The sequence below is a fragment of the Hemiscyllium ocellatum genome, chromosome 4, assembly GCF_020745735.1.
Source record: "Hemiscyllium ocellatum isolate sHemOce1 chromosome 4, sHemOce1.pat.X.cur, whole genome shotgun sequence".
Classification (NCBI taxonomy): Eukaryota; Metazoa; Chordata; class Chondrichthyes; order Orectolobiformes; family Hemiscylliidae; genus Hemiscyllium; species Hemiscyllium ocellatum.
In genome coordinates, this window is record NC_083404.1 from 140646061 (window position 1) to 140747436 (window position 101376).

General features: G+C 42.6%; 2 protein-coding genes across 5 annotated transcripts; one reads left to right on the forward strand and one right to left on the reverse strand.

The window, feature by feature from the left end:
* The first annotated feature begins 4803 nt into the window (after positions 1-4803).
* On the forward strand, positions 4804-43679 carry npc1 (Niemann-Pick disease, type C1). The gene is made up of 25 exons (XM_060823919.1): positions 4804-4920; positions 13004-13135; positions 14251-14357; positions 18703-18863; positions 19810-19977; positions 20411-20660; positions 20745-20824; positions 21028-21395; positions 24941-25167; positions 26952-27052; positions 27844-27946; positions 28604-28793; positions 30603-30785; positions 30871-30985; positions 31219-31346; positions 31989-32123; positions 33024-33113; positions 33192-33382; positions 33944-34059; positions 35134-35263; positions 37036-37236; positions 38735-38966; positions 40443-40556; positions 42432-42594; positions 43301-43679. The coding sequence occupies exons 1-25, from the start codon at positions 4858-4860 to the stop codon at positions 43378-43380; spliced, it is 3828 nt and encodes a 1275-aa protein (XP_060679902.1). The 5' UTR covers positions 4804-4857; the 3' UTR covers positions 43381-43679.
* On the reverse strand, positions 43457-100171 carry rmc1 (regulator of MON1-CCZ1). Of its 4 annotated transcripts, XM_060823922.1 has the most exons (21): positions 100001-100066; positions 92436-92642; positions 88510-88586; positions 73903-73987; positions 73749-73805; positions 73562-73648; positions 71277-71417; positions 66767-66864; positions 65700-65789; positions 65507-65612; positions 64480-64591; positions 63720-63764; positions 61886-61939; positions 59803-59931; positions 57434-57540; positions 55471-55590; positions 51263-51343; positions 51073-51177; positions 45714-45782; positions 44038-44263; positions 43458-43781 (listed from the first exon to the last, which is right to left on the reverse strand). In XM_060823922.1, exons 2-21 carry the CDS (start codon positions 92514-92516, stop codon positions 43702-43704), a joined length of 1950 nt encoding a protein of 649 aa, XP_060679905.1. In that variant the 5' UTR covers positions 92517-92642; positions 100001-100066; the 3' UTR covers positions 43458-43701. The 4 variants fall into 4 exon arrangements, with proteins under 4 accessions (XP_060679904.1, XP_060679903.1, XP_060679905.1 ...); XM_060823921.1 differs by lacking the exon at positions 92436-92642 and having other exon boundaries at positions 43457-43781; positions 51263-51340; positions 100001-100171; XM_060823920.1 differs by lacking the exon at positions 92436-92642 and having other exon boundaries at positions 43457-43781; positions 100001-100171.
* Between the last annotated feature and the right edge of the window lie 1205 nt (positions 100172-101376).

Below are 101376 nucleotides of genomic sequence, written 5' to 3' on the forward strand. Positions count from 1 at the left end.
CATAAACAAAAACACTCATATCACCCTGCACTGCACTTTTATGGAGTCACTCTTACCATTTCAATAATATTCTGCCTTTTGATTCTTCCTAACTAAATGCATAACCCCACAATTTTCTACATTAAACTCCATCTGCCAGGTTCAATCAACCTATCATATCCTCCTGCAGATTCCTTATGTCCTCGTTATAACATGCCCTCCCATCTGCTTTTGAATTGTCAGGACATCAAGATACATTACATCTGACCCTTCTCAAGTCGATGAATACATTAATTACTAATTAGTGAATATTTTTGGACCTCGGATTGTATCTATTTCCAACCTGAAAAAGACCCATTAGGTATGAATCCATCTTTAATGTATTAAACAATCCTCTATCTGAACAAATATGCTATCCTCAATATTGTGAGCTACTATCTTCAGCAATAACCTGTTATGTGACACCACATCAAATGCTTCATAGAAAATACATCTACCAGTTATCCCATAATAACTCTGATTGTTACATTCTCAAAGAACTCTAGCAAATTTGTCAAACATGTTTTCCCCTTAGCAAAACCACGTTGACTCTCTTTGACTGCATTAAGCTTTTCTAAATATCCTGCTATTTCTTCCTTAAGAATTCCAGGAGCAGCAATTACTGTTTTATATGCTATTGCATTATTTTGGAGCTTTAGACAAAAAAAGACTAAACAACAGCAGTTTTAAAAGGAAGAAGTACAGACAAAGGAAGCACATGGTGAGGTCAAGTGTAGGAGAGAGAGAAAGAAACTGACACTGCAGTGAACCTGCGCAGTTACTGCCTTTGCTGTTTGAATTCATGTATCGACTAAGGGGCAACATTTTCACGCAGAGGGTGGTAAGTGTGTGGAATGAGCTGCCAGAGGAAGTGGTGGAGGCTGGTTAAATTACAACATTTAAAAGGCGAGTAAAAAGTGAGGTCTGCAGATGCTGGAGATCAGAACTGAAAATGTGTTGCTATCGCCCCCTTGACCACGATCCCACCTCCCACCACCAAACCATCATCTCCCAGACCATCCAGGACCTCATCACCTCAGGGGATCTCCCATCCACCGCCTCCAACCTCATAGTCCCACAACCCCGCACCGCCCGTTTCTACCTCCTGCGCAAAATCCACAAACCTGCCTGCCCCGGCCTACCCATTGTCTCAGCCTGCTCCTGCCCCACCGAACTCATCTCCCAATACCTCAACACGGTCCTGTCCCCTTTAGTCCAAGAACTCCCCACCTACGTTCGGGACACCACCCACGCCCTCCACCTCCTCCTGTGCTTTGACCAGCAACACATTTGCAGCTGTGATCTCCAGCATCTGCAGACCTCATTTTTTACACACAGCAGGTTAGGCAGCATCCAAGGAACAGGAAATTCGACGTTTCGGGCCAGAGCCCTTCATCAGGAATGAGGAGAGTGTGCCAGGCAGGTTAAGATAAAAGGTAGGGAGGAGGGACTTGGGGGAGGGGCGATGGAGATGAGATAGGTGGAAGGAGGTCAAGGTGAGGGTGATAGGCCAGAGTGGGGTGGGGGCGGAGAGGTCAGGAAGAAGATTGCAGATTAGGAGGGCGGTGCTGAGTTCGAGAGAATCGACTGAGACAAGGTGGGGGGAGGGGAAATGAGGAAACTGGAGAAATCTGAGTTCATCCCTTGTGGTTGGAGGGTTCCCAGGCAGAAGATGAGGCACTCTTCCTCCAACCGTCGTGTTGTTATGTTCTGGCAATGGAGGAGTCCAAGGACCTGCATGTCCTCGGTGGAGTGGGAGGGAGAGTTAAAGTGTTGAACCACGGGGTGGTTGGGTTGGTTGGTCCAGGTGTCCCAGAGGTGTTCCTTGAAGCGTTCCACAAGTAGGCGGCCCGTCTCCCCAATATACAGGAGGCCACGTCGGGTGCAGCGGATGCAATAGATGATGTGTGTGGAGGTGCAGGTGAATTTGTGGCGGATATGGAAGGATCCCTTGGGGCCTTGGAGAGAAGTAAGGGGGGAGGTTTGGGCGCAAGTTTTGCATTTCCTGCGGTTGCAGGGGAAGGTGCCGGGAGTGGAGGTTGGGTTGGTGGGGGGTGTGGATCTGACAAGGTAGTCACAAAGGGAGTGGTCTTTGCGGAACGCTGATAGGGGAGGGGAGGGAAATATATCCCTGGTGGTGGGGTCCATTTGGAGGTGGCGGAAATGACAGCGGATGATATACTGTATATGGAGGTTGGTGGGGTGTAGGTGAGAACCAGTGGGGTTCTGTCTTGGTGGCAGTTGGAGGGGCGGGGCTCAAGGGCGGAGGAGCGGGAAGTGGAGGAGATGCGGTGGAGGGCATCGTCGATCACGTCTGGGGGGAATCTGCGGTCCTTGAAGAAGGAGGCCATCTGGGCCGTACGGTATTGGAACTGGTCCTCCTGGGAGCAGATGCAGCGGAGACGAAGGAATTGGGAATATGGGATGGCGTTTTTACAGGGGGCAGGGTGGGAGGAGGTGTAGTCCAGGTAGCTGTGGGAGTCAGTCGGTTTATAGTAGATGTCTGTGTTGAGTCAGTCGCCCGAGATAGAAATGGAAAGGTCTAGGAAGGGGAGGGAGGAGTCTGAGACAGTCCAGGTGAATTTGAGGTCGGGATGGAAGGTGTTGGTAAAGTTGATGAACTGTTCAACCTCCTCGCCCCTCCCCCAAGTCCCTCCTCCCTACCTTTTATCTTAACCTGCCTGGCACACTCTCCTCATTCCTGATGAAGGGCTCTGGCCCGAAACGTCGAATTTCGTGTTCCTTGGATGCTGCCTAACCTGCTGTGCTTTAACCAGCAACACATTTTCAACATTTAAAAGGCACCTGGATGGGTATATGAACAGGAGGGGTTTGGAGGGATTTGGGCTGGGTGCTTGCAGGTGGGACTAGATTAGATTGGGGTATCCGGTTGGCATGGACGAGTTGGACTGAAGGGTCTGTTTCTGTGCTGTACATCTCTATGATTCTAATACCAGTAGATTGTAGCATTTTACTAACAACAGATCGAAGCTAACTATCCTATAGTTTCCTGTTTTTCAGATTGGGGGTTAGATAGATGAACTGTTTGCAGGTCTGTGTGCTGTCTTGGACATCAGGACTTTGCCTTTGCATGCCCCCAATAAAAAGTTTCTTGGTGTGCTCAGTGCCTTCCCAAATTCACCTTCCCCATTTTGACTGGTTACACATCAAGATCTCCTATAAGCCAATGATGTTTGACTTCTTCAGAGATGCTTTGGAGACATCCCCTAAAGTCCTTCTGCTTTCCTCTTGAGAATCTCATGCTGCGTCTAAATTCTGAGTACAGCAACTGCTTTGGGTATCTGGTGTCAGGCAAACAAACTACATGTTCCTCATTAAAGCCGATTTTAAGAAATTAGTGTCTCAATGTTGAGCATGATCTTCAAACAGCAGCTCTTTGAACTCTAAATGTTCGCCCTATTTCTCTTGTCATAGATGCTGCCAGATCTGTGGTTTCAAATATTACATTACATTGTCTAGACAGCTTCAAAATGATTGCAAATAGCACAAACATGCCTAAAGAAGGTCACTGGACTTGAAACGTTAACGCTGCTGTCTCTCCACAGATTCTACCAAGTTTGTGATGTCGCTCCAGCAAAAATTGTGTTCTTTGTTTCAGATTTCTAGTATCTGCAGTTCTTTATTTGGTTTTAGTGCACACCAATTCTGTTTGCTTCATCTAGACAAAAATTTTCCATTAACGGCATTCCCACTTGTGTTAATCTAGACAGTTTAAGCACAAATTGACAAAAGCCGAGCCTAAAGTATCCATAAATTAGTTTCGGCTACAGTATTATTCATTCTCTTACACTAACATTTCTGTCCTAGGCCTGCTGTTCCAACAGCACTCATTCTCCGCTTAAATAATTTAGAGGCTACAGATTCAATAAACTGACCCTCCGACAGTGCGGCACTCCCTCAGCACTGACCCTCCGACAGTGCCCACTCCCTCAGCACTGACCCTCTGACAGTGCCCGCTCCCTCAGCACTGACCCTCCGACAGTGCGGCACTCCCTCAGCACTGACCCTCCGACAGTGCCCGCTCCCTCAGCACTGACCCTCCGACAGTGCGGCACTCCCTCAGCACTGACCCTCCGACAATTCAACGCTGCCTCAGCACTGACCCTCCGACAGTGCGGCACTCCCTCAGCACTGACCCTCCGACAGTGCCCGCTCCCTCAGCACTGACCCTCCGACAGTGCCCACTCCCTCAACACTGACCCTCCGACAGTGCCCGCTCCCTCAGCACTGACCCTCTGACAGTGCCCACTCCCTCAACACTGACCCTCCGACAGTGCCCGCTCCCTCAGCACTGACCCTCTGACAGTGCCCACTCCCTCAGCACTGATCCTCCGACAGTGCGGCGCTCCCTCAGCACTGACCCTCCGACAGTGCGGCACTCCCTCAGCACTGACCCTCCGACAGTGCGGCGCTCCCTCAGCACTGACCCTCCGACAGTGCCCACTCCCTCAGCACTGACCCTCCGACAGTGCGGCTCTCCCTCAGCACTGACCCTCCGACAGTGCGGCGCTCCCTCAGCACTGCACTGAAAGACTCCGCCAACGTTTTTGCGCTGAAGTATCTGACATCGGACTTCGCCAAAAGAAGAGAGTCGTTGCGGCTTCAATTGAAAATCTCTCTTCAGTCAGTGGAGTTTCTGACCGAGTTAATTGATGGGGGAGGAGTTATGGGTTGGACTGGTTCGAGCGGCGAACGTAGAGATGGGCGTCGTATCTGCCCCGTCTCTGGGCGGGGTCGAAATGAATATAAAAGAGGAGGTCGCCCGAGCTTGATTGTAAAATTATTGGTGTTTCCTGTCTTTTGGCCGAGGCGGTAGCCATGAGTAGTTGGTGCGGCGTTCTCGCCGCCGCGCTGCTGGTCCTGATCCTTCCAGAACCTTCGGTGAGTAGCGCGAGCCGCGTTCAAATCCTAACGGCTGCCGGGCGCGCGGATGGACTGAGTGCTCGGACGGCGTGCACCTCGCCGCTAGTGACAGACTGATCTGTGCCCCGTGTTGGGGCAGCGGTAAACCCCCTGTGTCTGAAGGGGAAACTTTAGAGGCTGCAATTGTACTTGACGTCTATCAGTCGGTTATGCCGGGTTGTGGTGCTAACATTCGAATGTAAATTAACGGGCCCCCTCTATTGGAAAGCGTATGGGGAGACTATTCGGTGCATTTCCTATTTAAAGGTGTTTTGGGTGTAGTTGATGGCTTTTGTATAACTGTTTATACTCAAAGTAAGAATAAACCACCCTCTTCCCTACTGCCGTGCCGTCCCCTCTAAGTGAGCAAGCTGACTACCCCACTTCTGTTACCCGGTCCTTTTTTAAGTAGCAGGATCGATATATCTTTTCGACAAGAGGGGAGTCTTTGCCCAGCAGGCATGGATCCCAATTTGATATCCCCGTAACTGCTGTCAAACCCCCCCACCCACCTTTGGGATCACCTGGCCCCCCACGTCTCATGCACGTGACCTGCCCCTTCACCCGGTCAGGTCGGAACTCACTGCGCCTGCGTGTGAACTAACCTCGTGACATGTGATCTGTCACAATAGAGCCACTCTGTGCAGACAGCGAAGCTTTCTATAGTAGCTCTTTTTCTGGAAGGTAGCACTAACCCCCTCGGTGTTTGATTATGCCTGTGAACTTTGGCATGTATTTACAATTTTTTTTGGCTTGTATCTCTGGGTTTTTCAGGGCATGATTCACTATGCCAATGTCTATAGTTAGTCTAAATCTGAAACATAGGACCTGGTGGAGAAATGCATGCACTGGGTCTGACAGCATCTACAGGGAGAAAAACAGCACATTCACTAATATAATTTAATGTATCTGTTGCTCCTGATGCAGCCTCCTCTACATTGGGGAGACTGGATGCCTCCCTAGCAGAGCGCTTTAGGGAACATCTCTGGGACACCTGCACCAATCAACCACACCACCCTGTGGCCCAACATTTCAAATCTTCTCTCTTTTTTTTCCCCCCCCCCCCCCCCCCCAAAACTCTGCCAAGGACATGGAGGTCCTGGGACTCCTTGACTGCTGCTCCCTCACCACCAGAAGCCTGGGGGAAGAACACCTCATCGTCCACCTTGGAACACTTCAACCCCAAGGCATCAAATTTGGATTTCAACAGTTTCCTCACTTCCCCTACTCCCCCTCACCCCAGTTCCCAACTTCCAGCTCAGCACTGTCCCCATGACTTGTCCTACCTGCCTATCTCCTTTTCCACCAATCCACTCCAGCCTCTCCTCCCTGATCTATCCCCTTCATCCCCCTCCCCCACTCACCCATTGTATTCTATGCTACTTTCTCCCCACCTCCTCTAGCTTATCTCTCCATGCTTCAGGCTCACTGCCTTTATTCCTGATGAAGGGCTTTTGCCCAAAATGTTGATTTTGCTGCTCCTTGGATGCTGCCTGAACTGCTGTGCTCTTCCAGAACCACTAATCTAGAAGTTAACATTACCAATCTTTGGATTTACAATGTCTGAAAAATGTCATGTCATGACACTGCCCCTCTTTAACAAGGTTTTGTCCTTGGGCTTGTTCAAGAGGTTGCAAAGGCAGAGGTGCCAAAATCTCTGGGCAAGAGACTAGTTTAACAATGGCAAGGGTGTGGTCAGTTCTGCTAGCTCCAAGTTTTTTTTTCTACTTGTAACTGAGGCTGCTGCAGAGAAAGTTCTGACCTTCAATGGATGGATTTCAGAGCCAGTCAGTACTCTTTTAAGTTCTTTCCTTCTGCTTGTAAGAACTTATTTTGAATTTTGCCATGGTGCATTTATGGGATGTTCCAAAAATTGGAATGCTCCTTAAGTTACTGCATTTAGTTGGTTGGGTTTTCCAATAGATAAGTTCTAAATTTTGTTTCAAATAGTTCGAAATATACTTTAGACTAGATTACTTAGTGTGGAAACAGGCCCTTTGGCCCAACAAGTCCACACTGACCTGCTGAAGCGCAATCCTCCCAGACCCATTTCCTACACTTACCCCTTCATCTAACACTATAGGTGAATTAGCAATGCTAAATTGCCCAACCTGCACACTTTTGGACTGTGGGAAGAAACTGAAGCACCCAGAGGAAACCCACGCAGACACTGGGATAATGGGCAACCTCTACTCAGTTGCCTGAGGTGGGAATCAAACCCTTTGTCTCTACCACTGTGAGGCCCACTTAAAGCAGAGTGGCTTGACCAGCTGTATCCCTGGATTACCCAATTCACATCTGCCTTAAAATAGAGTCCAGGCTGCTTTCTTTTATTGGTCAGAGCATTAAGTATAGGAGTTGGGAGGTCATGTTGTGGCTGTACAGGATATTGGTTAGGCCACTGTTGGAATATTGCATGCAGTTCCTATTGGAAAGATGTTGTGAAACTTGAAAGGGTTCAGAAAGATCTTAAAGGATGTTGCCAGCGTTGGAGGATTTGAGCTACAGGGAGAGGTGGAACAGGCTGGGGCTGTCTTCCCTGGAGTGTCGGAGGCTGAGGGGTGACCTTTATAGACGCTTACAAAATTGAGGGGCATGGATATGATAAATCTTTTTTTTTCCCTGGGGTTGGAGCCCAGAACTAGAAGGCATGGGTTTAGAGTGAGGGAAAGATATAAAAGACCTATGGGGCAACACTTTCGGAGGATGGTATGTGTATGAAATGAGCTGCCAGAGGAAGTAGTGGAGGCTGGTACAATTAAACCTTTAATAGGCATTTTGCCTGTATGAATAGGAAGGGTTTGGAGGGATATGGGCTGGCTGCTGACAGGTCTGACTAGTTTGGATAACTGGTATGGATGGGTTGGACCAAAGGGTCTGCATGTGTAAATATTGAGGGGGTCTGGCCTGGTTCATAGCATCTCTGGAAAATGCATGATCAGACCTGCTGAGTTTCTTCAGCAATCCCTTCCTAATGGTATTATAGGTCTCACTACACTGTACAGTAGTGGTTCAAGTAAGTAGCTCCTCTCTTCAGACAATAGAAAAAAGTAATATGCTGGCCCAACCAATGCTCATTTTTAATGACTGAAATAAAAAGATCTCAATGCAAGGGGATGAACAGAAAGCTTTTACTGGGTAGTATGATCCCATCTAGAATAGCATATTACAATGCAGTACAGGCCCTTCAGCCATTTGTTGTACCAACCTGTGGAACCAGTCTGAAGCCCATCTAACTTACATTATTCTTGGTCATATGTCTATCAAATGACAATTTTAAAATCTCTTGGAGTTAGTCTATCACTGTTGCAGGCAGTCCATTCCACATCCCCCTACTAAGTAAGAAATTACCTGACCTCTGTCCTATGTCTGTCAACATCCCACCTCCAAATTTAAAGCTGTCCCTTTGTGCTAGCAATTGCCATTTGAGGGGAAAAAGCTGGACATTGAGAGCCTATCTAACCCTCTGAACTTACTGTTGAGGGTGGATTATTCTTTATGGAAGAATCTTAAAACTGAGGTGATATCTATTTAAATGACAGAACTTCCTTTCCTCAGACTAAGATCCCATAGTCTTCCTCACCAGTTGAGATCTGGCTGTGAATGAGGTATGTCTTTGGGTTTTTTTGAGGGGGTCATATTGTAAAGCTGAGCAGGGAAGTGCAGCTAATGTCTCCGATCATCTTGTCTGAATGTTGGCTGGAGTTACAGGCCTACTCTGGATTTGAACCTTCCAAAAATTTTGGAAAGGTTCTCTGGGTTTCACTTAATGAATCCCTACAGTGTGGGAACAGGCCCTTCAGCCCAAGTCGACATTGACCCTCTGAGTTCCGACCCAGAATCCTTCCACTCCCCTACATTTACCCCTGACTAATGCACCTAACCTCCACCTAAATACCTATGGACAACTTGGATTAGGTTCCCTACGCTGGAAACAGGCCCTTTGGCCCAACAAGTCCACACTGACCCTCTGAGTAACTCCCAGATTCTCTTCCCTACATTTACCCCCTGACTAATGCACCTAAAACTATGGACAAGTTTGCATAGCCAGTTCACTTCACCTGGTGAAAGTGAGGATTGGAGATTGGTCCAGATTAGTGATGCTGGAAAAGCACAGCAGGTCAGGCAGCACCTGAGGAGCAGGAAAATCAATGTTTCAGGCAGGAGCCCTTCATCAGGAGAAGTTGGAAGCTTTTCCATTTGAGTCCTTCTGTCTATCCATATGGTGGATCTTGAATATCTGCTTTCTCCTGACATTGGTCTTGCTGAATGGACTTATGAATCTTGTAGGACAAGAATTATTTCTCCTACTTTCAGACTTTAGCTTCCCTTGTTGAGAAGTAACAAATATGTTCCCATCTTCTAACAATCATACAACACAAACGAACCTAGAGCCTGCTATTTTTAATAAAATCATGGTGCAATCCTTGTTCTTGACTCCTTTCTTGCCTGCTTCTCTTCATTACCTAAAACTCTCAAATTTCAGACTTTAGAATTGCTAATTCTTTCGGTTTGACACTGGAGTAACATGAAACTTGCTTTAGGATTAGGAATCCTAAAGCGAATAACTTTTCTAACAGCATGCTACTTTTATATATAAATCCTTGTAGCATGCTGGACATGAAGTCACTCTATGCACTGAACAATCTAATATTTAAAAATGGAAGGAATTGTACTTTGGCTTATTGGTGATGGAGGTTTTGTCTTGAGTCGAACTAGCAAGAAATCAAGCTTGTGTAGTGCAAGCTGAATTGAGATCAGACTTGTCTCTCTTGGCTAGTAGGTTGATTGATCAGTGGTTGACCTGGTGGCTTGGACTTTCCTTTGGAGGAAATGTGGATTGACTGCAATCCAGTTTAGTAACTGATCTTTTCAACTTGTCAATCCCCTTCATTGTTGCACAGTGACAGCAGCAAGCTGTTCCTGGAGTGAGACCCTTCTAACCAGAACACCTTGCAGAGACTAAAGCAGAAACTATGTACTTGAGACCTCATTTCTTTAAACAGGTGAACTTTTTATGTAAAAAATGAGGTCTGCAGATGCTGGAGATCACAGCTGCAAATGTGTTGCTGGTCAAAGCACAGCAGGCCAGGCAGCATCTCGGGAATAGAGAATTCGACGTTTCGAGCATAAGCCCTTCATCAGGAATACTTCTTATGTAACTTATTTTTGTATAGTACCACAATGGTTTTGGATTGTGGTGTCAGTATACAGTTTTCACACATCTTGATGGTGAAATATATCTTTCATTCCTTTTGTCCCACCACTAAACAGATTTCAGTCAGTCGAGTTGCTTTGTCCCAGGTCTGGATTGGAATAGATTGAACTGGCTTGTTACTTGATTGTTTGAAATATTACTGAGAATCTCTCACCCTACACTTGGTGGTAGTGTTTCTAAATTCAAAGATCTGTTGAAAGCAGTGTTTCTTGAGTGATATTTCATTTTTTATTTCAGTTGCTTGTAGGTAGGCATTCCTGTTGAGTACTTCTAATGTGACTAGTTAGTTGTTTGGGGATGGGTTTACTCCATTTCAAAAATAACTTGGAAACCTGCAAATGTATCTTCTAAGCCAAAGGAGAAATTAAGATAATGTAGGCAACTGAAGAAATTGTCTTCTGGATCTAACTTGAAACTTGCTTCATGGCTTCAGGTTTGACCTGCAGAGGCAGTTTAGCACATTACTGTGCTTGGAATTTCTGTTTGGGTTGAGGGTTCTTGATTTAACTTGGTGATGCTCAACCTCTTACTTTAAAGAACTATTCAAACTGCTTAGTTTCTAACTCCTGTCCTTTTTTTTTTTCTTGGACCATTTTAAAAATGGACTACAAAACCTCCAGCATCTGGTATTCCCTCTTCTCTGAAGAATAGACTTTTCAGTTAACAATTTTCCTAATCCTGTGTTGCAATACAAACAGGACTGCTAACTTGTGTATTTATGCTCTATACAACTCCACTTACCTCTTGCTGACCTAGCCCTGCCACTCTACCTCAAGTCTACTATCTATTCACTTCCATAAGTAATGATGTCAACACTGGACAAATCAATCCTGATGATATTTGGTTTAGTACATCAAAGTTAACTCTTTTCCAGTTTGTAACTGTGGTTTAGTCAACACATCCATGGATGTGTTCATGCTATTGAACAAAGGCTGTGTGATACTTTGCACATGACCAGATCTTGCTGAACCAAGTTTCAGCCTGCTTCTGAGTAACATGCTTATCAGAACAAATCTATCACCCTTTCTCGACTCTAACTTCCTACTTGACTGATTCTCTCACCTTCACAATATTTTCTCAGCCTGAGGCTTTCAGGTCTGATCAAGTAAACTTTAAAATAAACCCTTCTAATGGATTGGGGACAGCAGTGTTGAAAACCATTTCCATTATCCTACTACATGTAATATAGCAGGCCACTTGGTCTTTTTTTTTTAAAAAGAACCTACTGTCTCATTCACTAAGACCATGGCTGATCAAGTCTTCAAATGCCATATTGCTATCTTCCCTGCCCAAAACAATGCATGCACTGGGCCTAAATATTCAATAGCTCAGGCTGCCTTCCATAGAAGGAGTCTCTGAACCCTCAGCATTTATCCTCCTGTCCTGAAAGGATGACTTGACTAAAAAGCCACTGTTTTTAAAGTTCTGGATTCTTCCACAAGTGGAATATCCTTTCCACCTCAACTCCTGAGCAATCGGGAAGTAAACATTCAGTCTAGTCACCAAACCTCAATACAAATGAGTCAAGCATGTCCAACATCTTCCTTTGTAAGAGATGGATGATTGGCTTGCAATTCAGTGACATCAACAGCACAACTTCTGTCTCGAGTCACAATGAAGTCTCTTATATAAATCAACCCTTGAAGTGTTTTAACCATTGGGTTAAACAACCACTAGTTCAAGTCCTGTGGTCCTCAACTGACTTTACCTCTTCTACAATTTCCTTCACTTTGAGGTGTATACTGCATTTGAGATTTTGTTGCCATTATGATTATACATGAAAGTCATCCTTCAATATTCCTTGTAATCAAGGGAATGATTGCATGTTGCACACACATCCTAACTAAACTCAGACAGAACAGTTGAAAACTGTGGTGCTGGGAAAAACACAGCAGGCCAGGCAGCATCCAAGGAGCAGGAGAATTGATGTTTTGGGCATAAGCCCTTCAGACACCAGCACACCCAAATTCTTTGCACCTTGGAATGCTGCAAGAATGTCACTGTCACTTTTTTCACAATCTTATTTCATCTGCCAGACTTTTGCTCACCTCAACACATCCCATTTGCATCCTCCCTTGTCTTAATTTTATCTGTCTGTAAACTTGGCTACAATGCCTTTTGCTCTGCTCTTAATGTTTAAGATTGAGGGCTACATATTGACCCAGTGGCCAATCTGACAAAGCTGTTGGGCTTAGTTGTTTCTGCCATTCAGGTAATTCTGTGGTATTCACAATCTTTAAATGTGTTAAAAATCACAACACCAGGTTTAATTGGAAGCACACTCAGAGTGACACTCCTTCATCAGGTGATCTTTAAATTAGCTCTTAAATCAACAATAACCTCTCCAATAAATGGCTTTGTCAAGTGTCACTCCAAAAGCTTTAACTGAACTTGATTTAGTTGAACACCATGTCATTAAATGCAAATAGATTGCAGAAGTCAGTGCTCACTTCAAGAAAGTGAACTGTTCAGAACTTTTTTCAGTGGTTGAAGGGTTATTTACCCAAATACTGTTTTAAGGTGATTAGCAGAAGAACAATGTTGTCATGTCAGACTTTTGCAATAGTGTCTAACATTGTGGACCACATCAAGACATTGAATTGTCCTCCCATCATTGCACGTACCTTGTGGTTGGATAAAATGGCTCCTCCTTGTAAAGGAGCCCATGCAGACTCTTGACCAGGCTGGCTGGGCTGAAAGTATGGAAACATTGGCAGGGGGAGGTTCCAAATTCAAACTTGGTATGGGCTGTCTTGAACTGGTGTACTTCACTAACATTAAATCTTTCACAACTTGCACTTTATTTCTTGCAATTTTATTAATCCAAACTTTTATTTCTTCAAGATATCTGCACAGGATGGAACTTGCATATGGTATGGACAATGTGGGACAGATCCTGTCACACACAAGCGGTATAACTGTAAATACAATGGTCCCCCAAAAGCACTACCAAAAGCAGGATATGAATTAATTGATGTAAGTAGTTTGATTATAAACTCAGATTTGCTCACTGTTTGCAATAAATTCCCTCAGATTCTTCAGTATTATGTGCAGGCTTTTATGCCAGTGGAGAACCTAACAATTAAATCCATTATCATACTTTATGGTTTCAGCAGATGACTGTTTATAATTAACTTTTATATATCCTCCTTGGGAGGAGAGTACTAGGGAGGGAAGCAGCATTCTTAGTGCAAACATTGCAAGTTAGAGATTATTTGGCTCTATATAACCAAATGCTTGGCTGTTTCCAGTGCTGATGTGCCTGCTGAAATACCAGCTTGCTAGAAATTTATCAATGCATCATTGAAACAAATGATTGGTCTGCCTAATTGAAGTGTCCATGTTCATTTGACCTGGGTAAACTTCTTGGTGATGCTTTGGTTTCTGAAAGGTAACAGAATACTGAGCACCAACAGGCCAATCTGCCCAACTAGTTTATTTTGAGCCATTCCTCTATAAACCACCATGACTCTGTACTCATAACCCCCCTACTATTGCTAATTCACCAAGCCTGCAAATCTTTGGACTGTGGGAAGAAACTGGAGCACCTGGCAGACTTCCATGCAGACCAGGAAGTACATGCAAACTCTAGTTTCCTACAGATGGAATTGAATCTGGTTACTAACACTGAAGCAGCATGGCTAACTGAGCCATTGTGCTGTCCTTCTTTCCCCCCCCCCCCCCCCCCCCCCCCCCCCCCCCCCTCAGCATCTCTAGCTAGTTGCTTTAGCCACTTCCTCTGCTCACAAGTTTTGGCATTTTTTTTTTTGCCACTCTGTTCTCCCTCAAATTTCCTTCTGTGGCCTCTTTCCTGCCCTGCTCCTGTGAGCATCTGATTTCTTTCAGCCATTAATGGCCATGCTTAGTTTTGGAATTCAGTTTCTTCATGATATCTAACACTTTGAAGATCTAATCTCCTCTAGACAAATTGCACAGGAGCTGTCAATGTTTGAAGATTTTTGATAAACTAAACTGTTCCTACTGCTTTTACATAACTACTTTCACTAACCTTGAACTGACAGTATTAAAAATTGTTCAACTTCTTAAGCTAGTATGATCATTAAAGTGAATCTGTCTTTTTCTCTTTGCAGGAATTGTGCCCCAGTTTCCACTATGGGAATCTTAGTCTTTGCTGTGATGTTGAACAACTACAAACACTTAAGGATAATATACAACTACCACTGCAGTTCCTGTCCAGGTATCCATTCTTGCCCTCTGTCTTTATATTAGGCCAAATGTGGATTCTGGTTAATCTTCCTTCAAAGGGTTTATCTGACTGAGCACTTGCTGGTAAGGTAATATCCGTTGCATGGCTATCACATCTGGGAAGCTGCTTTTAACTTGGTGACTTGTTAGAACTTTTTTGAAGGCAATTAGAAATGGAATAACTGGCATAGGTCTGGAGCTGCATGTAACACAAGTAACTTGAGTTGCATTGAGTGGTAAGCATAATCCTCTCATAAAATTAGTGATTCTGAATTTATCTTCAATAGGGGATTGAATTTTCTAACAGCATAGTCTAGGCTCCTGGATTTCTGGAGCTACTGGTCCTCTTGATGCATGCTTAGCTATGACCATTTAAACTGTTTGATATGGTTTTGTGGCTTTTCAAAGTTGAACCTTGAGGATGCTACCATAAAGAATATTGAAATCCTTGGGTGTTAAAGTGCAATCCAAGAAGTAGCTGCTTTTAAAGGACCAAAGATGCTGTTGCTCCCTTTTCTGAAGCATCCTTGGGACATGAGACTTTTTTACTATCTGTCTCTTAAATGACCCTAATGTATCTGACTCTACCACTGCTGGCAGTGCATTCCTTCCATACACCCATCACTAAAGTACCTACCTCTGACATTTCCCCTAAAGCTTCCTCCATTACACTTAAAACTATGATCCCTCATAACTATTTCCACCCTGGGAAAGTCTCTAGATATCTACACTATCCATGCCTCATCTTGTGCACCTCTACCAAATCACCCCTTTCTCTTCAATGAGAAGCCCTAGTTCCCTCAACCTTGAGTCATCCTGTCTAGTCCAGATGACATCCTAGTAAGTCTCCTCTGCACCCTCCAGTTTCCACATCTTCCAATGAGATGACCAAAACTGGACACCATATTCAGTGTGGTCTAACCAAGGCTTTTTAGAGTTGCAGCCTAAACTTGTAGAACTCCCCCTGCTAACAAAAGTCAACACCCTGTGCCTTAATGACAATTGAGTGGTAACATCTGAGGGATCTATGGACATAGACCAAGAATACTCTGTTCCTCCACACTGCCAAGAATCTTGCCTTTAATCCTGTATTCTACACAAATTTGACCTTCCCAAATGGATAACTTCACTTTTTCAGCTTGAACTCCATCAGCCACTTATCAGCTCAGTTCTGCATTCTGTCAATGTTCCACTGCAATCAACATGTTGTCAGCAAACTTAATAATTCAGCCTTCCACTTCCCTATCTAAGCTACTTTTTAAAAATGACAGCAGTCCCAGAACAGATCCCTACAGAACACCACTGGTCACCAAGCTCCTGGCTGAATACTTTCCATCTACCATCAACCTCTGTCTATGGGCCAGGCAACTCTATAGGTGTCCCTTGTCAAAGTTCTTTCAACTTGCCATCCTTTCTAGCCTTTGGACAAGTCTGTCCCACTATCAGCAAGTGCTCCCTAAATACCCTCAACCTTTTACATTTGCCTGAGAATATCCACTTCCAATTTAGGCACCCCAGTTCCTGTCTAATGGCATGTAATTCATGCTCCCCCAATTAAACTTTTCCATACCATCTGCTATCCCTGTCCAGCATATGGTAAAGGTCATGGCGTTCTGATCACTGTCACTGAACTGCTTTCCCGCTGAGATCAGATACCTGGTTTGTTGTCAAGCACTAAACCCAATATGGCCTGCCCTGTCAGCCTGCCTACATTATCCAGGAAGGGTTCCTGATTCACATCTGACAAACTGCAGCATTCAACCTATTTGAACTAAGGAGGTTTTCAATCATTTCATATTCAGGAAGTTCATACATAATGACAACCCTTGGCACCTGTCCAAAATCTGCCTCCCATCTGCTCAATGTCCCTGTTGCTTTTGGGGTCTTTAGAAAACTAAATGACTGCTTCTTTCCTGTTTCTGACTTTGATCATACTTTTTCCATACATAAACCCTCTGCAGTTGTGATACTATCCCTGATTAGCAATTCCACTCCCAATCCTTTGAGACCTCAACTCTGGAACATACAACTATTCCTGCCCTTGTGATATCCAAGTCTTATGACCACATCTCACAGCATGAATTGTACTTAGAATTAAGTTAATCACCTTTTTTCATTCCTGACACCAATCTTTTATTTTAAACACACTTCAACCCATCACAGACTGCAACATTCCTTATCAAATATTCTCCTCCCACTCTGCACACATCTGGCCACTTGCTACCTACTTGATCATCTGATCCATAGCTCAGATTCCCACCCCCTACCAATCTAACTTCAACCCAAGAGCTCCAGCAAACCTTCTGCCCAGGATCTTGGTGCCCCTCCAGTTCCAGTGAAACCATCCTTGCACAGGTCCCACCTTCCCCCAAGTATCCCAATGATCCACATATCTGAAACCCTCCCTCTACACTACAAGTTCTGCAGCCATGCATTCAGCTGCACTCACTCTGTTCCTAGCCTCACTAGCCTGTGGCACTGGCAGCAATTGTGATATTACTCTGCTCATCCTGCTTTATAGCTTCCAACCTAACTCCCCTATTTTTCTTTGGGTCCTCCCCCTTTTCATAGCTGTGGTACATATCAGTACCAAAGACCACTTCTGGTTGCTCTCCTCCCCTTAAGATCCAGTAGACTCAATTTGAGACATCCCTGGCACCCAGGAGGTAACACTCCATCTGGGAGTCTCACTTGCAACCATTGAATCTCCTGTCACTTCCCCTCTTCTTCCCTTCTGAGCTGGTTGGGCTCAGTACCAGAAACCTGGCTACTACCCCTCCCTGGGTAGGTCATCTGTCCCTTCCTGCTCAGCATCTTAAAGCCATATACTTGAGGGAACAGTCATAGTGCAGGACCCCCTATCTGCCTATTCCATTTTCCTCTCCTGACAGTTACTTAGCTACTGTTGTTTCATCTGAGGTGTGACTACCTCCCTATAAACTATCACTCAACCTCCTGAATGAATCAGTTTATCCAGCTCCATTCCCTAAAATGGTTTGAGAAGTCAGAGTTCCCTGCACTTTGAGCAGGTGAAGTCACTAGTAGTGACCCTTCTATCCTACATCTTAGAGCATGCAACTGCTCTAACCTCTATCCTCTAACTCATGTAGTGTTTAGTCACAGGCTGAATATTATTCACCTACCCAGCAATCCCTGTCTGCATCCACTCCTATTGAGCCTTCACTCCATCTATTCACGAGGTAGTCTTTGAGAGGGAAATATGCCTTCCCAGCAGCCCCCCTGCTCTGATCCATACAAATGGTGTATACCTTGACTGAACCAGAATCTGTATATGGCAAAAGTGAGGACTCCAGATGCTGGAGATTAGTGGTGCTGGAAAAGCGCAGCATGCAAGGAGCAGGAAAATCAGGAATTCTGATGGGTTTTTCCTGCTCCTTGGTTGCTGCCTGACCTGATATCCCAGCACCACTCTAATCTTGACCCAGAATCTGTATATGCTCCACTTCAGTAATTTGAAACTCACTTGGGTTACATGCCACTCTGTGGATTTCTATTAGTGGTGTCCACATTCATCTCCATGACTCAGGAACATGAGCCATCTTGAACTGCCTTCTATGTGGCACACACCCACTATCCCCTGTCAGTTCAAATGTCTAAATGTTGCTATTACAAATGTTAAATTCAATCACTAGAGATGCAATAGGACTATTCTTGACCAGCTAAGTCAACTACATTACTATGGATCTGAGTAACAACTGCAGTTTTTTTTACTGATTCCTTTCAGAAGGTAACATTTGGTTCATTCTAAGTAGCTGTCATTAGACTTTTTAATTCCAGATTTTCATTGGGTGAAATTTCATATCCCATGATGGGATTCAAATCCATTCCCAAAGCCTGGGGTTCTAGATTACAAGTTGACTATTACCACTAATAACAGTCAACAGAATGGTATTGTCTTTACACTTTTTTTTGAAAGCTGAAGGTAAATTTTAGGACACTATATGGTCTGGAGAGAACCAGAATGAGGAGGATAACCTTGAAAACCAGGCAGGAGTGACACTAAGAAGCATCTCTTACCATGGGTGCAAGAAATTTTGGAATTCTGACTTTTTTTGTGGCAGCTTGGTCACCTGAACTAGTAAAACTATATAGGGTCTGTTAGGTTAAATCTTCAGGGTGTGAAGTCAAAACATTAATAAATGAAATACATTAAATTAGGATATGACCAACTTGTAACAGGCTCCAAGCTGAACAGCTTGGTCTTTGGGAATGAAGCTCAGCAATTTATAGACCAGTTTAATGAGATGAATGAATATTGTGGAATTGTTATTACAAAATCTTTAAATCATGACTGCCTAAAATCTGTTGACTTGCAGATGTCCATCCTGTGTTCACAATTTTATGACCTTTTATTGTGAACTGACCTGCAGTCCCACTCAGAGCCTGTTTCTGAATGCCACCAAATTTGAAAAAGATGTTCAGGACAAAATCAGCATTATAGAAGTGGAATATTACATTGGATCACACTTTGCAAATGGTGAGAAACAAACTTTCATGTAACAAAAGCTTTCTCTTTTTGGAGGGTGAAGACCATTCTAATAGATGCCATGATTAATGTAACAGATTGAGAATTGATTCTTTCGAACCCTCCATTGCAGTAGAAGCAGGTTTTAAGCATTTCTAAGCCAGACACTGATTTTTTTTTTTAAAATCCTTGGGCAGGGGGTGAAACATAGTGAAGTACATAAATGTGCTAAGCTGATAAGGTGGATCTCACTGCCTCAATGAGGCTGTCATCTATTCCTGTTCTGGATTTAGCCTAATCATCAACACTCCTAAGCCATTGATTAGGACTAACATTTTTTTTTGTCCCTTAAGCTTCATACTAGTAGTGAAATCCTTGTTTCAAGGTTATAGTTGTAAAATTACTCCAAATTGACATGTTTGCCAGAGTAACTTTTCCCTCCTTGGTTGGATATCTTCCACCAACTAACAGTTCAGACCACTAAAACATGGAACCAATCAGATTGCCTAAGGCAAGAAGTTCTCAATGTGCAAGACTGCATAATAATCAAAACAGTAACTCTAGTCAAATGACAGTCTGACTTGACTACAGTTCTTTAACTTGTAACATCAAACCAACTCAGGAAAATGTTACTTTTCTCTGCATTGAGAGAAATCACTTTGCACCTTTTTTTTTCAAATTGAAATAATCCAAATTCCAACATGACCAACTTCTAGAAGTGTAGTGTTTCATTCAAATTTGTTTTTAGCATATTCTAATAACTTTCTTGCATGCTAAAAATACTAGACTGGAAGTCAGTCACTGTAGGATTTTTTTTGTTCACTAGCAATGGCCTGTTTAACCCACTGGACATGCCCATCAAGCAGGATTGATTTTACTGAGTTGCAAACATTCATATTGCACTTTAACTACATCTGACTACTTCTCTGAATTAGCTTTTCTCCTTTTTTTTTTTAAGCTATGTATAATGCATGCAAGGATGTTCAGTCCCCATCCAGTAATGACAAAGCTCTGGGACTGCTTTGTGGAAAAGATGTAGAGGAGTGCAATGCGACCAACTGGATTCAATATATGTGTAGCACAAGTAATGCACAGACTCCTTTCAACATTATTCCCATTTTCAGTGGTAAGTCTTTAGCATTTAATTAAATGATTTATCATAGTCTTCCAGGATATAATGGCTAATTTGTCAAGTTTTCTGTGCAGTTGAAAATATAATGCATAGCCTAATAGTTTAAAAGCATTTGTATTCTAACAAATGTTAACATTACACCTGTTCAGACTAGCTTAGGAATGGTTTGGTTCACAGGGTGTTAAAGCCATCTGTGTTCTAATTGAACTTTACACAAGTTCACCTTCTCATGATTTGCCTGTGGCAGAATGGATGAGTCACTTAATTCTAGAGCAATCCCCCTTTATTGTAGAGCTTTGCAACTGTCTAAATCTTGCTGCTCAGTAATAGTACTGTCAAGACTGTCTCTGGCTTTGATGTTCATTATTACAATGGACAGATATAATTGTAGTACTGAAAACATCACTTTTTTTTTTCTCCTTGGTAGATCTTCCAATTGGAAGAATGATCCCCATGAGTAATGAAACTAAAGGCTGCAATGAGACATTGGATGATGGTTCTCCAGCATGCAGTTGCCAAGACTGTTCACTGGTTTGTGGCCCAAAACCAGTTCCCCCACCATTACCTATCCCATGGACCATTTTTGGTTTAGATGCTATGGCTGTTATAATGTGGATCTCCTATCTGATCTTCTTGTCTATCTTTGGGGGAGCAGTTATTGGCATGTCTTATTGCAGGTAACAACTTTCACTAAACCTACTGTAATTTCAAGTTTAAAGGTTTTTCTACTGTCTAATACCTTGCAATTAATATGCCTATAGGAAAAGTCACATGATGACAGAATATACACCAATCAGTGATCCTAGTGCAAATCACTTGGTTAACGTGCACAATGATTTAGGTAGGTTACTCATAATTGAAAATCGGTTGCAATCTGTCAGCTATAAGACATTGAAGTTGACCAATTTATTCTAGCTCTAAATGATTTTTGTACACCATATGGATTAAGTAGCTTGCTTCTATTGGATCTTCAATTAAACATCACCCAAATAAAGGGGTGTCCAGGTGTACTTAGACTCACCACCTATTCTGTTCTCTCATCAGATATTTCTTGCTGTGAACAGCTTGGTGCAAAATCTGAAGCTCTCCTGCGTGACCTGTTCACAAAGTGGGGGTCCTTCTGTGTGAGAAAACCTTTCCTAGTTATTGTGGTGACCATTTTTGCTGTGGGAGTCTGCAGCTCTGGTTTAGTATACATGAAAATAACTACTGATCCAGTTGAAATCTGGTCTGCCCCATCCAGCCAAGCTCGCAAGGAAAAGTATTATTTTGATACCCACTTTGGACCCTTCTTCCGCACAGAGCAGCTAATTATTACAGCTCCAAATAGTTCCTGGACCATTTACTCTCCTTATCCATCTGGGTCAGATGTGCCATTTGGCCCTCCACTGGACAAAGACATCCTGCATCAGGTTTGTTCTCTAGAATCGGCTGTTTTAGTGCACTAAGTTAAGGAACTGCAACTTGATAATGAGAAGCTCTGCTTCTATTTGAGATAGAAGTGCCACGTGACAGTGAGGCAAGGAATAGGGAGAGTGTGCAGTTGAACACGTGGCTGCAAGGATGGTGTAGGAGGGAGGGCTTCAGGTATTTGGACAATTGGACTGCATTCTGGGGAAGGTGGGACCTGTACCAACAGGACCGGTTGCACCTGAACCAGAAGGGCACCAATATCCTGGGGGGTAGGTTTGCTAGCACTCTTTGGGGGGGTTTAAACTAATTTGGCAGGGGGATGGGATCCGGACTTGTAGTCCAGCAAGTAAGCTAGCTGTTTGTCAGGATGTCCAAGAATGTAGGGAGGCTGTGGAGAAGGTAGCACTGACGGAATACCTGCAGACACAGATAAGCTCAAGTGCGTATACTTCAACGCAAGGAGTATCCGAAATAAGGTGGGTGAACTTAAGGCATGGATCGGTACCTGGGACTACGATGTTGTGGCCATCATGGAAATGTGGATAGATGAGGGATAGGAATGGTTGTTGGAGGTTCCTGGTTACAGATGTTTCAGTAAGTGATGGGCTTGTTAGTGGGTGACCATTTTGGTGATGGTGACCACAATTCTGTGACTTTCACCTTTGGTCATGGAGAGAGAGGTGCACACAACAGGGTAGATTTTACAATTTGGGGGGGGAAAAAAGGGAAATTACGATGCTGTAAGACAGGATTTGAGGAGCATAAGTTGGGAGCATAGGCTGTCGGAAGGATGTGGTGGAAATGTGGAACTTTTTCAAGGAGCAGATACGACGTGTCCTTGATATGTATGTACCTATCAGGCAGGAAAGAAATGGTCATGTGAGGGAGCCTTGGTTGACAAGGGAGGTTGAATGTCTAGTAAAGAGGAAGGAGGCTTACATAAGGTTGAGGAAACAGGGTTCAGACAGGGCAGTGGAGGGATACAGGATAGCCAGAAGGGACCTGAAGAAAGGGATTAGAGCTAAGAGGGCATGAAAAATCCTTGGCGGAGAAGATCGAGGATAACCCCAAGGCATTTTATGCATATGTGAGAAACCATGAGAATGACGAGAACGAGGGTAGGTTTGATCAAGGACAGTAGTGGGAGATTGTGTATTCGATCAGAAGAGATAGGAGAGGTCTTGAATGAGTACTTCTCAGTATTTACGAACGAGAGGGACCGTATTGTCGAAGAGGAGAGTGTGAAACGGACTGGTAAGCTAGAAGAGATCCTTGTTAGGAAGGAAGATGTGTTGGACACTTTGAACAACTTGAGGATAGACAAATCCCCCAGGCCTGACAGGATATATCCTAGGATTATGTGGGAAGCAAGAGAGGAAATTGCAGTACCGTTGGCAATGATCTTTTCGTCTTCACTGTCAACGGGGGTGGTACCAGGGGACTAGAGAGTAGCGAATGTTGTGCCCCTGATCAAAAAAGGAATAGGGATAACCCTGGGAATTACAGGCCAGTTAGTCTTTCTTCGGTGGTAGGCAAAGTAATGGAAAGGGTACTGAGGGATAGGATTTGAGTATCTGGAAAGACACTGCTTGATTAGGGACAGCCAGCACGGATTTGTGAAGGGTAGGTCTTGCCTTTACAAGTCTTATTGAATTCTTTGAGGTGACCAAGCATGTGGATGAGGGTAGAGCAGTGGATGTAGTGTACATGGATTTTAGTAAGGCATTTGATAAGGTTCCCCATGGTAGGCTTATGCGGAAAGTCAGGAGGCATGGGATAGAGGGAAATTTGGCCAATTGGATAGAAAACTGGCTAACCGGTCGAAGTCAGTCAGAGTGGTGGTAGATGGTAAATATTCAGCCTGGAGCCCAGTTACAAGTGGAGTTCCACAGGGATCAGTTCTGGGTCCTCTGCTGTTTGTAATTTTTATTAATGACTTGGATGAGGGAGTCTAAGGGTGGGTCAGTAAATTTGCAGACAATACGAAGATTGGTGGAGTTGTGGACAGTGAGGAGGGCTGTTATCGGCTGCAAAGGGACTTAGATATGATGCAGAGCTGGGCTGAGTGGCAGATGGAGTTCAACCCTGCCAAGTGAGGTTGTCCATTTTGGAAGAACAAATAATAATGCGGAATACAGGGTTAACAGTAGGGTTCTTAGGTGGAGGAACAGAGGGATCTTGGGGTCTATGTACATAGATCTTTGAAAGTTGCCACTCAGGTGGATAGAGCTTGTAAGAAGGCCTATGGTGTATTAGCGTTCATTAGCAGAGGGATTGAATTCAAGAGTCGTGAAGTGATGTTGCAGCTGTACAGGACTTTGGTTAGGCCACATTTGGAGTACTGTGTGCAGTTCTGGTCGCCTCACTTTTGGAAAGATGTGGAAGCTTTGGAGAGGGTGCAGAGAAGATTTACCAGGATGTTGCCTGGAATGGAGAATAGGTCGTACGAGGATAGGTTGAGAGTTCTCGGCCTTTTCTCGTTGGAACGGCGAAGGATGAGGGGTGACTTGATAGAGGTTTATAAGATGATTAGAGGAATAGATAGAGTAGACAGTCAAACTTTTTCCCCGGGTACAACAGTGTTACAAGGGACATAAATTTAAGGTGAAGGGTGGAAGGTATAGGGGAGATGTCAGTGGTGGGGACATGGAATGCACTGCCTGTGGGAGTGGAAGAGTCAGAATCATTGGCGACCTTTAAGCGGCAATTGGATAGGTACATGGGTGGGTGCTCATCTAGGATAGATATTTGGCACAACATAGTGGGCCAAAGGGCTTGTTCTGTTCTATAGCTTTATCCCACTCAACTCCATGAAGGGTTGATAACCAGAATGGATGAATGTTTATCACTGAGACTAATCTGGAAGTATCTGAGGAATTTTCTGTTTGGAAAGGGATGGCATTCTCTATGTAGAGAATACAATTGACATTTTTCATCTAGAAGTATGAATAGAAGTCAATGGAGCTCCATAAACCTGTTCTATTTCAAATGTGGCTGATCTGCCTTTTATCTCCAACTATATATTTCTTCCAGAATTCCCTCAACAGATTTATGCAAAGAAATCTAAAATACACTGAACTTGGACAACTCTCTAGGCTAGGTATTCAGAGTCCCTATTTCTTCCTAAAATGGCTTGTGGTTTTGTTTTTCTAAACTTCCCAAAACTGGTGGTGAATAGAGGGATGCTACCTCTATCACTATACATGTGGTTCTCAAACACTGCCAAGATAGGTTCAACAAGTTGGCTAAACTTTTTGAAATCTAGCCATGCTGAAATCCTTCTGACACAGCACAGAAGGACCATCTGTTGTATCCATGCTGGTTCTAGGATTGTTCAATACTGTTCTTCCCACCTCTCCTCATACCCTGTCTCCACATGCACTTGTTAGTATTCAAAATGTAGAGACATTCCAGATCTGGTCTGTGCTTTACAAATTCAGCAATGTTCTATATAGCAGGGCAAGTTTCTGGGCACAATGACAAACTAAACATTTCTATAAGTTGAGCCTTCTTTCCAATTAAGACCAATGTCTGTCTTTTTTAGGTACTTGATTTACAGAATGCTATTCAAGACTTGGAAGCTTATTACAAGAATGAAACGGTGAAGCTGAAGGACATCTGCTTGGCACCTTTGGCTCCATATAATAATAACTGTACCATCCTGAGTGTCCTGAACTATTACCAAAACAGTCATGCTGTCCTTGATCATTCTATTGGTGATGAATTTTATACATATGCTGACTACCATAGCCACTTTCTGTATTGCACTAGGTATGTGACAACTAACTGGCTAGAATCTCTTTGCACACTTTCTTCCCACCTCTTTCCTTCCACGACTTGGAGCTATAACATAGATTATGTACTTTGTAATGGGGAGAGATGAGCAAAATTTTACAAGTCATAATGTCACAGTTGACAACATGAATTTGGGAATTGCCAAAGATGCTGGTTGCCCTATCCACTTAGGATGTGTATCCCTAAAACAGAACTAGGTCCCATAACCTTTAACTTGGTAACAGGAAAACAAGAATATTGAAGAAAATTCAAGGACCAGTGTGATGCCTGAATATCCTTGTACTAAATCTGTCAATCACATGGCTGTTGTAATACAAAAAATGCAGATGCTAGTAATGAAGTTGAGCAGAATCTGTAGAGAGTGTTAATGTTGGCTCTGGTGACCCTTCAGTTTTAATACCTATCGGAATCTAAATTAACTGAATTGATCGAAAACATTTTAAAATAAAAACAAGGGCACTAGTTTAACTGGACTCCAAAAATTAACTACTGTCCAACCTGTTTTCCCAGCTGTCTGCAGCAGAACCTACTGCCCAGGAACTGAGATTTGAACACCTTTCACAAGCAGTCCTCTCCTAGGTTGGTGTGCTGGCCTAGGTGTAACCCAAGAACCAATGGGGTTGCTTCCACTTGTGGCAGATTTGCAATTGGAAATGCATCCAAAATTGTCCATCTTGCTGTGCCAATTTTTTCCTTTTGCAATGGTTCAATTTTTTTGAACTGTCAATTATCTAAACTACCAGACTCTACTGCAAGAATGCAGTAAACATTCAAACTGCTATTGTTTAAACAAACCTTGCTAGTGTAATCCCTGATGACAAGGGTCTTTTGTGAACTCTAAACAGCCAGTTAACACGACTACAATTATGGTTAGTTTTGCCACAACCTAGTTTAGAAATGTGGCATTCCTTTGGTTATCCAACACTTGGTCTGCTTCTGTACAGTAGCATGACCCTTTAATCCAACTCTCCCATGCCAACCAAGTTTCCAAACTAAACCTGTCCCACACCTAAACTGAGCCATATCCCTTACATTTCCTATTCATGTACCCATCCAAATGTTTTAAATGTAGCTATAATTTTGCAACATCTGCCAATGCCTCTGGCCACTCATTCCACATACAAACAACCACTAGAAGAAATTGTCCCTTTAAAAATATTTTCCCTACCCTAGGGAAAGGACCTACACATTCCTTCAACTCTCCTAACCTGCACATCTTTCCTCTCCCCAGAGGAAACCATGCAAACTCCAGTCATCTGGGTCCCTATACCATCCTGCTTTGTTTAACCAAGATGAAGACCTCCCTTATCCCAATTAAACTCGGTCTGCACTCAGCTCACTGACCCAGATGATCAAGATCCCTTTCGTACTCCTGAAATAACTTCTTTCCACTAGATGACCTTTTGTCACTTGCAAAATTTCTGACCATGTCTTGTAACTACATGTCAAAACATTTCTAATGTACACCAGTGGATATACCACCTTTTGTGGGGATAGGCAAAATGTTAACAAAGCCCCAAGTAAATCTAATCAAACTAATTGAATAGAGGGTGCAGGAGCATATACAAATACCATATACAAATGGATTTCCTGTGCTTTGTCCCAGCAGGATGTGGGGATGTGGGGATGGGTAAAGTTAACGGTGGCATTGGCTTAAACAGCTGACAATACTTTGTTTACTGTTGCTACAAAGCTTTTTTATGCAAGAGGAAGAAGCCTATTGAAATAAAATCCAACTCTTTAATTTTTGTTTAAAACAGGGCACCAGCTTCACTAAATGATACAACTATGCTTCATGATCCTTGTTTGGGCACATTTGGTGGACCAATATTTCCATGGCTGGTTCTAGGTGGATATAATGGTAAGCTAGTCATTAGGTGGAGAAAGTTTCTGATCCTTGTTCAATTGTTTTACTTGTGTTTTCAGGTCAGGCTCTTTAAAAAAGGCAGTTTGTATTTCACTAGTGAAACAACACTTGGTTTGGAGTTTAATCAGCAACCATGATTAGTGCAAGTACTGATTTGAGCAGTAAATATTTTTCCTTAAGGGATTGTTAGCCAATGTTGGGCTTCCGGTCCTGTCACCTGACCACAGAACTCAATGCAACACTTGTAGCCTGGTTTAAACCTTAATTTCCATAGCAAATGGAATAAAATGCTTGACCTTCAGTGAACTGAGTTTCCCCAAATCAATCTGTAGTTGCCATCTGACAGGAGATCACCACTACAGTTTGGGTATTCCTTTTTTTTTTCTCTCAAGAATGGACACCCCTCTACCTTTCCAAGCACCCCAAAGGCACCACTTAATCACTCACTATCATTGTTTGAGACTGTATGGTTCCATGCAGATTGAGTGAATTAGGCAAGAATATAAAGTATAAGCTATGAGCTTATTCTTGCCCACTAAATTGAGCTAAGATACCAGTTTTGTGAAAATAAATATAGATGCCTAGCTAGATCTAAATATTTATCAATGCATTCAAAATTTAAAGGCTAGGAGGAAAGTTTGTTAACTTGGCTTCTCTCTCAACACCCACCAAGCTTTGTTTATTTCAAATTGTGGTTGTGGGAGTCAAATGAACAATGCTTCCAACATTAAGCTGAATACAGCTTAGTTAGGCTAAAGACTGAAATGATATTTTTGACTTCACAGGTGATGATTATAACAATGCCACAGCACTAGTAATCACTTTTCCTGTAAATAATTATCATAATGACACTGAGAAACTGAACAAAGCACTGGCTTGGGAGAAGGCGTAAGTAACCTTTAATCTCTATGCATATCATTTTAAAGACCAACCAGACTGATTTTATTTTTTGAATAACATGCAAATCATGCAATAGAAGGCTTATAAACAGGCCTGTTCACAAGAATAAGTGAGTATCCTAAGGTACTAGTTTGGCCTCAGCAGCTTTATATTTCTGGAAACTATTGGGAAAGATGCTGATTGAAAGCTTTGAAACAGTTGAAAGATTTACTAAAATATTAGGGGAGGCATTTCCATTATGAAAGATTAGAAAGTGGGATGGCCCCCTACTTGGCAAGGGAAGCACATGGAAGAATTCAAAATCCATGGGTTTCATCTGAGTAAAGGTTTCCTGAAATTACCTGAGTAGTAAAATCAACATCCACTACCTTCAGTGGGCAGTTGGGATCTTGAATCCATCCCTTGGTGGAGGCAGGTGCAATCGAGCCATTCAAAAGGGCATTTGTTTTAAAATTGCTAACAGGCAAGCTGGTAGGCAGAATGTCCAAGAACAGCACTGGGTGAGATACTTGGAGAGTTAAGACACAGATCCCTCTGCACTGAAAACCCTATATATTGACCATACACTTTAGTAAATACTAAAGATTTGTTTCTGGAATCATCTGAAGCACTAGATTGCCCAAATGACTATCTTGTTTTTTCCAGATTTATTGATTTTCTGAAAGCTTACAATGACTCAAACTTGACAATTGCATTCTCAACTGAACGGAGCATTGAAGATGAGATTAATCGGGAGAGTAACAGTGATATCAATACCATTATCATTAGCTATGCAATCATGTTCTTGTACATCTCCATTGCTCTGGGACACATCAGAAGCTGCTGGACTTTCATGGTGGGTATAGACAAAGGTCTGAAATGGTAGAAAGATTTGAGGCAATCTGTCTAGAATACAGAACATGCTTTAGCCCACTAAGATTGCCAACAGATGTGCCTTTCTAAAGGAAATATTTGCCTCCAGACATAATCCCTTTGTTCCCTACCCCTTCATATATTTAAGGTAGCTGTTGTATCTGCTGGTAGCACATTCCAGCCAGTTGCCACTTTTAAAATAAAACCAGCCATTCATCTATCTTTAATGTCCCTTTTTTACTTTTTTAAAAAAACTTGGGTAAAAGACACCAACATTTTATGCATGCCTTTTATGTAAACATTTTAGCAGGTCCCCCTCAACACAAGGGAAAGTTTGCCCAATCTGTCATGGCTAATACCATCCAATCAAGGCAACATCTTGGTCACGTTTCTGTACACCTAAAGCCTCCATGGAGCAGAACCATATGCCACTTTCCAAATATAGCTTAATGTTCTATATATCAACAAATGAGTTGGCTCAGTGGTTAGCACTGCTGCCTCACAGCACCAGGGACTCTAGTCCAATTCTAGCCTCTAGCAATTGTCTCTGTAGTTTGCATGTTCTCCCAGTGTCTGCCTGGGTTTCCTTGAAGACCTAATCATGTTAGCTGAATTGTTCAGGATATGTAGGCTAGGTGCATTCAAGGATAAATGTAGAGTAGGGGAATGGGTCTGGGTGGGTCCCTCTGAGGAGGGACCATATGGCCTTTCCCTACACTGTAGGGATGCTAATAACTTGCAACTTATAATACACCAACATGCCATATGCTTTCTTGACTACCTTTTATGAATTTGTCACTTTAGGAACTCAGTAAATATATTTATCTTTTTATCCAGATTAAATTCCATTGGTCACTCCTCCACTCCAGTCTATTTAGCCTCTGGCAACTCCACAGCTCTCCAGTCTTGAACATAATCCAGAAATGTACAAATCAGACCACCTAGATTTTCTGCCATCACCTATACATAGTCTCAGCACTTTTTTTTTTTCTCTGCAGAATGCCACTGGTCACCTTTTTTTTTGTCAGAAAAACACTTTGACCAAGCCAGGTCTGTATCAATTTTACAAGTTCACTACAGATCCCTTCTGACTCCATGCTTTTATTAGCTTGCTGTAAGGAACCTTGTCAACAGCCTTGTTAAAGTCTGTGTAGACAATATTGCCTTGTCACTTCCTCCACTCCAGTTGAGTACAAAGTCATGCTGCCTATTTGCTAAGCCCATTTTCCTAAATGTGAGTAACTCCTACCCCTAAGGAAACTGAAGATTCTTAACACCAAGGCTCATCAGCCTGTGATTTCATGGATTTCCTTTTATCTTAAAGCAGAGATACAATATTAGCTAGTCTCCCTGTTCCTAGAGGATCCACCAATTTATACAAGGCCCCAGTACAGCGGATTCCTTTTTTTTAAGCAGTAAGTCTCCAGCCCTTGTGTTCCCCTCAATGACCAGGATTAGCTAAGTGCTTAATGTTTGACCTGTGCCTTAACTTGTATAATTCCGGTAAAGGCTTGTTTCTGGATTCAAAATTGTTTTAATATTGTAGCCTCCAGACTTTTTAAAAGCAAAATCACTGAGCAACATAGTATGCACAAAGCATTATCTTTCCATCTTAAGGAATGGCAACACTTGTGGCAAAAAAGGCTTCCAATCTGCATAGGCTGACAGCATAATTGTTCATTTCCACAAATGCTATCACTTGTAAATACCAATGAAAAAATAGTACAATGCTGTAGGTATATGAAACAATGTTTATGTTACAAATGACTTGCTGTTTTCAATATCTCTTTAGGTGGATTCCAAGATTTCACTGGGAATTGCTGGTATTGTGATTGTCCTAAGTTCTGTGGCCTGTTCTCTTGGTATCTTCAGTTATGCTGGCATTCCCCTCACACTGATTGTGATTGAAGTCATCCCCTTTTTGGTGTTGGCAGTTGGTGTAGACAATATCTTTATCATCGTCCAGACATTTCGGGTACTGTTTCTATTCTCATGCTTAGTGTCTTCACTGCAGTCACTTGCATGTATGCATGAAGTATCATTTCCTTCCCCTCATCCAGAGAGACACACGTTTACAGAATGAGTCCATTGACCAACAGATTGGTAGAGTTTTGGGAGAAGTTGCACCAAGTATATTCCTCTCGGCTTTCTCTGAGACAGTGGCCTTCTTTCTGGGTATGTGATATACTGAAATCACTTCAATATTTTTAACCTTAACTGGGTAAAGGGGAAATGCTACATAGGGTTTTCTGTAACTTAAATTGATATTTCATAAAATTAATGTGCCTAATATAACCAGTCACACTTACTGTAGAAGTGCTAGAGTGTAATGAAGAGATATTTCCAGAGTGGATCTATGGGCAGGAAGCTTTTTAGAATTCATACTAATGTGTATTCAAACTTTTTAGGTTCTTTATCAACAATGCCAGCAGTCCGCACCTTCTCCCTCTTTGCAGGGATGGCTGTATTTATAGATTTCATCCTGCAGATAACCTGCTTTGTAAGTCTCTTTGGGTTGGATGTCCAGCGCCAAGAGGTGAGTTGTCTGAATACTGGATTAAGTCCTGGTTAGCTTCATCTTTTACTTTTTTGTTTAACATTGGCAGACTTTTTTATTAGGATAAAATTCCTATTCTGACAACTCCTTCATGTTTTTTTTTCTGTACTTTAATCCATCCTCTTTCCCTCTTCCCCAGCCCCTGCAACAGGCTTCACCTCTAATTCTGACCACACACACTAAACCTGCTGGTATTGCTAGCTGGAACTTGTATCTATTACCGATCCATAATTCTCCCTGGAGGTGCTGGTGAGCTGCATCATGAACCACCAGACCTCATCAAAAATCCTGGGAGCCCCCAACATTACAAGTAGTCAAACAGTGATTTATTTCCAAATCTGTAATTTTTAGGAATTTTTTTTAGGTTATGGTGTTCATGCACATCTACTGTGCTTAACCTTTTTTTGAACAAGGTCACTGGCTTGCTATATCGTACATTTTTTTTTTTTGAATGGCTTCTCCCCTCCCCTCTCCTCTTCCCTTTTTTTTCTGTCCTCGTCCTCGTCCTCCATTAACTTGTTACCTTTACTTTCTGACCATAACCACTTAAGCTTGCCTCTCTTTGCATATGATGTAGATGTCAGTATTCTCACATAATAAAGTCACTGCCACTATTTACAGAGTAATCGTATGGATATTGTGTGCTGTGTGAAAAAACAAGAAAATGTTGATGGTCATTCAGAGGAACTTCTTTTCAGTGTCTTCAAACACACATATGCACCATCTCTATTAACCAGCTGGGTGCGGCCTGTTGTAGTAAGTACTCAATCTTGGATTCTACCTTTGTAAATTTCATTCTACAGCTTTTTCACTGTGCAATAAGTAGCATACCTATAGTCCATAAATATGGGAGGAATCTGGACTCTGAAGGGTGACAAAGGCTTATTGCCTTCTGCAAGGAGCCTCCTATTAACTATATTTAAATTTTAAACTTCTACAGTCAAGGGGAAAGCCAAGCAGAAACAGCCAGGCTGCAAGACTTGGTTTAAAATTTGGTGGCTACCTGAATATTTTTGAGTAACTTTGGACTATGGTCGCAATATAACTAGCCTTCAGTACCACCTTAATTATGGAATATCTTTGAAGTTACTGGTTAATATCAATTTTCATTTGAAAATGTAGCTTCCTGAGGAAAGGTTTTGGTACTAAAAGCAAAGCTAGCTATTTTAGTAATCAAATTGTTCACTTAGGGGTGTAAGTTAGTGAACGTGATCAGGACACTTATCAAACCATTTACATGACTTTTCTGCTACTAGCTGTGCAGTTGCTGGCCTGGACAAAAGCTAGAATTTTGGTTTCTAAATCTAGCAGTCCCTAAAGGATCAGCTTCTCTTTCAGACTAGATGTGGAGTTTGAGCTCCACCTTTATTGAAAAATAAAATCTTGCCCCTCTTTTTTTGTACAATGCTTAGTATATGGGTGGAGTTAACCTGGGGAGCACTAGTGTCAAACTAGATCAGGTTCAAACATATCTTTTGGTTGGATGTCCAATGGGAATGGAGTCCTAGAATAGTTGGGAAGCCTTCTGGGCTTCCCCAATTGGTACATTTTTAACCTGTCTAAGGCTGTAAACTCTTAGTCTAAATCACTTTACAAGGTTAATCTTGTTTCATAACTATTGAAACCATCAGCATTGAATTTTGTTTTTGCCCTTAGATATCTATATTTGTTGGTCTACTGTCATTCAGTATTGCAGTATTAAATAAAGTTGAGATTGGACTGAATCAGAGTTATTCAATGCCAGATGTAAGTACATCCTTAGCCATTAAAAATATTAATTCAGTGGTAGTGCATTTTCTGAACTAACAGAATTATTCCTTCCAGGATTCATATGTTCTGCACTATTTTGAATCAATGGCTGAGTACTTGCATGCAGGCCCTCCTGTCTACTTCGTGATAGAAAAAGGACATAATTACACTTCTCCAGAAGGACAAAATACGGTGTGCGGTGGTGTTGGTTGTAACAATGACTCTCTTGTCCAACAAATTTATAATGCTGCTTTGTTAGACAACTAGTAAGTATTTTAATCAAGGGCATGGCAATACCTTGCACATTGCTAGTCACATACCTAGCTTCCTTCCTTCATCTTTGTCAATCATACAATCTCTAATTGGCAAAACTCTCTACCTTTTCATCCAGGATGGCTATTTTAGGCAATGCTTTTCTTCTGTCAAACTGTTTGTTTTTAACTGCACTTAACCAGACTGACATCTAATTTTTTAAAGGCAATCAAATGTTCAACCTTGGATTGAGCTAATCTGCTTAATTTTTTTTATCTGGAATGATTTTGACCAGTGAATATGGAATGAATTTGCAACAACAATCAAATGTTATGACCATAATCATTAAGCACACAGATCCTTAACTTTGAAATCACATCTCTTTCTGTGCCCTTGGACTTGATGTCCAATTCTGGACACTAGACCAATTGGGTCTGACCAGTCCAAGATTCTGCAGTTGCACTGTCTCAACTTTAATGAAAGACCCATTCTGGATCATAAGGTTTAGCAACAATACTTGCAGGCTACTCATCAAGTCAGTGTACAATTCTTAAAACTGGTTCCATTTTCCTCAGTACAAGAATTGGTTTTCCACCATCATCGTGGATTGATGATTACTTTGACTGGGTGAAGCCACAATCCTCCTGCTGCAGAGTCTACAATACTACAAAGAGCTTCTGCAATGCTTCAGGTGACTGTACTTTTAACTAATATTTGCTCATCCTTCCTTCATATGGAACACTAGTGCACTTTAAGTAGACAATTTATTTTTCTCTGGGGTGTATGGGTAAGGGCCATTCAGGGTTCAAGCAACACCTTAACTGGAAAGTGAAACTATTCTAGATTGTGAAGTATCTCTATTCCAATACTCAATGGAGTTGGAGTGCATAGTTGCTCTAGATGACTCTCTTTTAGGTGTCACATGACCTATAACTTAGTTTTTTTTAATAAGATCATGTTTAGAAGTGTAGTTATCAAGACAACTTGAGTAACTATAGAATACTACTTTCTGAAATACTTCAGTATTTCTCTATTCCAAAACCTCTGGGGACAGGGATGAAAGAAACATTTCATATTGGCTGACTTTTAGGTAAGTGTTTTTAATGGGCCTTTCCTGAAGCCAGAAAGATAATGTGGGATGTTCTACAGTTTACAATGTACTGGCATATGGCCAAGTCACTCTCTTTGCAGAAAGCTTCCTAAGTAAACCAAGGTTCTTCTGAAAAGAATAGACTTTCAAAGTGAGATTGGGGGTTCTTGGTTTTCTGAAAGCCTGCCAAGTCTCATTGGTCATTGGCCCAATAGGGTCTAAAGCAAAATATGCAGTTCTATTTTCCTTCAATGAATAAAAAATGAACTCTTGCTATTGACCTTGCTGGGCCTGTCTCTGAACAATATGCACAATTGAGTCCCTTCCAATGACTTCAACTAGAGGCCTGCATTAATACAGAACTAGTGTATTTAACAATTCTCAAACTGGTGATACTGGATTGTGCACTTTTTTTTGAATTCCATTTTGGAATAAAGGACTTCACTGTCTGAACTTGCAGTCACCAATACTCTGCAAAACAGTTTAAGATTAAACAGATTTCTGGGTTCCTCCAAGGGCATTGGGTAGACTCTCTTTCTGATCCCTTCTTGGAATAAACTTAGGCCCTGGTTCAGTATTGGTTTTATAATGTACTACCTAGTCCTTGAGCGGAGGGTGGGAAGGAAAAGGACTCCACCAAACTTCAGAAAGGAACAAACTTATTTTTTTTTGTAGTTGTTGATGATTCATGCATTCGCTGTCGCCCACTCTCCCGAGAGGGAAAAGAGAGACCATATGGAGAAGACTTCATGAACTTTCTCCCCATGTTTCTGTCTGATAATCCAAGTCCAAAATGTGGCAAAGGGTAAGGAACTAAATCTCTCTTCCATTAGTGAAGATGTTAATCACCTGAGCAAGGGTCATCCTCTTAACTATATTCCATGTTACAAACCTGACTGAGGGGAGAACTCCTCAATCACTACTATTGTCTAAGCCACAACTACTTTTTTTGGTCTGTTAAGCTGCTAACTGCTTGAATTTCCAATTCAGGGCTGCTTCATTCACTTGGCTGTCTGTAAATGGGGTTGGTTTTATAGGAATGGTAACAGTTTAAATATACAGGCTTTTACACTTTCAGGTAATTCTTTCCTAGAGTGTCTACCATCACCTTGACAGCATGTGGACTTCCTAGAAATAAAGCTAAATCTTTTAAGGAACTATAGCTCCTACCCACCTTAACCAATTTTTACCTACTTCTCCACCTTTCTCCTTACTGGGAAGCTTTCTCTAAAAGAAAGATCTCACTGGAGGTACTACAAATTCCATGTAAGATCACTCCTGGAGTATTGCATGCTGCTTTGGACTCCTGGCCAAGGAACACAGCAGGCAATTTTGCCCCTCCAGCTTGCTGTCACTTCAATATAATTACTAGCTGATTTAAGCTTGGCCTTAACTTTTTTGTGTACCCTTCAACCATTACAAACACTCAATGTACTCCATCCAATCTGTTGCACTCTGGAGTCATCCATTCTAGAGTTGTCACTACGTAACTCCTCCACTACCTTTTTTTGTTTCAGCTAAAGGGTAGCAGATTTTAAACACTGCCCCACATGTTCAAGGCTTGGATTTTTTAAAAATCCAAATGACAGATGAGAATGCAGGATGTTGAGGTAAATCAATATTTGAATGGCAGAGTAAGCTCAAAAGGCTGAGCGCATCCAGATTTTACCAATGTCCTGGGCTGAGGTCTACCTCTAGCTACAAATAAGGTATGACCAATTAAGTTTCCCCTCACTGCACACTCTTCCTATTTGCCCAGATTGAAGTCTTTTGTCTTTGTTAAAGCATCAGATGACATCTGAACAATGTTGTAATTGGCTGCATTAGCTTGTCCTTGTCCTGTACAGACCATACCTGGGCAAGTTACCACATCAGGTAGATGCCAGTCTGTTTTGTGAGATGGATGTCACTGGGCTACTATTGCCATATTTAATTACCCTGGAATACAGGCTTGCTCTCCATTCAGAATGAAGTGGATTTAACTACCATTACTGTGGGTCTAGAGTCACATGTAGACCAGATGGGTAAGGATGGAAGATTAATGAACCAAGTGGGTTTTTAAACTATTAATGAGGTTCCACACTTCCAATTAAGTTGATTTTACTAAAGTTATGACCTTTCACTTGTCTAAATATTGCTTGGATGAATCTCAAACATTACTGTATAATTACACCAACAAACTCTAAACGTGTTAGAAATACACTAACAGCAGCCTTTTAATGCAAGGTCATAGAACAAATCTGCCAGCAGCTGGGATTGTCTTGTATGGAATATGCTAATTTCACTTGCAACACCAGCTATTACCTTGGTTCTGTTCAATCTTAAACTGATATCTCTAACACTTTATCACCTGGTTTTAAAATACTATTAGTGACCTCCTTTTTCCCTTTGTCAAATATTTAATGTTTTTCACTACTTTTGGACATTAACTATCTTTTTTAGTCTTGTTTAGTTCTCCTGATCACCTCTTCAAACTTCCAAGATGCCATTTGTGGATTGGCATGAAATTGATGCTTAAGTCTGCTGTAGGAGATTTGTGTCATAAACTGTCCTAAGTGTTCTCTCTATTCTGTACAGAGGCCATGCAGCATACAGCTCTGCAGTGAACCTGCTTGAAAACAATACTGCTGTGGGAGCCACTTATTTCATGACCTTTCACACAGTACTGAGAACATCAGCTGACTTCATTGCTGCTGCCAAGCATGCACGGAGTCTGGCAGAAAACATAACTGAATCCATGGGCATTTCTGACAAAGGCTATCGTGTCTTTCCATACAGGTAACTATATAAACTGCCTACTCAGAAGGAATCTTTTAAGTGTATGTACATTTGCAGTCCTCCCAGATCGGGGTGTTCTAGTTTCCCTCTACTCTAGCAGAGGAGTACAAAACACCTGGGAAGGAATTGTCAGCTGTAACAATGTCAGACTGGTTTTTTAAAAATCCAGGCCAGCAGCACCTGTAGAGAAATCAGTTCCACTTTCAGGACAGTGGCCCTTCCCAATTGAGTCACCGCATTAACTTTTTTTGGCACAAATGCTGCCAGACTGACTAGCTGAGCTCCTCCAGCAGTTTGACTTACAGCAGTTGCTGTTCTATTGGTTGTTTCTTAGCTGACAGCTGGACTTGATGTTGGAGGGAACACAGCAAATAATATAGGAACAGGCTTTTCATATCTGCCTAATTCAATTTCCCAAATGCTGTACATCTATGACAGCCTGGAAACAGATCCTTCGGTCCATACCGACCAGTTATCCAACCCAGTCTAGTTCCACCTGCCAGCACCTGGTCCATATCCCTCTATATAAACCTTTTCTATTCGTATACCCATCCAAATACCACTTAAATTTTACAATTGTACCAGCCTCCACCACATCCTCTGGCAGCTCATTCCATCCACATACCACCCTCTGGAAAAAGTTGCCCTTTTTTTTAATATCTTCCCCCTCACCCTAAACTATACCCTCTAGTTCTGGACTCCCTAACTCTAGGGAAAAGACTTTTGCCTATTTACCCTATCCACACCCCTCATAATTTTGTAAACCCCTCAGCCTCTGACGCTCCAGGGAAAACAGCCCCAGCCTGTTCAGCCTCTCCCTATAGCTCAGATTCTCCAACCCTGGCAACACCCTTGTAAATCTTTTCTGAACCCTTTCAAGATTCACAACTACTTTCCGATAGGAAGTAGACCAGAATTGCACCCAATATTCCAACAGTGGCCTAACCAATGTCCTGTACAGCTGCAACATGACCTCCCAACTCCTGTACTCAATACTCTGACCAATAAAGGAAAACATACCAAACCCCTCTTCACTATCCTATCTACCTGCAACTCCACTTTCGAGGAGCTATGAACCTGCACTCCAAGGTCTTTGTTCAGCAACACTGTTCATGCTGCGTAAAACCTTATGCCCACCATAACAAATTTTTATGAATTTAAATTGCTGGATGACTTGTGTATGACTTGACTATTCTGTGCCCATGTCTGAAATATCATCTGTCCTGAACTAAGTAAACCTTACAGGATGGGTCCAGGACTAGCTATAGCCTCTGGAAAACCAACTTCCACTCAGGCCCTTAGAAACCCTGTGGCTTATGGCAATACCAGTGTACGTTACTGAAGAATTTCTCCAGTGCAATATTCTCTCTCTTCCCCAGGCTGAAGCAATAAATTGAAATGCTTCCAGCCTTCTATTACACTTCCATGCTGTCCTAGAAGTTTTAAATGCAGCAAATGACAAATGTGATTGTAAAAGCTTTGTTCTGTTTGTTTACAGTGTGTTTTATGTATATTATGAACAATATTTCACAATTGTGAAAGACACTATTTTCAACATCTGTGTCTCACTGGGAGCTGTGTTCACTGTGACTACAATCCTGCTGGGCTGTGAAGTTTGGTCTGCCATGATTGTCTGCATCACCATTTCTATGATCATAACAAACATGTTTGGAGTTATGTGGCTGTGGAACATCAGTCTTAATGCAGTCTCATTAGTAAACTTGGTTATGGTAAGTAGATAAACTGGGTGAGTAACTGAACCAGTTTGCTTCTGGTTTATTTGAACCACCACTCCTTGACATTAAATGGTGTCCCATCAATTTTCCACTAACTTCCTGGGGGTTACAACTTGCCAGAAACTGAACAGGACTCACCATAAACAGCTTCAAGAGCAGAACTGAAGCTTGGATTGTTGCCACAAGTAACTCCACCTAATCTCCTGAAAGTCTGGCCACCATCTATAAAGGCACACTCCAGACATTAATGGAGTAATCATCATCATCTCTTTCCTGGATGGGTGCAGTTCCAACAACATTCTAAGCTTGACACTATCCAGGGCAAAGCAGCATCCTAATCTGGCACCACATTCACCACTCAGTAGCAGCTATATAACATCTGCAAGATGCACTGCAGAAACTCAAACTTTGGACAGCACCTTCCAAACAACATTCAACGACTTTCATCTCTAAGAACAAGGGCAGCAGATACAGGAACATCACTCCCTGCACATTTCTTCCACCCCCGTCTCCAAGCCACCCTCATCCTGAATTTATATTGCTGTTCCTTCAGTGTCACTCAAAATTCTGGCAGCCCTTCCCTAAGGGCATTGTGGATCTACCTGTAGCACACTGACTACAATGATTCAAAGTAGCTCACCATCTCTATTGAAGAGCAAGTAGGAACTGGCATCAAATGCTGGTCAGTCAACAGCTAAAGTGAATAAGCTTTTAAATTGGTAATGAATTCACTAGTGTAGCTGCAAGGTAAATTCACTTCACTTGGATGCTCCAATTGGCCATGTTCCCATGCACACAAGCATTGAGTCTTGTACTTGGTGTTTTTCCACTTTTGAGATTTTAATCCATGCTCTGGGATTGAAGTTAGATGCTGCATATGGAGAATTGCTGTGACTCTATTTCATAAGCCTGTGTGGGCAGATGTAGGGTTAATACCACCAGGTCCTGAATTTCCCCTATTTTATATGGGTCCTATATTGTTTTGGATTGCTCTTCCTGATTTCAACCTAATACACATCAGATTACAGCAGGTGACCTGCAGCAGTTCAAGACAGCTCACTACTTTTTTATAGAACAAAAATACAGAACAGGCCCTTCAGTCCACTATTGTGCTGAAGATTATTCCTAACCTAAAATAACCTGTGCACCCTTCAATTCACCACTGTGTCCTTGTGCATGTCCAGCTGCCATTTAAATGTCTCTAATGACTCTGCTTCCACCATCACTGACCATGCATTCACCTCAATTTCGAGCAACTAGGGACCAAATGCTGGCCAGCCAGCAACACATGCCCCAAAATGAATACTCACAAATAGCTATCTTCAACTTTCATGTTGGACATAAATTCATATCTTGAATTTAATTAAATGGTTTACTCTAGCGTACTTAAACTAGAAAATAACTCCACTGAACAGGGCTGCAGGGTTGGTCTTGAGCTATACAATTGATATGCCATAACTTTTTTTTCAGTGCTGTGGTATTTCAGTTGAGTTCTGTAGCCATATTGTTCGAGCATTTTCGGTCAGTCTGAAGGAGACCAGAGTGCAGCGTGCTGAGGAAGCATTGGCAAATATGGGCAGTTCTGTAAGTAAACAATTAAAATCCTACCACTCTAAGATCTTAGACTTGTAATTTCAATTTAGTAAATATTGGATCTGCAATTTTGATTCTGTTCCTTTGGGAAACTTTCAAATACTAGTCTGAATTCCAGATGCTTTTGACAAGGCCAGCACCTGCTGATGCCACACTGCAGTTTGCTAGAGTAAGGTGGACTATCATGGGATCCTACAGCAGCCTTAAGTACTATAGTTCTTCAGTGTAGTCTATTCTGCTATAACAGTAATTCTGCTCTCAACATTCTCTTATGGTGAGATTGCACAAGAGCAGCACCACTCAACTAATCGGGTCTCGCTCCTTTCAGAAAGTGTTCCCAATCAAAACAGCTGTGAATTAATTAAACCCCCCCCCCCCCTCCCAGATCACAGCTGGCTAATCTTGTGCCTTGAAGCCTGGGAACTATAGACTGACACCTTTTTTTTAGCGGTGGGTATGTTTTGAGGTGCTTCATGGGGAATTTCTTGCCATTGGAGGGTGGAACAGTAGCTGTTTATATCTAAACTTTTCAGAATCTTAAAGATCTTGGTAGACTTTTCAGTGAAAGTTGAATCACATGGGATTCAGGGAGCTTGCCAAATGGATTTAAAAAAATTGGTTTGACTGTAGGAGACATGATGGTGGGATGTTTTCAAACTGGAGACCTGTGACCAAATATGTTCTGCAGAATCGGTATTGGAGCCACTTTCTCGAGCATTTGGATTAGAAATAATGTCAAGGCATGGTTAGTAAGACTGCAAAACTGGTGGTATAGTGGACGAAAGGTTACCTCCATTCTGAGGATTCCTCTGAACTGGCTTACTTGGCTGAGGAATGGTAAATGAAGTTTCATTGGAGTATTGCATTTTGTAAAAACAAAGGCATCTGCAGTTGTGGTAGGGCTCACCTGTGTAGTGTTTAAACACAGGTTCAGGTACACCAATCTAAGATGCATCACAGGTGAACAAGATTTGATGACTAGTGCACTTTCTGCCTTTGTAACTGAGTACAGGAGTTTAGATTTCCTATAGTGTAGAAACAGGCCTTTGGCCCAACCAGTCCATACTCACCCTCTGAGTAACCCACCTAGAACCATTTCCTAACAGTGGGCAATTATAGCACAGCCACTGGGAGAATGTGCAAACTCCAGCCACCCAAGGCTGGAATTGAACCTAGGACCCTGGTGCTGTGAGGCAGCAGTGCTAACCACAGCCACCCTGCCACTCATCTTGCAGTTGTACAAGATGGTGACTCTAATTCAGACTACAATGTACAATTTCTGGTCTCCCTTCTATAGCAAGGATATTTAAATTGGAGAGGGTTCCGAAGACTTCCTTTATTCCCCCTGCCCCCCCTCCTGGTTGTTGGGGCTAGTTGGGATAGGCTGACACTTTTACCAACCTGGACCACACTAGACTGAGGGGTGACTTTTTTTGAGGTTTAAAATGTGACTAGCAAATGCTTCTCCTTGTAAGGTGGGTGAGTTCAAAAGGAAACATTAAAGGTATGGGCAGGATCTGAGGGGGTGACTTTACACAGCTTGCATGTGGAATAAACTGCCAGGAAGTGCTAGATGAAGGTCCAGTTACAGCTTTCCTACTTGGATATTTCATGAATAGGAAGTGAGGGATATGGCCAAATGAAGGCTGGTTTAGTTTGGCAAACTGGCATAGGCCAATTGGATTTGGGTACAGTGCTCCTCCTGAAGGCTAAGCCTGAAGCTAACTGATTCATCAGGACCTCTCCCTGACCTGATGTGCTTTTACAGCACCATACTCAGATGGACTCTAGCTTCTGCAGTCTGTTTTGTCTCAAAGTTAGACTAGAATTTGTGCATGACAGTCTCATTCTGACTACTTCCTGCAGGTGTTTAGTGGCATCACACTGACGAAGTTTGGAGGTATTGTGGTCCTGGCATTTGCCAAATCTCAGATTTTCCAGATCTTCTACTTCAGGATGTATTTGGCAATTGTGCTTTTGGGAGCTGCTCATGGCCTCGTATTCCTTCCAGTCTTTCTTTCTTACGTGGGTAAGAACAACTTGCATATCATTGATCACTAACTCCAATTCTTGCATCCTTCTGATTTAGGCAGATTCACTAATGTTTTCTACTACCTTCCTTCCCCTCATTCAAGCTTACTCCTCCATACTTTGTAGAATAACTATTACCATTGTTTTTGAGGGCTAAATCAAGGTATGGAGACCAAGTTTGTATTTCCCTAGAGTCTAGGTTATGGATGACTTTTGAAAGTGATGTAAATGGCAAGCAGCATGATGGTTCAGTACATGGAACTGATGAACCCAAAGGGAAGCTGGAATAGAGACTTATTTGAGGCAATACAAGTAGCAATTTTGGAACTACATGAAATCTGAAAATAGATTAGGTTTCACTGAAGTCTGGTTTTTAAACTGGATCAGCCATGAATATTTTCACTAACTTTTTTAACACAAACCATTGGTGTATGTAAGGGGTTGAGGTCTGCAAGTAATGGATTAGGTGGGATGAATTGGTGCTATTCCCATGTGGATCTTGAGGAGCCACCTTGATTTCCCAACAGCACCTAGCCTATGTTCTGTTCACAAATTACCAGTCATCCTTTTTTCTTGAACAGGTATAACTTGGTGCCCCTAAGTGCTTGCTACAGTAAGCAGATCCTACTTAATCTAGGTTTGGTCATTACATAATTCAAATGTTTTTGATTTGTACATCTGTTTACTGAATCCACTCTTTCTAGGACCAACCATTAACAAAGGGAAAGTTTCAGCTCTGCAAAACCATTACCAGAACACTGAAGAGGAGCAACTGCTAAAGTAAATAACTTAAATGAATTTCTGCATAAAGGACAGATCCTAAATGAAGGATTTTGAACTCAGGAAACTTGTATGATAGCTGAAATATTTATTTCAGGTTCCAGCTGTTTCCATTTTTTTGGATTGGTAACTAGCAGTCAACAATGAATCTAAGACTGCAAAATGCAAGATTCTTTCTGGTTGACCACTGAAGGATGACACTGGGAAGTGACACTAATGCAGTTTTAATACATGCCAAAAGTAGATTTTTGCAGTCCCTTTTTTAATAATGTACATTTAATAAAGTTTGTCTTCAGTAACTAATGCATTGCTTTGTGTCCAGAGTTTATACAGCCATGGATGTCAGAAGTGCTTGTTCTCCAAAAAGGTTTTTGAAATGGGCAACATGTTCTTCACAGTGCTCTCCTGCAATTAAAACAACCCACAATGTAATGGTGCTGGGACTAGACTCAGGTTAGATTTTACATCTTCCACTTTACCATCAATTTTTCCCTCCAATATTTATTTACTTCCACCTTTTTTCCTTCACCAATTTAACTGGATGATCACAAAGTGAATGTATCCATTCCCATTTCTCAATGCTTGCTATGAAGTAACATCCCCACCCCATCCATCCATCCACTTAGTCAAACTCCCTCAGGAACTTCCAGTTTGTACTCACCTGGTGTAAAGTGTGAGCTTCCTCTTAATCTTTGATTCCTCTGTTCAAAAAACTTGAAGGTGGTGTAAAACAGCATTGCATCTCCAGTCTGCCTGGCTGCATCCAAGAACTTGCGTGCTGATATATTATCATGGCTACCAACACTACGAACAAACCGTAGTGCACCTAAAACCTGGTGTTTGGATAGTAGGACTTCCACAATCTCCTCATTGGCTGTAGACAGTCGCTGCAATATTTTAAACTGGACAGATTAGAAATATGATTTCATGCTGACTTTTTTTGTGAAAGCATTCTCAAGACTAATGTGGTCATCCTGGGAATATTGCCAAGGGAGTTCAATTTAAAAAATCTCTATCGCTTACACTTCCCTACCTCTTCAAACCAAGCCAGTTTCTACAAGGTTTTTATGATTGACCCTGTCAGTGGTTTTTTCCATGCAGGATTGCCCTGGCAAGGCCAATGTTTACCCATTCCTAATTGCTATTTGAAGGTGAGTTGCCTCAAGTTTAAGACTCCCACAGTGCTGCATGTTGGAAAAATCCTGTCCCTCTGCATTAATAACAGCTCCAATTCTGAACAGTGACCAACTTTAACATAGCTAACAGCAACATGGCAAAACCATGAAAATGTAGGCTATTCAGCCCCTCCATTTATTTATTGATTTCAGTTACCTTTTGCTTTAAAAACTAGGCTCATCACACTAAGTTAAATGCCAGTCTGGCAGAAATCTGTGGAGGGAAAAAGTAAACATTGTTGGGTCCAGTGACCCTTCAGCTGACAACCAGCCATTACTCCAGCTTTAGCATGCAGCTAGGTGAACTATATAGTTAAGTAAATTGAAGGAAGGGGGTTTTAAAAAGTAGCCTGGGCAAATAAATAGCTGTCACTGGGGACAATGGGCTGCTGTGATAGCTGGTGTTACCTATTCATGGTGGGTAATTGTGCTCACTTCAAAACTCTGTAGGCAGTTCCAAGATAATGTCTTCTGCTCTACAGCTGGTACAATAGCAGATCTAACCTGCAGCAAGCTTTGTGGATGGGATGCTCTAAGTAGGAATTAGTAGACTTGATAGGAACAAAAGTTAAATGGAGAGGGTTTTAAAAAAAGTGGGATCTTAGCCTTATCAAAAATTCTAGTAAGAATAAAGTCTTACTACAACTGTGTACAAGGTACTAGTAAAACTCATCTGGAATACCATGAGCAGTATTGTTCCATTCTCAATGAGAACTTCATTGGAGACCCACTAGCAGGTTCCCTACAATCTCTGGTATGGAGGATTTGCCTTTAAAGGCTGAAAAAGGTTGGGATTGAGATTTTGGAAAAGATTCCTATTGAAACATGGGATCCTTTAAGAGTTTACTGGGTAAACTCTATTTCCCCTCACTGCAGGCTATGAGTTATGGTCTCAGAATAAAGGGACACTCAATTTAAGACTGAGTAAGATAAGTAACTTCTTTGGATGGCCTGTAGTTTTTGGGGAGAAAACCACTTCGGAGTAAGTGGACACAATACTTGGTCAGTCCAGCATATAAAGTTGTAAAGGATCCAGTGAATGCTATTACAGATGTCCATCTACTCTTCCTTTTTAGAGGAATTTAAAGTAAAATGTTTCCAGAAAGCATTTGGGATTACTTTACCTTCAGAGCTTGGTGATCTATAAAGTGAAAGGTCCTACCTTTAGCATGTCAAGGGACAGCTGATGCGCAGGAGGGTATGTGCTCTCTAGTGACAGAAGTAGACAAGCCTGGAATACAAAAGCACATCAAAACTCTTGGTGCCTGTTGAGTTGAAAACAACTGTCAAACTTGGTGGATTTTCAGTTGCATTGTCCTCCATGCACCAAGAAGCAGAATTTAATAGTGCTGGAGAAATGCTGAACTGGCAATATCTCTTTGAACCAATGACATTTTCCACAGTGTGGCTACTTTGGAAATTCCTGCAGACTCTTTTGGAGATGCTGCCAGTCCAACAGCTTTTCTTGCATTTTGTTTTAGATCTCCAGCAGCTGCAATATTTCTTTCTTAACCAGGTTAAGAGGAAGTTGCATATAGCATTACTCCACCAAGATATCGCAGCAGTTGGGCCATTCTGCCCCCATTTTAACCACCTTCACCACTCCCCATAACCATTTAACATTCAATTACTTGACCTCCAGCCTTCTGGACTGTTTCAGATTCCTTTGCCTACTCCTTGTCTGTCCAAGTCCTTCTGCAACCTCCCTGCTGTTTCATACAGCATAGAAACACCCTTTGGTCCATCTCATCTATGCTGACCAATTTCTTGAACTAAACCAGTCCCATTTGTCTGTATTTGGTCCATGTCCTGCTAAACTACTTTTTCATGTACTTGTCTTAAAGCTCTATACCTGCATCTAGCACTTCCTCCAGCAGTTTATTGCTGGTGAAGTTGCCCCTCTGGTCCTTTTTTGTCAATCTTTTTTCCCCCTCATACCTTTCAACTTTTGAACTTCCTACTTGGGGAAAAGACCTCTTGCTAACTTTTTTTATCTATGCCCTGCATGATTTTTAAACTTAAACTACCTCTTGCACTCCAGGAAAGAAGTTCCAGCCTCTCCACACATTACCATGTTTGAGTTGTAAATCTCCTCTTCTGCATCCTTTCCAATTTAATGGCCTTCCTATAGCAGGGCAACCAGAGCTATATATGGTACCCCAGAAGTGGCTTCACCAACTTCCTGTAAAAGGAGTTGGGACAATGGTCTGAATGATGACTGCAAGCTTGCCAAAGTGTTCTGCCAAAATCACTATCTGTGACACTGGTTTCACTTTGCACTTTACTGTACGCTTGCAGATATCTGCAATCTCTCCTGCATCATTGGTAAGTGAGTTCATTTTAAGGTCAAACTAATTGCCTCCCTTTTGTAACAAGTGTTACATTAGCCATTTTCCCAGTCTTTTGGAAACCATACTGACTTGATTTCCTGAAAGTGTATTGGTAGCAATCTATCTCCTTCAGACCCCTGGGGGTGTAGCCCATTTCTGCTGGGTGACTTCTCCACCATGATCTTTCCACTTGCCCAGCAGCATCTTAATGGCCACTATACTTAACTACTGTCCCTGAGGTAATGGTATGCTGCTGGTATATTCCACCTTCAAGACATTTTCTTGTGCTTGAAAAACACAACCAAGTGCTGGGAAATGCCTTTAAGAGTTGATGCTTGATAACTAGGCACAGACAAGATGGGCAGAAAGGTCTTTCTGCACTGTTTTAAAACACTTGACTACAACATTGCTTCTAAATTTAGAGATATAGTGGGGTTGAAAACTGAAGAGATGGTCTGATGTGGAAGCAAGAAATAACAAATGATTTCATAATACAAAGGGAGTGGTCCAAGTAAACAGGCTTATCTAGAGCAGATGCAAATGGTGAAGATTTGAAGTTCAGGATGAGGTTTGGCTTGTAAGTTTGAGCTGGAAGATTTTTGTTAGGTGTATCAGAGCCTCCAGTGAAGCACTGGCATTGTCCCACTTTCTATTTGTATCTTTGGTCTGTTAAGGTGGGTGATATCCACTTTTCTTCAGGATGGTAGATAAGGTGCAAATGTTTATTGATGGAGTTCCAGTTGAACATCAGACCTCTAGAAATTCCTGTCTGTTTTAACCTGTCCTAGGATAATGTGTTGTCCCAGTCAGTGGTGCCCTTCATCTGTATGTAAGGGTGATAGTGGGTCATGTCTTTTGGTCACTAGCCTGTTGTCTACTATTTCATGAATTACATTTTGGTTTTGTATAGGGTCCCTTTTTTTTTTAGGTTCACTTAGTTGCTATTTTAAATGTTTGTAGCTCAAAGTTTTTTGGTCTTTTTCAAAAGTCTCATTTGTCCTGATTTTTCTGAATCCTTGTCAATGACAATGGATCCAACACACTTGCTTCTATGGACTAGCTAAAGTACACCAGACCACTAGAGGACAGCAAATGTTGTCCCCTGTCTCAAAGAAATGAGAACCCTGGTAATTTCTAGACCAGTGAGCCTTTTAGTTAAGAGGATTTATCTAGAAAGGAAGTATTGACTATCCCCAGTCAACTTATATTTTGTGAAGGGTAGCTTTGCCTCAAGGGTTTGAGATAGTAACCAAACCAGGTGGTTTTGGCTAAAGTGGATGTGGTGTATATTGCACAAGAGGCATGGGAGGGAGGGTGATTTTAGCAGTTTGGATCAGAAATTCTTTAGATAGAATGTGGTGATTGATTAAATGTTCATCCTGGAGTTCAGTTACTAGGGGGTGTACTACAAGGATCTGTTTTGGGACCACTGCTGTTGGTCACTTATGAAAATGACTGAGGACATAGGATGGGTTAGTAAGTTTGTGGATGACACGAAGATCACGAGTTGTGAATAGTGCTGAAGGATGTTGCATGTTAGAGGGACATAGATTAAACTGCTGAGGTGGCAAATGAAGTTTCATGCAGAAAAAATGAGATGATTCACTTTAGAAGGAGCAACAAGAATAGAGTACTAGGCTAATGGTAAGATTCTTTGGTAGTGTAGATGAGCAGAGATCTGTCCAGGTACAGAGATTCCTGAAAGTTTCCACCTAGGTTGTTAAGGCATACAGTAAGTTTTTTTATTAGGAGTGGGATTGAGTTTTGGAATAGTCATGCTGCAGTTATACAAAACTCTGGTAAGCCTACACTTGGAGTATTGCATACAGTTCTAGCTGCCACCTTTTTTAAAAGAAGGATGTGGAAGCTATAGAGGGTTCAGAGGGGATTTATTAGGATGTTGCCTGTAAAGGCTGAGGGAGTTGAGGCTGGTTTTTGTTAGAAAGAAAGTTTTGAGTGGTGACTTGATTGAGACAAGACAAGCCAAGGGATTAGACAGGGTGGACAGTGAGAGCCTTTTTGTTTTCAGATGATGGCTAGCATGAGGTGGTGTAGCTTTAAATTGAGGGATGATAGAGGTCAGCTGTCAGAGGTAGTTTCTTTACTTAGTAGCTGGACCATGGACCACACTGCCTCTGACAGTTATAGATTCTCCAAAAATAAGGACACTTAACTGGTTGTTGGAGAGACATGAATACAAATGGAATTGTGTAGGCTAGAGGAGGCTTCAGATTGTAGCACTGACCTGCAAAACCATTGACAGCTGAAGGGCCTGTGTTGTACTATACTGTTGTATATACAAACTAGTGGCACCCCTCAGAACTATAGTCTCACTCCCCAGCAGACCAACATAGACTAGCAAAAAAATTCCACTGAAATACCTTGTAGGAGACTCATGCCACTCTGTTCATTATGTCCAAGAATGCCTGAACATCAAAGACGCAAATAGAGGATGAAATAAAGGTCTCCTTTAATGTGAACAGGGCTGTTACATCAATTACCATCATACTGGCCAAAGAAGCCCTGCCCACACTACTGTGGGTCTGTCAAATGGATGATATCCTCCTTACTAATTTGTTCAGTTTAGAGGAAACCTACATCTCCTAGCATAAAATTCACAAGAGAACAACAATAGACACCCCTTCCTTGATGTCACAGTAGAAAGAACAGTTAACTGAGAACTTCAAACCAGCATCCACAGGAAAACAACATACACAGACCAGCTCCATAACTACACAAGCAATCATCCCACCAACCACAAACTGAGCTGTATCAGGCATTATTTCACAAGCCACACTTACTGCAGCACCCAGGAACTACAAACAGTATAAGAAAAATATTTTCAGCATACTCTGAGAACAGATACCCTATAAACTCAATCCGCTGCTTTCTCAACAGCAAACCCATATTGCATAAAGACATGTCTGAAATGACTTCTAGACTACTCAGACCATTGGCACCACAGTAACCCACAAACCTACCAACACACTTAAACAGTGGCTGATGAACCTCAAGGACCTTATACAAATGACCAGTAAAATGAACATCATTTACAAAATACCATGCAAGGACTGTAACAACTCTACATTGGATAAACTGGCAGAAAACTAGCCCTCAAAAGACCTGACCCACTTTCACTAGTATTCTGGCATCCAGACAAAAGGAGGACACCACATTCCTCTTGGAACAGGCTAAACAGAGACATGTACAGAAATTCCTAGAGGCCTGGAACTCCATCAATTCAGACTCCATTTACCAACCTCAGAAAAAGAACTGGAAAAAATATTCCCTTAACAGACCAACACATAAATAGAAAGCAAAACATAACACAAGTGCTTCACCAGAGGCACACGGATAATGTTACTTAGCATGATGACAAAGCATCTGGAAACAAACCTTCCAACTCAGCGAGCAAACTTAATCAAAGAAATGAGGTGATATATACAAACAAGAAATGAAATGGAATGGGCTGATTACAATGTCAAATTGCTGAGATATATTCAGAGAGGAGATGATAATTTAATAGTATAATTGTGGGACTGTCAATCCAGAGACATAGTTGATGTTCTGGGGACATCGGTTCGAAGCTCACTGTAGCAGATGGTGGTATTTGAATTTTAAAAAATCTGGGATTAAGAATCAAATGGTGGACATGAATCCATTGTTGATTGTCAGAAAAACTCATCTGGTTCATTAATGTCCTGTAGGGTAGGAAACTACCAACCTTACCTGGTCTAACGTACATGTAACTCCAGAACCATTGCAATATGGTTGACTCTTAACTGCCCTGTGGGCAATAAATGCTGGGCCCAGCCAGTGACACTCACATCACATGAATAATATTTTGTTTTAAAAAGGCCAAAAACAGAGGTGCTTATTACACAGCCCCAGTTTTCTCTGGAAACTGCACCCTGCCATTACCACTTCAAATGATATTAAAAGTATGAAATATACATGATTAATAAACTTTTCCAAGGTAGAGTGGATAGAATTCTGATTACCAAGGGGAGAAAGATTAATCGGGGACGTGCAGGAATGTAGAGTTGAGGTTAAGTTCAGCTCAGCCATGTTCTTATTAAAGAGTGAAGCTCACTCAAAGGCCCGAGGGGCCAACTTTTGTTCATTATGTCAGTGTGTAAATCAGTTAAAAGTTCAATTCAGGTGAATAATTCCAGAAGTTTAGTATCTCACCAGTGGTTTGGAGTCACTAAGCACATGGTACTGGAGAAACTGATGAAGCATGTAGAATAGGCTGTGCTGGACAAGGGTTTTTATCACCAATTCGTACAGGTAATGCTGTAATAAAATACAATGTTTTAGAGAAAGCACAAAGCAGTTATACAAAAGAATTAACATTTCTGATTGAAGGGCATGGATTTACCTGGACTGTAATTTGATACTGATTAAGAGACCGGATGTATTCCATCAACACTGCGCTAACAAACTTGTGGGGGAGATCCTGCTAAAAGAAGTTGTAGAATATCACGCAAGTGTGCACAAGACCATTCAGCCCATCAATTCCATTTCTAGCAGGACATGTAAAACCAACAAGGTGGTGACATTAATCATTACCTGTACATAATTAACTACAATAGATTAGATTCCCTACAGTCTGGAAACAGGCCATTTGACCCAACAAGTCCACACTGATCCTCCGAAGAGTAATCCATCCAGACCCATTCCCTTACCCTATATTAACCCCCGACTAATGCACCTAACACTGTGGACAATTTAGATTGGCCAGTTCACTTGACCGGCTCATCTTTGGATTGTGGGAGGAAACCAGAGCACCCAGAAAAAACTCCACACAGACAGTCGGGAATCAAACCTAGGTCCCAGATGCTGTGAGGCAACAGTGCTAACCACCACTCCAGAACACCTGGTATTAGAAACTCCAGTATTACAAGCTATAATTCTAATCTTACTTTTTTAAAAAAACTAAATATTGACAGAGTTTAAACGATAACAGTGAAGTTGTCACCTGGAGTATTGAGTTCAAAGCTGGGTGTTGTACTTTAGGGTCGAGAGTGTGGTGCTGGAAAGCCATTCCTGATGAAGGGCTTATGCCCAAAATGTCAATTCTCCTACTTCCCAAATGTTGCCTGACTTGTTGTGAGCATCTGCAGTCCTCACTTTCTCCCTGTTGTACTTTAGGGGATTAATATCTTTTATCAACCTATTCAGGGACCTTTAGAGTAGGTGCAACTTGTACCTCCTGGCTCAGACATAGAGACACTACCACTGCATCACAGGAGACCTTTTAGGATGTGAAGGCTTAGCCAGAGGGATGATGAACTCCAGGAGGGTCTTGTGAGTGGAATAGGTAAGTGACCTTTTTCTCATACTGAGGAAGTCTGGAGGATATCTAATGGTGGTGCACAAAATTATGAATGGATTAGAGATTGGGAGATACTGCTCCTATTGGCAGAAGGATCAACAACCAAAGGACACATATTCATGGTGATTGGTAAATGAACCAAAGACAACACAAGGCAAAATGTTTGTTATTAAACTCAGCAATGGTTAGGATCTGGAACATCAGTGTTTGTCTTATGCTGATCCTCACTGACAGACTCAGCATGTAATGGAATAAACAGTATCTTTATTCAGTCATGGGATGTCGGCATCACTGGCTAGGCCAGCATTTAATGCCCATCTCTAGCGATCCTGGAGGTGGTGGTGATGATTTGCCTTGTTGAACCGCTGCATCCCACATGCTGCAGGTAGGCCCACAATGCCATTACGGAGGGAATTCCAGAATTTTAACTCCGTGACAGTGAAGCAGCTGAGATATATTTCCAAGTAAGGATGGTGAGTAGCTTGGAGGGGAACTTGCAGGTGTTCCCATGTATCTGCTGGAAGTGATGGAAGTGGTCCTGGATTTGGAAGGTACTGACTAAGGATCTTCCTGCTGCTGCTGAGGATTGGTGGGGAGAGAATAGATATTTGTGAATGTGGTGCCAATCAAGTGAGCTGGTTAGTCCTAGATGATGTCAAGCTTCTTGGCACACTGTATGAGATGAAGGTAACTAGATTAGGTCATCACTGACATGGAGATGCAGCAAGAATAGTTAGCTATCAATCTTAGTCCTCAGTTCATTCACTTGGACTCTGATTGGTTAGGATGTTGCTATGAGAAAGTGAAAAGCTCATCTCACTCTCTTCTCCCAATATGTCTATTGATGTTCCTTTCTTCAAGGTTGGTTTCTTGTGAACTCATCCTGATGAGGGCAAGATCAAAGGTTTCAATAACTTCCCTCCTTTTCACAACAGTTAAGTTCTGCTTTGTGAGCAGAATACAATCTAATAATGTGGCTTGATTTCTCAAGTTTCAAGATAGAGATTGTGTCTAACTAGATCAAGGCACATCTAAAAGGAGAGCAGCATTAGGACACTGAGCTCAATGATTAGCTATGATCATAATGAATGGAACAGCAGGTTTAAGAGGACAAATCACCTGCTTCTAGCGTCTTATGTTCCCAAAACAGAAACAGAATTACAAAAGCAGATGAGGAAAAATCCATGTACAGTTCAGATTAGATTACTTACAGTATGGAAACAGGCCCTTCGGCCCAACAAGTCCACACTGACCCGCCGAAGCGCAACCCACCCATACCCCTACATTTACCACTTACCTAACACTACAGGAAATTTAGCATGGCCAATTCACCTGACCCTGCACATCTTTGGAATGTGGGAGGAAACCGGAGCACCCGGAGGAAACCCACGCAGACACGGGGAGAACGTGCAAACTCCACACAGTCTGTCGCCTGAGTCGGGAATTGAACCCGGGTCTCAGGCGCTGTGAGGCAGCAGTGCTAACCACTGTGCCACCGTGCCGCCCACTAGTAGTTTTCTCCAAGTAAGAATTTTGAATTCATGTCATACTCTGAATACTTTAATACAAAATCTTAGCAGAGTCTCCAGTATAGTGCTGAGAGAGCACTGCATTATCAAAAAACAACTTGCATTTATGTAGCACATCAATGCAGCGACACAGGCTAATGCTCTTACATTACATTGATGTTGCGCCGACCTGTGAAACTAATCTGAAGCCCATCTAACCTACATAGTTCCATTTTCATCCATATGTATATCTGATGACCATTAAAATGCCCTTAATGTTGGCGAGTCTGCTACTGTTGCAGACAGTGCATTCCACATCCCCTACTACTCTCTGAATAAAGAAACTACCTCTGACATCTGATCTATATCTATCACCCCTCAATTTAAAGCCCTTGCGTGAGCCATCACTATCCAAGGAAAAAGGCTCTCCCTGTCCACCCTATCTAACCCTCTGATTATCTTGTATGTCTCAATTAAGTCACTGCTCAACCTTCTTCTCTCTAATGAAAATAGCCTCAGGTCCCTCAGCCTTTCCTCATAAGACCTTCCTTCCACACAAGGCAACGTCCTAGCAAATCTCCTCTGAACCCTTTCCAAAGCTTCCACATCCTTCTTATGATGCAGTGACCAGAACTGTACACAATACTCCAAATGCAGTTTCATAGAGTTTTGGACAGCTGCACCAGAGTTTTGTACAGCTGCAGCATGACCTCTTGGCTCTGACACTCAATTCCTCTACTAACACACCATATGCCTTCTTAACAACCTTATCAAACTGGGTGGCAACTTTCAGGGATCATGTACATGGACACAGAGATCTCTCTGCTCATCTACATGACCAAGAATCTTGCCTGTTGTTCCTTCCTAAGTGAATCACCTCACACTTTTCTGCATTAAACTCCATTTGCCACCGCTCAGCTCGGCTCTGCAGCTTATCTATGTCCCTCTGTAACCTGCAACATCTTTTGGTACTATCCAAAACTCCACCAATCTTAGTGTCATCCACAAATTTACTAACCTATCCTTCTATGTCCTCATCTAGGTTATTTATAAAAATGACCAACAGCAGTGGTCCCAAAATAGATCCTTGCAGCACACTACTAGTAACTGAACTCCAGGATGAACATTTCCCATCAACCACCACCCTCTGTCTTCTTTCGGCTCGCCAATGTCTGATCCAAACTGCTAAAGCCCCATCTGCTCTCTCAAGTGGTCACAAAAATCCCACAACTCTATTTCAAGTAAGAACAGGGAGGTTCTCTGTAGTATTCTGGTTAACATTTAAACAAAAAAATGCCTGATTCTTCCTCGGTGCTTTTTGTTGGAGCTTGCAGTACATGAATTGGCCGCACTTTTTCCTATTTCACAGTAATTCACTTCACTGCATATTGATTTATATATGTGCATATAAATAGTTCCATGCAAGCTACAAAAGGGACAAATGATAAAGCCAACAGATGTTGCACTAGCGTATCACTACTAGGTAACTTCTTCATCACTATTTGCGATTCCTGAGATCATGAATGGTGCATTATAAATACAAGTTTGTCCTTTCTATAGCAAGCATTTAAATATTTGAGTTTTCGGTATCAAGTTAGCTTCTCATAACCCCAACAATACTAGTGGTCTCTTTGGGATCGACAATCCCTTCATGTCAATCAATCAGAATGGGTTCTGGTCCATTTTGCCTTTGTTAACTTTTCCTTTCATAAGTTCAGCTGAATCACATTCAGTGAGACAAACCTTCTTCTCAGTGAAGACTGACAGGACATGAGTGTACATGTCAGATTGGTCAATGACAGCCTGTGTACGCACTGGCCTCTTCTGAGTCATGCTACTGCGACTTGTTCCTGACTCCACAGCCTAAGCAAAAGAGAAACATTTCAATCATCGCATGAAACATAATTACTCTCAAATTCTGTTGATGGGCTGAGGAGATGCAAGGTGAGAGATAGGTTTCTAAAGGGGAGGTACAGGATCTTTCACAGAGGTAGAATATTCCTCATCTCTATTTAGAAGAATTGGCTAGATTAGAACTGACTTCAGATTAGACTGAATCCTCACATCCACATTACTGCCTACCTTGGAGAACCTTTTACCCTCTTGCTTAAGGATCTATCTCACTGTCTTGAAAATATTCAAGGACTCAAAGTGCTTTCATCACTTTTCAAGAAAGAAGCTCCAAAGACACTCAGTCCCCTCAAAAAATATTCACCTGATCTATTTCAAATCCTTTATATCTAAACAGTGACCCTTAGTTTGTGATTCTCCGATAAGAGGAAACATCTCTCCGCACTCACCCTGTCAAGATCTCTCAGGATTGTGTGTGTTTCAATCAAATCATCTCTACTCTTCTAAATACCAACAGATACAAGCCTAGCCTGTTCAATATTTCCTCATAACAGGACCTATCCATTCCAGAATTCGTCTGGTGAACATTCTCTGAACTGCTTTCAATGCTTTAACATCTTTTCTGCTGTGCTCAAGATAGTCACACCAGTACCCTGTATAATTGAAGCATAATTGCCCTACTTCAGTATGCAATTCCCCTTTGATAAATGGGGACATTCTATGAGCTTTCCTAACTACTTGCTGCACTTGCATTCTAACCTTTTACAATTCATTCCAAAGGACACCCATGTCCCCCTCTATCTCAGAGCACTGCAAGCTCTCATCATAGAAATGTACTGTACAGGTGGCCATTTGATCAATTATGTCTGTTGCAGCTTCTGAAAGTGTTATTCAGCTAGTCCTGTCTCCAACTGGTGGAAACACAATATCCTTTCTTACCCAGTTAAAGTTGGTCATAATTTTGAACACCTCAATAAGGTCAATCTTCTCTATTCCAACGAGAATAAGCCTAGTTCCTCTATTTTTCCTTGTATCTAAAATCCTTCATTCCTGGTATTATTCTAGTAAATCTCCTTTAACCAAAGTAAAATAATTATTCATCCTGCCAAAATGGACAGTTTCACACCTTCTGACATTCAGCAGATTCGTGCCCACTCACTATCTATGTCTTGCTGTAGATTCCTAATGTCCTCTTCACAATATTTTTTACCTCCTTATCTTCGTATCAGCAGCAAATTTGGAAACCATCTCTTCTAGTTTTTTCATCTTTCCTTCATTTATGTAATTGTAAACCAGAGTCAAAGCACTTGTAACTGGAAAAAGACCCATTTGAGTCTACTGTCTGTTCCTGTTAGCCAATCAATCTCCTATCTATGCCAATATGCTAACCGCTACACCATGAGCTTTTATTTTCCACAATAGCCTTCCATTGTGGCATCATATGATATCTGGGAGTCTAAATCCGCAGTTCCCCCTTATGCACAGCATGGCACACATTTCCTCAAGGGACTCCAATAAATTGGTTAAATATGATTAACCTTCACATTCTGTTCCAGCGAGTACAAGATGAAAACTGTTTCATCCTTTTGTTTTCCCCTCGGTTCCGTTTTCCAAAGAGTAATTACAAGCTTGTTGGGCTTTGAATTTCACAGGAGGATCAGCTTATTGAGGGAAAGGGCAGGGAGATTGAGTCTGAGTTTGAGTTTGATTTACTGTTGTCACTTGTACTGAGATACAAATGAAAAATACAAAGTACATCAAGGTAGCAGAACAAAGCGCAGATTAAACTGCCTACCACATGTCAACATACTACACTGAACATTACAACAATGAACAGCCTCTAGACAGTTCTCACCAAGGTGTAGTTCTGCTCGGCTTCTAGATATTCCTTGTAGACCTGGTTCAGTTTATCAAATATGGTAGCAATCACTGGCAAGCTCCCACGCTCCGCAGCACTCAGCACTGAAACAAAAGAAATGTAACACGGTTACTGCAATCTCCACATATTGATACATAAAAATGATCAAATTCCTTCGCAAGTTAGACAAAGGACAGCCTATCTATTTGGATTTCCAGAAGGCCTTTGACAAGGTGATGTGCAAGAGTCTGCTAAATAAGATAAAAGCCCATGTTGTTAACGGCAAGGAAATATATGGATAGAGGATTGGCTGACTGGCAAAAGGCAGAGTATACAGATAAAATTTTTTTTCAGGATAGCAGCTGGAGACTAGTGGAGTTCCATGGGGGTGAGTGTTAGGACCACTACTAATCACATTATACATTAATGATCCAGATGAAGAAACTGAGGGCATTGTTCTTAAGTTTGCAGATAAGACAAAGATAGGTGGAGGGACAGGGAGCATTGAGGAAGTAGAGAGACTGCAGAAGGACTTGGACATGCTAGCAGAGTGGGCAAAGAACTAACAGGTGGAATACAACGTGGGAAAGTTTGGGGTTATACACTTTGGAAAAAGAGGTACTATTTGGAAAAAGAGACTATTTTCTAACCAGCAAAAGGCTTGAGAAATCTGAAGCACGAAGGGAATTGGAAGTCCTGGTTCAGGATTCTCAAGGTTAATTTCTACGTTCAGTTGGCACAGTTAGGAAAGCAAATGTAACATTAGAATTCATTTCAAGAGGGGCTCGGATGTACTACTGAGGCTGTATAAGGATTCGGTCTGACCACATTTGGAATATTGTTAGCAGTTTTGGGCCCCATATTGAAGGGGGATTGGGGTGGCTTTGGAGGGGTTCCAGAGGGATTCACAGGAATGACCCTGGGGATAAAGGGCTTGTCATATGAGGAACAAAAATTAAAATGGGTGATAAATCTCAGCAGGTCTGGCAGCACCAGTGGAGAAAAATCAGAGTTAAAGTGTCGGGACCAGTGAATATGTTTAGAGGAAGGGTCACTGGATCCGAAGCATTAACTCTGATTTCTCTCCATAGATGCTGCCAGACCTGCTGAGCTTTTCCAAAAATTGTTTTTGTTTCTGATTTCCAGCACCTGCAGTTCTTTCAGTTTTTATTTGCTTGTCATGAGGAGCAGTTGAGGACTTTGGGTCTGCACTTGCTGGAGTTTAGAGAAAGGAGGGTGGATCTGATTAGAACTTACAGAATACTTAGAGACCTGGACAAAGTGGATGTGGAGAAGATGTTTCCATGAGCAGGAGAGATGAGGACCCGAGGGCACAGCCTGAGTGAAGTGAGGAGGAACTTGTTCAGCCAGAGAATGGTGAATCTGTGGAACTCATTGATGCAGAGAGCTGTGGAGGTCAAATCATTGAATGTATTTAAGACAGAGATGGATAGGTTTGTGATTAGTAGTGGTTACAGGGAGAAGGCAGGAGAATGGGGTTGAGAAACACATCAGCCATGATTGAATGACAGAGCCAACTCGATGGGCCGAATCATCTAATTCTCCTACATCTTACAGTCTAAGATGCCATCAAGGACAGAAGCACTGGAGAAGATCATGCAGCGTTTTCCACCACTCAATGAGCAGATGTGACCTGAATCCAAGCATTCCAGTCCAAAGGTAGTGACGCTACCTCTGCGCCATAACAGCCCTACTTAGATCTTTGCTGATCTGCCTTTCAACTCATCCAACTGCCTTGGTTCCAATAAAAATTCATCAAGCTCGATCTTGAAATTGGGAACGAACTTCCAGCCTCTTTTTGCCGGGGGAAGAATTCTAGACGTCATATCGAAGAACTCTCTGACAATCTCCCGAACAGCCAAGCATGAATTTTAAGGTTCTGGTCCCTTATTTGGGGAAGATACCTGCAGCACTAACCCCTCCCTGTCAGCACCACCCCCCCCCCCCGTAGTGGGGATGTAGTTTTTCTATACTGAACTTATTGAATTCTTTCAATTATTTTTAACACCTCAATTAGATCAACAATTACATCATAAACACTCAGGGAATTGAAGCCTATGCAACCTGTGCTCATCAATTAACCCTCAATTTCCCATGTCTAATCAGACAGAGTAAATACTATAAAATTCAGTCATCCATCAGGGGGAATTTCTGTATCACATTGTGAAAGCTATGTTGCTCTCTGCCGTGCAAAACAGAAAGACACCGATGGCCACAATAAAAAATATAATAGGAGGAGGACATTCTAAACAAAATACTGAAGGTTCACTTAAAAATTCATTTGTTATTCATGTGGTTACCAGACAAATAGTTATGATTCATTCCGAGTGCAGGAAGGTACTCACTTTGACAACATACAGACAAGATGACCATTTTACAGTCCTTCCTCTGTAGGAGGAAGTCCATTAGCCGTCCTTTGTCTTGAAGCATGTGGACAATGGGCTGCAACTTTATCTGGAGACACCACAGGTAACCTGTCCACAATCAGAGAACCCAGTCAATGTAAAAGCTGCAGTAAGCAAGTTACAACAAACCTCTATAAAACTGCTCAAGTGTCAGCTGGAACACTGGCTCTGTTCTTCACACTTTAGGAAGGATGTCAAAAATGGAACAGGGTGTATAGGAGATTCACTGGAAGGACAAAGAGAAGACTTAAGAGGCTCAAAGTTATGAAGACATTGAAGTCAGTCATTTACAGTCAGGAAAGCAGCCATTTGGACCATTGAATTGATGCTACCTCCTCACAGAACAATCCCGTCAGTAGCAATTTCCATATGAGAAAAAGGAGAGGTAATGGGGATTAAGCAAAACAAAGACTTCCAAGATGCTTTCAGAATTAAGACAGTATAAACATTAGAGACTGAACAGACCGCAGTTCTCTCCTCTAAAAATGAACAACCAATAGGAAACCAGAGTTTAATATAATCATGAACAATTTGTTAGGAGAAACAAAGAGGAATTTCCAAGAGAGAAAACCAAACTTGGGACAGCAACATGCTCCTGAACATGGTGCTCCCTTAACCAAGCTGTTCCAGTACAAATACAACACTGGTATCTACCTGACAATGTGAAAAATTGTTAAGCTACATTTTGTCCACAAAAAGCAGGACAAATCCAACCCAGCCAATCACCGCTCAGATTAATCCAACCCAGCCAGTCAGCGCTCAGATTAATCCAACCCAGCCAATCACCGCTCAGATTACTCTCAATCATCAGTAAAGTGATGGAAGAGGTCATCAACAGTGCCATCAAGCAGCACCTGCTCAGTGACGCCCAGTTTGGGTTCCGCCAGGGCCACACAGCTCTTGACCTCATTACAGCCTTGGGTCAAACATTGCCGCAAGAGCTGAATTCCAGAGGGGAGGCGAGAGTGACAGCCCTTGACATCAAGGCCAGACTTAACTGAGGTCTAGCACCAAGGAGCCCTAACCAAACTGGATTCAACGGGAATTAGGAGGAAAACTCTCTGCTGGTTAGAGTCATATTGGACACACACAAAGCTGGTTGCAGTTCCAGAAGGCAACTCACCAAGACAAAGAACAATTAGCGCTGGGCAATAAACAGTGGCCCAACCAAGGATGCCCACTCCTTCAGAGTTCATTTTTTAAACACTGTGAGGGATGACCACTGATATGGATCAGTTAGACTACTTTGCGACCCCAGCCCCCACCGCCAATATCTCCCCACCCCCAGTTTATTTTAAATCCATTTTGTTTAAGGATGGGCAAAGCAAATATTCATCTGCTTGGGAAACAGGGAAACAGTGAATTGCAAAATTAATATTTAACTTGGCCAATGAGGTTGCAGCAACTGAGAAAGGCACAACTCTTTTTCTAGTCAATATAAGGAGAATTAAAAAGGGAAACAGTTGAATAATTATGGTCAGGAAAAGTAGTCAAGTCTCTCTCCAATGTTTAAAAACAATTCTATCTTGAGATTCTTCACAGAATCTTACAGCACGATAGGCCATTCAGACCATCATGCCTGTGCCAACTCTTTGAAAGAACTGTTAAATCCAACTCCCTATCGTTCTGTTAATGTTGCCCCTTCAGATGCTCACCATTTCCTGATAGCTTTAGTATCTGCCATCAACTTTTCAGGCAGCACCTTCCAAATAGTAATACCACGCTGCTTTTAAAAAAAAAATGATCCCCATCTCCTCTATCCCCTTGTTTCTGGAAGACTTGCAAGACTACAGGCAGATCAGGGGAGGACACAAGGCGCAAGGAATGAGGAAGAAAAGAAGGAGGAGTAAACCACACCCTCCAGTTAGACACTGCACATTTACACATGAACATTGACTACAAAAACAAGAGGTTTTTCACAATTTTCAGGCTGAGTTAGAGACTGTTGCAAACCACATTATTGACGCATTGTAAATTTATAAAAGCCCACAGTACAAATAAGAAATTCCTAGAATTCACTCACCTTCACTGGCATTGATTATAATGTCAGGTTGAAACACAGTCCATGAGGAAGAATCTAAAAGTTAAAGAAACCGCAAAAGGCACTGACACAGCAAGGACCTTTCTACTGAATTTATTTGTACTTGATTTTAAAGAAAGCTGGAATATACATTGCACTTTTCACAGTCACTGTGTGACTCAAAGCACTTTATAACCAATGAAGTCCTATCACTTGCTGTGATGTAGGAAGCACACCAGCCAATTTGTAGATAGCAAGCTCCCACAAAGAGCAACATGTCAATGACTAGATATTCTGTAATGATACTGACTGAAGGACCAACACTGACCAGGAAACAAGGAACAACTCTCCTGCTCTTTGTCCAAATAGTGCCCTTGGTCTTTTATGTCCCTCCGAGGGGGCAGGCAGCCTCAGTTTCACAGTTCACCCAAGAGTTGGCAGGAGTTCCTCTCCTTGTGTTCGACCACATGTCCATTAAAACGGACTTTAATAGCAACCATCTCTGGCTCTATATTAAACCACATGGATGCTACTTCATTTTCCACCCTTTATGTTTTGGATTCACCCATGAACATAATTATGTCCATGATATCCAGCCATTTTATTAAGTTAACAGGTTCAGGCAGTGACACACCCCGAGTTGCCCCTTGTGGTGGTGTTGGAGATCTTGGAAACAAATGAGTAACTTACTAGGCCATTTCAGACAGAAGTTAAAATTTAACATTGCTGTGGCTCTGGGAGTCACACTTAGTTCAGCAGATTTCCTTCCCTAATGAATCAGACACAACAATATAGCACCAACTTTTTAAAACCATTTTAAGGACGGAGTTTAAAATTCCCTGAGATGCTGTGGCAAGATTCGAACTCTGGTCCCCAGATTACTATCTGGACCTCTTGATTACTGGTCCAGATATATAAAGACTGTATTACTGTCGAGGGACAGGCAGCTTCTGGCCCTGGCCTCCAACCCTATTCTGTCCCAGGCCCTATAACCATTCTTGCTTCCCGAGATCAAATCGAAAAGCGTGGCACTGGAAAAGCACAGCAGGTCAGGCAGCATCCGAGGAGCAGGTGAGTCAATGTTTCAGGCATAAGCTTCCTGAGACACACACTTAATGCCATGAATCACCCAGGTCTATGCTATAGTGATAATGTCACTAATCCAGAACTCAGGCCAAATGTTCTGGGGATGTTGGTTTGAATCCCAAAATAATTTAATAAAATCTGGAATTTAATGGTAGTCTAAAAATGACCATGAAACCGCTGTCGACTGTCATTAAAAAACCATCAGGTTCACTAACGTCCTTTAGGGAGGGAAATCTTACCTCTGGCCTACATTGGACTCCAGACCCACAACAATGCGTCTGACTCTTAATTGCCCTCTAGTCAATCAGGGATACCAACGAATGATGGCCTAGCCAGATGGAGTGAACAAATTTAAGCAATTCACATGGACAGTCCTCACTTTAAGAGCTGCCCTGATCTGCAGTTTGATTCCATCCTTCACACCATCAGACCTTTTCATAAAACACTTCCTCTCAGCTTGCAGAGATTCTCACTCCCTGTCTAACCCTCCTAACTTGGCCACTCACACCTGTTCTCCACTTCCCTTGTTGCTTTTCTTTCCCCACCCTCCCAGCTCTGAGAAGATGTTGTCTCTAACTTTATTGTTCTTCTGATAAATCGATATGAAAATATTAACCATTACCCTTTCCACAGATGCTGCCCTACTCTCAAGTAAATTGTCTCACTGATGGAACTTGGCTCATTTTAATGCTTAGTCAGAAATTCATATGGTAATTTTAGATGTTGGCTTACGATTCACTCTGAAGGATACAAAGTTCACATGGGACAGGGCTTTGTGTTTTTACAGCTGATGGACCTGGACAAAGAATTAAGACATTAATACAATATTACATGACTACAACAAAGACAGAAAGAGATGTAGTTTCGATGTCCGGATTTAACTGCGCAGGAGTATTATCAAACAGAATTTGATATTGAGCAATATATTAGGAAAGGAGAACAAAAGCTGGATCAAAACAGGTAGTTTTTTTTAAAAACAGCAGCTTAAAAGAAGGAGAGAGAAGTAGAGTGTTAGGGAGGAAATTCCTGAGCTTAGGGCATAGCTGCCAATGGCAGGGGAGAGGTAGTGAAAGATACAAAGAAGCTAAACAGGAGGAGGCTTCAGACAGAGGGAACAGCAGCCTCTGTCACCTCGCCAAAGTGACCACGTTATAGGAGTGTGTGTGGGCAGTACATGTTGGTGAGCTACTTTCAGAAGGTCCCACAGCTGACTCAAAGCTTGCATTTCCTGTATAAGGAACACGCGTACACAATGTAACACAAGTCATTGGAGAGAGAAGCAGGAATCCTGCTAACCTTTCCCTCAGGACTGGGTAGTTTTAACATTCCCATTGCTTCTCTCGATCCTCATTAAATCAGGAAATCTCATGGGATGGTTTTTAACAGAAAATGGGAAAATTTAATTTCAATATGACATCTACTTTAATTGACAATCGAAACTAAGCTCAATGTTAAAGCACCGAAGTATGTGAACAATCACCTGTGCTCAAGGTTATTCTGAACGTACGCACCTGCCCGAGGAATCTTGCATGGGTGAATAGATAAAGCTGGAAGCACTTGATGATGAATGGTGACAGCTCCATCAAACTCTGCTCGCAGTTTTATATCAAAGATCATTGATGTCTGAAGAAATTCAAAGAAATCAAGGGTCAAACGGTGGGCAGGCAATTTTTCTCACTTCCTCCTACAGTGAATCCCACCAAGAGAACAACTGATTCCCAAAACACTTACAGCCACATCACTTCCAAAGATAAAAACATCCATGCCATTCTGATTGGGAAACATAATTGCCATTAGAAAGCGACAGAGAGAGGATGGGGTGAGACACTGTGGCAGACAGATTGCATACAAGATAGAGAGAACGTGATGCTGAGTTGTGCAGAGCCTGCTTCCTCTTATGGTAGAATCGAGAACTAGGGGCCTCTCTTTAAACATCAGGTCCGTCCATTTAAAGCAGACAGTTGGTGGTTTTTTTCTCCCTGAATCTTTGCAAGTTTTTTTTTCCTGAAAGATGGTGGAAGCATAATCCTTGAACATTTTTAAGGCAGAGGTGGATTGTTTCTTGTCAAGCAAGGGGTTGAAAGATTTTCAGGAGTAGACAGAAATGTGGATTTGAGGTTATAATTAGATCAGCCATGATCTTATTGAATAGAGGAACAGGCTCAAGGACTGAACAGCCTACTCCTGCTCCATGTGTTTGTGGGGACAGAGATCATTTGAAATGGTTACCCATCCACTAAGATTAGCAATGAACAGCAAGTAAGGAGACACAAAAACAGTAGTTGCTGGAAAAGCTCATCAGGTCTGACAGCACCTGCGAAGAGAAATTAGAGTAAACGTTTCGGGTTCAGTGACCCTTCCTCAGAACTGTTCTGAGGAAGGGTCACCAGACTCGAAATGTTAAATCTGATTTCACTTCATAGTTGCTGCCAGATTGGCTGAGCTTTTCCAGCAACTTCTGTTTTGGCTTCTGATTTACAGCATCCACAGTTCTTTCAATTTTTATTATGAAGCAAAGAGACTAGTTAAATTCCTTACCTGAGAACTTTGGTGATGCACCACAACCAAGTTATCAACAACATTCAAGGCAAATTTGCCTGTGGTATTTAATTTTAATATGTGCATTTTCTTACATTGACCTTCCCTGCAATTAAAATGCAGTAAATATTTAGGAAACTCATCTTAAAAAGTATAACACAGACTCAGTGGGATCTGAATGAGCAAGTCGTACCTGGGTAAATAATACAAGATCACTTCTGCCCCTGGGTTATTTGGAGTCCTTGGTTGGTGTTTCAGGTAAAGCACGTAAAGTTGTCCATATCTTGGTAAAAATAAAGATTTAAAAATTACTACTGCTGTCTAAAGATTATTCCTACCATTAGGAGATACAGTAAAATTTCTGTATCAGCATGACAAGAATGGTTGGTGCCAACCAACTAAAGACAACAGGTGGTAGGATCTCTGAACACACTCAATCATGGTTTGTCCAATCACTGCAGCACGCTAAAATGTCCAGAGAAAATCAAAAGCTTCCTCATAAGTGGAGACTAAAGCAAGCTGCTCTTTTAAATTACATCCCAACCTCTTCCCCTACCAATAATGCACAAAAGGGACCTTGTTTCAGTCAGAAATAATCTGCTGCTCCACAGGATCTCCAGAAAGTTTCACGAATCTCTTACTTAACTAGGTTTCACATTTTTATAAACTGAATTGTTACCAGTGAACCATCCTCTTCCTAAATAGTCCACAATTTAAAGGAGTGTGTCAGTCACTAGAGCTCAGCAATCTTGATACAAACAGAGCTTCCTGCTCTCACTGCCTTTTTAGTCACTTGGCAAGTCTTTGGGAGCCGATCTGTATCAGGCCTGCTCAAAATTTTTGAAAACCACTTCAATTTTGTTATACAGTTAAACAATAGCAATCCAAATCGTTTTTACTAACTTGGGTATGCTTCAATTTAAAAACCCAGAAATGCCCCCAAATTGTCAAAGAGACCAGGTGTGGCAGTCTGAGTGCAGGAAGCTCACTTACTAGAGAACTCTGGTTGGACTTGACAGACATCCTGGGGAATCAGGGTAACCTTAAATTAATAGCAGAAGGAATTGGTTAGTTTTGTCATCTCTCTGGAGTGTGGAATAACTAAATAGTCAGGACCAAGCAGATCTAAAAGTCCTTTTGAATTAATTCCTTGGAGTTGCACCATCTGAGCCTGGTAGCACTGTTAGAAATGCTCTTCTGAAGCATGAAAAATAAACACAGAATTAGTCATTATCACTTAGAGAGAAGCTTCTTACTTACATCGTGGCCATTATAATATCAGAAAGGCTGAGGTTTGTCGATTTGGGAGAGGCTGGTAATTCAATTTCAAATTTTGGCATTTTGGACATTGTTCCACTCTGAAAAAGGTAAAATCAAATTGTCTTAAAATTAAAAACACATTCACAACTTCTCATCGAGATATATGGATTGGTTTCTAAACAGGTAAAAAGGGAGGTCTGCAGATGCTGGAGATCACAGCTGAAAATGTGTTGCTGGTTAAAGCACAGCAGGTTAGGCAGCATCCAAGGAACAGGAAATTCGACATTTCGGGCCAGAGCCCTTCTAAACAGGTAAATCAATGTACCACAACAATTTGCTGAACTACATTAGCTCCTGGTCTAAATGTCTTTACTTTGAAATTCTCATCTTAGTTATCAAATCCCTTCAAGGTCTCACACTCCCTTCTTACCAGGATAACTTCTTCCATCCTCACAGTGCTGAAATATCTACACTCCTCTACTTATGGCCTCTTACAAATCCCAAATCATAATCACTCCACACTTGTGGTTATGCTGTCAGTTGCCTAGGCCCCAAGCTCTGGTACTTCCTCCAATTTACCTCACTTTCATCCTTTAGAAATTTCCTAAAACTCTATGACCGAGCTTTGGCCATCTAGCCATTGTCACCTTTGTGGTTAAGATCCCAATTGAGTTACTCTTGGTTACATAAAACCCCAGAACAAAATCTGGCTTGCTCGATAATTTAAAGTTTTAGTGAAATACCACCTCATAAGTAAGCATTATTGCAGATTTGGCTTTATTCCACAAAAGAAACAACATGAGAAATCTAACTATGACTTGTGTGCAGGAAATTATGTCTGATAAGTCTTTGGGTTTTTCCGAAGAGGTAACCAAGAGGATAGATAAGGATAGGGGAGTGGATGTTGTCTATATGGACTTTAGTAAGGCCTTTGACAAGATCCCACACGGCAGGTTGGTTATGAAGATTAGATCACATGGCATTCAGGGAGACCTAGCTAATTGGATTCAAAATTAACTCGATGGTAGGAAGCAGAGGGTGATGGTTGAAGGTTGTTTCTTGGACTGGAAATATGTGACTAATGGTGTGCCACAGCGGTGGTGCTGGGATCTTTGTTATTTACACAAATGATCTGGATGTGAATGTGCAAGGCATGATTAATAAGTTTGTGGATGATACAAAATTATAAGGTATTGTTGATAATGAAGAAGGTCATCAAATAAAAAACAGAAGAATCTTGACCAAATGGGGAAGTGGGCTGAGAATTAGCAAATGCAATTCAACACAGATAAGTGTGAGGTCAAACCAAGGTAGGACTTACCATTTACTGTATAAGGTCCTGGGGAGTGTTGTTGAACACGGACACCTAGCAGTACAAATACATAGTTTGTTGAAAGCTGCATCACAGGAAGACAGGGCAGTGAAGGCGGCATTTAGCATGCTGGCCTTCGTCAGTCGAGGCATCGAGTATAGGAGTTAGGACAATATGTCATTAGTTGTGTAAATCATTTGTGAGGCTACACTTGAGTATTGTGTACAGTTTTGGTCCCCCTGTTATAGGAAAGGCTGGAAAGAGTGCAAAGAAGATTTACGAGGATGATGTCAGGACTAGTAGGCCTGAGTTGTAGGGATAGGTCAGCCAGGATAGGACTTTATTCCTTGGAACGTAGGAGAATGAGGGGTGACCTTATTGAGGTGTATAAAATCATGAGGGGCACAGATAGGATGAATGCATACAGTCTTTTTCCCAGGGGTGAGGAATGGAAAACTAGAGGACCTCAGTTTAAGGTGAGAGGGGAAACTTTAAGGAGGACCTGAAGGGCAACTTCTTCCCACAGAGAGTGGTGCGTATATGGAATGGGCTGCCAGAGATTGGATAGGCATTTTAGTCAGCTTGCACAAGGGCTTGTCTCTGTGTTGTAGGACTCAATGACTCTACTGAATGCTTTCATAATATTAATGATTGCTTTAATCTTGCCATTCCGCCTTCTCTATGAGACAAAACTGCTACAGTCTGTGAATGTTTTCTGATAGGTACAACTGTCACAAATCCACCCCCCCCCCCCCCACCCCGACGTTCTGTTATTACTATATTTATTTTTGCACATTATCTAGGGCTTCTATGTACTTTATTTTTACAGTTTGGATCAAAGTGTTACAACACAGGTTAAACCCTCCTGCTTAAATTTAAAGCAGCAACACAGAAAAGATTTATCTCATACAGTAGTCTGTGAAAATTTGAGTCGCCAAGAACCAGTTAAAGTAGAAGTTAACAACTTTATTTCTTAAAGTATAACACCACCAGGGTCCCAGGTTCGATTCCAGCCTCGGGCAACTGTTTGTGTGGAGTTTGCACATTCTCCCAGTGTCTGCGTGGGTTTCGTCCAGGTGCTTTGGTTTCCTCCCACAGTCCAAAGATGTGCAGATTAGGTGAACTGGCCATGCTAAATTGCACGTAGTGTTAGGTGAATTAGTCAGGGGTAAATAAAAGGGGGTGGGTTTGTCTTTGGAGGGTCAGTGTGGACTTGTTGGGCGGAAGGGCCTGTTTCCACACTGTAGGTATGTAAACATCTAAACAATACTACTCTGATAAAAAACCCCGATTAAGGTTTACCAAAAATTCAAGTTTTTTAAACCAGCCAGATGTCAAATCTTCTCTTCTTCCCTCTTTTCTTTTCCTTCTTAGGAATTTCTGTTTCACAGGTCATGGATTGATAAAGGTACCTTTAAGAGAGCTATTCCTCAGGCAGTCTCTACGTGCTGGTGGCTTGGCAGTTCTCCTCCCAACTGTTCAGTTTTCCCTGGTCTTACACCCCCAAAGCATCGGCTTTAAGATTGTCAATATATTCAATTCAAACTGGTTTGGAGTTTGGTATTTTTTGGGGTATAATTTAAACTGATTGGCCTAATTCAAATCTGTTTGTCGTTTCCAGGCAACCAGCTAATCGACTGTGGTTCGACCAAATGTTACATTATACATCTTTTTCAGTGCAGTGTCAAGTAGTTTTTGTTAGCTTTTAACTCTCTTAAAATTTTTTAAAGTTGCCATCGATGCTAGTGACATAGGAGTTGGAGCTGTACTCCTACAGGACACTCACATCCCCCGCTTAAGAAAAAAAATGAACCATCATAATGAAAAGATGGCTTCAATTTTTTTCCTCCATTCTTTTAACATATTACCCTAACATACAGATAACTTTAATCTAAGTTTACCACAACATATACAACTGTATATATGAATGTAACATTAAATAAAGACAAATCTCATCTAAACTTGTGATCTATAGTTATTATTATTTATGACCTGCAACATGTACAATTTTTAAATTAAAACTTTATTTCATTAGAGTCTTATGTCACAGTCTCATATTCTTGTCTTTAAAGCATTCTAAGAATGTAGGAAATTGTAATCAGTGTACACAACTGTCTCTGACACATTGTTCGGGACATACACATTAAAATGTTATAAGGCCAGGACCAAACTCAATAGTTCCTTTTCGATGGTGGAGTATTTCCTATGGGGATGTTGATCGTCTTCAAAAAGTAACCAACTGGCAGTTCGATCCCACCCTCACCTTCCTGTAGGAGTACAGCTCCAACTCCTATGTCACTAGCATCGATGGCGACTTTAAAACATTTTGAAAAGTTGGTGTAGCTAAAAACTTGGTTTGGTGGTTAATATTGATTTCAAATGGTTGAATGCCTCCTGGCATAGTTCTGTCCACCGAAACGTTGTGTTTTTCTCCAGCAAATTGGTTAACGGTGCCACTACACTGAAGTTTGGAACAACTTTCCAATAGAATCCACTGAGTCCTAAGAATCGATGCACCTCTTTCTTCGAGATTGGTCGTGGAAATTCCTCGATGGTCTTCGTCTTTGTGTTCCGTGGGGTCAACCTTCCATGACCAACATCACCTCTGCTTTCACACATTCCGTTTTATTTAAGTTTATCACCAGCTTTGCTTCCCATAGTCATTCAAAGAGCTCTGCCAACTGTACCATGTGATCTTTCCAGGACATTGTAAAGATTACATCATTCAAATAGACTGCACAGCATGCTAACCCAGCCACATTTTGGAATGTGATGGCTGTGGTCTTCATTCCAAAAGGTATCACTTTAAACTGATATAGCTCATTTGAGGTTACAAACGCAGAAATTTCTTTCGCCAACTCTGATAAAGGTACCTGCCAGAAGCCAGGCATTAATGGCGTTGACCTTGCGATAATCCATGCAGAATCGTTGAGTCCTGTCCAGTTTGGGAACTAAGACAATCGGCGAACTCTACTCGCTCTGGCTTGGTTCAACGATGGTCTTGTCGAACATTGCCTCCACCTCCATCTACACCTGTCTGGCTTTGAATGGATTAAGCCGATAGGAGCAGTGTACCCTACACCAACTTCATATACAATAGCATTAGTCCTCCCCATCTGAAGCAGTACACTTACATATTCATAACAAAAGAGATATGCATGGCTTGCAAGTGGTGACAAAGAAAGAAGTCGAACTTACCCTGAAATAAAATGGTTGAAGAACATTCCCATGTACTGTGGTAGACAGGAGGAGAACAGAAGTTTCTGGTGAGTACATACACCAGTTAACATTAATGCTCTGATTTTTCAGCAGCTTTAAACTACGTTTGTCAGGTAATACCTACAGAATAATAAAAACAACAGCAGCTCAGGCCATATTCCAGAAGGTTTAACTGTGAATTTCAGCATTTCATATTCAGTTTGCTGATTTTGGACTAGAGATTTAGATCAAAATGCAATTTCCTAGTTACCGTTCCTGATTTGCGAACAGGTCCCGTTCTCGAGTCCGTTCGCAAATCAATTTGTACATGAGTCAGAACCTAAGATAGGACAACATAAAGAAGATATTCATAAGCTCAGGAAATGATTGCATGTCAGTCTTTATGAGCGTTCCTAACTGGGACCTTTGTAAATCAGGACCCCATACATTAGTGACGGCAGAAGGAGCTTTACCCTCTTTTCACTCACAACACTCGGCCTGTGAGGACTAGCCTAACTGAAATAAAAGACTTAATGATACAAGGAGAAGAAAGTGTTAAAGATTCAGAGGGTATTCCTGTTCTCACTAGCGATGTAGAAGGATTTACTCCTGTGTAATTAAAAGAGGAATCTTTCCACATAATTAATGCAGAATTAAAGCCTTTGTAAATTACTTATGTCTTTGGATATATTCAAACAACCAAGAGAAAATTGGTCATCAATGTTACAAAGCAGTTAGACCTGACTCTGAACTGCATTCAGAAGCTAGTTAGTAGACGAATGAGGCCACATAGGGTCATGGGCAGCAATAGGCCATTTTCACCCTTCGGGCCTATCCACCATTCAATACACAACTGTTGTTGGTAGAGGTCATCCTCACTTGATCTCCAAAACCATTTATAACCCACTCACTTGCCATGGACTATTTTTCAAATTCAAGTTTACTTTCTGCACAAATGCTCTTAATATTTAATACTTGACATCTAATCTTTCAACTCCTCATCCCTCAATATCCATGTTAACTTGGTCTCTGTTTCTCCACACAGGCTGCCACACAGGGTACATGGAAGCTCAGTGGTTAGCACTGCTGCCTCAATGCCAGGGATCTGGGTTCAAATTCCAGCTTGTGTGGAGTTTGCGTGGGTTACCTCTTGGTGCTCCAGTTTCCTCAAAGGTGGATTAACCATAGGAAATGCAGGGTTACAGGGATAGGGTACAGGGGGCGAGTCTGGACAGGATGCTCTTCAGAGGGTGGATTTGTTGGGCCGAATTGCCTGTTTCTATAGTGTAGGGATTAGATTAGATTACCGACAGTGTGGAAACAGGCCCTTCGGCCCAACAAGTCCACACTGACCTCCGAAGAGTAACCCACCCAGACCCATTTCCTTCTGAGTAACACACCTCACACCATGGGCAATTTAGCATGGCCAATTCACCCGATACGCAGATCTTTGGACTGTGGGAGGAAAGCAGAGCACCCGGAGAAATCTCACGCAGACACAGGGAGAATGTGCAAACTCCACACCAACAGTCACCCGAGGCTAGGATCGAACCAGGGACCCTGATGCTGTGAGGCAGCAGTGCTAACCACTGAGGTATCGTGCCTCCCATGATTTTATGATGAATTGCAGGGCGTTTCCAGCATCTTGTGGATTTACTTCAGACTTTCAGCACTTGCAATATTGTGCTCTTAGATTTGCAATGTTCTTAATCTTTATATTTTTTTGGGACATGGGTTTCACCAGTAAGGTCAGCATTTACTGCACATCCTTAATGGCCGTTAAGTGCTTACTTAACCCATTTCAGAGGGCAGTTAATTCAATATCAAGACTATAGGAAACAGGAACAGAACTAGACCGTGCAACTCCCTCCAGCCTGCTCTGCCATTGAACGTGATTATGGCTGATGCAACACCCCACACGTCAACTTGCCTGTATTTTCCCTGTAATCCTTGATTCCCTGACTGATCAAGAATCTATGTCAGCCTTAAATATACACAAGGAATCTGTCCCCACAGCTCTCTATGGCAAGGAGTTCCAAAGACTCTCAAAATTCTGGGAGAAGAAACTGCTCCTCGAATCAGTCTTAAATTGATTCTGAGATTATGCCTTCTGGTCCTAGACTCTATGATGAGAAACATCCTCTCAGCATTTACCCCTGTCAAACCCCTTCAAGAATTCTTCATGTTTCAATAAGATCACCTCTCATTCTTCTAACCTCCACTGAGTCGAGTCCCAAACTGTTTAGTCTTTACTCTGGGTATAGACACATATGTACAGTACTTACCTGATAAAATTCAATGCCCTGGTCAGTAATAAATACTATTTCATTAGCAGTGATCCAACAGAAACTCAGGATGTTGGCATTTTTAGTCTATAGAGGAAACAAAATAAAAGAGATACTGTTTACATCGGCAGACAATTATACTTTAAATTCAAAGTACACAAATTTTAATTTCAATTCCAATCATTACCTTGCATTCTTGAGAGTATTCTGTTTGGGGCAGGTCAGGAATGAAGTTAATGAAATCCTGAAAAAGAACTTGACAATGTTATCATACATGGACACAGGTCTACTTCCTTTCAGTCTTTAGCTGTGACATGAAAAAAGTTAAAACCTTTCCTTACCACAGCCTTTAATGTCCTCTGCACAGCTAGAATCTTGTTCCCAAGTGAAAATTTGATGCATTTCACTTCTCCTTTATCTTCCATTCTTTGAGAGGAATAATAAAGATACTTTTAGAGCAAAGGGAACAAGACTAGAATACAAAATTTGTCAGCAGGAAAGCAAAAAAAGGCAAAAATAGCTTTTTCAACAAAAGCACACGCAAGAAGTGTAAAATCCAGTGTATTTTTTTTTAAGCAAAGGCCTGAATGGGTCAGTGAGCTAAGTTTCATCCTCATGCAGAAATATAGAAAATAGGGCCATGGTAGGCCATTCGGCCCTTCCAGCCTTCTCCATCATTCAACATAATCACAGCTGATCATCCAACTCAGTCCTCTTTCCCACTTTATCCCCATATCCTTTGATCTGTTTAGCTGTAAGAATCTATGCAACTCCTTCTTTTGAAAAGATCCATTGCTTTGGCTTCAATCACTTTCTGTAGCAGTGAATTCCACAGGCTCACCACTCTCTGGGTGAAGACACATCTCCTTAACTCAGTCCAAAATGACCCACCCATTAACCTTAAACTGTGATGCCAGGCTCTGAACTCCATGGTCATTAGGAACATTATTGCTGAGCTTACTCTGTCTAGAATTGTATGTGTCTTTATGTGATCGCCCCTTATTCTTCTAAACGCCTGTGAATATTGTCTCAATCGACCCAATCGCTCCTCATACATCAATGCTGTCACCAGGAATCAGTCTGGTAAATCTCTCCATAGACAGGGCATCCTTTCTCAGATAAGGAGAGCAAACTGCACACAATTACTAAGATGTGGTCTCACCAAGGCACTGATCATTTCAGCAAAACATCCTTGCTCCTAGACTTAGATCCTCTCATTCTGAAGGCCAACATACCATGTGCCTTCCTCACCACCTGCTGCAGCTGCGTGCTTCCTTTCAGAGACTGCTGTGCGAGGACCCCCAGGTCTTGCACAACCTTCCCCTTCTCCAATCTATCACCATTCCTGTTTTTACTAAAAGTGGCTAATCTCACATTTATCCACCTTACACTGTATCTGCCATGCACTTGCCCTCTCACTCAGCTTGTCCAAATCACACTGAAGTATCTCTGCATTCTCCTCACAGTTCACTCTCCCATCCAGCTTTGTCATCTGCATATTTACATCAGTAATTTATATTGTGAATAGCGGGGGTTCAAGCACTGATCTCTGTAGTACTCTACAAGTCACTGACTGCCATTTGGACAAAGACCTGCTTATTCCTATTCTTTGTTTCCAGTCTGCCAGCCATTTATTTATCTATGTCAATACACTACTCCCTAATCCCATGCACTTCAATTTTACAAGCTAATCGCATGTGGGACCTCACCAAAAGCCTTCTTAAAGTCCAAGTAAACTACATCCACTGGCTCCACCTTATCAACTTTACAAGTGACAGTAAAAAAATTCCATTAGATTTGTCAATCACAATTCCCTTTTTGTGAATCCATGTTGACTGTATCTGATCCTGTGACTATTTTCCAAGGGCTCAGCTATTAAGTTTTTAATAATGGACTCTAGCATCTGGGTAATTCAAGATGGAGGACAGAAAGAATTTCAAATTCCAGGAGCAGCAATTACTGTTTTATATGCTGTTGCATTGTTTTGCCAACTGACTCAGGGGCAACTTTTTCACGCAGAGGGTGGTACGTGTATGGAATGAGCTGACAGAGGCATCTGGCTGGGTATATGAATAGGAAGGGTTTGGAAGGATATGGGCCACGTGCTGGCAAGTGGGACGAGATTGGGTTGGAATATCTGGTAAGCATGAATGTGTTGGACCGAAGAGTCTGTTCCTATGCTGAACGTCTCTATGACTCTATGGCTCAATGTCAAGTCTCCACCTTTTATAAATAGAGGGGTTATGTTAGCTACTTCAATCCTTAGGAAGAGACTATAGAATGTAGGAATACGACCACCAATGCATCCACTATTTCTTGGATCACTTTCATAAATGCAGTGAGATGCAGGTGAGCACTGGGGACTTATCTTCCTTCAATCCTGATAATTGCCCCAACTCCATTTCACTGGTAGTACTAATTTCCTTCAGCTCCTCCCTCACAAGATCCTGCAGTCCAAACATTACTGTGTCCTCCTTTGTGAAGACAGAATCAACATATGCATTTAATTAGTCTGTCATCTCTTTATTTCCTATTATAACTTTACTATTTCTGATTGTAAGGACCTTCATTTGTCTTCACATACCTATAGAAGCTTTTACAAATCAGTTTATATGCTCCTGGAAAGCTAGCGGATTCTCAAAATCCACTATGTCACTCTCCATCTTAATGATGGACTCTAGAACACTATGGTCCCTCTTCTCCAAGAGACTTCACATAGCTAGATTGCTGACTATTCCTTTCTCATTACACAATACCCAGTCTAAGATGGCATGTTTTCACCATTTCCTCAACATATTTATCTCGAAAACTATCCTGAACATAGTCCAGAAGTTCATTCCCTCTGGTATATGTTACTGATTTGATTTGCTCAATCTACATGTAAATTGAATTTGACCATAATTACAGGTGGACCTTTATTGCTCACATCTAATTTCCTGTTTAATGCCACCTCCCCCCCGCCCCACACACACACACACACACACACACGACAAGGGCAGTAGAAAAGTTATGTAAATTGTTGAAAAGTGTTTGCATTCCCCAATAAAATATACTTACCCACAGCTGTGGTTTGAAGCTGAGGCTGCAAGTGACATGGTCAGAGGGAATAATTAACCAGTATTCTCACTTAATTGCTAACCAAAACTCTTGCTGATAATCAACATCTTTGGGTATCTGGTGAGGAGTAGATAAGCCTCTATTTAAATTACCTGCTGACCTGGCCAAATAAAAGTTCACTCACTCCTGAATAACGTCAGTAGGGCAATGGCAGGACACCAGCTGGACAAATGAAAGCAAGAGGCCATTCAACCTCAGGTCTGTATCACCAAAAAGATCATTATCTGAATTCCATTTAATCACCTTGGTTTTTAAAACCCATAACTTGCCCAATGAAAAAGTAACTAATAAATTAACTTTTAAATCTTCTAATAGATCCCCAGCTTCAATATTTTTGGGGGGCAAAAACTTTCAGCTTTCCCCTCCTTTTTGGGGAGAAATACTGTTGACATCACACCTGAATGGCCAGGCCCCAACTTTAAAGGACCCCTGATCCGGACTCATTTCCTTATTGACTCTGTGAAACATTATTTAACGCTTCAATTAAATTAATTCTCAAAATAAAGCAAACACAAACCAAATAAAGGCAAAGTACTCCAGATGCTGGCAACCTGAAAGAAAAGCAGAAAATGCTGGAGAAACTCAGCAAAACTGGTCACATCTGCTGTTAGAGAAATAAAGTTAAGGTCAATTCAAACATGGACTATTCTTCAGATCTGCTAGTCTAGGTTCTTCACAATCTAACCTTTTGAACTGTGGTTTCAATGAAGTCTGCACTGTACCTCACCTCCACAAAGACCTATCTATCTTCTGGATACAGTGTGCAGAAATGCAGTTACTCCAGGTGGGATATGACTAATACTGTCAGCTACTGAAGCAAGACTTGCACCCAACAGTACTTTACCATCCTTAAGATCACGGATTGGCAGAGCTGTTACAACGTTGAGAGACCATTAGGCCTATCATGTCTGCCTGCTTCTCCAAATGAGCAATTCATTTTATCCCATTTCCCTGCCTTCTCCCGATAACGGCTGGCATTCTGTTTTAAAACTGCTTTTTGGAGTTTTCCACTGGATTTCAGTACTTTGTCATGCAACATTCTTAAATTCCTTTCCTCCTCCACAGCTTCCAGTCTCTCACTTGAAAGAAAATGTTCCAATTATTGTCTAATCCGATCTATACTGACTCCTCCATTTGCCACAGTTCTGCGTATTTAATCCGTCTTTAACTCCATATACCTTATTACTTCCACATTCAGTCTACTATAATGGTCAGAAGTGGGATGTCTGCTGATGTTCAGCATTATTTGAGACTTCTCAGATGCAAAAGCAGCCGATGTCCAAATTTAGCGAGATCCAGACAATACCATAACTTGGGTTGAAAAGTGGAAAGCAACATTCATGCCATACAGAACAAGGCAATGACTGACTATCTCCAATGAGAGAATCTAACCAGCAACCCTTGACATTCAATGACATTACCGCACTGACATCATTCTGGGGGTTACCAATGAGGAGAAACTGGCCATATAAATAGTGTCTACAAAAGTAGGTCAAAGACTAGGAATCCTGCACCTCCTGACTCCGCAAAAGGCTGTCCACCAAATACAAAGACACAAATCAGGAGTGTGATGGAATACTCCCCACTTTCCTGGATGGTTAAGAAACCTGCATGGTTGGCACCACATCCACAAATATCCCCTCCCTCCACCATCAACTCTCAGTAACAGCAGTGTGTACCATCAATAAGATGCACTGCAGGAATTCAGTAAGAGTGCCAAGACAGAACCTTCCAAAATCATGGCAATCACCACATAGAAGGACAAGAGCAGCAGATACGTGAGAACACCATGATCTGCAACTTCCCTTCCAAGCCCTCATCATCCTGACTTGGAAATATATCGCTGTTCCTTCAGTGTCACTGGCTCAAAATCCTGGAATTCCCTCCCTCAGGGCATTGTGGGTCTACCTACAGCACATGGACTGCAGCGGTTCAAGAAGGCAGCTCACCCCCACCTTCTCAAGGGGTAACAATGGATGGGTAATAAATGCTGGGCCCATCAGTAATATCCACATCTTCTCTCTGAATATAAATAAAATTACAGTCATCAGATAATTTGGATAAATAATTCTATTCTTACATTGAAACCATTTATGTTGGGAGTGAAAAATTGAGGCGCCATTTCAGAACTCTAGAATTACCATTTGTGTCATCCACTCGTAATTCCTTTGTCTCGGTTATGGGAATATACTCTTTTTAGAAAAGATCACAGGTGCATCACCAAACAATACAAAAAAAAAATCACTGTTGCATTTTCAGTTCAGAAACAAACCCAATAAATGATTTTCATTAATGTGTAACACAGCTTGTAGAAAGATACAACATCAATTTAGAACTGTGTAGACTTTCTCCAAATATTGACGGTGTCATCAATACCTAATGGACTTAGGGAAATAAATATAGTCCTTCACTATCACCTAAATCCCAGACTAAAAAAAAACAAAAGGCCACATCTAGCTGGAATGTAGTGTCCTGATAAGGAGCTGGAAAATGTCTGTCTCCTAAACCAATGGGATTCAACAATTGAGAAAAACACAGAAGAACGATGGAAAAGGAAATTAGGTACATTGTAGTCAAAAATCAGGCCCAGAAAGCGAGGAGAGCAAGATTGTATTGATAAGGTTGAGTGTCTTTGCAAAACCTTGCCACAGAGAGTTATGAGGGGAGAGTCATTATGTATGTTAATGGCTGGGATAGATAAATTCTTGATCAGTCGAGGAATCAAGGGTTACAGGGAAAGGGCAACAAAGTGGACATGAGGAATTTGGATCAGCCATGATCTTCTTGAACAACAGAGCAGGCTTGAGATGAGATTATCTACAGTGCGGAAACAGGCCCTTCAGCCCAACCTGCCCATACCGACCCTCCGAAGAGTAACTCACCCAGACCCATTTCCCTCTGACTAATGCACCTAACACTATGAGCAATTTAACATGGCCAATTCACCTGACCTGCACATCTTTGGACTGTGGGAGGAAACTGAAGCACCCGGAGGAAACCCATGCAGACACGGGGAGAATGTGCAAACCCCACACAGACAGTCCCCCCAAAGTTTGAATCGAACCAGAGTCCCTGGCACTGCGAGGCAGCAGTGCTAACCACTGAGCCACCATGCCACCCTGCGGCAAAGATGCCAAACAGCCTAAACTTGATCCTATTTCTTATGGTCTTATGAGAGAGAAAAGTAAAGGAAAACGACTGTAAAATTCTACATTCCTTTCTTATGCTTCCATCAGATGTGGGCAGTATTTGCAATCCTGTATTTGTTCCTCATCCCTAATGGACTTTGAACTGAATGATTTGCTAGACCACTTCAAAGAGCTGTTCAGAGTCAACCAGGAGAGAAGAAGAAATAGGCACTACTTAAAGAGGTACAACTCCAGAATTCCAAGGTGTTATCAAAGTGTCCGAGTATATGCATCAATGAAAGAATTTTTAGCACGAATGTAGGTAAGTGTGTTGAAAGCAGTTCAGAGAAGGTTTACAACAATAATATCTGGAATGGGTGGGTTGACTCATGAGGAAATGCTAAACAGGCTCAGCTTGTAGCCACCAGCAATCAGAGGTGAAAGCAGCGACTTGACAGATGAGATGTAAACTCAGCAGTCCTTCCACACTGAGTCATGAATGGTGGCAGATAATTAACCAACTCATTGGAGGAGGTGGCTGCACAAATATCCCCACCCTCAATAATGGGAGATCCATCAAAAGAGAAGACACGCAAGGCACTTGTTACAGTATTCAGCCAGAATGCTGAATGGACCATGTATCCTTAGCAGTTCCAGCATCTTAAATACCAGTCTTCAGCCAACTCAATTCACTCTACACTATAACCAGAAATGGCTAGAGACACTGGATAATCCAAAGGATATGAGCCCTGACAATATTCCTGCAACAGTACTGAAGACTGATGTTCCACAACTTGCCTTGTGCTGTTTTAGAATTAGGGCTTGCCCTTTCAGGACAAAGATAAGCATTTTTTTTCTCTCTCTGAGGATTGTGAAAGTTTGGAAATATTTGCCTCAAAATTATAAAATGTAGAAGCAGAAGTAGGCCATTTGGCCCATCAAGTCTGCTCTGCCATTCAATAAAATCATAGGTGATCTGCCAATCCTAACTCCATTTTCCTACCTTATCCCCACAACCTTTGATTGCCTTGCTAATTTAAAAAAAATCCCAGCCTTGAATACATTCAACAATCCAACCTCTACAGCCTTCTACAGTAAAGCATTCCACAGAGAGAATTAAAAATCCTCATCTTGGTTTTAAATGGGCGACCTTTGCTGTGAGATTATTCTCCTCTAGTCCTAGGCTGTCCCAGAGCTTCTCTGGTAGAGGTGTGGTCATTGAATATTTTTTAAAAAGATAGACTGTCTTGTCTTGACTAATAAAACTCTAAGGTCATTGGGGGTAGATGAAAATATGGAACTTGAAACACGAACAGATAAAAGATGACATACTCTGCTCCTAATTTGTATGTTCCTAACCACAATGCTGTGGAGTCACATGATAAATGCAAGCTTCCTTCGCAAAATGACATGTGAACCAGATCAGCTTTCACAACAAGTCATGGTACCTTTAAGACTCACTTTCAACTCCAGATTAACTGATGGAATTTAAATTCCACCAGCTACTGGGGTAACATTTGAACCCACGACCCAGAGCATTCGCCTGGCCCTCTGGATTACCAGACAGTGACGCGAATCACAATGTTACTATCTCACCCTTCCAAGTGATTGTCCTTTAACTGCTGCAATGAAAAGGAAATTATGTAAATTACTCTCTTTTGGAGGTCAGAGAAGTTATCAGTTTGCATCAACAATCAGCATGAGTACGCTGCATACATGTCACCAGCCCAACTTTCTGTGCTGACCTTAATGGATTATAAATAGACACATTCAACAAGTTCTCAAATTCAGGGAGCTAAGAGCAATATGTTATTTGTGAATCAAAGGGCAAGTGGAACAAATCAGGGGCAGCAAGATCTGTCTGAAATTGCTAACTGTTTTCCACTTTAACAATGGTATGAATTATGATTGACACACCATCAATTTTCCAACAAGATTTTGTCAGTTAAATAGATACCTATTAAAAGGAAGCTCACCAGCTACAGAAACACACTGGTAACTGAATCAGGAGTCAGTTCCTTTCATCACACCACTTCCACTTTCAGCACTGAACCCTCTTCAAGACACTCAAGGCCAAATAGTCATGTGTTTGTATTTTTATTACTAAGCTCTGAACATTTAATAAATAGAAACAAATCCAACATACGTTAAAGTCAAATCTCACAACTCCTCAGATAGAATCTCTACAGTGTGGAAACAGGCCCTTTAGCCCAACAAGTCCACACCACCCCCTCAAAGAGTAACCCACCCAAGACCCATTCCCCAAAACTATTACTCTACATTTACCCCTAACTAATGCACCTAATTTATACATCCCTGAACACTATGGGCAATTGAGCATGGCCAATTCATATAACCTGCACTTCTCTGGGCTGTGGAAGGAAACCGGAACACCAGAAGGAAACCCACACAGACATTGAGAACGTGCAAATTCCACACAGACACTTTCCCGAGGCTGGAATCAAACCCGAATCCTTGGCGCTGTGAGGTAGCAGTGCTAACCCACTGAGCCACCTTGCTGTCCCAGAAATATATAGAATACTGAAGTATCACTTGAATCGCGTATGAACCAGGCAATGACCATTTCCAACAAGAGAGAATCTCACCGTTGCCCTGTGACATTCAATTACGTTACCATCACCGAATGCCCCGCTGTCAACATCCTGGAGGTTACCAGTGACTAGAAACGGAGCTGTACTAGCCATATAAATATAGTAGTTATAAAAGCAGGACAGTGGCTAGGAATCCTGCAGCAAGTAACTCACCTTCTGAATGGCCAAACCAGATCATCATCTACAAGGCACAAGTCAGGAGTATAGAATATTCCCCACTTGCCTGGTGCTGTTCCAACAACAACGAAAAGGCATGACACCATCCGGGACCATTACTAGCAGTCCACTGTGGAGATGAGGGCAATGCTTTACACACAGTCTACTTGAGCTTCAGCAAGGCTCTTGATAAGGTCCCAGCATAGGAAATGAATAGCAAAGATAACAGCTCTTGGGATCCAAGGAAATTTGGCAAATTGGATCCACAATAGGGACATTTTTTCAACTGAAAGTCTGCCTCCACTGGAGTTCTCCAGGGTCAGTGATGGGGACCTTTCTGTTTATAGCTTATATAAATAATTAGACTTGAATGTAAAAAGGTGATTAGTAAGTTCACAGACAATAAGATTGGATGGTAAATAGGGAGGAGGAGGATAGCATTAGATTACAGAAGGATAGAGATGAGCTAAGCAATGGCAAATGGACGTCAATCCAGATAAACATGAAGGTATGCATTTGGACAGGATGAATACGGCAAGGGAATACATGATGGACAGCAGAACCCTGGGAAGCACCAAGGATCAGATGGGTTCTGGTCTCCTTCCTAATGGAAAAAAGTTGTGAAACTTGAAAGGGTTCAGAAAAGATTTACAAGGAAGTTACCAGGGTTGGAGGATTTGAGCCTAAGGGAGAGGCTGAACAGGATGGGGCTGTTTTCCCTGGAGCATCGGAGGCTGAGGGGTGATCTTATGGAGGTTTACAAAATCATGAGGGGCATGGATAGGTTAAATAGACAAAGTCTTTTCCCTGGGGTGGGGGAGTCCAGAACTAGAGGGCATAGGTTTAGGGCGAGAGGGGAAAGATTTAAAAGGAACCTCAGGAGCAACTTTTTCACACAGAGGGTGGTGCATGTGGAGAAGGAGCTGCCAGAGGAAGTGGTGGAGGCTGGTACAATTGCAACATTTTAAAAGGCATCTGGATGGTTATACGAATAGACACGGTTTAGAGGAATAGGAGCCGGGTGCTGGCAGGTGGGACTAGATTAGGTTGGGATATCTGGTCGGCATGGACAAGTTGGACTGAAGGGTGTGTTTCCACGCTGTACAAATCTCTGGCTCTGACCTTGATGTGCATGTCTGCAGGAATATTAACACATCAGGACAGGTGGATAAAGTGATGATGGCAGCATATGGGATACTTGGCTTTATGAGCCAAGGCATGGAGCAGAAAGGTTGTGCCAGAACTGTACAAAACATTGGTTAGGCCACAGCAAAAGTATTGAAGGGGGTTTTGGAAACCACACTATAGGGTGGATGTAATTGCACTGGACTGGGTACAGAAGAGATTTACCAGGATGTCGCCTGGGCTGGAAAGTTTCAGATGTGAACAGGAGATTGGACAGACTGGGTTTGTTTCTCTTGGAGCAGAGAAATTATGAGGCGACATGTATAAATTATGAAGGGCATAGATAAGGTAGACAGGAAGAAACCTGTCCCTCCAATGGGGAGATCAATGACCAAGTGGCATAAATTTAAGATAAGGGGCAAGAGGTTTAGAGGGGTGTGAGGAAACCCCTTTCCCCCAGAGGGTGGTGGGGAATCTGGAATGCGCTGCCTGTAAGGGAGGGAGACACAAAAACCCTCAGCACATTGTAGTAGTATTTGGATCTGCATTTGTGACATGAAGGCATACAAAGCTATAGGTCAAAAGCTACAAATGAGAAAGATCATTTGGTGTCGATTTTGATCAGTGTGGATGCAATGGGTCATAGAACATAGAACATAGAACATAGAAAAATACAGCGCAGTACAGGCCCTTCGGCCCTCAATGTTGCGCCGACCGAATCCTACCTAACCTACACTAGCCCAATAACTTCCATATGTCTATCCAATGCCCGCTTAAATGACCATAAAGAGGGAGAGTTCACCACTGCAACTGGCAGGGCATTCCATGAACTCACAACCCGCTGCGTAAAGAATCTACCCCTAACATCTGTCCTATACCTTCCACCCCTTAATTTAAAGCTGTGTCCCCTTGTAACAGCTGACTCCATTAGCGGTAAAAGGTTCTCAGTGTCTACCCTATCTAAACCCCTAATCATCTTGTACACCTCTATCAAATCTCCCCTAAACCTTCTTTTCTCCAATGAGAACAGCCCCAAGTGCCTCAGTCTTTCCTCATACGATTTTCCTACCATACCAGGCAACATCCTGGTAAACCTCCTCTGCACTTGTTCCAATGCCTCCACATCCTTCCTATAGTATGGCGACCAAAACTGCACACAATACTCCAGATGAGGCCGCACCAGAGTCTTATACAACTGCAACATGACCTCAGGACTCCGGAACTCAATTCCTCTACCAATAAAGCCCAGTACACCATATGCCTTCCTCACAGCACTATTTACCTGGGTGGCAACTTTCAGAGATCTGTGTACATGGACACCAAGATCCCTCTGCTCATCCACACTACTAAGTAGCCTACCATTAGCCCAGTAATCCATCTTCTTGTTACTCCTACCAAAGTGAATTACTTCACACTTAGCTACATTGAATTCCATTTGCCACCTTTCTGCCCAGCTTTGCAACTTGTCTATATCCCGCTATAACCTGCCACATCCTTCCTCACTATCCACAACTCCACCGACTTTTGTGTCATCCGCAAACTTACTCACCCAGCTTTCAAGCCCCTCCTCTAGATCATTTATAAAGATAACAAAAAGCAATGGTCCCAAAACAGATCCTTGAGGTACACCGCTAGTAACTGCACTCCAAGATGAACCTTTTTCCAAGATGAAAGGGCCTTTTTCAGCACAGCAAATCTCTATGACTTTATGACTTGTTTAACACTAGTTTCATCACCTTCATCCTTACTCCATTCACCACAGACATACAGTGGCAATACAGTGTAAAAAATATAGATGCCTGGCACTAATTAACCAAGTCTCGTTTCAAATCTTCTAAACCTGACCACTTCTACCTAGAAGGACAAGGGTAGCACACATATGATGAACCACCACATGCAAGTTCCCCTCCAAGCCACCCACCATCCTGACTTGGAAACATATCACTACTCCTTCAGTATCACTGGGTTAAAAAACTGGAACTCTCCCCCTAACAACAGTTTGGCTGCAGCTACAGCACATGGATTGTAGGATCTACTAGGGAGGGGCAATAAAATATTGACCTAGCCACCACACAAATCCCATGTGGCAGTGAGGTGCATGTATTCACTGCTCTCTACATTTCAAGTTGTAAATACTAGTGTTTGTCTTGGATTTATGGAATTGTGCTGAAAATGTGTTGCTGGAAAACTGCAGCAGCTCAGGCAGCATCCAAAGAGCAGGAGAATCGACATTTCGGGCATGAGCCCTTCTTCAGGATGGACTTGTGCCTAATTTCAGATGTCTACATAAAGTGGAAATATTTTTACTAGGCCTTTTCACAAATCTAATTACAGGCACTCTGCCTTCTCTTCGACAGGAAAAAAAAAGACTTGAGAAAAGAAAACTATTTTCACTGGTTGGCAATTCTAGAACTAGGATACATTGTTTAAAAATTAGTGACAAATGATTTACGAGAGACATTAAGAAGGACTTGTACACACTCTTTGGAACATTCTTCCATCTATGGCAGTTGACGTTAGATCAGTTGTTAGTTTTAAAATCAAAAACTGGTGCATTTTTCTCAAGCAAATGTATTAAGGGAGGTGGGCCAAAGGCAGGCATATGGAGTTAGGCCACAGATCAGCCACAATCTCACAGAATGACAGAACAGGCTCAAGGAGTTGAATGGCCTTCTCCTGTTCCCATATTCTGGTTTCTTATACATTTTTCATTATAATTGCAATCACGTATCGCAGCTGAGCTGGCAGTTATCTAGATCCAAATTTTGTAATTTCCTTCTCAAGTCTCCCCATTTACCTCCTCTCCCTTCAGCTGCTTCTGAAAACCTTTGCCTTTGACCATGTTTCTGAGCACATGTTCTAATATCTCATGATGCGGACTGGTGTCAAATTTTATCTGATAACCCTCTTACAAAGTCCAGAGCAGGTGCTATAACATTGCAAGTTGTGATAGGCAAAAATTTTTAAGCTGCATACAGAATAAAATGCTGTTTTTTTTAAATCAGATTAGTTAAAAAGCATAATAAACTTACTTCTGTGGTTTAATAACTGACAAAAGTTGCAGACAGCTTTTAAAACGCCACTGGCTTTAGAATAAACAGCTATGCAAACCTGGTTTTGTGATGTGCATGTTTTGTTCACAGTAAGAGATCATTTTAACTTTTATCATATTGTCAATAAATTAATAAAAAGAAATGGTAAATACTTTTCTGTCGAGACAAAACCATTTCCTATTTTTTAAATAACTCCAGTCAGAAAGTGGAAATGAAGGTTCCTAAGAAAGGTACCAAAACCGTGATTACCTTACAGCCGTCCCACAGTGCACCACCACAATTAGGAACCAGTCAGTTTCTTAGCTCCTGTCTTTGGATGTGCCAGTGTTACTGGGGAGGATGAAAGTATTCATGGCCACTTCAGGAAACTGTTCTACCTCGCTCAAAGGCACGAGTTTCATCTTTAAATAGACCATCGTTCCAATTTAGTTCAGACTGACAATGGATTCTGCTGTTGCCATCTACAGTCCCAACTATTGTTTTGATACCTGTCCCATCATCTTTTGCTTTCTCCCGTTTAATTTTTCCTGCCTTTCAGCACACAACAGGCCTTTCCTTTGTTCATTCCCAAATTCCGTCCCAGTTCTGTACTTGCTTTTAATCTGTTACATCTCAAACCGTCCGAGCTCAAAAAGTCCATCCATCCATCCTAGTGTTAATGATTTCTCTGTCCACAAATACACCCAGCAGTTTTGTGTTCCAAGTGAATTGACAGGAGTCAGTTGTAGATAATTATTAGGAAAGGGACTGACTGTCTCAAAATTTCATTTCCTAATTTTTGGTTTCCAGCTAGAATAAAGACTGAATGAATTCTCTGCCACTTATGTTTATTTTTTCCATGGGATGTGGGCATTGCTGGTAAGACCAGCATTTGGCTAGGCTGCCATTTGTTGCAAATCTCAAACTGCCCAGAGACATTTAAGAACCAACCACATTGCTGTGGCTCTGGAGTCACACGTAGACCAGACAAGGCAAGGATGACAGATTCCCTTTCCTAAACAAGATAGCTTTTTACAATAATTTCATGGTTCCCATTGGGCTAGCTGCGATGGCCACCATGAGTAGGTCACAATTCTAGATCTCCTTTTAAATTAAATTTATATTTCACCACGTTGCAGTTAGCTCCTCATTAGACTGTGCCTCTGCAATAACTAGGAGAAAGTGAGGTCTGCAGATGCTGGAGATCAGAGCTGAAAATGTGTTGCTGGAAAAGCGCAGCAGGTCAGGCAGCATCCAAGGAACAGGAGAATCTGCTGGACAGACTTTCCTCATTCCTGAAGAAGGGTTTATGCCCGAAACGTCAAATCTCCTGTTCCTTGGATGCTGCCTGACCTGCTGCGCTTTTCCAGCAACACATTTTCAGCTCTGCAATAACTAGTCTAGTGACATCGCCACTACATCCCTGCCCCCAGCCAATGAAGATGGTGAGTCATAATCAGTGGAATGGTGAAATTCTGATGACTTAGCTGTATGCAGAAAAACCCATTAAACACAAGAACATGGGTAAGGTTGAGGTGCACTACCTCTAGTAAACCATAAATGTGTTTTTACCTCGCCTCAGCATATCAACATTAATCTGCAAATCTTGGAGCTTTCTTAAAAAAAGGTTTGTTTTAAAAACTGCCATGTCAAGTAGTTGACAGCTATTTGGCAAGAGGATTGAAGAATGTGTTAATAAAAACCTCCATCCAATTTCTATTAATGTCTCCACCAAATGGTTTGAAATGCCCACCCTGTGGTTTTACACCATGCCTTACCTGAAAGAGACGCAAGTCTTGTCATCAGGCCCTTTAACCACCACACCAGTAGCACCCCCAGATCGAACAGCAAACACCTATGGGCAGCAAACAGAAAATGTACTTTCTTTGGATGATTTATTCCAATAAATCTCCCACTATCAAAATACAAGAATTACGACTGACCAGAAACTAAACTGGGCTAGACATATAAATACTGTGACCATAGTGCAGGCCAGAGGCTAGGAATATAACTGCTGTTCCTTCAGGATTGCTGGATCAAAATCTTGGACCCCCTCCAGAACATTGTGGGTTTTATAAAAAAAGGACATCAGTAGTTTAAGAAGACAGCTTATGACCAACTCAAGGACAACTAGGGTCGACAATAAATGTTGGCTCAGTGATACTTACATGCCAACAATGGAATCAAAAAAAAAAATCAGGGATGAATATCTGTCTCCCTGATTTGATTAGATCCCCGACAGTGTGGAAACAGGCCTTTCGGCCCAACTCGTCCACACCGACCATCCAAAGAGTAACCCACCCAGACCCATTTCCCCCTGACTAATGCACCTAGCACTATGGGCAATTTAGCATGGCCAATTCACCTGACTTGTGGGAGGAAACCACAGCACCTGGAGGAAACCACAGCACCTGGAGGAAACCCACGCAGACAAGGGGATAATGTGCAAACTCCACACAGGCAGATATCCAAGGCTGGAATCAAACCCAGGACCTTGTTGCTGTGAGGCAGCAGTGCTAACCACTGAGCCACCATGCCACCCCTGATATCAGAACATTGGCTACAAGCACCGGTCAGCAGTGAAATGGAATAATACACACCTGCCTGAAGGAGTGCAGCTCCAAACATCAAGAAGCTTGACACTATCCAGGACAAAGCAGTACATTTGATTGGCATTCATCTAACAACGTCCATTTTTACTCCCTCTACAGCTGATACACAATGGCTACAGAGCACACAATCCGCAAGATGCACCACAGTCACTCAACTGGAGTCCTCACACCTGACAGATCCACAACCCTATCATCAAGAACGGCATGGGAACACCAGCATTGGCAAATTCCACTTCAAATCGCATACCACCCTGACATGGTACTATAGAAACGTTCCTTCATTGGCACGGAGTCAAAATCCTGGAACTCAGTTCCTAAACCCACCACAAATGTTCTTACACCCCAACGTATTTCAGGGGCATCTTGTCAAGGGTAACATGGGCTGAGAAATAAATTCCAATCCAATTAGCAATGCCCATACCCATGAATGAATAAGAATAAAAGCATATTTCTGCACTACAGGTTGTTCTGCTATAATATGACAGTAGTGTTCCTCTGCAATCTCGCATTATGGAAAAACCACTATAGAAAATCGTGCTGCAAATCACCAATAGAAAATCACTATAGCCATTCAGCAGAAAGTTCGTGTTATCCAAACAACGTCCACATTCGTCATTTGCATTATAACCAACTCAGGCTGACACAAACATGCATTGTAGCAGAACGACCAGTATCAGCAAATTTTGGGGCTTAGTATTGGAAGTTTATCAGCCAACCTCTACTGCATCCGTAGAAAACTAACTTTGCCAAACACGTAAGCCTAAAACTGAATTTTGTTACTGAAAAAATGATACCTTGTCAAAGCTTTTCATCTTGCATTCTGACATAAACTGACAACTAAATTAGGATAAACTTTGATTTTGTATTCTTGCAAAACATCCTGATCTGTGCAATACACAAAAGACTATTTAAGAGCTTTATTACCAAATCTCAGGCTCTGTACTACAAAACAAAGTTTACTTGTGTTGTACCAAGATATACTTGCATTTACATAGCACCTTTCACAAGCTCACAACATCCCAAACAATTCACAGCCATTTAGAAACTTTCAATGTGTAGACACCATTTTTACTGAGTCAGTTTCCATACAGCAAAGTTAGAATTACTACAGAATTCCTTTTCTGAGAAATAAAAGCTATACCCTGCTCTACTCATTCTGTCTTTATCGCAATCCTTCTTTCATTTCACAACTTCTTATTATAAACTACTCATAGATGGAGTCAACCGCTTGAAGACATTCCACAGAAACAAACTTTGATGCTGAGCTCAAAAGGAGATAGGCAACCAAGATCTGGAGAAATTGCTTAAAAGTAAGGTCCTGGGGAGTGTTGCTGAACAAAGAGACCTTGGAGTGCAGGTTCATAGCTCCTTGAAAGTGGAGTTGCAGGTAGATAGGATAGTGAAGGAGGCGTTTGGTATGCTTTCCTTTATTGGTCAGAACATTGACTACAGGAGTTGGGAGGTCATGTTGCGACTGTACAGGACATTGGTTAGGCCATTGTTGGAATATTACGTGCATTTCTGGTCTCCTTCCTATCGGAAAGATGTTGTGAAACTTGAAAGGGTTCAGAAAAGATTTACAAGGTTGTTGCCAGGGTTGGAGGATCTCAGCGAAAGGAAGATGCTGAACAGGCTGGGGCTGTTTTCCCTGGAGTGTTGGAGGCTAAGGGGTGACCTTATAGAGGTTTACAAAATTATGAAGGGCATGGATAGGATAAATAGGCAAAATCTTTTCCCTGGGATCGGGGAGTCCAGAACTAGAGGGCATAGGTTTAGGGTGAGAGGGGAAAGATATAAAAGAGACCCAAGGGGCAACTTTTCTATGCAGAGGGTAGTGCGTGTATGGAATGAGCTGCTGGAGCCTGGTACAATTGCAACATTTAAGATGCATTTGGATGGGTATATGAATAGGAAGGGTTTGGAGGGATATGGCCTGGGTGCTGGCAGGTGAAGGCTTATGCTCGAAACGTCGAATTCTCTATTCCTGAGATGCTGCCTAACCTGCTGTGCTTTGACCAGCAACACATTTGCTGCTGGCAGGTGGGACTAGATTGGGTTGGGATATCTGGACAGCATGGACGGGTTGGACCAAAGGGTCTGTTTCCATGCTATATATCTCTATGACTGTCATAAAAAGAGGAGAGGGCAGCAGAGAAATGGAGACAATTAGGCAGGAAATTCTAGAGCTCAAGGCCATGTCATCTCAAGATACAATCATTAAAAATCCAGGAGGAGCAACTGGCCTGAATTGAAGGATTGTGGGTTTAGAAATTACAGAGATGGAAGAGAGTTGTATTAAGCCAATGAGAAATTTGAAAACAAAGCTGAGACCACAGACATAGTAGCAGAAATAGGCTATTCAGCCCAACAAATCTACTCTGTCATCCAATGAGATCATGGCCAAACTGATAATCCTCAACTCCACTCTCCTGACTCTAGCCCCCCCACCCCCCCCATGAACCTCAATTCCCTTACTAATTAAAAATCATTCCATCACAGTCTCAACAAGAATTGCAGAGATTTAATCCCCTCGGAAGAAATGTCTCATTTGTTTTAAATAGGCAAATCCTTATTCTGAGATTATGTCTTGAGATTAAACATCTGTCATTGATCCTCACCCTGCCAAACCTCTTTCCCAGTCTACTCCAGCTAGTTCTGTCCCCAAACTTTTGTAATTACCAATTGGTTTTTAAGCTCAGCACTGTTGTTTCCGGTCCAAGTCTCAAATTTTAAGTCGGAGGGTGGTCAGCACGGCACTAAATAATCAAATCTTGATTCACTCTTTCATTATTTCTCTTCATTATCCCCTCTTTCACTATCAGTTCAACTTTATTTCTACTCTTTTACTTTTATAAGTAAAAGCTTTCTTGTGCATTTGTTTTGTCTTTCTTTTGTTCCTTACCGTGGCACAAATGGTGGTCAGTCCAATGCACAATTCAGAGACAGCAGCAACATCACAATGTGGTTGAATGGGTCAAAGGTGGGCACCTCACCTCATGCACAAACAGCACAACTTACTTTCCTGTCAGCTGGGAAAACGGTCAGAGTCCTCAATACACCACCACCTCAAAGATTCTCTCCACACTACTCACCATTCTGACCTGGAGAAATATCACTGTTCTTTCAGCATCACCTAGGTTAAAATTCAGGAACTTCCCCCATAACAGCATCATGAGTAGTCTGACATTGTATGGGCTTTAGCGATTCAAGGAAGTAGCTCACCACCACCTTCACAAGGGCAATTGGGGATGAGCAGCGAATGTTGGCCCAGCCAGTGAAGACCATACCCTGAGAAATAACTAGAAATAAACACTGAAACAGAGAGGTTCAAAATCATGAAGGAACTGGACAGAATTGAGAATTTTTTTTGTTAAATTCATACATGTAACGTCAATTTAGATTTTTGTCTGTAAACGAAGATAGGCATTTATGAACATGCAAATTAAAAGAAATAACTGCCCCTCTGACCTGATTATGGTCTCAAATGCACATTAATCACATAGCCCTGATAATCTTTGACTCCCTTATTGGTAAGAATCTATTTATCCTTGCCATCAATGAACAACTCTCTCTTCCTTTGGAGAGAGTACCAAAAACTAACATTCTTCAGAGAAAAACAAAAATGCTGTTCACCTCCATCATAAATGAGACAAAACATTTATGTAGCATTTAAATGAATACTTGAATTGCTATTGACAAACAAGCCGAAGAATGAAATGAAATAGGGGACGGGGGCAGGGCAGCTCTGATCCAGCTTTAGGTGGTGCTGATGGAGAGAAAAGTCAAGAGAGTGTATTTGTGGAAGCACATGGCGCTAAGTATACATCTCTGCTTTATCTCCACAGATGCTGCCAGACCTGTTGAGTTTGTCCAGAAATGTTCATTTTTGCTTCAGATTTCCAGCATCCACAGTTCTTTGTTTAAATTCATTTGAAATACCATTGCATCCAAGGCTATGGGCCAAGATCTGAGAAACAGGAGAAGAATAGGTAGGTCCTTGATGATCAGTGCAGATATGATAGGCCAAAAGGGTCTTCTTGAGCTATTAAACTCTATGACCACTTATTTTTAAATCTAGGTCTAGTCTCAACCACATAAAGAAACACTCCTCCACCATTCACACTGCCAAGTGTCACGTTCACTCAGGTTCCAACATGTTTAAACAAATGTAAGTTTGCTCACTGAGCTGGGAGGTTCGTTTTCAGACATTTCCTCACCAAACTAGGTAACATCAGTGAGTGCCTGGATGAAGCACTGTGGTATGGCCCGCTTTCTATTTATGTGTTTAGGTTTCCTTGGATTGGTGATGCCATTTCCTGTTCTTTTTCTTGGGGTTGGTAATTGAATCCAAGTCAATGTGTTTGTTGATAGAGTTCCGATTGGAATGCCATGCTTCTAGGAATTCTCGTCCACGTCTCTGTTTGGCTTGTCTTAGGATGAATGTGTTATCCCAATCGAAGTGGTGTCCTTCCTCATCTGCATGGAAGGATACTAGTGAGAGTGGGTCATGGCTTTTTGTGGCTAGTTGATGTTCATGTATCCTGGTGGCTAGTTTTCTGTTTGTCCAATGCAGTGTCGTTACAGTTCTTGCAAGGTATTTTGTAAATGATATTAGTTTTGTTTGTTGTCTATATAGGGTCTTTCAAGTTCATTAGCTGCTGTTTTAGTGTGTCGGTGGGTTTGTGGGCTACCATGGTGCCAAGAGGTCTGAGTAGTCTGGCAGTCATTTCCGAGATATCTTTGATGGAGGGGAGAGTGGCTAGGGTTTCTGGACGTGTTTTGTCTGTTTGTTCGGTTTTGTTACTGAGAACTCGGCCAACTGTTTTCATTGAGTACACATTCTTTTGGGTATCATTGGGCATGGCATTCCAACCGGAACTCGATCAACAAACATATTGACTAGGATCCCTTTTACTACCCCCTGAGAAAAAGAACCAGAAAAGACATCACTACAGGAAATGGCATCACCAATCCAAGGAAACCCAAACACAAATGGAAAGCGGGCCATACCACTAGTGCTTCATCTGGAGACTCACTGATGATGCTACCTAGAATGGTGATGAAACATCTGAAAACAAACCTTCCAGCTCAGCAAGCAAACCTACATCCAGAATCTCAATCTGAACTACAAATCTTCTCCAAACTCGCTATGTTTTAATGAGATTGACGCTCACTCTTCTCCATGCCAACAGATATAGGCCCAGTATGTAATTTTGCACTCAAGATAAAGACCCCCACTTTTATCTCAAATATCAGGACACCCAGATCACATTTTATCTCACTGTTTGAATAAACAGGAAAAACTTCAAACATGGGACATAGGTGTTAAATTTACTGCCCATTCCTAGCTATCCTCAAGAAGCTGCCTTCTTGATTAGCTGCAGTCCATGTGCTGTAGATAGACCCACAATGTCCTTCGGGAGTGAGTGCCAAGACTTTGACCACGATATATTTCCAAGTCAGAAGATGAGAGACTTGGATAAAACTTGAAAGTGTTCCCATGTATCTACTGACCTTGTATTTTTAAACAAAGCCATTGGTTTGTAATGTGCTATCAGAGGAGACAAGCTGAATTTCTATAATGCATCTTGTAGATAGTACACACTGCTGCTGCTGAGCATCAGTGGTGGAGGGAGTGGATACGCTGCTGATCAAGCAGCTGCTTTGTGCTGGGTGTGCTGTTGGAGCTGCATCCTTCATGTAAGTGGGAAGTATTCCATCATACTTCTGACTTGTACTTTGCAGATGATGGACAGGCTTTAAGGAGTAAGGAGGGGAGTTACTCGCTGCAGTATTCCTACCTCTGATCTCCTCTTGTTGCCATTGTTAATACAGCAAGACCAACTTAGTTTTTGGTCAATGATAACCCCCTCCAGGATGTTGAATGTTAAAAGGGCAGTGCTTATGTTGTCTCTTATTGGAGACACAGTAATTGCTGGCATGTGTGTGGTGCAAATGTTACATGCCACTTGTCATCCCAAGCCTGGATATTGTCCAGACCTTGTTGCATTTGGACATGGACTGCTTTAGTATCTGAGGAGTTGCAAATGGTGCTGAACATCATGTAATCGTTAATGAACATCCCCATTTCTGACCTTATGCTGGAAGAAAGGTCATTGAAGCAGCTGAACATGGTTGGGCCTAGGACACTAACCTGAGAAACTCCTGCAGAGATGGCCCCCGGAGCGGAGGTAACTGACCGAAAACAACCACAACCATCTTCCTCTAAGTCAGGTAAGACTCCAACCAATGCAGAAGTTACCCCGATACCCACTGATTCCATTTGTTGTAGAGCTCTTTGATGCCATACTGGGTTAAGAGTCACCTTGATGTCAAGGGCTGCCACTCTTACCTCACTTCTGGAATTCAACCTGTAATGAGGCTAGGAGTCAAGGGGTCACAGCAGAGCCAAACTGAGCATCTGTGAGGAGGATATTGCTGAGCAGATGCTGCTTTAAAGCACTGTTGATAACAACTTCCATCACTTCACTGATGACCAAACGTAGATTGATGAGGCATTAATTGGTTGGGTCGGATGTGTCCTATTTATTGTGTGCAGGACATGACTGGGGCAATTTTCTACATTCTTAAGAATGCATTCAAAGGATGAGGGTGTGCTTGCTAGGCTAACATTTATTGCGTGTTTCTATTTGCCCAGAGGGCAGTTAAGAGTCAGCTGTGGGTCTGGAGTCACATGTAGACCCGACCAGGTAAGGGTGGCAGTTTCCTCCCCGACAGAATATTTTGCCTGACAATCAGCAATAGATTCATGGCCATCACTCCAAATTCCGACTGAATTCAAATTCCACTATCCATTGTGGTGGGATTTAAACCTGGGTCCCCAGAACAATACCTGGGTCCCTGGACAAACAGTCCAGCAATAATGCCACAAGGCTGTCATTTCCTCTAATATTATCAGGTGGATGCCTGTGTTGTAACTGTACTGAAAGAGCTTGACTAGGACAGCAGCAGGTTCTGGAGCCCAAGTCTTCAATACTATTGCCAGAATGTTGTCAGGGTCCATGTAGCCTTTGCAGTATCCATGCCTCTAACCCTTTCTTTATATCATATGAAGAGAATTAAATTGTGTGAAATTGGCATCGGTGATGCCGGGTCCTCTGGAGGAGGCCAAGATAGATCATCCACTCGGTACTACTGGCTGAAGATTGCTGTGAATGGTTCAGCCTCATCTCCTAACTGACGTGCTGGGCTCTTCTATTATCGAGAATGGGAAAATTGGTGGAGCCACCTCCTGCAGTGAGTTGCTTAATTGACCACTACCATTCACATCATCCAAAAATTCATCCTGCAAAGTCAACACGTTCATGTTTTTCCCTCACATTATATTCCATTTGAAATTTTTTTGCCAACCCACTTTAGGATCTACATTCGTTTTCAGACTTATGTCTTCTGCACAGTTATTCTCCGACCTAATTTTGTGCCATCCACAACAACGATTTATTTGGTCCCTCCCTCCAAATCATTAACATAGACTGTAAATAATTGAGGCACCAATACTGAAAGCCTGTGGCAGGCTACACATCACATCCTGCTAACAGAAACACAACCCATTTATGTACACCTTTTGCTTCCAAATCAGCCAACCAATTCATGTAATATGTTAGTCCAAAGACTATAGGCCCCTAATTTATGCAAAAACCATGATGTCAAACCTTGTGAACTTCCTTCTGGAAATCTATACACAATACATTCAGAGGTATTCCTTTAGCTACACTGCTTATTACTTTCTCAAAAGAACTCTAACAATCAAACATGATTTCCCTTTCATAAAACCACACTAATCTTGTTGAAATTTTCCAAGTGTCCAGCTCTAACTTCCAAACGTAGTTTGGAGCATCTTCCCAACAGTAGTTACTGGGCCAACTGGTCTGTGGTTTCCTGCTCTTTGCTGCGTGCAGTTCTTGAATAGAGGGCATCACATCTGCTATTTTTCAATCTGATGGGTCCTATCCCAGTTACGAAGAGCAAACAGGAGAACTCCGCAAAGTGAAACGCTCATTCAGAGGGATGGACAGATCCAGTGGGACGGACAGATCCAATGGGGCAAATGGCCATTTTCTGAACTATGCCAATTAGATTATTGTGGAAAGAGGGAACTCAAGGATGGGGACAACTGCATTAATGGTATTCTTCAGATGTTGAGAGTTTTGTTTGTTATTTCTTCAGAAACTGACATCTCAGGACTGCAAACTGGTCTTCATATGCTGCAAAAATACATATTACAACCACAGACTTCAACTGGGAGAACATACAAATGATGTGAACTTTTAACAAATGTGTATTCACAGCACCTGGCAACACGGTGGCGCAGTGGTTAGCACTGCTGCCTCACAGCACCAGGATTCTGGTTCAACTTCAGCCTCAGGTGACTGTCTATGTGGAACTTGCACATTCTCCCTGTGTCTGTGTGGGTTTCCTGAGTGCTCTGGTGTCCTCCCACAGCCCAAAGATGGGCAGCTTAAGTGATTCAGCCATATTGTGCAGGGATGTGTAGGTTTGAGCATTAGTCAGGAGGGTAGGAGTCTGGGTGGGTTACCCTTTGGAGGGTCAGTGTGGACTTGTTTGGCCAAATGGCCTGTTGCTACACTGGAGAAGTCTATGGTAAATCAATCATCCTGTCATGCCAAACATTCCTTGATCTGGTCAATAACAAAAACACATTGTTTTTCGTTCTTTCTCTCTCTTCATACCCCCACCCCTTCCATGGGCATTGTGCAGCTTAAACACTATCAGCATTATTTCTTCGAATATGCCAGATTCTCAACATATCAGCAATACAGGGAGAAAACAAAAGCAGCACTCCAAATCTTTGACACAAAGATCGTGCTTGACACTTGAACACACTCTTGACTGCTGCACTGTTGGAGGTTCACTACTGAGGCAACGCTACTTCACCACAGTGCCAACATAGGGAGTGCCGCGCTGTCGGAGGGTCAGTGCCGAGGGAGTGCCGCGCTGTCGGAGGGTCAGTGCCGAGGGAGTGCCGCGCTGTCGGAGGGTCAGTGCCGAGGGAGTGCCGCGCTGTCGGAGGGTCAGTGCCGAGGGAGTGCCGCGCTGTCGGAGGGTCAGTGCCGAGGGAGTGCCGCGCTGTCGGAGGGTCAGTGCCGAGGGAGTGCCGCGCTGTCGGAGGGTCAGTGCCGAGGGAGTGCCGCGCTGTCGGAGGGTCAGTGCCGAGGGAGTGCCGCGCTGTCGGAGGGTCAGTGCCGAGGGAGTGCCGCGCTGTCGGAGGGTCAGTGCCGAGGGAGTGCCGCGCTGTCGGAGGGTCAGTGCCGAGGGAGTGCCGCGCTGTCGGAGGGTCAGTGCCGAGGGAGTGCCGCGCTGTCGGAGGGTCAGTGCTGAGGGAGTGCCGCGCTGTCGGAGGGTCAGTGCTGAGGGAGTGGGCACTGTCGGAGGGTCAGTGCTGAGGGAGCGCCACACTGTCGGAGGGTCAGTGCTGAGGGAGTGCCGCACTGTCGGAGGGTCAGTGCTGAGGGGACACCGCACTGTCGGAGGGTCAGTGCTGAGGGAGTGGGCACTGTCGGAGGGTCAGTGCTGGGGGAGTGGGCACTGTCGGAGGGTCAGTGCTGGGGGAGTGCCGCACTGTCGGAGGGTCAGCGCTGAGGGAGCGGGCACTGTCGGAGGGTCAGTGCTGAGAGAGCGCCGCACTGTCGGGGGGTCAGTGCTGAGGGAGTGCCGCACTGTTGAAGGGTCAGTGCTGAGGGAGCGGGCACTGTCGGAGGGTCAGAGCTGAGGGAGTGCCGCACTGTCGGAGGGTCAGTGCTGAGGGAGCGGGCACTGTCGGAAGGTCAGAGCTGAGGGAGTGCCGCACTGTCGGAGGGTCAGTGCTGAGGGAGTGCCGCACTGTTGGAGGGTCAGTGCTGAGGGGACACCGCACTGTCGGAGGGTCAGTGCTGAGGGAGTGGGCACTGTCGGAGGGTCAGTGCTGGGGGAGTGGGCACTGTCGGAGGGTCAGAGCTGAGGGAGTGCCGCACTGTCGGAGGGTCAGTGCTGAGGGAGTGCCGCACTGTCGGAGGGTCAGTGCTGAGGGAGTGCCGCACTGTCGGAGGGTCAGTGCTGAGGGAGTGCCGCACTGTCGGAGGGTCAGTGCTGAGGGAGCGGGCACTGTCGGAGGGTCAGTGCTGAGAGAGCGCCGCACTGTCGGGGGGGTCAGTGCTGAGGGAGTGCCGCACTGTCGGAGGGTCAGCGCTGAGGGAGTGCCGCACTGTCGGAGGGTCAGCGCTGAGGGAGCGCCGCACTGTCGGAGGGTCAGCGCTGAGGGAGTGGGCACTGTCGGAGGGTCAGCGCTGAGGGAGCGGGCACTGTCGGAGGGTCAGTGCTGAGGGAGCACTGCACTGTCGGAGGGTCAGTGCTGAGGGAGTGCCGCACTGTCGGAGGGTCAGTGCTGAGGGAGTGCCGCACTGTCGGAGGGTCAGCGCTGAGGGAGTGCCGCACTGTTGGAGGGTCAGTGCTGAGGGAGTGCCGCACTGTCGGAGGGTCAGTGCTGAGGGAGTGCCGCACTGTCGGAGGGTCAGTGCTGAGGAAGTGCCGCACTGTCGGAGGGTCAGTGCTGAGAGAGTGCCGCACTGTCGGAGGGTCAGCGCTGAGGGAGTGGACACTGTCGGTGGTACTGACAGGAGTTGTTGGTCCTCCGTCTCACCTGCTTATTAGCTTCATCGAAAAAGACATTATTGACGGTGGAGACTTTCTCGAACTGCACGGGAGTGTCACTCAGCTCCAGGTAATGACCGTACGACGGGGCCTCCATCATCGTCACCAGGAGCTCAGCCTCCCGCCATCAATTTACAGTCACCTCCCCGCACTGCGCATGCGCGCCACCGACATCGCGGGGCTCTGCGCACGCTCGTCGGACAACAACCAGGCTCACTGCGCAGGCGTATCGCCGGCAGCCCGTGAGCTCTGCGCATGCGTGTGTCCGATACCGCCAGAGTGCGCACGCGTGTTGCGGTCTTTCTCCCTGCCCAGCCTGGCTCCTCCTCACAACCAATGTCAGAGGTGAGAGTAATGCTGTGTTTCATTGAGCTCACTGAGTGAATGGGATAGTATATAACGGGGAAAAATAGCAGGCTGTCTACTTTATTAGTGTAAACAGATCTGTTGTGGTTGTGTTCGCAGAGCTGGGAATTTGTGTTGCAGACGTTTCATCTCCAAGCCAGTGCTTCCAATTACACCTGCTGGACTATAACCTGGTGTTGGGGGATTTTTAACTGTGTACACCCCAGTACAACACCGGCATCTCCAAATCACGTCCCCTGTCGTGGGGACATCCTCAGTGCTTGGGAGCCTCCTGTGAAGCGCTTCGGTGATGTTTCCTCCAGCATTTGTAGTGGTTTGAATCTGCCGCTTCCGGTTGTCAGTTCCAGCTGTCCGCTGCAGTGGCCGGTATATTGGGTCCAGGTCGATGTGTTTGTTGATTGAATCTGTGGATGAGTGCCATGCCTCTAGGAATTCCCTGGCTGTTCTCTGTTTGGCTTGGGTAAAAAATGAGGTCTGCAGATGCTGGAGATCACAGCTGAAAATGTGTTGCTGGTTAAAGCACAGCAGGTTAGGCAGCATCCAAGGAATAGGAAAGTATGCCCAAAATGTCGAATTTCCTATTCCTTGGATGCTGCCTAACCTGCTGTGCTTTAACCAGCAACACATTTTCAGCTCTGTTTGGCTTGCCCTATAATAGTAGTGTTGTCCCAGTCGAATTCATGTTGCTTGTCATCTGAGTGTGTGGCTACTAAGGATAGCTGGTCGTGTCGTTTTGTGGCAAGTTGGTGTTCATGGATGCGGATCGTTAGCTGTCTTCCTGTTTGTCCTATGTAGTGGGATTTTGTACACTACATTGGTTTTGCTCATGCTGGGTATCGGCTCCTTCGTTCTGGTGAGTTGTTGTCTGAGAGTGGCTGTTGGTTTGTGTGCTGTTATGAGTCCTAGTGGTCGCAGTAGTCTGGCTGTCACTACTATGAGGCATGGCACTCATCCACAGATTCAATCAATAAGCATATCGACCTGGACCCAATATACTGA

Coding starts and splice junctions, on each gene's coding strand:
- npc1 (XM_060823919.1), top strand. CDS start 4,858: ATGAGTAGTTGGTGCGGCGTTCTCGCCGCCGCGCTGCTGGTCCTGATC. Junction 20,661..20,744: donor ATTGGCATGTCTTATTGCAG/GTAACAACTTTC, acceptor ATATGCCTATAG/GAAAAGTCACATGATGACAG. Junction 33,383..33,943: donor GCTGCTTTGTTAGACAACTA/GTAAGTATTTTA, acceptor CATTTTCCTCAG/TACAAGAATTGGTTTTCCAC.
- rmc1 (XM_060823920.1), bottom strand. CDS start 100,111: ATGATGGAGGCCCCGTCGTACGGTCATTACCTGGAGCTGAGTGACACT. Junction 44,264..45,713: donor TGTCCCTTGACATGCTAAAG/GTAGGACCTTTC, acceptor AAAATATTGCAG/CGACTGTCTACAGCCAATGA. Junction 43,782..44,037: donor AAGCTCACACTTTACACCAG/GTGAGTACAAAC, acceptor TTTTAATTGCAG/GAGAGCACTGTGAAGAACAT.